Source organism: Cricetulus griseus, chromosome 8 (genome assembly GCF_003668045.3).
Source record: "Cricetulus griseus strain 17A/GY chromosome 8, alternate assembly CriGri-PICRH-1.0, whole genome shotgun sequence".
In the NCBI taxonomy this organism is placed as follows: Eukaryota; Metazoa; Chordata; class Mammalia; order Rodentia; family Cricetidae; genus Cricetulus; species Cricetulus griseus.
The window spans coordinates 22,112,234-22,240,981 of NC_048601.1; the positions used below are offsets into that span (position 1 = coordinate 22,112,234).

Below are 128,748 nucleotides of genomic sequence, written 5' to 3' on the forward strand. Positions count from 1 at the left end.
TTATAGTACCTTTAACTAATGAAGAAATTTCTTCCTTATGGAAAGATAATGAATATTGGCAAATAGCTCTTACTGACTTTTTGGGAACAATTAGCAACAACTATCCCAAAACTGACAGAATTAAATTCATAAAAAAGACAGTCTGGATTCTTCCACGTATTGTAAGACAAACTCCCATTTCTGGAGTTCTTACCTTCTACACTGATGCCAACAAATCAGGTAAGGCAGGTTATAAAGCAGGTGAGGTAAGTAAAGTAGTTCAAAGTCCATATACATCTGTACAGAAGGCAGAATTATATGCAATTCTCATGGTACTTAAGGATTTTACAGAACCTCTTAATATAGTTACTGATTCTCAGTATGCAGAGAGAGTCGTGTTACATATTGAGACTGCAGAATTTGTTCCTGATAATACAGAATTAACTTCTCTGTTTTTACAATTACAGGAAACTATCAGAAACAGAAGTAATCCTATGTATATTACACATATCAGATCCCATACGGGTCTGCCTGGCCCACTAGCACAAGGCAATGATGAGATTGATCGTTTATTAATTGGAAGTGTGCTAGAAGCCTCAGAATTTCATAAGAAACATCATGTAAATAGCAAAGGTTTGAAAAAGGACTTCTCCATCACTTGGCAACAAGCCAAGGAGATAGTGAAAAACTGTCCTACTTGTTCCTTTTATAATCAAACTCCATTGCCAGCAGGTTGTAATCCTAAGGGCATTCGGAGAAATGAGGTTTGGCAGATGGATGTCTTTCACTTTGCAGAGTTTGGAAATTTGAAATATGTGCATCATACCATAGACACATTCTCAGGGTTCCAATGGGCTACTGCTCTTAACTCTGAAAAAGCTGATTCTGTTATTATACACCTGCTAGAGGTGATGGCAGTTATGGGTATACCTGCACAAATAAAAACTGACAATGCTCCAGCATATGTCTCTACAAAATTGGAACAATTTTTCAAATATTATAACATAAAGCATGTTACTGGTATACCACACAATCCTACAGGACAAGCAGTGGTTGAGCGATCTAATAGAACACTTAAGGAGATGCTCAACAAACAAGCTTGGAAGACTAAACCCCCCAAACATAGGTTGCATAATGCTTTATTAACACTAAACTTTCTTAATGCCAATGAAAAAGGACAAACAGCTGCAGAAAGACACTGGACTACGGAAAAAACTGCTGAACTCAATCAGCCAAGTATACTTCAAAGATGTACTAACCTCTGTATGGAAACCAGGACATGTGTTATGTTGGAGTAGGGGTTTTGCATTGGTTTCTACAGGAGAAGAAAAACTTTGGATACCATCAAAGTTGATCAAGATTCGACTGGAAAAGGAAAAACCTCTCGATGAGGACAAATGACAGGTATTCTACTAAGGTATATCTTATAAACTAAATAGAAACCTCCCAAAGGAAAGGGAAGTGTTTTGCTTTTATCTTCACAGGAAAACTCATCTTCAGAAGGCAAAGGACACTGCATGGGTAGATACTTAAGAAGAAAAGGTAGCTATAACCATCAAATAGAAGGAATGTGCCATACGGTAAACTTTACAGCTGTCTCTCAAAAAACTCTATTTCTCTTTATTTCCTAGTCCCTATTCAATTAAACCAATGCTGGATTTAGAGGTGGATTTGGCTTTCCTCCTCTAAAATCCAAGCACATTATTTAACTAAGCTTTAGTGTTTCTGTGTTGTATCAAGAAGCCAATTGATGTAATACAGAATAAAAGAAGAATTTGGGGACTGTCTTTGTCTTTTCTTGGATCTTTCTCTCAAGGTGTACACCCTTTCATAATTGTTATGCTCTCATGGTTGCATTCCCTAGCATGTGTACATACACAAGCAAACATTTCTCTGCTAACTGTTCATGTTTGAGTCCCACACAGCCAATGAAGACCTGCCTGACAGCAATCCCTGGACACCCTGGAAAGAAAATGGGCCACACCTCCTCGACTGCACTGGATCCAACTTGCTCCATTTCAACTGACACTCCGGCCAGAGGTTCGGGTACTGACTTCAATCAAGTTGAGGATTTCAAGCGAGATCTTCAATCAAGTGAATCCCATCTAACATGGACTGGATACTAACATTTTCTTTCTACAGGACCCCACATGACTATCATCGTCCCATTTCAGCAGGAAGTAACTTGGAGAATGCTACGCCCCCTTTCCCCATTGTTGTCACTTAGGATAGTGTATATACCTAGTTAGGAATAGCTTCCTATTGTTAATGGTTTGGTTTGGAAGGAGGTGTTCAGGCTTGGACACCTCTTTCAGATGACTTTAGAGTTTAGTTAAAATAGATACTTAGGAGGTGACATAAGCAGATTGTTGTATCTTCTTATATTTTACCTTTATACTGTTAAGTTTTAATCCTCTTTTAGACTAAAAGGGGAATTGTAGGGGAAGCTGTAGCCACGCCTTCTTAGGGGCTGGCTACAGGAGTACCTGAGCAGGCTTGTGAGGGCGTGGTCAGAGTGAGTAGGGGGTCTGCGTTTCGGTTTCGGTTTCTCTTTGCTTCTTGCTGTACAGACTACCACCGGCTGGCTGGTTCGCTCTGTAAGTAAGGCTTTTCCCTATTAAATACCCTTATATATCTACCTGACTCCGTATTGGTAATTTCCTACTATAAAGCAGGTCTAATCCCCTTCTGTTTTGCAGCACTACCTCTGACAGTGAAGTTAACGACTCTTCTAGTTTAGTGATGGACTGCTCCAACGCTCCCTGGTCTGCATCCATAGCCGCTCTAAGTTCATTATAGTAGGACGGTTGTTGGACAAGAGCAGCTACCCCAGTTCCAACCCCTGCTGCTACTCCTAGTCCTAACAAGACAGCTAAGGTCAGGGTAACAGGTTCCCTCTTGTAAGGAGTACGGTGATCAAATTCATCTATAAATGAACTATCATCATGATAAATGACCCTAGGCACCAGCTGGACCAAAATACAAAAGTCCCTAGTACTGTTAAAAAGTGAAGTATGCAAGCAGGGGGTCAGGACGGTGCCACAGGCCCACCAAGTGTCTGGGGGGGTGTACTAGATATTGATTTTGGCCATCTGTCAGGGTGTCAATAGTTACGTTACAGAGGGGCTGGTGCCTGGTAGGCACTTTGCCTATGCACAGTGCCTGATACCGCTGAAAGGGTCAGCTTCCGTTGGCTCCCCCAGGGGCAATGTGAATGGTCAGAAGTAACATTATAGCTCCGCATTTGAGCTATTCCTTCATAGTAAGGGGGATTAGAAGCAAAGCACAGCCAGCAAGATTGGGTAGCAGTGGGGTTTGTGCGGTTTAAAACAACGAACACACTAGCGAGCAGATTTAACAGGCGATCCTCGGTTCTCATAGGGGGGAGGAGGGACCTGATTGGATTAGGGCTGGAAGGGGCCTTTGGTGATGGGGTGAGACCAGGAAGTCTCTCAGGCCTGGGTGGGGGGTTACCAAGCGCTGGATTAGGTCCACCGGGTCGTGCAGGCGGACTTTCTATCTTTATCCTGATAGTGAAAACGAACCCAGGGTCTCCCGTTCCAGTGTAGACTCTCCACCCCCAGCGGTTGCCTTTTACCCATTGGCGATCTTGTTTTCCCCGTGCTGTGAAACTAATATTCAGAGGGTTACAATAGCTGCCTTTGCATGGCCCCTGAGGGCCACCCGAGGCTCCAGAAGCACACCCAGTGTTATAAGCCGGGTATCTAGATGCGTCTCTCTCTCCTTTTTCTGGCTCTTCCGGCTTACGACCCTTTTTTACTATAATCAGATCCCAGGAGGAGGAGGGATTCCAGTAGGTTTCTCCTGTGGTCTCACATCCCAATTTACCACAGAAATAACCTGATGCCCCCCCACATTGTCTCTTCATTTCTATGTTATGTCCCTGCCTGGAGGTTGGCTCGAAAAAATTGTCCAGAACATCTCAATGTGCTCCCTATACCATGAGGGACACATTGTTCCTCCGGGGGTGGTTTATCTAAATTGTCATAATTAGAAAGATCCCAGGCCAGGGAACCGGCAGCTAACTTACAGATATCAGGTGCAAGATTAGGCCACCAAGTCCAAGGGGGGTGCACTGCGGTTTTTGACCACACGATGTCGCCTTCTTCATTAAGCACTTCCCATGTCAATTTTTGGGGAACATGCGGGTTGTTCCCCAAGGCTACGGCGGTGAAGGCGCAACTTAAGAGGATTATCACTGGTGACCACTGTCCAATTATTTTCGAGGTTGTTTTCCTTTTGACTGGGTGTCCTTTTTATGTGGGAAGCCTGGATCCAGGCAGCAATCCCATCTACCTTTACTGCCGTGGGCGTGGTCAGCAGCACTAGGTAGGGTCCATTCCACCGAGGCTCGAGTGTGCCAGCCCGATGTCGTCTGACCAAGACTGAGTCTCCGACCTGGAATCGGTGGGGCACCTCGGTGGTCCGTGGAGGATAGGCTTCTTTGATCTGATCCCAGATCTGTGTTTTGACAACTTCTAAGGCCTTTAAGTGGGTAAACAGAGCAGAGGAGGAGGGAGAGTGAGTGCAAGGATCCAATATCCCGCCTGACTCAGTCAAGGGGGGCGGTCCCCCATGTAGGATTTCGTAAGGGGTAAGGCCGAAACGTCCAGGTTTGTTTTGGACCCTAAGGAGCGCAAAGGGGAGGAGGGTCACCCAGTCTTTGTTGCCGGTCTCAATAGCCAATTTAGTAAGGGTCTCTTTTAGGGTTCTATTCATTCTTTCTACCTGTCCTGAGCTCTGGGGTCTGTAAGCGCAATGTAATTTCCAATTAGTCCCCAGTTGGGTGGCCAACTCCTGACTTACCTGGGCAACAAAAGCCGGCCCGTTGTCTGAACCAATTAACTTGGGGATCCCAAACCGGGGCAGGATTTCTTCCAGTATCTTCTTGGTTACCATTTGAGCAGTTTCGGACTTCGTGGGAAAGGCTTCCACCCATCCTGAAAAAGTGTCTATAAAAACTAGAAGGTACTTATTACCATATTTTCCTGGCTTAATTTCAGTGAAGTCTACCTCCCAATATATTCCCGGCCGATCTCCCCTCATTCTTTTTCCGGGTTCTTTGAACGGTCGGGCAGCATTGGTCAAGGTGCAGGCTTGACAGGACTCTGTTACCTCTTTTATTATTGTATTTAATCCTAGAACATAATATTTAGAACCTTTGATTAATTGCTTAAGTTTTTCGTTTCCAAGATGAGTCAGCTGGTGTATTCGTCTCACATAGTCTCATCCTTCTTTAGAGGGTAGAATGATTCTTCCATCTTTGGTTTTTGCCAGTCCACCGAAAGTGAACATCCGAGCTTTTCCTGCACGGGTCCTATCTTTGATTAAATCATAATCTTTATAGGGATAGAGGAAGCTGGGATGGATGACGCTGGCTTGTGGGGGTTCTGGCGGGGTTCCAGTTTCTTCCACCAGCACTACCGCTCCCTGGGCAGCTTGCTTTGCTGTTAGATCAGCCATCTGGTTCCCCTTTGAGACAGGGTCGGCCCCCTTCTGGTGTCCCAGGCAGTGGACGATGGCTAATTTTTGTGGAAGATGTATGGCTTCTAGGAGGGCCAGGATTTCTTCTTTGTTTTTAACGTCTCTTCCTGCTGAGGTGAGTAAGCCCCTCTGTCTGTAAATGGCTCCATGAAGGTGAGCCGTGGCGAAGGCATAGCGGCTGTGGGTGTAAATGTTGATAGCCTTACCATCTGCCAGACGCAGAGCTTGAGTCAATGCCAGGAGCTCAGCTTTTTGTGCCGAGGTTCCTTCTGGGAGACTGCTAGCACAAATTACCTGCTTTCCATCCACCACCGCCGCTCCCGCCCTTCTTTTACCTTCTACCACAAAGCTGCTGCCGTCTGTATACCAGTTTGTCACACCCGGCCAAGGTTGGTCGGTCAGTTCCTTCCTGGTCCCGGTCTCTTCAGCCAGGACGTCAGTGCACCAGTGCACTGGGGTAGAGTCCTTCGCTTCGGGGAGCAGGGTGGCTGGGTTAAGAATAGCAGGAGGAGCGAAGGTTATCCGATCATTTAACAACAAGCTCTCGTAATGTGTCATCCGGGCGTTTGTCATCCAGAGGTCAGGCGGCTGCTGCACAATACTTTCTAAAGCATGTGGTGCTATTACAGTCATATGCTGACCCAGGGTAAGCTTATCAGCGTCTTTTACAAGTAAGGCTACTGCAGCAATGGCTTTCAAGCAAGAAGGCCACCCGCTGGCAACGGGGTCTAGCTTTTTAGATAGGTAGGCCACCGGCCGCTTCCAGGGCCCCAGGGCCTGAGTCAGAACTCCACGGGCTATTCCAGCCCGTTCGTCAACATATAGAGTGAAAGGCTTAGTCAGGTCTGGCAGGGTCAACGTGGGAGCTGTGAGCAGGGCAGTCTTTATTTTATCGAAGGCCCTTTGGTGCTCCTCCGTCCAGGTGAATGGGACTTTTTCTTTAGTGAGTGGGTACAGAGGGGCCGCCAGCGTGGCGAACCCCGGTATCCAGAGTCTACAGAAACCCGCAGTTCCCAAAAACTCACGTACTTGTCTCAGGGTGGTGGGGGTCGGGATCTGCCTCACAGTCTTTTTCAGTGCTTCAGTGAGCCACCGCTTCCCTTCTCGGAGAGTGTATCCTAGGTAGGTCACTTCCGAGCGGCATAACTGGGCTTTCTTGGCAGACACCCGGTACCCCAACTCACCCAATTCCTTTAGGAGCTTTCTGGTCCCGTCGAGGCACAGTTCCTGGGTCGAGGCTGCGAGCAGTAAATCGTCTACGTACTGCAAGAGAGAAATCTCAGGGTTCCGTGCCCTGAAGGGTGCAAGGTCACGGTGGAGCGCTTCATCGAAAAGGGTTGGTGAATTTTTGAACCCCTGTGGCAACCTAGTCCAGGTCAGTTGACCCGTATGTCCTCCTTCGGGATCTCGCCATTCGAAAGCGAATAGGGGTTGGCTATTCGGATGTAACCTGAGACAGAAAAAGGCATCTTTCAAATCCAGAACGGTGTACTAGGATCGTTCAGGCGGTAAGGAACTCAGCAAGTTGTAAGGGTTGGGCACGGTTGGGTGAATGTCCTGTACTCGTTTATTGACTTCTCTCAAGTCCTGGACAGGTCGATAATCATTGGTTCCAGGCTTACGTACCGGCAGGAGGGGGGTATTCCAAGGGGACCGGCAGGGAATCAGTATACCTTGTTGTAACAGTCTCTGGATATGTGGTCGAATGCCTTCTTTAGCCCCTTGAGTCATGGGGTACTGTCTGACTGATACGGGGGTGGCAGCCGTTTTAGCTCCACTATAACCGGTGGTATTTGCTTAGCCAGCCCCATTCCAGTCCACTCTGCCCAAATCTCTGTAAAAGTGTCAGCCATTCTGTAGGGGGCAAAACCCCAGTTTTGGGTTCATGGAGGCGATATTCTTCTTCTAGACTTAGAACTAAGCATGTTGTAGGGGCTTCCCCCCAGGTGACTTCTGGTCCCTTCGGGGTGAACTGGACCTGAGCCTTTAATTTGGTCAACAAGTCCCTTCCCAGAAGGGGCGCAAGGCACTCAGGAATCACAAGGAAAGAGTGAGTTACTTGGCTTTTTCCAATTTCTAAACTTCTTTCGGTTGTCCAAGGGTAAAGTTTGCTCCCAGTCGCCCCCATGACCAGGGTTTTTTTCGATCCTAACGGCCCTAACGGTTTAGTCAAAACTGAGTGTTCCGCCCCCGTATCTACTAAGAAATTAACGGGGTTCCCCGCCACAGAGAGAGTTACCCTAGGCTCGGGGAGGGGGACCAAGCCCCGACTCCCCTAATCTTCCTCGAGGGCCAACATCTTGGGGCCCTTTGGTTTCTTTCGGGGGCACTCCCTGGCCCAGGGTCCTTTTTCTTTACAGTATGCACATTGGTCTTTTTCAAGTTGCAGTCTCTGTCCTCCCGGGGGTCTTCTTGCCCTGTTGCCCAGGTAACCTGACTGTCCTCTTTCTGACCGTTCTCTGCCTACTACTGCGGCCAAAATCTTAGTTAAATTCCTCTCCTGGCAGCGATCCCGCCGATTCTCCCTCTCTTCTGCCCCCATTTTTTTTTCTTTCTTGTTTTTCTTCTTCAGTCTCTCTCTTGTGATACACTTTCTCTGCCTCTTTTACTAAATCCTGCAATGTATAATCCTGGAGCCCCTCTAATCTTTGCAACTTTTTCTTGATATCCGAGGCCGACTGTCCTATAAAAGCCATGGCTACAGCCGCCTGCTGTCCCTCCGAGGAGGGATCAAATGGAGTATATCTCCTATATGCCTCCATCAGTCGTTCTAAGAAGACAGAGGGTGGCTCTACTGGACCCTGTAAAATTTCTCTTACCTTTGCCAAATTGGTGGGTCGCCTCGCGGCCCCCTTGAGACCTGCCACTAGAGCCCGGCGGTAGACCGTGAGACGCCCCCTACCTTCTGCAGAGTTGTAATCCCAGTCAGGGCAGACCAAGGGAAAAGCGGCATCTATGAGATTAGGGAGATTGGTGGGGGGTCCCATCTGGTCCTGGAACATTCTTTCTGGCCTTTAGAAGGATCCTCTCTCTTTCTTCAGTCGTAAAGAGGACCTGAAAGAGCTGTTGACAATCGTCCCAAGTGGGCTGATGAGAATACATCAGGGACTGGAGGAGTCCCGTCAAGCCTGAGGGGTTCTCTGAAAAGGAGGGGTGGTTAGTTTTCCAGTTGTACATATCCGCTGACGAACACGGCCAATACTGCAGGGGGACTAAATCCCCTGGAGCTGGGGCGGGTCCATAAGCTCGTAATAGTAGCGCAACGGTGGAATCAGATCCCGCGCCAGATCTCTCTGGGCTGCGGCCCCGGCGGCTTCGAGTCCCGGCCGCAGGCCCTATTTCGGAGGCCGGCTGGGAGTCCGCTGGGACCTGTGGGTCTGCATGAGAAACGGGTTGAGGATATGGGGGAGGAGGGTGGTCAAGAAGGGAGACATCATCAATTTCAGGATAGATCCTCGGAGGAGCTGTTGGAGCGGGCGCCGGCGAATCTGAAGGAGGCACTTTCCGTGCCGCCACGGCAACTGTCGCAGACCCTATTCCCGATGTCCAAGGCTTCATCCAGGGTGGCGGGTTTTGGACTAGGTCCTGCCACACGATAATGTATGGAACCTGATCAGGGTGTCCCCCTGTGGCCTGAAAAAGAATTTGCTTGACAGCGGAAATAACAGATAGATTAAAAGTTCCCCCCGAAGGCCATCCTACACCGAAACTTGGCCATTCGGAAGAACAAAAAGTCTGCCAAGGTCCTTTTCTGACCTCGACAGAAAGATTATGAGCCCGAGTCTTAACGTCCGTCCAATGGTCCAGGGTCAGTGTTAGTGGGGTCGTCACAGTCTGTCCCATGTCTACCTCTATTACATACACGATAAAAACAATCATCATGACAGAAAGACAAGAAAGCAAAGCGAGCTGTCCACCTCGGGTCAACCAGTAATTCTGAAAGGAATCAGGTGGCCGGGAAATGGCCCTATGACACAGATCGTCAAGGAGAAAACTTATCTCCCGACCTTCTCCGTGGAGGTCCACCAGGCGTCCCTGGTCCTCCTCCTGTCCTCCCGGGACATCGCCCGGGGCGAACAAACGGTGGACACCTGGACACGTCTATCCCCGTCCACTCTGCTCCTCCCCCTGGAGAGCGGCCTCTAAAGAGCGTTTGCGAAAACGAAACTGCAATCGCACCAGATTTTTGAACAGGCCACAAACAAAGAGTCACAACAGAACAAAAATTCTTACCTCCAAGTGGGTCTAGGAACCCCTGGGTGGTCTCGCAAATCTCCGACGAGCCCCCAAATGAAAGACCCCCAAGGGAGACCCTAGCAAAAATCTCGGGAATAGCGCGCACCCAGTGAGGCACCGAGACCGGACTTGCTGCAATCACACGAGGAAGTTTATTGAAAAAGGAATTGAATGAGATCTCAAGCCAGCATGCTGGGGTCGAGGCTCAGAGGAGTTCGACCCCGACCCAAATTTGTGACAAGCTTATAAAGACAAGAACCATAAAGGAGGGGAGGGGCACTAGGGAGGAAATAGAGGAAGCCCAAAGTTACACATTCACTCATAAAGGCAAAAACCACAAAGGAGGAGGGGAGGACCAGGAAGGAAATAGGGGAAGCCCAAAGTTACACATTTACTCATCAGCTAAACTATGTGGACACACCTGGGGCATTTGAACTTTTCACAGAGGTCGTTGAGACATCCTGTGGTTATTCCAGGAGCGGTTTTTTTTTTTTTATGAGAGTTCCAGGAGCGGCCACCTGCAGGGGAGGGAGCCCCCAAGGTGACAAGCCCATGTTCTTATAGACAGGTAGTAATTTTTACTCTTCACCACTACCCAGTTTTGTGTTTTTATTTTTGTTTTTCGCTTGAGGGAGGGAGGAAGAGAGAGAGAGAGAGAGAGAGAGAGAGAGAGAGAGAGAGAGAGAGAACATGAGACTGGGTGGGTAGAGTGTAGAGTGGTGGGTAGGATCTGGGAGGTGTTGAGGGGAGGAAAATATTATTAAAATATATTCTATAAAAAAAGTCAGATGTGGAGTTCCATATCTTTAATCTCAGCACTCAGGAGGCAGAGGCAGCTGGATCTCTGAGTTGCAGGACAGCCTGATCTACCTAGTGAGTTCCAGGATAACCAGGACTATATAGTGAGGCCATGTCTTAATTGAAAACAAAACAAAACAAAAAATCACTTTGGATCATGGCTTCAGAGGTTCAAGTCTATGGTCTCTGGTGCCATTGCTTAATAGTCCTGTGACAGGCAGAAATGTCACTTTAGAATACCATAACAGGGGAAAGGACAAAGGGAGCCTTCTAGGGCTGGCTGATACCCTACATACTCCACCTAGGCCTCTAGCTTCTATCACCCCCCCAATAATGCCATCAGATTATGAGTACTTCAACAGATTAACCAGCAATGGAGTCACAGCCTCCGAGATCCAATTGCTTCCTTGGAGTCCTACCTCTGAACATTGCACTGGCGACAAATACATTCATTTTGGGGGTACATTTTTCAAACCACAGAACTAATCTATTAATTATTCATTTGGTCAGCCTGCCATGTTCATTTGTCCTTCAGACACAAGGCAGTTGCCCTGCACCATTTTAAGATAACTTATTAACTGCCAGAAAAGACTTAGAATGAACAATTTATCTTTTATAGTTCTAGAGGAATGAAAATGTCCCCTTAAATTTCCACGATCCTTTGGATGTGTGGTACATGTACACTAATAAGTGATGGCTGTTCTTGGTTGTCAACTTGACTACCTCTGGAACTAAAACCCAAAAAATGGAGGGCACACACCAGGTGGGATTCCACGCAGGATGCAAAGGCAGGTCATTCAAGGCCAGCCTGGTCTACAGGGTAAGTTCCAGGACAGCCAGGGCTACACAGAGAAACCCTGTCTTGAAAGAAATAAAATAAAAAATAAAGGGCACACTTGCGAGGTTTGTTTGGTTGTTGTTGTTTTGTTTTTTGCTTAACTTAAAGTAGGAAGATCCCACGTCTAATCTGAATCTTTGAGTAGGAAGGTATCTTAGGGTTTCTTGCTGTGAAGAGACAGCAACTCTTATAAAGGAAATCATTCTATTGGGGCTGGCTAAAGTTCAGAGGTCTAGATCATTATCGCTATTGTAGGAAGCCTGTCGGCGTGCAGGCAGATAGGGCGTGCAGGCAGATAGGGTGCTGGAGAGGTAGCTGAGAATTCTACATTAGCATCTGCGGGCAGCAACATGGAAGATTGAATCACACTGGGCCCGGATTGAGATGGAAGATTGAATCACTAGGCCCGGCTTGAGCTTCTGGGACCTCAAAGCCCGCCCACAGTGACGCACTTCCTCCAACAAGCCACACCTACTTCATGGGCTTTAAGTACCATTCTCCAGGGGCCTATGAGGGCATTTTCCTTCAGACCTCCGCTAAAGACATATCTCTAATCCTGGATGTTGAGGTGAGAAGACACGCCTTTAATTGGGCCACACCTTCTGCTGAAAGCCTATATAAGGACACCCAAGAAGGAAGCTTTTTCTTTCACCACTTGCCTTTGCCTTGCTTGCAGGTCCATTCTTCACTGGCATTGGAGCCAACTTTGGGATTCGGCGTATATTGAAGACCAGCCGAGACATCCAGCATCATAGACGGAGAAACTTCTGAATTCTTGGGTTATCCATTCGTAGGCAGCGGTTGTTGGATTAGTGGACTGCAGGCTGTAAGTCATTCCAATATATGAGATTTATTAGAATATATATATGAGATTTATTTATATACAAATATAGGTTTTATATACATAGCACGTGTGTGTGTGTGTGTGTGTGTGTGTGTGTGTGTGTGTGTGTAAGCTGTAAGCTGTTACTCTAGAGAAGTGGTTCAGAAATGCATATGGTTGCTGTGCTTGCCTAAGGTTTGGATGCCCTCAAAGCCTTCTCATGCGTAGCTGTAATCTCTCTTGAGGGCAGTGCTTCTCAACCTTCCTAATGTTTTGACTCTTTTATACAATTCCTCATGTTGTGGAGACCCCCCCACACCATAAATTATTTAGTTGCTACTTCATAACCGTAATTTTGCTATGGTTGTACATTGTAATGTAGGCCAGCCTGGTCTACAGAACTAGTTCCAGGACAGCTAGGGCTGTTACACAGGGAAACCCTGTCTCAAAAAACGAAAGCATTGTAATGTAAATATCTGATAAGCAATTCCTGGGAAGGGTCTGGACCCGCAGGTGGAGAACCACTGGTTTGGGCATTGGTGACACACACCAAGTTGTCCCCGCCCCCAAGAGGTTGAAGCTAGAGAGGGTCATTTGAGACCAGTTTAAAGCCAGCTTGGGCAACATAGTAGCGCGGGGTCTCAAGCAACAGACAAATAAAATAGCAGATTTAATACCATTGCAAAGTATTCTGTGGGTGGAGATCTGGGTGTTTGGAGTTGGGACCTTTTGGAGACTGATAGGACAGGGTGTAGCGAGCAGAGAGCTTTGTGACAGTCTTACAGCTTCAGGACTCTCCAGGGACAAGACGGCCATCCTTTGGGGGCCTTCTGACCTTTGACATCCGGAACCGATTTATTTGACAGGGTCTCCCTGTGTGAGCCCCGGTTGGTTTTGAATTTTATACTAAATTGACCTAAAACTAACTGAGGTCCTCTGCCTCTGGGGTGCTGGGATTAAAGTGTGGACAATCACACCCAGCCAGGGAGGTGTTTTTTGTTTTTGCTTTTTTTTAATTGAAAGAAATGTCTTCCTATTTGTGTGTGTCCACATGAGACCACACAGCTGTGGAGGTCAGAGGGCAGCTTTGAGAAGTTTGTTCTCCTCACCCACCTTAGCCTTGGGGACTGAATTCAGGTCACTAGTCTTGTGAGACAATCACTTTTATACATTGGGCCACCTTGCTGGCTCTGTTATTTGTTTTCTTTTTTATTGTTTGAGGTTGTTTTTGAGACAGGACCTCACTGTGTAGCCCTGGCTGTCCTGGAACTCAATACATATCTATATGTATTTGCCTGCCTTTGCCTCCCAAGTGCTGGGATTAAAATCATACCTCACCACAACCTGGCTCTATATTTTAGACCTCAACTCCATGAGTAGGCTGGCAGACTCCTCTGATAACTTCCTTTACTGTGTTCAGATAATCGCACTTGAACCACATGCCTGTGTTTCAGGTTTCAACTTACGTTCTTGGATGCATTTTGAATTGGTTTTTGTATAATGCAATATATTTCATTGTTCTGCAGGTAAATTCCTAGTTGTCAGTACGCTTTGTTGAATAGCCTCTCCACATTGTAGGCCTTTTGGTTTTGAGACAGAGTGTTTAGGTAGGCATACCTGGATATGTAGAAAATGCACTATTCAGACAGGCTAGTCTCAAACTTACAGATCTGCCTGCCTCTGCCTCTCAGAATCTGGGATCCATTGTATGTTTTTGATGCCTTTGTCAAAAATTAGATGACCATAGCTATGTAGTGCCATGCACAACTCTATGTCATGAAGACACTTGTTGTGATGCCCCCAACTGTATTCCTTTTGCTTTTGTGGTCTTTTGTATTCCCATAAGAATTTTTAAATTTTGCTGGGTGTGGTGGTACATGCTTTTAATTCCCAGCATTCCACGGGCTAAAGCAGGTGAATCTCTGTGAGTTGGAGGCCAGCCTGGCCTACAGAGTGTGTCCAGGACCGCCAGGACTACACAAAGGAAACCTGTCTTGAAAAATAAAACAAAAGAATAAAAAAATAATAATTTAAGCGTATTGTGTGCATGTATATGATGGGAGTGGTGCATTGCTACAGTGTTTCTGGAATCCAGCAAGTTTAATAATTTTTTTAATGTTAGAGATGTTCTTTGTTTAAAGGATTTATTTCGTGTGTGTGTGTGTGTGTGTGTGTGTGTGTGTGTGTGTGTGTGTGTGTGTGTTTCTTTTTTTGCTTTTTTGAGACAGGGTTTCTCTGTGTGGCTTTGGAAGCCTGTCCTAGAATTCACTCTTGTAGGCCAGGCTGGCCTCAAACTCACAGAGATCCCTTTGCCTCTGCCTCCTGAGTATTGCAGTGGATTAAAGGCAGCAGCACCACTGCTTGGCCTGGTTTTTGTTTGTTTGTTTGTGTATTTGTGTACCACATAGGAGTGAGACAGATCCCCAGGACTGGAGTTTCAGACAGTTGTGAGCTGCCATGTGGATACTGGGAACTGAACCCAGGTCCTTTGTAAGAGTAGCCAATGCTCTTAACCTCTGAGCCATCTCTTCAGCTCCTGAGAGAGATTCTAAGAAACAGGAAACTCATTTCTCCTAAGAGCTTTAAATATGTTTCATTAGTAACAATACACTTGTTTTTCTCTTTCAGGACTTTTCTCTGTTGAAACTTGGTGGTGCTGAGGATTTAAAGAGAGGGTCTGATCTGAAAGCCAGCTACTCACATCATGAAGCGAAAGATGAACACTGAAGAAGTCGCAAAGTCGAAAGTACTGAAAATACTGAAAAGACAGAGTAAGTGAAAATTTAATTTAAGCAAAATTAAAACAAACAAACAAACAAACAAACAAACGGTTTAGGCGGCACCAGGACTAACTCTGTTTTTACCACCAGCCAAACTGTAAACGAATAGTTTCCTCCTCTTCCTTTTTCTGTAGAAGGGTCTCACTATGTAGACCTGTTTGAAGTCAGGTCTTGTGATACCTCCAGCTGTATCAAACCTCTTGGGAACCAGGATTGGAAGCATGTACTACCACATCTGGTTGCATCTTTTTCTTTTTTTGTTGGCTTAGGTTTCCTGCAGCGTGGCCATTTGCCCCAAGTCTCCACTTCTGCAGTTCACACAGTCCATAAGTGCATCTAATTGTGGAAGCTGGCTGGGAAGTGACTCAGCAATTAGGAACACTTGATGCTATTGTAGAGGACCCAGTTTTGGTTCCCAGAACCCACATGGTGGCTTTGTTACTCCAGTTTGAGCTCATCAAACACCTATACCCTATTGGGGACTCTATGGCACTTGCATGAACATGGTGCATAATTAAACTCTCAAAGTCAACACAATGGGAGAGTCAAAGTTATATTTTAAGTTTTGATTACTATGCCTAAGAGATCCATGAAACATATGCCTCTGATCTGCAAGCCACTTGTCCAGGGACAGATAGTTTGTGAAATTCTGAAGGATTCTGTTTATGGGAGAAGATCAGAATGTGCCCTTCCACTGACTGGATGTAGGCAGGATGTCATGTTGTATGATTGCCCCAGATTGGACCTGATGGGAAAAACCTTGAATTGTGTGTTCTACTTTTGTAAACCCCTGCAAAATGTGACTTGGGGTCATTTCCTGGGAACCTGAATATGGACCTGGCCAGTATTTAGTCAAAGCCTGCTTCAAATTTGGCTTTAAAACTGTGATAAGTACTCTTATTCTTGACCAGTGGGATTTACAATATAAAATAAGAATAAACAAAACTTTAAGAAGAGAAAGCAGCCCGGTGGTGGTACATGCATGCCTTTAATCCCAGCACTCGGGAGACAGAGATGGGGGAGCGGGGATCTCTGAGTTCAAGGCAAGCCTGGTCTACCGAGCTAGTTCCAGGACAGGCTCCTAAGCTACAGAGAAACCAAAATAAAGGTTAATAATTTTAAATTTATTTATTTTATTTCTTTTAGGGTTGGGGATATAGCTCCACAGGCAGAGTTCTTCTCTAACTGGCACAAAGCCCTGGGTTCAACCTCCAGCACTGGGGACACCAAGCTGCTGTCACACCTGTGATCCCAGCACTCAGAGGTGGAGGCAAGAAGGTAGAAAATTCAAGGTCATCCCCAATAATGATAATAATAACCCCCTCCCCCACCCCAAGACAGGGTTTCTATGTAACAAGTTCCTGGCTGTCTAGGAACTTGCTCTGTAGACCAGGCTGGCCTAAAACTCACTGAGATCCACCTGCCTCTGCATCCCTAATGATGGGATTAAAAAGGTATGTGCCACCACCACCCAGCAATAATAATAAAAGTTTTGAAGCAGATTCGCTATATAGCCCAGGCTGTCCTGGAACCTGGAAGCCTTCTGCCTCAGCCTCCAAAATGCTGTAATCACACTCACACTGAAAATCAAATATTCTAACATGGAAGAATACTAAACATGATCTGAAACTGTACTCACAGCTTGCCTATGTCCTACAGAACTTAAAAAAACAAAGCTAAGGATGCATTACCAGAGACACCACCCAGGACAACCCGGCAGGAGCAGCTGGAAGAAAAGACAGCAGAAGAGAGCCGAGAAGGAAAAGGAGAGAAAGAATCAAGCAAAGCAGAAAAATGAGGAGCTGTGTTCCAAGAGGCGAGTCAGCAAACCCCTCATGGAGACTCTGTGGGCAAAATTTAAGTTAAGAAGCCGCCCCACCACGCAAGACTGTCATTCACTGGCATTTCAGTTTAACATGACGGACAAACAGGTACATAGCCTCTCCCTTTCCTGATCATGTCACTCATGTTGCTTTTCCTGAACTGTTAGGTGTTTTATTTTATTTCTGTATTTTAGTATGAGTGCTCTGTCTGCATCAGATCCCATTACAGATGGTTGTGAGATGCCACTTGGGTGCTGGGAATTGAAATCAGGACCTCTGGAAGAGCAGCCAGTGCTCTTCAATGCTGAGCCGTCTCTTCAGCCTCCATGGGTTTAAGAATGGAAGAAATGTCCATCTCACACCCTAATTTGTGTATCATAAGGTTCAACTGGATGGTGACCAGATCCTGGGGGCTCTAACCTAATTAATTGATTAAGCCCTTGGGACTCTTAATGAAAGAGGGTGTGGCTGGTGCCTTTTCTGTTTGCTTTCCTTGACTACTGTCCACTACAAGGTGACAGGCCTTTTGGTCCATGTGGGAACACTTCCATGATGGCAAGCCTCATGTCAGGCCCCAGTTAATGGGAAGAGTGATGATGGGTGGAACACTCTGAAACCTGGAGCCAACAGAACTTCCCTTCCTTGCTCTAGCATGTTTTGTTTGGTTCTAATAACACGGAAGTAGCTCATAGAAACCTATCCTTGCCAGGCAGTGGTGGCTCACAGGTTTAATCCCAGCTCTCCAGAGGCAGAGGCAGGCAGATCTCAGTGAGTTCAAGGCCAGCCTGGTCTACAAGGGGCATTCCAAGACAGCCAGGGCTACACAATCCTGTCTGGAAGAAAAAGAACAACAACAACAACAAAAAACCCAAAAATCAAAACAAACAAAAAAATAAACCAATATCCTTAGTCCTTTGTTAATCTCCTTTTTCTCAGGTCTCCCAATGGTTTTATGAAAAGAGGAAGAAATACATGGATGAAATGTGGAAGCTGAAGCATAACTGAAGAAACAGGACTGAGGTGCTGGTGACCTGAGCTAATAATACCTGGGGAAAGAGGAAATGGAAGTAATGAACTCTTGTTTGAAGTAACAAAGACCAGTAAACTTACTTGGAAGACATTAAGTTACACAGAAGTAAAATTTAGTTGAAGGACCATCAGCCTCATTTGGTGAAGACTAAGCAATCAGGATGCTCCAGTAACCAATCCAGGGGAGCAGATACTGAGCACTACTTCCCAACCCTAGGGAGGACTCTCACCACCTGGAGGACAACAAAGATCTTCACTATTATAAGGATTCAGGCATTATGCTGACCTGGCACCTGGCAGAATGCACTCAGGTAGTACCTTGGTCAGCCCATGGTTGCATAGTTTGCATGCCAGGTGCGAAGGACCCCTTTAAAAGACAGACACGCCCCACCCCCTCTCACTTATGCCCCCCCATCCCTGCCTTTACGCTGTTCACCTGGGGGAAGACAGGACTTTTCCTCCCCCCCGCCCCCATTCTCTTTCTAATAAACCTTCTCACTTAAACTCTGTCTGCCTGGCATGTTTGTCCCTCTGCCGCCTCGGTCGCCCTTGCTTGCCATGGAATCCATCAAGGTCCCCCCTCACACTTTATCATAACTGTTAGCAGGGATGAAAGCCAAACACTTACACCCCTTGTGCCTTAGTACTGGAGTCAAAAACCAAAATACAACCAAGCCCCCAAATGGAGTTATCTGGGCAGAGGTGGTTTGCCCTGTAGTAGCCAGCCCAGGGCAATCACCTATGTGTACTCCTTTCTGGAGCCACAATGCAAGGTTCAGTACTAGGTGGCAAGTGATTCACACCTAAGGAGAGCAACAGGAGCTCGCACTGAACTTGGCACAAGGAAAGATCTTCCAAGCTAAGATGCTAAACTGAGCGCCTACCCTACCTACTCTTTATTTTTCAGTAGGAAGCTGCAAGCCCAAGGAGTATCCTAAGGGCACATGGGACTGCCTTTCCCAGCATTTGTTGCTCTAAATAAGGAAGCTGACCTGCTGGGAAATAATGTGATTTACTCAACCAGGAACAAATCCCCAATGACTGAGTCTGATTTTGTTCTGTCTCAACTTCAAAAGCTTTTCCCTTTCAATCTCAACATGAATAATGACACTGTCAATTTGCATTTTATCCAGGAGTGCTTGTATGCTTCACGTTCCTATTAAAATCCCAGTGGAGGTATAGATTAAGAGTATCTCTATGAGTTCAAAGTCAGCCTGATTACATAAGCAGTTCCAGGCCACGAATGGCTTCAGTGAAACCCTGTCTCAAAAAAATGGGGAGGGGAGAGGGCTGGAGAGATGGCTCAGAGGTTAAGAGCACTGACTGCTCTTCCAAAGGTCCTGAGTTCAATTCCCAGCAACCACATGGTGGCTCACAACCATCCTTTATGAGATCTGGTGCCCTCTTCTGGTGTGCAGATATACATGGAAGCAGAATGTTGTATACATAACAAATAAATAAAATCAAAAAAAATAAGGGGGGGGGAATTCCAATGTGAAAACATAGATAATGTCCTTATTCTTATACCTTTTCTCTGCAAATAACACCCTTATTTTTTTAACTTTTCAGATGCAGGGAGAAATCTAAGGATTGGACACCAGGACTTCATAAGCTTTCCGCCCCTGAGCTACACTTCTGCCCACATCCTTGATTTTTTTCCATCTGCATCATAGCAGTCAGATATGGCAGTCCACTGTTGTCATTTTTGTATTCAAGAAGCAGAGGCAAGAGGATTGCCCAAATTCAAAGCTATCCTATGGGTGCTGGAGAGATGGCTCAGTGGTTAAGAGCACTGGCTGCTCTTCCACAGGTCCTGAGTTCAATTCCCACCAACCACATGGTGGCTCAAAAACATCTGTAATGAGATCTGGTGCCTTCTTCTGGCCTGCTGACACACATGGAGGCAGAAAGCTGTATACATAATAAATACAATCCTTTAAAAAAAAAAAAAAAAGCTAACCTATGAAGATATCTCAAAAGAACTTTATTTTAAGGTGATTCTTTTGTTCTTCAATAGAAGTTCTTCTCCAAATTTTCAATTTTTCAAGACAGGGTTTCCCTGGGCAGCCCCACCTGTCCTGGAACTAAGCAGTGCAAACTCTGAGTGAAGAGCTTCTGCTCTTCTATTCCCTGTGTGGTGACTAGAACCCTGCAGGTCCCTGAAATACCGGGATAGGTGAGAGCCCCCCAACTTGACCGCCCAGGTATGGCTGCCCCACCTATCGAGACCCACAATATGGGCCAGGTAAAAGAACAAACAAGGCTGGTGCCAGATTATTTTCCATGACCCCCACCCCCACCCCACCCCACCCACGTTATCACATTCCTGTCGTTCAGCTCCTAAGAATTTTTTCCTTTACCACCTACAGAGTAAATAAGGAGCTGTCCTCTTCTCCAGACTGTTTCAAAACAGGAAGAGTCTGAAGCTCGCCCCTGTTCCTCCTGGCCTGGAGGCTACAGCTGCTGAGCAAAACATTCATTTTTACAAAAGGTCAAAGATGCCTTGAAGGTAGTAGGGTGGGAAGGAGGGAGTAGCTTCTGAAAAAAGGCTTTACCCAGGCCTGAGGGCTGCTTTGGTTTGGGTTTTTGAGTTGTTGAGGATGTTTTTTGTTGTTGTTGTTGTTGTTGTTGTTGTAAGATTTATTTATTATGTGTAGAGTATTCGGCCTGCATGTATGCCTTAAGGCCAGAAGAGGGCACCAAATCTCATTACAGATGGCCATGGGGTTGCTGAGAATTGAACTCAGGATCTTTGGAAGGGCAGGCAGTGCTTTTAGCCACTGAGGCATCTCTTCAGCCACCCCGCCCTCTTTTCTTTTGAGACAAGTTCTTATGTGGCAGAGGCTGGCTGTAAAATAAATTGATTAAATAAGAACTTTTAAAGAAAATGACACTTGGGGGCTGGAGAGATGGCTCAGAGGTTAAGAGCACCGACTGCTCCTCCAGAGGTCCTGAGTTCAATTCTCAGCAACCACATGGTGGCTCTCCGTTATGAGATCTGGTGCCCTCTTCTGGTGTGCAGATATACATGGAAGCAGAATGTTGTATACATAATAAATTGAAAGACCCTCAGGATCCCGAGGAGCCCCCAGGACTCAGAAACCAGACCAAGAGCTGCAAAAGCAAGAGGGTTTATTCAACGAATGCGCATTCGGGTGTCAGCAATATCGGGAAAGCTGCACACCCCAGCAAGGGTTACAGGCTCCTTATATAGGAAAAAACCGCAGATCAGCATACAGGCAAAGGGCACAAAGTGATTGATTACAAAGTATAATCTCATGTTAGAGTGGTCACCCAGGTGTGACCTGCGTTTTTTACAAAGGAAAAACCATAGAATGTACCCTGGAAGGTCCTTGATTGTCTGTTGGCCAGCCAGGTGTGACCCAAAGAGGGTTGTCTTGGCAATTGCCCCTGTCTAAACCATAGGATGTGCCCGGTGTTGGGGCCACCTTCCTTGTAATGGGCCAAGGCCTGTGGCAAACATTTTCTCTCTGTGAACTAAAATCTTTCAAAACTTTTTCTCTCAGCAAACTAAAATCTTTCAAATAAATAAAATCTTAAAAAGAAGCCAGAGAGCTGAAACAACTGTCTTCAAAGGAAAAACAAGCAGCCAATAAGTTTTTTTTTTTTTTTAATGGTTAACATCCATAGCTCTCAGAAATGCAATTGAAAGAAATTTTACAGTCCATCTCAGGATGCCTATTCTCAGTGAGGTGGCTCAGGGAGCAAGTGCTTTCCAAGAAGCCTGGTGACAAGGAGCTCAGTCCCTGGGAGTCACAAGGTGAAAAGAAGAGAGAATGGGCTCCACAGGTTGTCCCCTGACTTGAGAGACAGAGAGGGAGCTTGCTTGCTTGCTTGAATGCTCGTGAGTGCACATACACACACACACACACACACACACACACACACACACACACTGTAAAAAGTTTTTTTTTTTCAAAGATTTACTTATTTTTATGTGTATGTGTATTTTGTCTGCATGTATGTTTTTATTCCACGTGCATGCCTGATGCCCTCAGAAGAGGGTGAAACTGGAATTACAGACAGTTGTGAGATGCCAAGTGGATTGTCAGACTTGAACTGAACCACAGTTTCCTGAAAGAGCTATGCTCTTTGATAGCTGAGACATCTCTTCAGCCCCTATTTTTTTGTTTTTTAGAGATAACGGTTTCTCTGTAGCTTTGGAATCTGTCCTGGAACTCACTCTGTAGACCAATCTGGCCTCGAACTCATGGAGATCTACTTGCCTCTGTCTCCTGAGTGCTGGGATTAAAGGCATTGCCACCACTGCCTCGTTTAAGATTTATTTATTTATTTGTTTGTTTGTTTGTTTATGTATTATGTATACAATGTTCTGCCTGAATGACAGAAAAGGGCATCAGATCCCAATACAGATGGTTGTGAGCCACCATGTGGTTTCTGGGAATTGAACTCAGAACCTCTAGAAGAGCGGCCAGTGCTCTTAACCTCTGAGCCATCTCTCCAGCCCCCTATTTTTTTATTAAAACAAACAAACAAACAAACAAAAAAAGCCTTTAATCTCAGCACTTGGGAGGGAGAGGCAGGTGGATCTCTGTGAGTCTGAGGCTAGCCTTGTCTACAGAGCAAGTTCCAGGACTACAGAGAGAAACTCTATCTTGAAAGACCAAAATAAAAAATAAAAATATTAGATGGCCAAGCATGGATAACAGGTGTGCTCTTGAATGTTTGAACAAGGTGACAATCATCGGGACTTATTTAACTTTTGTTAGCAAGGCATTCATGGGACCTGTGGCTGGAGATAGCCACTAACACTTCAAAGAGAGGAAGCCCCCTACTATTCCACTGTAGGTCGAGTGGCTATAAACACTGGGACTCACTAAAGATTTTTGTATTTTTTTGTTTATATATGTGTGTGGCTATGTTCCATGTGTGTTGATGCTCATACAGACCAGAAGACGGCATCAGATATCCCACATCTGGAGTCCTAGGCAGCTGTGAAGCCAACTGGGTGCTGGGACCTGAGCTTGGGTCTAAGAGGAGCAGTAAGCACTTTTAACTGTGGAACAATCTCTCCAGCTCTCTTACAGCTTTAATTATGGGTGTGTATGTTTATGGGTTTTTTGCTGGAGGCCAGAGGCATTGGATACCCCTGGAGCCAGAGTTACCAGCTGCTAGCAAGGGCAGTATGTGCTCTCAACTACTTTCTGTCCAGTTTCTTTATTCCCTTCCCTTCCCTTCCCTTCCCTTCCCTTCCCTTCCCTTCCCTTCCCTTCCCTTCCTTCCATTTTTTCCCCCAAGTCAGGGTTTCTCTGTACCCTTGGATGTCCTGGAACTCAATCTGTAGACCAGGCTGGCCTAGAACTCACAGAAATCCATCTGCCTCTACCTCCAGAGTGCTGGGGTTAAAGGCGTACACCACCATCATCCAACCTCCTCATTGTTTTTTTGAAACAAGGTTTTACTCTGTAGTGCAAATTGCTCTGAAACTCACTATATAGACCAGACTGGCTTTGAACTCCTACAATCCTCCTGCCTCAGTCACCCAGGTGCTGAGATTATAGGTGAAGGCCACTATACCCAGTTGTACTATTTCTTCTCTCTGTGTGTATTTCTCTCTGTGTATCTCTTTTTGTCTCTGTCATCTCTCTGTCTCTGTCTCTTGGAGGGGGAATGTTGATTTGCTGGATATTGACCCTGGGACTTGTGGATGCTAAGGCAAGGACTCGGCTTCTTGGCCACAGCCTTCAGTTAAGTGTTCTGTCGAGGAGCTGTCACTCTACCAAATGAACTACATTCCTAACCCCACCTCTTTCTTTTTCTTTCTTTTTTTTTTTTTTTTTTTTTTTGTGAGACAAAGGCTCACTTTGTAGTCCAGGATGGGCTAGAATTCACTAAGTAACCCAGGCTGACTTTGAACTCAGGATAATGCTCCTGCTTCCAAGTTCCAAGTACAGGGTTCACAGGTAAAAGCTACTATGCCCAGCTAAGCGATCATATTTAACAATATGGGTGCCGGAGAGATGGTTCAGCGGTTAAGAGTGCTTGCTGCTCTTGTAGAGGATAGGTGTTCAGCTGCTAGCACCCCCATAGGGTGGCTCACAACTTGCTGTAACTCCAGTCAAGAGAATCTGATGGCCTCTTTTGCATCCATGGGCAGCCACAGCAGCTGGCTATGGGCACAGACACACATTACACATATATAAACACATAAAAAAAATTAAATCTTTCTGTCAGGCAGTGGTGGCACATGCCTTTAATCCCAGCACTCAGGAAGCAGAGGCAGGTGGATTCCTGAGTTCGAGGCCAGCCTGGTCTAAAGAGTAAGTTCCAGTATAGCCAAGGCTACACGGAGAAATCCTGTCTCAAAAAATAGATAGATAAATAAATAAATATCTTTCTAAAACAACAATAATACACCACGTATTAAAGACTGAATTTAAAACTACCTTGGGGGCTGGAGAGATGGCTATGGTTAAGAGCAATGGTTGTTTTCCATGGGACCGAGTTTCAAATCCCAGTACCTACATGCCGACTCACAACTAACTGCCTCTAAGTCCAGTACCAGGGAATGTGATACCTTCTTTTGGCAGCAGGCACGGCACACATGTGACACACAGACATACATGTAGGCACAACACACACACACACACACACACACACACACACACACACACACACATATATATAATAAGTACAATCTTAAAAAAGCCAAAACACCCATTGTGGACTGCATGGTTTGTGGCATCATTAGATGCTGTCCTAGGACTGTGCCATCTCTTGTTGGGGTCACTGTTTATTTGCTGCGGCTGGGCACTGTTGTCCCCTATGCACTGCTTCACCAAGATGTGGAGGGTGGTATCCCTCTTGATTCAAGGCGGGGTTTAACACCATTTTCTATGGGCCTAAACGTACCTGTAGTCAGATTACTATTCTGCCCAATGTAGTAGGCACCTTTGTCCTGCTGTCCCCAGTCATATGGATCAGGGACACAAAAAATTGGCACTTCTGAATAAGGCACACAAATTCCTCCATTTTTTGGCTCTCTGCATCTCATCCAGAATCAAGCGCCTTCATGGTCCTACATAGATACCCATCACTATTGGCTTCGTGGCCAGACACTCCCACCATCCTCCATGCGCGTCCTCATGCCTCTCCCTTTCTCCTCATCCATCCTTGCCCCAGCTGAACCCAATCCACTCTCAGCGAAACTGGTCTCCTCCTCCACAGGCGTTTCAAGCCCCTTAGCTGGTACTTTACACTCTCACTTCATGATCATTTTTTGCTATTATTTCCTTTCCTCCTTTCTTCCCCCTCTTGTCTTCTTCTCCACCACCCACCCCTTGTAATTTTTTATTTGTTCAATTAAAACAAAAAAAAAAAAGAAAGAAAGAACTGCTTTTTCTACTTCGGGAAAACACCAAATGACAGATGACGCCGGTGGAGCGGGAGGTCCGGAAGAAGGCCTCGGCAGCGGCAGCGATCTCAGCTGTGGCCAGCTGAGGAGTGGCCGAGCAGGCCGGGGCCGCTGCCGCTGCCGAGGAGGAAGCAGCGACCGAGGGAGAGCTCCTGGAGGTAAAGCTGTGCAGCCTGGTTAAGGACATGAAAGTCAAGTCCCTGGAGGAGATCTACCTGTTCTCCCTGCCCATTAAGGAATCCGAGATTATTGATTTTCTTCCTGGGCGCATCCCTAAAGGATGAGGTTCTAAAGATCATGCCCCACTGCAGAAGCAGACTTGGGCTGACCAGTGGACTAGGTTCAAGTCTTTTGTCACTTTTGGGGACTACAACGGTCATGTTGATCTTGGTGGTAAGTGCTGCAAGGAAGTAGCCACTGCCATCCAAGGGGCCGTCATCTTGGCCAAGCTTTCCATTGTCCCTGTGAGGAGAGGCTGGGGGTGGGGGGGATAGGGACGGGACGGGACGGGACGGGACGGGACGGGACGGGACGGGACGGGACGGGACGGGACGGGACGGGACGGGACGGGACTGGACGGAGCGGGGACACGACAAGATTGGTAAGCCCCACACTGTTCCATACAAAGTGACTCTGTTGGTGCATTTCATCCCTGCCCCCAGAGGCACTGGCATCGTCTCTGCTCTTGTGCCCAAGAAGCTACTGATGATGGCGGGTATTGATGACTGCTACACATCAGCCAGGGCCTACACTGCCACCCTGGGCAACTGTGCCAAGGCCACCTTTGCTGCCATCTCCAAGACCTACAGTTACCTGACCCCAGGATCTGACACCTTCACACCAATGCACAAAAAAAAAAAAAAAAAAAAAAAAATCAAATAAGTTAAAATAAATTATTAAAAAAAACTTTTATTAAAGATTTATTTTATTTATCAAATATACAGCGCTCTGTCTGCATGTTTGCTTGCACACCAGAACAGGACTCCAGATCTCATTACAGATGGCTGTGAGCCATCATATGGTTGATGGGAATTGAACTCAGGACCTCTGGAAAAGTAGTCAATGATCTTAAACCTTTGAACAATCTCTCTAGCCCCAACTTATTTATTTTTTATTTTATGTGCACTGGTGTTTTGCCTGCCTGCATGTCTTGTGAGGATGTCAGATCTTGGAGTTATAGACAGTTGTGAGCTGCCATGTGGGTGCTTGGAATTGAACCCAGGTCCTCTGGAAGAACAGTCAGTACTCTTGACCACTAAGCCATCTCTCTAGCCCAGTTTTTGTTTTTTTGTTTTGAGATAGGGTCTCACATATAGCCCAGGCTGGCCTCAAGCTCCATGTTTGGCAAAGGTTAACCTTGAACTCCTGATCCTTTTGTCTTTACCACCAAACTGCTCAGATTACAAATCTACATCACTATGCATAGCAGCTAGAAATTCTCCAAAGACAAATTCCTTGGGTCCACTCCCCAGACATTCTGATTTAGTAGGTCAGAGGTCACAACTCACCTAAAAGTCTGCATTCCTGAGGAGTTCTCAGGTGCCACCAATGCCTGTGATTTCACACTCCAAGCCGCATTGCACCAAACTGGACCGACTGTCAAAGGGTCATTATTTTAGCCACCAGGGCAAACACACAGAAATCTAAAAGTAAATGTGAAGTGGCCAGCACTATGGAACTTAGGGGCTTAGAGGAGCGCCCCATTTGCTGGGAGAGGTGATTCTAGAAACCTGGGGTGGATGAGGTGGTGCGTGCCTGTAATCCCAGTATTTAGGAAGTAGAGGCAGGAGGATCATGAGTTCATGGCAACCTTGGATTATAGGAGACCTGCATTACAAACTTGGAAAGGTGTGTGTGTGGGGGGGGGGGCTGGAGAGATGACTCAGAGGTTAAGAGCACTGACTGCTCTTCCAGAGGTCCTGAGTTCAATTCCCAGCAACCACATGGTGGCTCACAACCATCTACAATTCAATCTGGTGCCCTCTTCTGGCATGTAGGTAGAACAGTGTATATGAAATAAATAAATCTTAAAAAAAAAAAAAAAAAAAAAAAAAACAACTGATACAGCAGCATCACTCTGGTGAAGGCCAGAGTCCCTGCTGATCACCAGGGGTTTGTCAGTGTAGGCCTGGCTGTACTGAAACTCTCAGCGATGGAGCCAGATGGAGCTGGTGAAGAAGCTTTATGGAATGATCCCTCGATGCCACTTGTACCCGTCGAGGTTCTTCTCTGCATATGTGCTGGTGATATGGTTGCTGCAGGACCAGAAGAAAGTTTCTGGGAGGAGGAACCTTGGAATGACAGCCTTGAGAATTCTGGTGCCCAGAACAGTCTAGAGATGTCCATGATTAAAGTTCCCAGTCCTGACTTCAGTTTCCATAAGGATGAGTGTCTAGACATCTACATTTCTGCTTATGAACACCCTACCCACTTCTGGATCCAAATCATTGGCTCCCACAGCCACCAGTTGGATCAACTTCTCATTGAGATGAACCAGCACTATGAAAACAGTCTGCCTGAAGACTTGACTGTGCACGTAGGAGACATTGTAGCAGCATCGAGCCCAGAATCTTGGTACCCTGGAAAATGGGAACTGGGACTTCTATTTTGTGGGGAAATAATGGAGGAACTCAGGGCTCTCAGGAGTGACTTCCTGAGCCTTCCCTTTCAAGCAATAGAATGCAGTCTGGCACAAATCGCCCCCTCAGGTGAACAGTGGGAAGAGGAAGCTCTAGATGAGTTTTTGAGACTCACTCATTTTGCTGACTCGAAGCCATTGATGGCCAAGGTCTCTAGCTGTGTCTGGACTGGAAACTCAAGTTGGCCAAAAATCCATTTATATGATACCAGTAATGGGAAGAAACTTGATATCGGGCTGGAATTAGTTCACAAAGGATATATGTGGTAGAAGTTCCTGAAATGTGGAAGAAGATGGGACTGTCCCAGGTGTGTTGAAGGACATGGCCCCTGAAGCAGATGCTTCTCTTGCCAGCATACTCAATGAGACCAAAGAGAGCCCTGAAGAGACAGCACATTCCCTATCCTGCCTCAGCTCATCAGAAGAAACTACATAGTGTTTTCTTATGTAGCCCAGGCTTCAACTGTGAAATTTTCAGGACTAACTTGTCATCAGTTATTATTGTCATTAAATAAAAGGATTTTGAGTAAGGAAAAAAAAAAAAAAAAAAAAAAAAAAAAAAAAAAAAAACTTGGGAAGTTGGGGAGCAAACAGAAGCCCAGACTGTGTCTTGAAAATGTTCAAAAGAAAGGCATTCAGGCTCAACAGTTAAGAGGACTTACTGCACCTTGAAGAAAGAAGGCACCTGTCTGCTGTAGACTACACTTGCAATCCCAGACAGGCTGCCCCACAAATTGCAGTCCAGCCAGAGATAAGTAGGTGCAAAAGAAGGAAAAAAGAAAATGGGCTGGGGTTGGAGAGACGGCTCAGTGGTTACGGTTCCCAGCACCCACAGGGTCACTCCAGTCCCGGGAGCCAATAGCCTCTCTGGCCTCCCAAGGTGCCAGGCACACAAGTGGTGTACAGACATACGTGCAAGTAAAACATCCATACATATAAAATATTTTTTAAAAAAAGATAATGGGCTGGAAATGCAGTTTTTTATTTTATTTTATTTTGGTTTTTCGAGACAGGGTTTCTCTGTGTAGCTTTGGAGCCTATCCTGGCACTCACTCTGGAGACCAGGCAGCCTCAAACTCACAGAGATCTGCCTGCCTCTGCCTCCTGAGTGCTGGGACTAAAGGCGTGTGCCACCAACGCCTGGCTGGAAATGCAGTTTATTTGCTAGCCTCCTTGCCTAGTATGCATAGAGTATGCCGTTCCGTTCCCAGCAACACAATAGGACACTGAGGTAGATGCCTATAGTTCCAGCACTAAAAAGATGCAAGAATCAAAGGGTCAAGGTCATCCTTTCCTATATAGTGAATTCAAGGCCAGGCTGAGATACTTGAGATTGCATTTCAATTAAGGGGTGGGGGGGGGGTAGGTACTAGCATACGCCTTTAATCCCTGATCTCAACTTTTGGGAGGCAGAGGCAGGCGGATCTCTGAGAATTCAAGGACAGCCTGGTCTACAGAGTAATTCTGGGACAGCCAGGACTACACAGAGAAACCCTGTCTCAGCTACTTCACTTCCTGTCTGTATAGACCTCTAGACTTCCATGGTTAGCTAGTCCTAAGCTCCATTCTCTGACCTTCAGACAGGCTTTATTTGTACATGCAATGTATCACCACAGTAGCTCACACTGGTGCACAGCTGTCTAATCTACAGAAAGTCTTTTGAGGGCTTGACAAAAGACGATGATGGTTGGGCATGGTGGACCTACCTTTAAAGCTATCACTCATGAGGCAGAGGCAAGTGGATATCTGTTTTGGTTTGGCTTTTGAGACAGCGTTTATTTGTGTAGCTCTGGCTATCCTGGAACTAGCTCTGTAGATCAGGCTGGTCTTCAACTCCACCTGTCTCCTGAGTGCTGGAATTAAAGGTGTTTGCCACCACTGCCTGACAGCAGGTGGATCTAACCTCATCTACACAGTCAAGGCTACATACTGAGTTTTGTTTCAAAGCCAAAAACAAACAAACATAAAGAGGTAACATCTGACCAGTGGTTCAGGAGGGCAAGACACTTAGGGGTCCACCTCAGAAAGCCAAGAAAATGAAAGTCTGAACTGGGATTTGAAAGCCCAGTGTGGTGTCACTTGTCTCTGTCTGTAATCTGGGCATTTAGGAGAGAGACACAGGAGGGCCAGAAATTCAAGACCCGAATTAAAAGCATAGGGTGTTTTTTGTTTTGTTTTGTTTGGTTGGTTGGTTGGTTTTGGTTTTTCGAGACAGGGTTTCTCGGTGTAGCTTTGGAGCCTATCCTGGCACTCGCTCTGGAGACCAGGCTGGCCTCGAACTCTCAGATATCTGCCTGCCTCTGCCTCCCGAGTGCTGGGACTAAAGGCGTGTACCACCAACGCCCGGCCATAAGGTGTTCAAAGGTTACCATTTCTTAAAAAACAAAACTAGTGCCTGGGGAGATGGCTAAATGGGTAAAACACTAGCTGTGCAAGTGGTGAGGCTTGAGTTCAAATCCCCGGGACCCACATAAAAACTAGATGGAGAAGCTGGAGAGATGGCTAAGCATTCAAGAGAACTAGCTGCTCTTTTCGGATCCAGGTTCACTTCCCAGCACCCACTTGTCAGCTCCCAACCATCTGAAACTCGAGTCTCAGGAAACTGTATGCCTTCTTTTGGCCATGTGGGCATTTCCCACATTGGTACACAGTCACACATGCAGATAAAAAATATGCATTAATAATAACAATGCTAGGTGGTGGTGTACGCCTTTAATCCCAGCACTCAGGAGGCAGAAGCAGACACATAGATCTCCGTGAGTTCGTGGCTCCCTTGGTCTACACACTAGCTTCCATCGCAGGTCTTTACTGCTAACCCTGACCAGTTTTCTAAGTTCCAATTCAAGAAGCCTGCTTTCTGGTTTTGCTTTTTATCTAAAGATTCCCAGTACTTCTGCGGACACCCCGACTTTGCCATCTCCCCCTGATCTCTCTCCTCCCAGCAGCTCCCATGATTTACAGCTTGCTAGCCAGAGCTGTTGTTTTTCGCTTTCAAACCCAATAAAAAGGCCCTCCAGGTTTAAAGCACAAGTCTCTGAAGTGGAAGAGCCTGGCTCCCAACTTCATTTGCATACAAAGCCTTGGTGCTCCCTCTGCTAGCAGCTTGTTAAGTACCAACTTTTAGGCCTTGTTTTTTGTTCCAGAATAACAGTTCTCAAACAATGGCAAGTAAAAATGTGAAGACAGCCTGTATAGCCCTCAGGGCCACTTCGTGCTAGCTGAGAGTCTACAAAAGGAAAGTTGATTTATTGAGACAAAATCTCTCAGTACCTACCCTGGCTACAATTTTCAAGGGTTGAGGTTATAGGTCTGAACCACCACATCTTGCTTCAAGAAAAATTCCAGCCAAGTGGTGGTAGCCAGCAGCACTCAGGAGGCAGAGGCAGGTAAGATCTCTGTGAGTTCAAGGCAGCCTGGTCAAAGAGCAAGTTCCTGGACAGCTAGACAGTGAAACCCTGTCTTGAAGAAAAATAGAAAGGAAGGAAGAAAGAAAAGGAAAAGTTCTGAAACACAGATTCCTGGTCCCTAGCATCAGTTAGTCTTAGTGGTCAGGTGAACACAGTGAGCTTCTCTCTGTGATACAGAAGCTGCTGCTGCTGCTGCTGCTGTTGCTGCTGGTGGTGTAACAGAGCCTCTTCTTGCCAGGCAGAGGTGGCGCACGCCTTTAATCCCAGCAGAGGCAGGTGAATCTCTGTGAGTTTAAGGCCAGCCTGTCTACAGAGTGAGTTCCAAGACAGGGCTCCAAAGCTACACAGAGAAACCCTGTACTGTGTGTGGTGTTAAGCAATGCTGGAGATGGAACCCTGGCCCTTATACATGCAAGGCAAGTACTCTAGCAACTGAATTACGTCCCCAGGTCCCCCATGGACTTTTCTGAGGTTTTTAAAAGCAAAGTGTTGGTATATGTCATTTTCTCTCAAACTGGCTCGATGGAATTCCCTGCCCAGGAGGTTCCCCAGTGTTTCTCTTCTCAAGGCTTCGGATCTCTCTCCTCTGCCCCAAGTGCTTGGACTCAGACCCTGCACATCCTGCTATGCATACAACTTTCAGTACTAACCATACAGCATTCGGTACTAACCATACAGCATTCAGTACTAACCATACAACATTCAGTACTAACCATACAACATTTGGTACTAACCATACAACTTTCAGTACTAACCATACAACTTTATGCTCATGTCCTTTGCATTGATAGTGCTTTACCACACTGTGGACTCACTGACCATACCCCTCCTCCACTCACACCACCCAACCCAACCAAGTCAAGCCTTCAAGACAGTCTCCATCTTATTTAAATTGCATCCCTGGGTAAGGAATGTAGCCTGCCTACCTTTAGACGCCAGCCTCCCTTTTCTTCCACCCCAGATACTCTCACCCTGGACACAAAGGGGCAGGACCAGGATGGAAACTAGGGGGTGATTCATCGAAGGCTCCTATGCAAGGAGCTGTGCTTCCTGCAGGGTTCCAGCATTTCCGCTTTAGAGGACTAACATTTGGACTACTCCCAGTCGCTCTCTTACGTCTTCCCTCAGGGAAAAAGGTCGGAGAAGACAAAGAATTATTTACCTCGGGACACACCTACCCTTACCTGGTGACATCTTTGTTTGCATTATAAACAATTCAGTTTTTGTGGGAGCCCAGTGAGCAGCTGTGGGTGGTAGAGGGTCCCAAAGCCCAGTGATGGGAGGATGCTGGGCTACACAGTCAGCTCCCCATCCCCCCAAAAAGAATAAGTAGTTATTTAAAACAATATGTGTGCTGGGCGTTGGTGGTGCACGCCTTTAATCCCAGCACTTGGGAGGTAGAGGCAGGTGGATCTCTGTGAGTTCGAGGCCAGCCTGGTCTCCAGAGCGAGTGCCAGGACAGGCTCCAAAGCTACCAGAGAAACCCTGTCTCAAAAAACAAAAAAAAAAAAAAAAAAAAAAAGTTTAAAATAATATAAAACTATGTGACTGGGATTTGCTAAGAGTTTGCCTTATGTGGTGAAACTGGGAAAGAAGATGTAATCTTAGTTCCCTTGAATTTTGGGTTTAGAACTGAGGAGTGAAAAAAGAGCTACCACAGACTGTCTTGTCCTTACATATGTTAGTGATGGAACCCAGTATCTTAGGCTGTGTGTTCTTGCTTGGTTTCTGCTTTTTAGATAGCACCTCACCCAGGCTTTGAATTTATACAGGTATCTCCCTGCCTTTCCTGAGCTGTGATGGGCAGACAGCTCAACAGGTAAAAGCACATGCTGGGTAAGCCCAAGGCTTGAACGATTGAACCCACAGTGGGAGAAGAGAATCAACTTCCAAACTCTGTCCTGACTTCCTCAGGAGGACTATGGCTCCTCACTCCTGCAGTCCCTCCATCCCTCTCTCCCTCTCTCCCTCCCTCCCTCCCTCTCTCTCTCTCTCTCTCTCTCTCTCTCTCTCTCTCTCTCTCTCTCTCACACACACACACACACACACACACACACACACACACTAAGAAAAGAGTTCTAAAGCAGAGTGATAGTGCACATCTTCAATCCCAGTACTTGGAAGACAGACGGAGGTAGAGGGATCCCAGTGAATTCCCAGACAGCCAGGGATGCACATTGAGACTGTCAGGTTTTTTGTTGTTGTTGTTGTTGTTGTTGTTTTGTTTTTTCTTTGTGGTTTTTCGAGACAGGCTTTTACTATGTAACATCCTTGGCTGTCCTGGAACTAGCTCTGTAGACCAGGCTGGCCTTGAACTTGCAGAGATCTGCCTGCCTCTGATTCCCAAGTGCTGGGATTAAAGGCATGCGCCATTAATGCCCAAAAGACTCTGTCTTTAAAAAAAATTTAAAGGACAGTTTAAGTGTTGAGACATTCTCATATATCCCAGCCCTCAGAAGGCAGAGGAAGAAACACGAGAAACACATCAGCCAGCCTGGTCTACAAAGTGAGTTCCAGGACAGCCAGGACACACACATATACATATACATATACATATACATATACATATACATATACATATACATATACATATACATACACATACACATACACATACACATACACATACACATACAATACATACATACATTCATATCTTTAATACACACACATATATATATATATATTTTTAGAATGCATATATGCACACACAATTCTAACAGTATTGCTTCTTTTTTAAATTTTCCTCACCCATACAAGTAGGTAGAGGAAAGAGGATGGTTTTAATAGTAAATCTGATGGCCAGGAGGGAAGAAGGTACAATTACAAAGTCATTCCCCATCTTCTTCCAGTTGTGTGTAGACAGAGGGCAACCAGCCACTTTAGTTTACGTCTAGTAGTGTCCAAATAAATGGCTGCTTTTAATTTTATCATGTTGCTCACCAGATTAACGTTTAAAAAAAATCTCAAAACAAAATCATTCAAACTTAGTGTTTTGTAGCACAAAATTCTCAGCTAATACCCATTGTGGTAGATAGTCTTGACATGATAGATGTTATGAAAGTACAGCATTTTCTCATGTATAACTCCTAAAACAGCAGGTCAGTCCCTCACTATTTACATACAGAGAGAAACAGACAACAAGCTAGGCTAGAACTCTACTCATTCACTTGTAACAGTGAGCATGGCCACGCTAGGCAATCCTTGAACTTGAAATGGAATAAGGGAGATGAGGAGCTCAGGGCCAGCATGAGCCAGCCTGGGCTACGTGAGACTCTGTCTCAAAGAAACAGCCAAAGCTGTTGGGCGTTGGTGGCACACGCCTTTAGTCCCAGCACTCGGGAGGCAGAGGCAGGCGGATCCCTGTGAGTTCGAGGCCAGCCCGCTCTCCAGAGCGAGTGCCAGGATAGGCTCCAAAGCTACACAGAGAAAGCCTGTCTCGGAAAAACCAAAACAAACAAAACAAAACAAAAAACCAAATTTAAAATAAAATAAATTTCTTATTTCTGTTGCTTAAGAGGCTGAGGCAGGAGGATTGCAGTAAGTCTCAGTGAGAATTTGCCTCAAAACAAAACCCCCCAAATTAATATAAAAATTCCTCAAGCAGCCCAGGTGGTGGTGGCATAGAGGCAGGCAGATCTCAGTGAGTTTGAGATCATGCTGGTCTAAATATTGAATTCAGGTTACCCAAGGCTAGTAAGACCCTGTCTCAAAATCAAAACGAACTTTGACATGTTAAAGACACAGACTTGCTTACTAAAGGGCCCAAGTGTCTTAGCAGGCCTCAAGTCCTTCCTTCAGACTTTTGCAAAAACAAGGCATTTGGGGGTAGAAAGACTTGCCTGCCTTCCCAAACTGAAAACCAGGAAAGAACTAAGGTAGGACCTGAAAAAGAGCTCTCTGCTTAAACAGAGACTTCCACAGCAAGCTCTGAGTGTTTTATTGTGCCCGTTGGGGGAATGGAAGAGGACACAACCCCACTTGAGACATTCAGAGTTTGGAGGTGCAGCCATGGTTTCACCTGAAACTCGGTAAAGGCACAAATAAGAAGCCAAATTTTTTGTGTTTCCAGATTAGGTGGCTTCCATCCTTTCCCTTCCCGCCTCGGTCTAGGTCACTCTGCAGCTTCTTTAGCATTACAATGCGCTTGGTGGGCCTGGCAGGTGGGATTAACTGAATTCACAAGGATGGTGGGGCGTGGGTGCTGGGGTGGTGGGCAGGAGAATGGGGGGTGGGTGGCGGTAGGGTGGAGGAGTGGAGGGGGAGGAGCAAGCTAGGAAACTAGATTTAGCGCCTTGAACAAGGCCTGGGGCTGAGCTGGTCTCTCTGTTACTGAGAAGACTGAGGCTCCATTCTGTCCTCTTGATTATTTGCATCTGGGCGTATTCATTTTTTATTTCTAAGATCTTTCCCCCAGACACTGAGGTTTTTTTTTTTTTTTTTTTTTTTTTTTTTGAGTCTTAGCCTTTTTGTTGTTCTTGTTGTTAAAACCTTTTTTTTTTTTTTTTTAAATTCCCTGATCCTTTTTTATTTTGCCTCGACTGACTTATGACTGACATGAGTGTGGATCTCCCTGGTCCCCATAGTCTTCCTTGTTATGGTGAAGCAGAAGCACCAAATTTTGGTGACTCATCACCACTGCCTGAAGTTCATGGTCCTGAGGAAAATTATTCTTGCTTACAAGTGTCTGCCACTGAGCTGCTCCGAGAAGAGACAGGTAAGAAATTCAATCCCTGAAGAACCGCATTAATTAGGGTAAGAGAAGGAAGAAACGGGATGAGGGGCTATCGCCTGTTTATGAATTATAGTCCATAAGCAGGTGTTATTACCAGCCTTCCAGATAACCCTCTTTTGAGGTTTTACTGGTGACGCCTCTGTTACCTTCTAGCCTCCCGCTGTAGTAGAGTCCGGGGACACAGAATCGGGCAATTAGAGGCTGTTGTGATGTGAATTTGAGAACCTAATGTTTCAGGCTCTTTGGAGACACATTTGTTACAGTAAACGAGGTGACAGTAAGCTGGGCATCCAGGTGTCCTGGGTGGTGTTCTCAGCCGCTGGGAGACCTAACTCCCCAATTCGGGGTGTCGAGTCCCCAATTTTCAGTGAGGTTCTACTGTTAGTCTGCAGTTTTACCCAAATGGCTTCTTTCTCCCGAAAGAAGCGATTGGCTTTTCTCTCAACCTTTAGGAATGTGGTCGTCACTGATCAGCCTTCCACTGGTGAGCGTGCCTCCTAAACCCCAAGGCAGTGTTCCCTTAGTTTACATAGGATAGTTTCTAGACTAGCTGCAGGGGCCAAGGCCTGAAATTCATTTGACTGCACAGACTCAGCTCACTGCTGCTGCTAACTTGTGTGTGTGTGTGTGTGTGTGTGTGTGTGTGTGTGTGTGTGTGTGTAATGCATGCCACAGCAGCAGCACACTGTGTTTGCTGTTTATCTCAGTGCAGTGTCACCTCTTTTCCAAGCTTTGGTTTTAGATTTTGTGATTTTTGATGTGGCCAAGTGCTGGCTTGGGAATGAGCGGTAAATGTCTCTGACTACTTTTGTACCAGCAGAACAGACCGAAGTATGTATATATATATGTGTGTGTGTGTGTGTGTGTTTGTGTGTGTGTGTGTGTGTGTGTGTGTGTGTGTAGAGGTATATATATATATTTTTTAATGTTGCGGGGCTATGCATTGTTAATGGCAGGTGATTCATTTAATCCTGGAAGGTTCCTTAGATAACACTATAATGGACTTCTTTATGACATTTTCATTCATATATGTTTGCTGTTGCATGACTGGGCCAGGGCTGACTCAGTGGTAGAGCATGAAATATCCCAACAGAGTTTGACTCCCAGTACCAAGCAAAAAACTAGGGGAGATAAAAGGCCCCAAAACCTGATGCCTGGGGTTATAAAACCAGGAGGTAGAAGTAGGGAGTGCAGTGATAGGTGCTAGGCTGTCTGTGCTAAGCGCTTCTGCTATCTATTTAAAGGTTTATTCATTTTATGTGCATTGGTGTTTTGCCTGGGTGTGTGTCTGCATGAGGGTGTCAGATCCTCTGCATCTGGAGTTACAGACAGGTGTGCGCCACCATGTGGGTGCTGGGAATTGAACCCTCTTCCCCTGGAAGAGCAGTCAGTGGTTTTTTTTTTTTTTTTTTTTTTTTGTCTTTCAAGACAGGGTTTCTTTGGCTTTGGAGGCTGTCCTAGAAGTAGCTCTTGTAGACCAGGCTGGTCTCGAACTCACAGAGATCCGCCTGCCTTTGCCACCAATGCCCAGCTTGGTTGACAATGTTTTATTAACAAATTATCTGCTTATTCCCAACAGCCTCTCCTTGCCCTTCCTCTGTGGACCTATCTCTTCAGGACAGCCCTGATTCTTCTACCAGTTCCAAAGTAAAGCTCCCTGGGCCTGAGTCTGCAGAGGGCACTGAGAAGAAGGGAGAGGACAAGGCCCATGTGAAGAGGCAGAAAATCCGAACTGTGTTCTCTGACACCCAGCTGTGTGCACTGAGGGACAGATTTCAGAGGCAAAAGTACCTCAGCCTCCAGCAGATGCAAGAACTCTCTGCCATTCTGAACCTTAGCTATAAGCAGGTAGGGTTTTCTTTGCTGCTGTAATACATAGCAAAATGGGGCTGGTTTGCCAATGAATGGAGTTAACATCTAGACGCCTCTCTGAGGTCTATTCTTTCTCATGTTAAACATCACACAACTATGCTTAGTTCATGTGACTTAGACTTTGTCCACTTTAGTCCTATCACTTTATCTTTTTTATTTTTTTTTCACTTTATTTTCTACTTCATACATACACACACACACACACACACACACACACACACACACACACCCTGACTCCCAAGTCACAGTCTCACTATGTAGCCCCAACTGGTCCGGAACTTAATGTATAGATCAAACTGGCTGTATACTCACAGATATCTGCCTGCCTTTGCCTCAGCCTGCCTGGTGCTCAGACTAAAGCTGTTCTCACCACACCCAACATTTTATTTTATTTTGAACCAGGCATGATGGCATATCTCAGCATTTGGGAAACAGATGGGAGAATAAGGAGTTCAATCCATCTATACAGAGTTCAAGGCCTCCTGGGGCTACATTTAATGTTGATTTAAAGAAACGAGGAGCTCTCTTCAGCATCACACACTACAATTAGGACAATGTAGAGAAGACCAAGCTAGCCTCTGAGTATGGGTGACACAATCTGGAGAGATGCATGTTTGAGAGAGACCCAGTTTCTTGGCCAAGGTGGTGGCGCACACCTTTAATCCCAGGACTTGGGAGGCAGAGGCAGGCTGATCTCTTGAGTTTGAGGCCAGCCTGGTCTACGGAGCTACCTGTCTCTGAAAAAATAAAGAAAACACACACACACACACACACACACACACACACACACACACACACCATGCCCTTAATCCCAGCACTCAAGGATGCAGAGGCAGGCAGATCTAACACAGAAAAAAGTGGGGTTTATGTAGATGCCTTGTATAGCATATGTAAGGCCCTGGGATCTAGTACTATTTCCTCCTCAGTCCCCCCTCAAAAAAGGCAAACAACTTGAAATCTGTCCTCAGATCTCCACGTGTCCCCTTCTATGCTTATAATAATAAACAACATTTTTTAAAAATGTGTGAAGCAGGGCTCATCTGCATGCCTACTTTATGCATATGGATGTTTTGCTTGCATGCATGTCTGGGTATCCTTTGTGTGTGTGTGTGTGTATGTATGCATGTGTGTGTATGCATGCATGCATGCATGCGCACATGCGTGCAGTGCTCCTAGGAAGCCAGAAGAGGGCATCAGGTCCTTGGGACTGGAGTTACAGACAGGTGTGCGCTGCCATGTGGGTGCTGGGAATTGAACCTGCATCCTCTGGAAGAGCAGCCAGGGCTCTTGTCTACGTGTCTTAATTTTTAAAAATTCCTGTCACTCTCTGCAGGTTAAGACCTGGTTCCAAAACCAAAGAATGAAATGTAAGCGATGGCAGAAAAACCAGTGGACAAAGACAAACAGCAATGTGACTCAGGTAAAGGCTCACTTTACAAGCTTTACTTTTTTGCCCCCATCTTACTTTATGTGTGCCTGAGTTCCCTGGATGAGTACAGTGGCTCTGAAGCCACTGTGTCCATCAGTCCCGCTGCCAGCGCTCTTAACCTCTGAGCCATCTCTCCAGCCCCCGATCTTATCTATTTATTTTGAGACAGTGTCTCATGTACTCAGTCAGGATCCTCCTGCCGTGTTAGGAGTGCTGGGATTAGAGAGGCGTGTGCCTCCATGGTGATATTTTTCCCATTTCTTCAGCTTATGGCTTTAGATTTCTGTTTTCACTCATTGAGTTAACCAACTCTTTCAGAAGGACTCTGCGTTTGTGGAGTATTCCAGCTTCCATTCTGGCTATCTACAGGGCTTTCTGAACACATCTGAAAGTCTTCCGATGTGGGGCAGCCAGACTTGGACTAACACTTGGAGCAACCAGACCTGGACCAACACAACATGGAGCAAGCAGGCTTGGAGCAACGAGACCTGGACTAACCCAGCTTGGAGCAACCAGGCCTGGACCAATCCAACTTGGAGCAACCAGGCCTGGACCAACCAATCCTGGTGTTCTCAAGCCTGCAACAGTCAGGCTTGGAACACTCCCTTTTTGGGGGAGGATTCTCTGCAGCCTTACATGCAGTGCCAGCAAAACCTCCTTGCCAGTGATGTGGAGGCCAGTTTGGAAGCCGCTGGGGAAGGCCATACATATTTTAGCACCCCTCAAGGCTTGGAATTATTCCTCAACTACTCTGTTAATACACCAGGGGAATAAAGTCAGGCCAGCGGCTGGATTTCTTCCTTCTTTCAAAGATATTTGGTTTTCCAAGACAGGGTTTCTCTGTGTACCCTTGGCTGTCCTATGTAGATGAGGCTGGCCTCAAACTTTGGGATCTCTCTGCCACCACACTGGCTTCATTCAAAGAGTTTTATATTTTTATTCTTTTGGTGCCAGAGAGGAAATCTAGGACCTTTTCAAGACAGGGTTTCTCTATGTAGCTTTGTAGTCCAGGCTGGCCTGGAACTTACACAAATCCAGCTGGATTTGTGCTGGAGGTTAATCCAAGGACTTTGAAGGCACTGAATTATACCCCCCCAACACACACGCACACACTTATCCTGGCTTGCCTTTTCCTTAAAAACTTGGGTCTCGGATTTGAGGGGTTTAACTGAAGTCTGAGTATTGTGGGAAATTACCAATACGGAGTCAGGTAGAAATATAAGGGTATTTAATAGGGAAAAGCCTTACTTACAGAGCGACCCAGCCAGCTGGCTTGGTAGAGGTCTGTACAGCAAGAAGCAAAGAGAAATCGCAAATACATCACTCTGACCACACCCTCACAAACGTGGTCAGGCACACCTGTAGCCAGCCCCTAAGAAGGCGTGGCTACAGCTTTCCCTAGATCTGAGGAAGGAGATTTTAATAATAACTTGCCCTGTTACACAAATAGGCTGTCAATAGCTATGGATTCAGTATGTTTGGGTATCTTTTTATTTTATTTTATTTTTATTTCTACACTTTTATTTCTCGTTTGGGTATCTTTAGGATGCAGAATCTAAAAGTGTGAAAAGTATAAAGATTTGGTTCATATGTGGTGGTCACTCTAGAGGACGAGGGAAAAGGATCATGAGTTTGAGGCTAGCCCAGAGCACTGTAAGTCAAGACTAGCCTAGACTATAGGCAAATAGTAATAAATAGTAACAAAATAAAACCAAAGCTTTGATTGAAGGAGGACATCCATTTTTGGCAATTAGGAGACTTTACCTGTTAAGTGCCTTTGGTTTCACCATGAGTACTGCTGTGTTAATATCTGTAGAAAGATGTTTCTATTTGACTACTATAATAAGCCAATACCTGTTTGACTAAAATAAAACACCAACTTTACCCTTAGTGGTCTCATCTGTCTTGCTTTCACCTAGTGTCAACATACTTTTGTTGGTATTTGAGGCAGGGTATCATGTAACTCAGGCTGGCCTTAAATCTACTGTGTTGCCAACACTTGAGGCTGATTGGGAGAACCAAAAGTTTAAGGCCAACTAGAGCTGCTAGGGTTTTTCTTTAAAACAAGCAAGAAACCTAGCATGTGACTTGGTGCCCACGAGTGGATACAGTGATGCCAATCAAGGCTATATAGTGAGACAGACCCTGTCACAAAAAGCCACAGCACTGGTGAGATGGCCCAATATGGAAACCCTGTTGCCAAGTCTGACAATCCTCATTCCATCCCCTGAACCCACACTCTATAAGAGGAAGAACCAACTCTTGTGAACTGTTCTCTGCTCTCACCTGTGCACACTATACACCACAAACACTAAATAGATATAAGCTAGCCAAACCAACAGCTAGGGAAGACAGAAGGTTAGCCAGTGGAATTTTGCCCAGTACTGATTATTAAACTTGTGGCTGACTGCTCCTCTTAGAAATCCTACCCTGAGCTGGACGATGGTGGCGCATGCCTTTAGTCCCAGCACTAGGTAGGAAGACGCAGGTGGATCTCTGTGAGTTCGAGACCAGCCTGGTCTACAAGAGCTAATTCCAGGACAGCCTCCAAAGCCACAGAAAAACACTGTCTCGAAAAACCAAAAAAAAAAAAGAAAAACGAAAAAAACAGAAATCTTACCCTGGCAGAAAGTGCCATGCTGGGATAGCCTTTTAATTGTTTGTGTGTGTGTGTGTGTGCTAAAACAATGGATTTTGTCTGTGCACTACCGGTACACTTACCCTCACAGTCCCCCCCTCCCTGCCCTGCTGCTTCCCTTCCCCAAGCATCCCTCTTCGGCTTCCGTTCATGTCTCTTACATTGTGTGCACACAGACTGCTCACACTAAATTATGCTCGAGAGTCTGAGGTAAGTATGGCTTATTCCACTTGGTTCTAATTATGTCTGTTTCTCTAGAAACAACTGTGATGGCATTTTTTGTTTGTTTTGAAACAGGGTCTCAGTATGCAGCCCTGGCTGTCCTGGAACTCACCATGTAAACCAGGCTGGCCTCATATCCAGAAAGATCTCCCTGCGCCTGCGCCTGAGCCTGCCCCTGCTCAAGGCTAGGATTAATAGCTTGTGCCACCATGCCCGGAAGTAATTGCTTTCTTGATACCTTAAAAATGCATTATTTGTAGCTTAACAAAACTCCAGTGGAGGCTGGAGAAATGGTTGGGAGGTTGACAGCACTGGCTTCCCTGACAGGGCCCAGATTCAATCCTCACACTCACATGGCATCACAGCCAGTCGCCAATAACTTCAGTTCCAGAACATCTGGCTTCTGCAGTCTACTGACATATATACAGACATACATGCAGGTTAAATATGCATATGCATAGAAAAATATGCATTTTGTGTATACCACATTTTCTTATCCATTTGTGAATGAACTCGGGCTTTTTCTGTATCTTGGTTTTTGGAAGTAGTATGGCAATAGACATGGATATAAGATTGTCATTGGTACGCTGGCCTAGAGTCCTTCAAGTGTGTGCCTAGAACTACAGGCATGCACCGTTAGGCTTCTCCAAATTTAGGTATCTCCTACAGAACCGTGCTGGTTTTTCTTACATTATTGATGGCTGCTTGTCTGCTTTTAGCTGGGCTCTGATATAACTAAGTGACATTGGGGATAGGAGATTTTTTAAAATATTTATTTACATATTTTATGGATATGAGTGCTCTGTCTTCATGCACACCAGAAAAAGGCATCAGATCCCATTACAGATGGTTGTTGTGAGTCACCATGTAGGTTGCTGGGAATTGAACTCAAGACCTCTGGAAGAACAGCCAAGTGCTCTTAACCACTGAGCCATCTCTGTAGCCCAAAGAACAAGAGATTCTAAGTCTTGAAAACAGCGTTTGTTTTACCTTTATTCTTATGAAGACTGTCAGATACAGGTAGGCCTGTCCCTTTCCTAAAAGGTATCAAGCAAAATGAATTTTTTTTTTTTTATGTGGATGAAAGTTTTGTCTGCAGGTAGTATGTGTATACATCCCTTGCATGCCTGGTGCCTGTGAGATGAGCTGAGGATGTAGGATCCCCTGGATCTAGAGTCTGGAATGGCTGTAGATACTGGGAACAGAACCTGGGTCCTCTACAAGAATACTTTCTTGGCCCCAGGAATTTGTGGGGAAGGTGTTACAGTTGGGGGATTGTACCACAATTTTTGGAATGGCATGGTAACCGGAGCAGGAGGCCAGCAGGTCATGTTCCGTCCACAGTCAGGAACTGGGGAGCAATGAATGAGAAATGGATGTTTTTTCCAGGCAGTGGTGGCACACACCTTTATCCCAGCACTCCGGAGGCAGAGACAGGCAGATCTCTGTGAGTTCAAGGCCAGCCTGGGCCACAGAGTGAGTTCCAGGACAGCCAAGGCTACACAGAGAAATCCTGTCTTGAAAACCAAAACAAAAAAGAAATGAATGTTTCAAAACAAAAAAATGTTCTTTTTTTAACCACAGGTTTGGGTATGGTTATGTGCCCTGAGGTGGCCAGAGGCAGTAGATCCTCTGAAGATGAAGTTACAGGTGGTTGCGAGTCAACTGACCGGGCTGCTGGGAATGGAACTCCAGTTCTCTGAGTCAGGGGAGTGTTTTTTATTCCCTTCAAATAGGAATTGACAAGGGAGCCCCTGACAGCATACCCAGTGCTTCAGGGAGAGCCACAGGAACCACAGAGTCTCCACATCCCTTGTTTTGTGTAAACTGGGGATTAAATCCGGGGCTTCCTGATTCTAGCCAAGGCTCTTCCATGGGCTTCACCCCCTACCTGCTTGTGGGATGTCAAGTGTTATTACAGGTAAAGAGACTGAAGGAATGTGTGCTTTCAGAAGTGAGTTTGTAAGGGTGAGTTTGGGGGAGAATAACCAAGAAAGATTTAAATCTATTGAAAAGGTAAGTTCAGCTGGTGTAGTTTCGTGTAAACATTCAATTTTGCTGTGAGCGAAGAAGGAATTTAGTGGGACTAATTATAGACGGCCTAGTCCTTGGTCAGTCTTAACAGATTTAGCTAAAACATGGCACAGAAAAAATATGGAAGAAGCAAGAGACACCACAAGTAAATAGCCTTGCCTGTCAGTCATAACATCCGCTTCTCATGACCACTCACCAGGGTGCCCAGGCCACCCCAGAGCACTGCAAGTAGGTTCCATAGCTGTTACTCAGCTAAGGAGAGGCCTGTCTGGGCAATCAGAAATATAGGGGCCTGGAGAGTTGGCTCAGTGGTTAAGAACACTGGGTGCTCTTCCTAGAGATCTTGAGTTCAATTCCCAGCAACTACTTGGTGGCTCACAACCATCCATAGTGGGATCTGAGCACTCATATACAGAAATAAATAAATTTTAAAAAGAAGAAGAAATATTGTCCCTCACTGTGCCACAGAGGGCACATTCATAAAGGCTAGGGCATATCCTTCTGCAAAGCCCAGATTAATTACAGCTAAGATTCTCAGCCTTCATCTTCTATCCTTGTTTTTAGTTCTTGTGACCGTTGGCCTCAATGGAGATGACTGGTGTCTCAGAGATGGGCCCTTGCCATCCATCCAACAGGGGCCACCTCACTTCAAGTCTTTACGGTTAGTTGATTTAATGGGATTCTAGCATTTGTGTCTGTGTGGTTGTGGGGATCAAATCCAAGGCTCCACCCCTTATCTACACTCTCAGTCCTTGGTGTGAGAATCTTGATTATCTTTGCTTCTACCTTTTTCAGGGTGAAGAGATCACACCTACCACCCAGGAGTGGGAATGGTTTCAGGGGCCTCCCCAGCTGCAGCTTTCCTGGCCTTTTTGCTTTAGCTTCTCACCAAGGGACCTATTCAAATGCCTCAGTCAACTGATTCCTGAGTTCCAAGCTGTCACGGGACCCCCAGCTGACTTCTTTATTTAACAAATTCTCTTTTTCTCCTGCTTGGGCCCGTCTCCCTCCTCTGTCTGGCAGCTGTCTGCCTTCTCTTTGTAGTTCACCACCAGGACCTGTTTTCTCCCCTTATCCCTGAGTTTTCTGAAGATTCAGGGTTTATTCACAGCAGAATTAATCTTTTTTTCCTTTACCCTAAGAAGCCAGCTCTTGAGAGTCACTGAGCAAGCAAGGCCTGTGCTTCTGAGCTTGCACTCCTACTGTCCGGTTCCAAAGACTCAGGCGAATTCAATCCAGCATGCTTGCTCCCTCGGGTTCAGAGGAGATGACAAAGCTGCAAAATCAGGGTGGATTTAAGTTTTACCCTGACATAAACTGGAGGTTGCACCCTCTTTACTTTCGGAGGAGATATGGAGAAAACAAACATTTCTTTCTTCCCTTCTTTTGCTTCCTTTCTTTTCTTCGCCCCCCCTCCGCCTCCCCCCCCCGCCCCCCAGACAGGGTTTCTGGAGCTTTGCAGGCTGTCCTGCAACTCTATCTGTAGACCAGGCTGGGACTAAAGGCATGCACCTCCGAAGGAGTTTCTAAGGAAAGAAGGCTGGGGGAAGACAGGCTGGACCGAGGATTAGTTTTCACTTTCATAGCATGTTAGTGTGTACTCTCAGTGAGCCTATGGTCAAAAAGAAAAAATAAGGGGTGGGGGTGGAAGGAAAATCCTTAAGTTAAATTCACAGCTTCCTAATTTTGAGGTGACCTCTTCAAGCTTTTTTTTTTTTTTTAAAGATTTATTTATTTATTATGTAGACAACATTCTGCCTCCATATATGGCTTCAGGCCAGAAGAGGGAACCAGATCTCATTACAGACGGTTGTGAGCCACCATGTGATTGCTGGGAATTGAACTCAGGACCTCTGGAAGAGCAGTTGGTGCTCTTAACCTTTGAGCCATCTCTCCAGCCCCCCTTTCAAGCTTTTTTTTTTTTAAGATTTTATTTATTTATTATGTACACAACATTCTGCTTCCATGTATATCTGCACACCAGAAGAGGGCACCAGATCTCATAACGGATGGTTGGGAGCCACCATGTGGTTGCTGGGAATTGAACTCAGACCTCTGGAAGAGCAGTTGGTGCTCTTAACCTCTGAGCCATCTCTCCAGCCCCCTTTTCAAGCTTTCAAGGTGATTTTTTTGTTGTTTTTTTTTTTGGTTTTTTGAGACAGGGTTTCTCTGTGTAGCTTTGGAGCCTATCCTGGCACTTGCTCTGGAGACCAGGCTAGCCTCGAACTCACAGAGACTGCCTCTGCCTCCCAAGTGCTGGGATTAAAGGCATGCTCCACCAATGGCCAGCTTAAGGTGACTTTTTTTTTTTTTTAAGGATTTTATTTATTTATTATGTATACAGTCTTTTGCCTGCACACCAGCAGGGGGCACCAGATCTCATTCAAGGTGGTTGTGAGCTACCATGTGGTTGCTGGGAATTGAACTCAGGACCTCTGGAAGAACAGTCAGTGCTCTTAACCTCTGAGCCATCTCTCCAGCCCCCTTAAGGTGACTTTTTATACACAGTGAATTAAAACTAAAATTAGATTGTTTAGGGGCTGCTCTTGCAGAGGAGTGAGTTCAGTTCCCAGCACCAGGGCAGGTGGCTTCCCAACTGCTAGTACTCCAGCTCCAGGGGATGCCCTGCCTCTGGCTTGCTTAGGTGCTCGGGGACACGAGCACACACACACACACACACACACACACACACACACACACACACACACACACTTGCTAAGTAAAATAAATCTAAAAAGAAAACTGCCCACAAAAAAAGAATGTTCGTAAAGACAGCATCAGGGCTTTGAGTGTCTGCCTTTGCAGCTCACTAGCTGCTTCTGTTTTCCTAATCGTCTCTGTGTCTATCACTAAAAACGCACGCGTGCGTGCGTGCGTGCTTGCGGTGTGGTGGGGAGTAGGGGGTAGCACCAGAGTAAAAGAGCAGTTGTATCTTAGTTTTCTATAATATTTTATGGCTTTTGTTATTGTTTTAAACTGAGAACAACAACAACAAATCTTAATCTTTGTGCAGACACAGTAGCAGCATCTGTAGCCCCTGGGCTAGGGAGGCAGAAGCAGATGGAGGGTGGTCAGTGAGTTCAAGGCCTACTTGCTCTTTACGGTGAGTTTCAGACTAACCGGGGCTGCTCACTGAGACCCTGCTCCAGAAAGAACAACAAACTCCAAAGACTGGGCCTACAGGATGTGTCGGTGGGCTGAGGTGGGCTGAGGAGCTTGATACAACCCAAGTCTGATTCAGGCTCTCAGATCCACACAGTTGCCCTCTGATCTCCAGATAGGCAGTGGCATGCAACCCTTTCCTACTCCCCCATACATATGCCATCATAATAACCCTACAACCACAGCAACCCCCTCTCCCCCCCTTATTTCTGCCCCACTCAGCTGCCAAATTTCCACTTTTCTCCTAGTTATTTTCTTAGCCTTTGACTGTCCTGGCATTCACAGTGTAGATTAAGCTGGCCTCAGACTGCTTCTGCTTCCCTCTGCACACGCTTCTGATCCCAGCACTCAGGAGGCAGAGGCAGGTGGACTCTGTGACTTCGAGGTCAGGCTGGTCTATACAGTGAGTTTCAGGACAGCCAGGGATTTTACAGAGAGAAAACATCAGCAGGGAATGCAAAAGCAGCAAGCACCCTTTAACTGTCGAGCCATCTTCAGTCAGCACCTGACAATTCCTAACGTAACATTTGCCTTGCTCAGAATGTTGCTGTATATATAACAATATTCTAACTGTTTTACTTCTAAGGGATGTGGGTGCATCTCAGAGACTTTCTCTCTCTCTGTTTTTTGTTTTGAGACAGAGTTTCTCTACATAGCCTTGGTTTTCCTGGAACCCACTATGTAGTCTAGGCAGGCCGTGAACTCACAGAGATCCTCCTGCCTCTGCCTCCCGAGTGCCCAGATTCTTTGTAAGCCCACACTCAAGCTCTCAGTGAATTTCTTTCTCTTAACCCACATGCATACGCTTATATTAAAATATCATGCTATTGCTGGGGGGATGCCTTTAATCCCAGCACTTGAGAGGTAGAGGCGGGAGAATCTCTATGAATTTCAGGCCAGCCTGGGCTCCATAGTAAGACCTTGTCTCAAAACAAATAACAATAAAATATCATCACTAAATGCCAATATACTTCAAAAAACTTATGGGGTTCATTATATTGCCTTGACTGGTCCTTTATTTCTGAACTCAAAGAGCTTCTGACTCAACCCTCAACGCAGTAGCCAAGACTACAGGCGTCAGCTGCTGTCCTTGCCTTCCAGGAACACTTTCAAATGTGAAAACATCTTTAAGTCCCTATTGCAGCATTGGGTCTGGTGCCCAGAGCCTCACACATGCTCCCTCCCCTCCTAAATTACCCCTTGGGCAGAGCCGCTTAAGTCATTGGAGCATTACAACTCCCCCTACTGGTTTCGCTGATGCATTGGGCTCAACAATCTCCCCACTGTTCCCCAGCTATAACTTTATGGCTATAACAGGGTGAACACCACCACAGTCCTCAATCACGTGTGTTTCCAGGTGGGAATCTGTGGCAAAGGTGGGTTAGATGTATGTAGATACATATACTTGATGAACTAAGAGACGTTCTCTTAGTCAAATAGAAGCCTCAAAAGAGGAAAAAAGGAATAAAACATTAACAGAGGGGGGAAAAAACTATTTTTAACCAGGAGTTCAGGCCTTTAATCCCAGCACTTGGGAAGCAGCACTCCAGTTGAAGAGGGAGGCAGAGCTCTGTGAGTTCAAGGCCAGCCTGGGTTAAGTTCTAGGGATGCCTCCTGACCCAGTGTTAGTTTTATTTAATTACACAAATGCAAACACGGGGTTCACAGTGAAATCAAATATCCCCCAACAGAGGCCAGCATGAGCTATGTGAAGATGTGTCTGAAAATATTAAAACTAAAATGGGTATGTGTGTGAGCGGGTGGTGTGTGTGTGTGAGGGGTGGGGTGTGTGTGTGTGAGGAGGTGGGGTGTGTGTGAGGGGGTGGGGTGGATGTGTGGTGGGGTGTGTGTGTGGAGTGAGTATGTGTTGGTGTATATGAGGCATGGCTGGCTTCCTGTGCAGCCCAGGACCTCTCACCACTCCCTCCTTGGCCTGCTGAGCACTGTGACAACCAGCTGAGATCCTCCAAATGCCTGTTATCTGTAGTAACTGCCCATGCATTACTGGGAAGAAAGTATTGACTTCAAAATATTATTTTTGTTTCTTTGTTTTTCAAGATAGAGTTTCTCTATATAGCCCTGGCTTTCCTGGAACTCACTATCAGGTTGGTCTCAAACTCACAGAGATCCTTCTGCCTCTGCCTCCTGAGTGCTGGGATTAAAAGTGTGCCACCATATCCAGCTGTCAAAATATTATTTTATCAAATTCTTTTAATTCTATGAATGTCTAGTTTGTGAATTCTGAAGTTATTTTGGAGTGAAGTTAATTAATAGACATTGGGTGTCCCTTGTGGAATAACATTGTCAATTAATTCTTTAAAAACACAAATTATTTTATCGCGATATTGTTCATCTTTCTTTTTTTTCTTTTCTATTTCAATTTGTGGCTCTGAAAATTCGCTATGCAGCCCCAGGCTGTCCTTGAACTCAGGACAGTCCCATTGCTCAGTTTCCTACGTGCTAGTGTTACAGGTATCAGCTGCCAGCCCATCCATTTTTTCCTTTTCTTGCCCCTGCCTCACTTATGTCTTGCCTGCTTAATTTATTTATCTATCTATTTTTTATCTATTATCGCAGGTCATGGTGCTTAATTCCAGCACTTAGAAGACAGAAGCTGGGAAGTCTCTGACATCCATCCAGGGCTACATATCTCCAAAACTTTTTTTTTCTCTCTTTCTTTCTTTCTTTCTTTGTTCCTTCCTTCCTTCCTTTGTTCCTTCCTTCCTTTCTTTCTCTCTCTTTCTTTCTTTTTTTTTTTTTGTGTGTGTGTGTGTGTTTTTTTTTTTTTCAAGACAGGGTTTCTCTGTGGCTTTGGAGGCTGTCCTGGAACTAGCTCTTGTAGACCAGGCTGGTCTCGAACTCACAGAAATCGGCCTACCTCTGCCTCCCTGAGTGCTGGGATTAAAGGTGTGTGCCACCACCGCCCAGCCCTTTTCTTTTCTATTTATTTATTTATTTATTTATTTTTGTTGGGAGATGGACATGTATGTCACAGTGGCAATGCCTGTGGAGGACAGAGGAGAACTCAGAGCAGGAATTGGCTTTGTCCTTCCACCATAGGCATCCCAAAAGAATTTAGGTCATCAACCTCTGTGACAAACACCTTTACCCACTGAGCCATCTCAATAACTGATTTTTTTTTTTTTTTTTTAGATTTATTTTATGTATATAGTGCTCTACCTGCATGTACACCTGCCTGCCAGAAGAGGGCATCAGATCCCCCTATAGATGGCTGTGAGCCACCATGTGGTTGCTGGGAATTGAACTCAGGACCGCTGGGAGAGCTGCCAATGCTCCTACTCACTGAGCTACCTCTCCAGCCACCCCACACCCCTCCCTTTTTCTTTGAGAGAGTCTCATACAGCCTAAACTAACCTCAAAGACATCCTTTCACCCAGTCCTCCTGCCTCCACCTCTGTGATACTGGGATTACAGGTATGCCTCATGTAGGTGTGACCCCGCTTTTGCTAAGTATATGGCATTTGGTGTCCATCCATTCATCCTATTTTGTACCCAAACTATCAACTTTTCAACCATGTCACATCCATTACCAAAGCTGCTCTCTTAAAGTCACTAATGAGCCAGACATGGTGACTGGTCCTGTATGACTCTAAGGCCATCTGGGAGGAGAGGGAGGCAGAAGAATCAAGGGTTCTGAGCATCTTTTGTTATGTGTCTAGTTTGAGGCCATCTTGTGACACACAAAATACACACAGACATACACACATACACACACACACACACACACAGGGAAGGAGAGGGTGAAGAAAACAGAGAATAATCATTAATGAAATAAAATCTCACATTATCTCCCAGTTGTTGAGTCTGAAGACAAATCTTGTCTTTTCACTATGAGGAAATAAGTCAATCCATAATGAAAATAATTCTAGTCACACATTAAGGTAAGACCTCAAAAGCCAGGTGTGGTGGCTCACTCCGTTAATCCCTGCACTCAGAGGCAAAGACAGGCTGATCTCTGTGAGTTCCAGGCCAGCCTGGTCAACAGAGTGAGCTTCAGGGCAGCCAGGGATGTTACACAAAGAAACCCTGTCTCAAAAAAACAAAAAAGAAAAGCTGGGGGGGGGGGGCTGGAGAGATGGCTCAGAGGTTAAGAGCACTGGCTGCTCTTCCAGAGGTCCTGAGTTCAATTCCCAGCACCACATGGTGGCTCACAACCATCTATAATGAGATCTGGTGCCCTCTTCTGGCATGCAGGCATACATGCAGGCAGAACACTATACATGATAAATAAATAAATCTTTAAAAAAAAAAAAAAAAAAAAAAAACAAAGAAAAGAAAAAAGCTCAGTTTAGGTCGTTAAGATGGCTCAGCAGGTAAAAACACTGCCAAGCCTGAAGACTTGAGGTTTCTCTCTGGGACAAACAGGGTGAGAATCAATTCTTGCAAGTTATCCTCCAAACTTCACAAGGGCTTCACCCATACTTCCTCAAAACCTCTCCAAATAAAGTATAGGGGCCTGGGGAGATGATTCAGCAGTTAAGAGCCCTGGCTGCTCTTCCAGAGGACCCAGGTTCAGTTCCCAGCACCCAGATAAAGGTTCAAACTTACCTGGAACTCCAATCCCAGGGGTATTCCAATCTGTCACTCTCTTATGGCCTCCTCAGATGCCAGCCATACAAGTGGTAATAGAATAATATACAATAAAATAACAATTTAAAAAGCCAGACTTAGTGGTGAGTTCTTGCAATCCTAACTCCAAAGGTCTCTGAAGCTTTCTGGCCAGACAGCCTAAGACTAACTTGTGAGCCACAGAGAGTGAGAGACCCTGTCTAAAAAAGAAGGAAGGAGGAGGAGAAGGAGGAGGAGAAGGAGGAGGAGGAGGAGGAGAAGGAGGAGGAGGAAGAAAGAAAAAGAAAAAAAAGAAGGAGAAGGAGAAGAAGAAGAAGAAGAAGAAGAAGAAGAAGAAGAAGAAGAAGAAGAAGAAGAAGAAGAAGAAGAAGAAGAAGAAGAAAGTAAATAAAAAATTTTGATTTTGGTTTTTTGTTTGTGTCTCGGTGTATCACTGGCTGTTCTAGAACTCACTCTGTAGACCAGGCTGGCCTCGAACTCACAGATTCGCCTGCCTCTGCCTCCCGAGTGCTGGGATTAAAGGCGTGCGCCACCCCCTCTCCCCACCCAGTTGACTTTATTTTTAGTGAGACATGTGGTGCCTTGAACTTCCAGCAATCATCCAGTTTTTGCCTTCCAAGTGCTAGGACTACAGTCATGTGCCACCAAAATACAGCCTCCTTTTCTGGAAATGACAACACCTTTCCCAACACAGCTCAAGCCTGGAGCTTTCTTAGCATCTGTGTTAGAGGCAAATAGCTTAGAACAAAGAATTTCTGGGTTGGAGAGATGGTTTAGTGGTTAAGAGCAATGACTGCTCTTCCAGAGGTCCTGAGTTCAATTCCCAGCAACCACATGGTGGCTCACAACCATCTGTAATGAGATCTGGTGCCCTCTTCTGGCATGCAGCTGTATATTCAGGAAGAACAGAACACTGTGTACATAATAAGTATTAACAAAAGAAGAGGAGGAGGAGGGGGAAGAGGAGGAGGAGGAGGAGGAGGAGGAGGATCCATTCATCTTGGCTCAGGGTTTAAGAAGATTCAGTCTACGGTTAGCTAGCCCAGTACTCTGGGTCTGAGTTTTTGGGAGGGAGTGACAGACTTAAGCAGAGAGAGAAGGTGGGGGAGGGCACAAGATAGATCCTTCTAGGACATCCCCTGTGACCTACTTTGTATTTTCTAAGGTTTATCTATGTAGGGCTGGGGAGATGTATTGGCTATTCAGAGCACTTGTCTCTCTTCCACAGGGCCCGAGTCTGGTTCCCAGCATCCACCTGAAGGTTTGCAGCCACCTCAGGCAGTTCAAGGATCCGATACCTCTGCAGGCACCAAACACATATGGTGAACATACATAAATGTAGGTGAAACACACATAACATAAATCTTTTTTAAAATTATGTATTTTTAGCCAGGCATTGGTGGCGCACGCCTTTAATCTCAGCACTCGGGAGGCAGAGGCAGGAGGATCTCTATGAGTTCCAGGCCTGCCTGGTCTACAAGAGCTAATTCCAGGACAGCCTCCAAAGCCACAGAGAAACCCTGTCTCGAGAAACCGGGAGAAAAAAAAAATCAGTCTACTTTCACTTCATTTTGTGTGTTTGTGTGTCTGTGTGTGTGTGTGTGTGTGTGTGTTTCAATGTGTTTCAAGACAGGGTTTCTCTGTGGCTTTGGAGGCTGTCCTGGAACTAGCTCTTGTAGACCAGGCTGGTCTCTGTTTGTTCACTGTTATTTATTTAGAGGCAGGGTCTTTAGCTCAGGCTGAACTCACTCACTTTTCAATCCTTATAGCCTGAATACATGTGGAAAGGAAGGTCTGTGGATGTTCTCCAGTTTCCAAACATGCACAAACACAAAGATTTAAAAATGTGTACATTTAGTAAACTATTTTGTGAGGCCGGGCGTTGGTGGCGCACGCCTTTAATCCCAGCACTCGGGAGGCAGAGGCAGGCGGATCTCTGTGAGTTCGAGACCAGCCTGGTCTACAAGAGCTAGTTCCAGGATAGGCTCCAAAGCCACAGAGAAACCCTGTCTCGAAAAAACAAAAAACAAAAAAACAAAACAACAACAACAAAAAAATTCACTGTTGATGTGGTTGGTGCTGGATCAACCCTCGCACATGCTAGGCAAGCACTCTACCAAGCTGCTCCCCTAGACCTTGATTCATTGTTCACTGTTATGTCCTCTCCTGCCACATGATTCAGAACTCGCAGAATAGGGAGAAACCATATCGGTGGGTTTTGTTCTTGATTTGTGCTGTAACTTGGATTTTTCTTGACCTAAATTTGGTACCCACTATGGTGTTGTTGAGGTGGCAGAATAGTAAGTTAGACCTAGGAGACCGGTCTCATTTGGGTACAATCCTCCTCCCCCCTCCCCTCCCTCCCTCCTCTTTCCTTTTCTGTTTTTGAGGCAGGGTATCACTGTGAAGCCAAAATGGCCAGGCTACTATATAGCCCAGACTAGTCTCAAATTTGCCCCACTCCCCCTGCTTCACCCCTTTCTGGTAGCAACAGTCTATAGTTACAGCTACTCAGGAAGCTGAGGCAGGATCCAAGTTCAAGGCCAGTGTAGTGAGACCTGTATCAAAATAAAAAGGAAGGTGTGGGATGTCAATTCTTTCCTATTACCCTCAAAAAAAGAAAACTAACTATGCGTGGGGTAACAGCGCCCTGAGTAAATGCACCCTCTGGGTCCATGTTTTCAATAATAAAGATCTGATAGGAAACTAGGCTTGGCAGTCATACCTGTAATCCCTACTCACTCATGGAAGGCAGGGGTAGGAGGATAAGGAATTCAACGTCATTTAGTTACTTCTCAAATTCCAGGCCCGCATGAGCTACAGAAACCCTATCTTGAACAGGTTTTGAGAATGAATAAAGGCAGTGTAACAAAGACTATAGGACAATGATTCCTTGGCCCTGGTAGTGGAGTGATGAGTAACTGGAAAGGTTAAGCCTTGGAATATAACTGCAGGAGGGCTCTATTCATGCTCAGGATTTGCAAGGAGGCAAAGCCCTGTGATAGGTAGACAGCAACTAGGTTCCTGATAGGCAGGGAGGGGTGCGCCATCCTCCCATCCAGAGAACCACAATGTAGGGAATGTTCTGGAAGACAAGTGTGGCGGCACACTCCTGTAATTGCAGCTTGTCCTCCAACATAGTGAATCCCAGACCAGTATGTCCCCAAACAAACAAAAACCCACTGTGGCTTACTGCACTCCTTTAACCCGTGCTGAAAGGGTTTCAGCCCTAACAGATGAAGGTGTGCAGCAACAGGTACATTAGGTGTGTTTTATATGAACAGGGACAGTAAACAAATGGCAAACAAAGCAAAAAGGCAGTGACTCTGCCCTGGTGGGGAGTACAATACACTGAAGGCTGACTGGGAACTAGCTGACGGTCAACTGACCTCTGAAAATGCATAGGATGAATTTCATAAAGACTGGGAAGAGGGGGCTGGAGAGATGGTTCAGTGGTTAAGAGCATTGTCTGCTCTTCCAGAGGTCCTGGGTTCAATTCCCAGCAACCACATGGTGGCTCACAACCATCCGTTATGAGATCTGGTGCCCTCTTCTGGTGTGCAGATATACATGGAAACAGAATGTTGTATACATAATAAAATCTTAAAAAAAAAAGACTGGGAAGAGAACCATTGAGCAAAATGGGGGGAGAACCAAGAACAGTATGGAAAGGCCTCTTCAGTTAACCCATGTAGGAAGAACTGCTATCTTTTTTTCATGGCAGGGTTTCTGTTACAGCTTTGGCTGTCCTAGAACTCACTCTAGTCTTGGCTGACCTTGATCTACCTGCTGGGGCCAAAGGCGTGCACCACCACTGCCTGGCTTGGAAGTACTGATAATTTTTCTTGGTTTCTTTTTTTTTCTTTTGTTTTTGGAGACAGGGTTTTCTCTGTGTAGCTTTGGAGCCTATCCTGGCACTCGCTCTGGAGACCAGGCTGGCCTCGAACTCAGAGACCCGCCTGCCTCTGCCTCCCAAGTGCTGGGATCAAAGGCATGCGCCACCAAAGCCTAGCACAGAACTATTCTTCTTAATCAGTGGTTTGTGTTTGGCCTCAAACTGGCTGTGAACTGGAGTGTCACCTTTACTCATGTTCACCCTGGCTCCGCCTCCAGAGCATAGGTATTATAAGTATACCCTGCCATACTTGGCGTGCGCAGTGGTGGATGAATCCAGGCTGTTATGCACAGAAGACAACACTCTACCCATTATCTATATTCCTAGCGGCACAGCCAGGATTTTAAAAGATCGCTAATAAAAGTCCAACGAAAATGAACAAAAGGGGGAAAAAAAAGCTATGACATGCCATACATTCAGAATCTTTATTTCAAAACAGAAACTACAGTAACATTAATAGAAAGTATATATGGAAGTATTCACAACCTGGCCATTGACAATGGGAAGATTCCACCCAGCGTTACTGCCAACTCACTGAAGAAAAGAGGTAAGTTAGAGATACCTTTCCCAGCAAAGGCCCTCTTCATAGCTTTGTGAGTTTTTATCCCAAGTCTCAATGACCACAGGGAGTAATGAACAGGGGTACTGAAACACTGTTAATATATGCAAGGTTTTGCCTAAAAAGTCTGGAATGTGTAAGCACCAAGAGGGACAGAGGGATCCAGTGACCGATGGAAGGGGGGGAGGGCCACCAGAGCCATCTCCCATTTATGAACCAAGTGGAGAAGGAGGGGATGGGTTGTTGAGGGATCCGTGACCTATGGCAGGTGGGAATCCTGGCATTCCCCCCAACATACAACCTCCTAGTCCCTTCAAAGAAATCCTCCCTCTCCCCACAGCTGGGTCTTCAGGAGTTCTGACCTCACAGCTGGAGTGAGGCTGAGCCTTGCATCCCAAACTTCAAGGAAGCACCCCTCTCCAACAAGGACAGGGAGCCAGGTGAGTGAGATCTAGTCCAGGTGCAAACCCCACCCGGCAGAGGCACTGCTGCTCACGTACAGAGATGAGTGTTCATAGATTCTAGCAAAAAGAAAGCTACAGGAACAAAGGAAACAAGTTCTTAACAGCCAGAGCAAAGTGCCAGTGCACATACATTCATATCCTCAAGTGTGGGCCACACTGCACAATTATGCACACTGTCTCTAATGTGTTTAGCAGAGTCAAGGCCCCTCGGGCACTTAGCACAGTATCACAGGAACACGGCCACACGGGTAGCCTGAGAGTGTAACAGACATAGACGAGCATGCCATGACCGCAGAGCAACAAAGTATTCAAACAAGGTAATTAATAATCAGGAAAAAACCCTCTCCTGGAGCTGAGGTAACAAAGTCCAAGTTAGCTATGAATCCCTTTAAATCAAAATAAAACAAAATCAACACACAAAATCTCCTTAAGAAACAAAATTGAAATAAGAAATGCCTATAGAGAGCTACTGCATGGCTCGCTCACCAGTTAGGTAGTGGGGGTGACTGAAGGAAAAGAAAACAGGAAGTTCATCAGGACAGGAACAAGGTGTTTGGCCCAGGGGAAGGAGAAAAGTGTTCTACAAGCCCTTCTGCCTTCTCTGGACTCCATGCAAAATAAAAGGCCACCAACACCACTAACTACAAAGCCCATCTTTGTAACAAGCATAGATTTCAAGTAACCCTACATAAAAACTATAATCTTAAAAGGCCCACAGAAAGCTGTGAGCCTTTCCCTACAGGCACTCGCTCTTCTGGGAAAACCCCTGAAGAGTCTTTGTCTAGAACAGAGGCAGCTCACATGTCCACCAGCAATGTCTGTTCTCCATTCATGTTGCACCATCACCCTCCAGCACCAACCCTTCTTTCCTCTCTTCCCTCCCTCCGACCAAATTTCCTTACTCTTTCATTATTTGGTAAAATTACACTTAAAAAAATAAATATTTATGCAATAAAACCTGAAGATAAAATAAATAAAACTCAAGTTACTTTAGCTGTGCAGAGCTGTAACAAGTGAGGAGGGCTCTCATTTAATCCCCAGTGGCCCCAACACTAGGTGTGAAGGTCTGTTTGTTTCCTGGCAAGCTGAGGTTGGGGGGACAGGGGCTGCACCCCACTCCTACTCCCTAGGCAAAGGGGATCCTAGAACTAAGAGGAACTGCAGCCACTCTCTCCTGACATGAAGGTAGATTCCCTCAAGAAATAGCCCCAAGAAATGAAAACAGCTAACAAGCCATTGGTGATCCGGCTAACCCCAGCATTGGGTGCTGCCGAGTGTTCATGGAGTGTGTGGGGCGACAAAGGATCAATAGCAGCGCCCAGAGCAGTCCTGGTTCATCCTGATGAGGTCTCCCCGCTTTGGGGAGGTTGCTTTCCATGGTGGAGGGAGGTGAAGGAGGTCCGCCTCAGGCATTGCCAGGGGTATCCTTGACAGGCTGCATGCTGTTCAACTCCACACCAGAGGTTTTCGCAGCCTGCCCCTCGAAGGCCCGGGTAATGTCTTCGAAAGTCCTGCCTTTGGTCTCAGGGACTTTGAAGAAGGTGAAGATTAAGAAGATAGTGAGGAAAGCAGCAAAGATGATAAAAACGTAGGCTCCCAAGTAGTCCTAGGAAATGGGAGAAGAAGGTTGGTCATAAGCACGTGACTGTCTCATCTTTTTTTTTCTTGAGACAGGGTTTCTCTGTGGCTTTGGAGGCTGTCCTGGAACTAGCTCTTATAGACCAGGCTGGTCTCAAACTCAGAGATCCGCCTGCCTCTGCCTCCCGAGTGCTGGGACTAAAGGCGTGCGCCACCAACGCCCAGTGACTGTCTCATCTTTGTGGGGCCTTAAGCTACAACACTTCCATATTGAATGCAAGGCTAGGCTAGGTCACTTCACTTAAGATGCTGCCATGTTTCTCTGCAATTCTTGGTGTCATTCTTTTTTTATTGTCACTCAAACTAGCTTCTTCCAGACACCTTGAGAATTCTATTTTGTTTCTGACTTGTGAGACAGGGCCTTACTTTGCAGCTCTGGCTGGCCTAGAAATCACTCTGTAGACCAGGCTGAACTTGATCTGCTTGCTTCTGCCTCCCCCATAAAATAATAAATCATACCGGGCGTTGGTGGCTCACACCTTTAATCCCAGCACTCAGGAGGCAGAAACAGGTGGATCTCTGTGAATTCGAGACCAGCCTGGTCTCCAGAGCGAGTGCCAGGATAGGCTCCAAAGCTACACAGAGAAACCCTGTCTCCAAAAAAAACAAATAAGTAAATAATTAAAAACAAAAGAGAGTGCTACTAGGCCTGGCTGTTCTGAGGGTTTGATCTTAAGACATCAGCCAGGTGGTGGTGGCATACACCTTTAATGCCAGCACTGGGGGGGGGGGGGGGGGGGAGGCAGGTGGATCTCTGTGAGTTCAAGACCAGCTTGGTCTATTGAGCAAGTTCAGGACAGGCTCCTATACTACAGAGAAACCTTGTCTTGAAAAAATAAAAACAAAAGACATCTGACCACAAGGTTTTTAAAATCCAGGCTTCTAGAAAAAGCTGTGAGAATAGGAAATGCATATGCAACCAATCGGAACTGGTCATCCTTCAAACTACAGAGCCTTTATTTAGGAGTATCCAGTTATCAATACTGACTGAAATGATGATTTTAATATGGGGCCAGGAAGTTTATGAGCTTGGTACCGTCCTTCTGTTCCTAAGCAGAACTATTCCAGTTTTGCCCTCACTGTAGCCTAGGCTGGCCTCAAGTGCTGGGATTGCAGACACAAACCACATTGCCTGGTTCCATCCTTCACTTCTCTTGTTGCCTTATGGGAAATCTGGCTTAAAGTTCTTGACACACAATCTCCTACTAAGTGTCTCCTACTAAGGTGCATCTTGGTGTTAGCTTAGTCTGGTTTGTTTGTGATAGACCATGTTTGCTTTTAAATTTACTTACTGCAGCCGAGGGGAAGAGCATCCCAACCAAGAAGTTGGAGGTCCAGTTAGAACAGCCAGCCACTGCCATGGCAGCTGGGCGGGGACCCTGGCTAAAGAGTTCAGCCACAATAAACCAGGGAATGGGGCCCGGTCCAATCTCAAAGAAGGCCACATAGACCAAGATAGCCACAATACAGACAAAGCTCATGGCTTCATACTTATCCTGTAAGAGAAGGAAACAAAGTCCTGTTAAAAAGGCACCATGGCACAGGTTCCATGTTTGGACGTGTTGTACAAAGTGGTCACTCAACTTGGGAGTCAGAAACCCTAGTGCTGCCGAATCCAGGCCACTCCATCCCACCCATCTCATTTTGTAACAAGATCAGTTAGTTCATCACCTATGAAATGGAACTACATGACGACGATTTTGGGGTTTTTTTTTTTGGTTTTTTGAGACAGGTTTTCTCTGTGGCTTTGGAGGCTGTCCACACTAGCCTTGAATTTAGAGATTCACCTGCCTCTGCCTCCTAAATGCTGGGATTAATGGCGTGTGCCACCACACCTTGTGGAGGACCTCCTGCCTTTGCTAAGATTGGGATTCCAGGTGTGAACTACCAATGTCTGGCCTCCAAGGTGACTTTCAGGAGTTATACCAGATTGGGTCTGCACGATGGCTCAGAGGGTAAAGGGGCTTGCCATCAAACCCGAGGACCCAACTCCGGTTCCCCACAACCACACAAGGGAAATGTAATTGGAGGATTAGGAATTCAGGGCCTACCTCGGCAACAACAGACCTTTCCTGAGACAATGCATCTTACAAGCCCTGTTACAGGCACACAAGCTCTGAAGGTACACCTTTGATAATAAAACTTCTGGGCAGCTCAAATTTGACTTCATTGATGACCTGGAAGGCCAACACCTCAGCCCCTGTCACTGAGGGCCAACGACAGCACATCCCTTCCACCGCTCAAAGAGCACTCACCTTCAGTAACAGAGAGACCGTCATGAAGATGGAACAAACAGCCATGCCTCCCAGGCCTATCATGTGCAGGGTTCGCCTTCCTGCCTTCTCCACCAGGAACAGCTAGAAGACAAAGCATTTCCAATTTCACAAACGCTGCCTAAAGGATTCTACCGCCTGACCCCATGTCTACCATCCTCCTTCCCATACTTCCCCTTTCCCGTCCGTTCCAGTTGCTGGGATTCTTTTTCTCAAGGGAATTAAAAAATGGTTTAACTAAATGTAGGATGTTGAAAGGCAGTCTATGGCCAGGCGCATGCCTTTAATCCCAGCACTCGGGAGTCAGACAGATCTCTGTGAGTTCGAGGCCAGCCTGGTCTATAGAGCGAGTGCCAGGACAGGCCCCAAAGCTGCACAGAGAAACCCTGCCTTGAAAAAAAAACAAAAAAACAAACATAAAAACAAAAAAAGGCAGTCTATGCCAATGTTTGAACACTTGCAGGAGGATTGTTTCACCCATTTCCATCATTCACCAAACTACCCAACTTACAGAAACTACAGTGAAGATGGTATTAACCACACCCGCTCCAATCGTAGCATAGATTGGCTCCTGGACACCTGCATCCTTGAAGATCCCTGTTGAGTAATAGAACACCTAGAAGGAGACAAAAACCGCATCACCAATTGCATCCCAGGATGCAGGAACACTGGGGTTCTTGCAATGTACCACCTCTATACATCTACCTCCCAGTTACCCAGGCCAGGGCTGTTTCCTTCTAATGCTTATCCCCACCACTTAGTTACTTTCTTACATCTGGGCAGGGGGGGTGGGGTGTCACAGGAACAATCACCACGCCTACCCAGCTCATTTGCCTATGTTTACTTTGCTAAATTTCAGAGATTTAAGTCCTAGTTTCCCCTTTGTCTCAATTCCTGATCCTCCTGCCTCAGCCTCTCTAGTGATAAGATTAGATGCTTGTCACTGCATTCACCTTCGCTTTACATTTTTGTCATTTCTTAATTATTATGCAGGGCATGTGGCACACACTTTAATCCTAGCCAGCATCCAGGAAGCTGAGGCAGGAGAATCTGAGTTCAAATCAGACTGGTCTATACAGTGAGACTAACTTTCAAAAGGCAGCAAAAAATAAAAAGAGAAAAAAAAACAAAACAAAACAAAACAGGAACCAAACCCAAAGGCTGGCGCCACAGCTCAGGAACAGCACTTTCTTACTTACAGGGCACCCACAGGCCAGAGTTTAAGCCCTAACTCTGTAAGATGAGAAACAAATGAGGGATACATCACTTGCTCAAAAACAGGCTGATAAATTTCTAAGCCCACTGTAGACTGGATTTTCTTTTTTTGTTTTGTTTTGTTTTCCTCTTTGAGACAAGGCCTCTCTATGTAGCCCTGACTGTCCTAGAACTCACTCTGTAGACCAGGCTGGCCTCGAACTAAGAGATCATCTGCCTGTCTCTGCTTCCCCCAAGTGCTGGCATTAAAGGTGTGTGTCACCACTCCCGCCCAGCTGACTTTCCTTTTTAAAAAGTAAGTTCAGGCCACTCTCACAACACTCTTGGCAGGGTACGACTCAGGAAAAGCCCACCCTGTGGTTTGGGTTAGAGTCTACCCAGACAAAACTTGCTCACTCAGTCAACGGGAAGCCATCCTAGTAGAATAGAGTTTCCTCAGCTGGGGCAAGGGCATCTTGCACTGTGTGCCCTCGATCATTTGTGATGCTCTGGGTCCTGTTTTGCAGGACCAGGATTACTGTGAGGTAGCTGACCTCAGACTACTGGGTAGTAATTGAGCATCCTGTTCCGGCTTTTGGAGTAACTACATTCTGCAAACACATATGTCAACCTGCCAACAAGATCAGGTGATTTCAGGAAAATATTCCTGGGTCCCTTTGGCGCCATGGCAGACACTCACAGCATTGATTCCAGAGAGCTGCTGAGATAGCTGCAGCATGATGGAGATGATGAGTGGCTGGTGGTAGTTAGCTGACTTGAAGAGCTCCACCACGGTGATCTGCTTCTCCTGCGTCATCCTGACACTCTCATCTTTCATCTCCTGGATCTCCTGGGCCACATCCTGGGTGCCCCACAACCGCTGGAGGACTGAGATAAATGGGTAAAAAGAATAAGCATACCATTTCCCGGCCATCCCACCATCCCATTGTTTCCTGTCAGTCAGCAGACAAGGAGACACTAAGACGAAGACGCCCACAGCAGCCATCTTTGCTTGTCTTGCCACTTCATTCTTGGGCTGGCAGTCATCAGAAACTTTTCATGCACATGGAGGTGCAAGAAAGGGAGGTGACAAACCAGCGTCCCCACCCTGAACCACTGGCAAAACCAAACTCCCGCGGTGATGCAGGAGGAGGACTCACTCTCCTTCGCGCGTTCTTCCTCCTTTCGGTTAATGAGCAAGAATCTCGGGCTTTCGGGGCAAAACGGAAGGGCTGCACTTTGTAAGATAGCTGGAACGATTGTCAAGCCCAACAGCCCAGGCCACAGATCTTCAGAGCCCAGGATGAAGTCCAAACCAAAGATCTAGAAGCCAGACAAAGAGAACACTGAACCCCAACCATACTTCCCAGGCCACAGATTCACTATAAAGAAAAAAGAAGAAAAAGAAAAACAAGACCACTCATCCTTTTACCACACATAGAAAAGAGAAAACAAAAACTGTTTCTTGTCCTTTCTGGGCCCCGCCTATATCGTATGAACTATAGCAACAGTATCTGAAACATATTCATAGAAACAGATCCCAAGTGCTTAACCTACATCATTCACAGAACACAGAGCTAGCACGCATTAAGTAAGTAAAATTGCAAGGTACCTGAGCCACCAGGATCCCGATGACAATGCCCAGCTGGTTTAGTGTGCCAAAGGCACCCCGCAGGGAAGTGGGCGATACCTCTCCAATGTACATGGGCACAAAGCCTGTGCACAGTCCACAGAAGATGCCAATAATCAAGCGCCCCAGGATCAGCATTTCAACAGATTCACCTATCTTGGCAAAACCCATAAGGCAGCCACCAGTGATGGCAAGTAGGTTGACTAGAAGCATAGAGTTGCGCCTGTAAGGTTAATCCAAGACAAAGTGTAGTTAGTTAACCATGAAAGAGGCTCCAGTCTCTCCTTCCCTCATCTTTTTTTGTTTGTTTGTTTGTTTGTGTTTTTCGAGGCAGGGTTTCTCTGTGGCTTTGGAGGCTGTCCTGGAACTCAGAGATCTTCCTGCCTCTTCCTCCCAAGTGCTGGGATTAAAGGTGTGCACCACCAACGCCCAGCTCAACTCTGCTCTTCTGTAGCCTCTGTAGGTACAAATCTCTTTCCCTTTGTGGCTATGGGCTTGTGTATTTGAAGAAACCATGTCATCACTGAGCTATATACCCCCTCCCCAGCTTCCTTCACTCGGGAGGCAGAGGCAGGCGTGAGTTCCAGGACAGCCTCCAAAGCCACAGAGAAACTCTGTCTCAAAAAACCAAAGAAAAAAGAATAAAAACTTTATTACTGCATTTATGTGTGTGTCCAGGTGCCAGTATGCCACAGCACACATGGGGAGCTCAGAAGACACTTTGAATGGAATTGGCTTTCTCTTTCCACCTTTATGTGGACTCCAAGAACTGAACTCAAGTCAAGCAAGGGTCTTCTTAACAAAGGCTGAGCGAGCCACCATGCTGATCCCTTGTTATTACACTCTTCATAGAATTAATACTGTAACGATGGCAGGATATGTAGAACAATTTTTTTTTTCATTTCACTGAAAAAAATATTGTCAGAAGGTAGCTAGTCTCAGCTCTCTGTCAAGTAGTTAAGGACTAGACTAATTAGTACTAATAACTGAATAAACTAAAGCTTTAAATGCTGATTGGGTGACTAAGCTACCGACTCAGCTAAAGGATGTAAAAGATTAACAATGAAAATCCTCAAGAGCTCAGGGGCACAGAATTCTGGCTTTTGCAAACAGGGTCACACTATGCAGCCCTGGTTAGCCTGGAACTCAGGTGCTTTGGCCACCTGAACACCACCATGCCCAGCGGACCTGACCGGAGACCAGCGAATTATGACGAAGGGAGCTGGGAAAATGTTGATACATGGTTCCCGTCTCCAGAGGCCCACTTAATTAGCTATATAGTGTGACACAGCACTGGGACTCCTAAAAGTCACCTTAGGGGATCCTAAATGTGCAGCCAAGGTGCACAAATACCATTAAGAGAAAAAAATAAAATTAATTAAGAATTTTTGAGTTAAAAAAATTACTCTCCTCCTTTTCTATTTTCTTCCTTGTTGAGGTGCTTTGGCTAATGCAAAAAAAAAAAAAAATGGTGGTTATTAGTCAAGAGACCCCATTAAAAAAACAAAATTAACAGCCAGGCATTGGTGGCGCACGCCTTTAATCCCAGCACTTGGGAGGCAGAGGCCAGTGGATCTCCTCGAGTTCGAAGACAGCCTGGTCTACAAAGCAAGTTCCAGGATAGTCAGGGTTACAGAGAAACCCTGTCTCAAAAACACCAGAAACTAAAGAAACAATCAAATTAACAACTAAATCTTGTGGATCCCGGGCTAGCCTCAACCCCGATCCTCCTAAGCCTCCTGAGCCCTGGGTCTGTGGGCTTGTGCCACCGAGCCCAGCTATTAGAGTATCTACTTTATTAGTGGTTTCTTTTTCAGTTAATTCCTGAACGTATAACCCTCTTAAGGTATTATTCTATCCAATTTTCTCTTTTGGGTGGAAAAAAATCAGTTATTTAGCCATTGTCCACATTTTCCACAAGTCAGGGATTACAAAAAAGCATTCATTTTATAAAATAACAGAGGACTTCCAAGAAACCTCCAAAATATTTAGTAACAAAAATAACTTTTGGCTGGGTGTTGTGACACCAACCTCTGAAAACACCATAGCTGACCCCAGTAGAGCAAAATTAAACTAGTCTGAGAGGAACTTCAGAGACCAAGTGCTCACATAGCAGATCTCTAGAAAGGCCTGCCGGAGCTTCACAGACAGTGGCCTTTCAAGGGCAGCCACATTCCAGGCCAGGTTGGAGAATTCATCCCTTGAGAAATAACCAACATGCTCTCATGTAAGGCCCATCGTCTCCCTGGTCAACGCCCTCTGCTTGTCTTCAGCATCAACAGTACAGGCCTATTCCTTGCCCAGTGTCTGATCAGTACCTGCCAAAGCGGTTGACAAAGATTCCAACAGATAAAGAGCCAATCATTCCACCAACGGAGAAGATGGCTACACACAAGGACCAGAGGGTGGTCAGCATCTCCTTAGTTGGCGGGTCTTCTGACTTCTCTTCCAAAGTGTAGTTGAGAAAGTCTTTTATGATCTACAAGATAAAATGCACAGTGGGGGACAGACCATTACATCTAGATGAGCATAGTAGACAAATGCCAGGGTGGCTTCCTCTCTCAGAGGACGGGAGCAGAGGCACATGCTTGGAAAAAGACAATTCGGGGCATCACCCTAAACATCCAGTAGGTGGCAGCACCAAGGTACAAGCATGTACCCCACCCAGTCACAACTTCCCTAGTTCTTAGCAATCCCCAAGGAATAGAAAAGGAAAGATCACGACTTGGTGAGAGGGCAAGAGGCCAGAGCCTGAGGAGCAACTAGCCCAGCTTAGGCTTCAACAGTATTTGCCCTCCCCCCCATTTTAGCCAGGCATCTTAAATTCACAATCCTACTTAAAGACACTCACTGTCTCAGGGGCATTGATGACTCCAGTGTTGTAGCCAAACTGGAAAGAGCCGATCGTGGCAACAGTAACGGCGAACACCAGAGATGGGGTCACCTGGAGAGAAGACAAGGGGAAAACTGCTTACAAACACTGACGAATCTGAATCTTCCCCTTTCCCAGGGTGTCTGGCTGGCATCCTTCTTGAGGCAATGCTCAAAGGATCTCAGGCACCTTTGGAGGAACGAGTCAGTTCTTTTGGGCTGGTCTTCATAGCCAGTACCAAGTCAGCCAGGGTTACCCAGTGAGACCCTGTCTCAAAAAGAGGGGTGGAGAGCAGGGAGAGAGGAGACCAACTATTGCACAAGCTAGACCATAGTAGTGCACATCCAAGGCCATAGGATCATGAGTTCAAAGCCAGCCTGTGCTACATACATGGTGAAACACTGCTTGTCTCAAAAAGAAAAGACAAAACAAAGAAGTAAAACTGGACCAGATAGAGGCAGGCATGGGACTGCACTCAGGAACTGTGGGGACTGGCATGAAGTGGCTCAAATCCCTAATCCCAGCAGCTCGAGGGGCCTCTGAGGATTGAGGAGAGTCATGGCCAGCTTGGACTACACTGAGACCTTGACTTAAAATATAAAACATAGCAAACCCTGCCAGGTGGTGGTGACACCTACCTTTAATCCTAGTCCTCAGGAGGCAGGCAGAGGCATGTAGAACTGAGTTCAAGGCCAGCCTGATCTACATCGTGAGTTCCAGAACTGGCTCCATAGCTACTGAGAAACTATCTCGAAAAAACAAACATCCAACTTCCCACAGCATAGAAGGCAGAGCAAAAGGCAGCTTTCAGGTCCCTAAGAATTGACCATTCTGCAGCGATGGATTCAGAGTCATCTTCTAGTGTCATCCCCCACACTGCAGAGGCCAGAGCAGCAGGTAGCATCAGCCTGGCCACTGGGATTCGGAAATCAACAACAAACTCCGGAACAAACTCATAGTACAAATTACCGAGTTCTCTCCTCTCCTCCACAAAGTCTACTCTCAACGAATCTTCCCTCACCCCTTCTTGTTATGAGACAAGGTTCTACACTCCGTATTCCAAGCTAATCTCAAATTTAACTCCTCAACCTTCCTGTTTCAGTCTCTCAAGTGTGAGACCCGAGTTGAGAAAAACATGCTTTTCCTTCTGTACCTGGCCTAGTTCACATCCATCCATCCAGCTTTCTATAAATGACATGACTTTCTTTTTCCTTTTTGTGGCAGGTTTCCTCTGTGTAGCCCTGGCTGTCCAGGAACTCACGCTGCAGGCCAGGTTGGCCTGGACCTCAGAGATCCACTGGCCTCTGCTTCCTGAGTGTATATTAACCACCCGGCTGACTTCATTTCTCTTAACACCTGACTGTTATTCCAGTGTGTCACCACTATTATTTTTAATTCATTCATCCGTTGGTGGGCACCTAGGGCTGGGCTGCTCTTATCTGTGTAACCTACCAGCGACATCCTGGGGCCCTCTTGAGAGTCTTCCTGTTCGCTAAATATGGTACTATTTCCCACTCAGCCAGGCAGAGCAGAGCGTCTGCTCTTTTTGAACACAATATTAGGAGCCATTTTTAGCAGAGGGAAATCAGACAGATATTTCGCCTTGCTGGGGACCACTCAAGTAGGCAGGGGCAGCTCAAAACTGGAATTGAGGCCAACCTCTGCCCACCACAACCTCTTCAACTGTCATTAAGTTCCTATTCTCTAAAGTCACACGGAGGAGCCGGCTGGCTGGAAGCTTATACTAGGGAGTTGACCTTCACTGCCGCCCAGCCTTAGGGTAAGTACCTAGGGTAAATTCACAGTAACAGAAACATCTCACAGTCGCAACCACAGTAAGGACAGTTGGACTTCTCTCTCCACAGTACTCGGGGATGGCTGGGTGCTGAGCAAGCCTAACCCGACCCCACGTCCTCCCAAGGTCTGATGCTTGCCCAAGCCTTCCTGCTGGCTCCGAGACCCACTCGTCATCGCCACAGCCAAGCCCCTACCCTCTTCGCTCTCAGCGGTCTCATCACAGCTGCATCTGCCACACCCGGGAAGCACACTATGATAAGAAGGTGCCCGGGAGGCTCCTCATCAGGTATGAGATGCACGGAAGGAGCGTTAATAACGGGAACAGCAGCAGCGAATGCTGAGGCTGATATGAAAAGGCCTCCTCCCTCCGGACCGCTCTCTCGGTGACTTAGGAGAAATGGAGCATGGCAATCGGCACCAAGATCTGCCTTTGTGAGGATCCCAAGCAAACAAACAAAAATAACCCTTTCTTACCTTTGCGGTCCCCATGGTCCTAACCTACTTCCCAAGCCTTAAGGACGATCTAGACAACCTTCCCAGTCAGCGTCCTCGGCAGCAACTTATCTGCTGAACCTCGGCGGCGGCGCTCAGACAGCTTGAGGACCAATTTCACAGCCAGAAGCCCAGCCTACTTATTTATAATCTCTGCAAGGGGCGGAGCCCGAAAGATCCCCCCCCCCCTCCAGCCTTTAACCTACAACCTCAGGAATTCGATGACCTCTGTAATCTGATTTTTACAACTCCTCCCCCAGCCCCCTCGCCTTTGCAAGCAATCAATCCCACCCCCTCCTCCTCTGGCCTTTCTACCACATCCTCCCTGTGGTTCTTTTTTTTTTTTTTTTAAAGCCCATCCAAATTACTTCCCATTTTCAAGAACGGACAACCTTTTTGTTTCACAGGAAAAAAAAAATACTAAAAAGTTTGGAGGGCGGGCAAATTTAAAGGCGCTGGGGATGGAATCAGTTTGAGAGAGGAAAGCGAATGTGTGCGAGGCAGGGCTGAGTGGGTGCTGTTCTCAGCTGACAGCCATCCAAGGAGCGGGAAGCAGGGAACCCTTGCCCCTCTGCGGCTGTCAGCTGCGTTTGCGTTTCAGAAGGGAAGGGAGAGACAGCCTGCCCGACAAAACCGGCAAGAATTTGTCCTGTTGTGAAGGCAGCCTAGATGTCTTGGAGCCTGACCAAAGCTCCCAGGCTGCCGGAAAGAGAAGATCAAGAGAGGTAAATAGCCCCAATTCCTTCCCACAGCACACACTATCCCACCCTTGGTGAGTTCTGAGGTTTACAGCATGGAGAAACACAGCAAATATCAAATTCAACTTCACAGATAGCATCCTGGGTCCTTAGTGAAGATGGGGGCGGGGGTGTAGCTCAGGGGTAGAGCGCTTGCCTAGGCCCTACTTTATCCGCCCCTCCCCCAGCCCCCAACAGTCAAGCAATCAGTAGACCAGAACAACTGAGTCTCACAGAAGAAATGTTTGCTCAAATCCAATTAGCTGGAGATTGTGCATTTCTTGAAAGACAAGAGTGAGAGAGAAAAAAATATGTAATTGCCACACTGCACAAGAAAACTTAAAAATCGGGTAAGAGGAATGAGAGCGAGCTCAGGGAGGACAATGGCGGCCAGCAGGAGGCAGGAGGGATTTCACCTGAGTTTAGCAGGTGAAGCAGCCCAGCTTGTGACGGACACGTGTGTGGCTGAGGCTCTAAGCTCTGATGGTGGGGGAGGGTGGCCTGGTGTACTCTCGAGGAGGGAAAGCATCTTTTCTCAATAGCTTTGGTTTGTGGCCCCAAATCCAGACTGAATGGCTAACGTCAAGCAAACCGGGTCCTTTTCTCCCGTAAACGAGGGTCCCTTCCAAACCCGAGGCGCACCTAAGAAAACTGAGCCTGAGTGGAATGTGACAGCCAAGAAAACCTTCCCTAAGCTCGCATCCCCTCCTCCCTTCATTTTCCTTTCCAAGAAGCACTGAGTCGGAAGCCCCATTAATTACCACAGCATCTGAATTTAGCAACCAAAGGAAAAACAATGCCCAAAGGCCAATGCCAGCCAGTAGAAATAGAAGCCAAGCCACTTGTGAAACACTGCGTTTTCTTGTAGCCACATTAGAAATAATGAGGCCCTTAAAGCCACTTGCCACCAAGCCTGCCGACCTTAGTTCCATCCCCAGGACCCACAGAATACCAGGAGAGAATCACCTCCACAAGGTTGTCCTCTTTTTTATCCTTCTTTTGTGTTTTTTGTTTGTTTGTTTGTTTTTTTGAGACAGGGTTTTTCTGTGTTGCCCTGGCTGTCCTGGAACTCTCTGTCCACCACGGTGGCCTCAAACTCAGAAAGATCTGCCTGCCTCTGCCACCTAGCTACCCAGTGCTGGGGTTCAAGAAGCCCACCCGCCAGGCTTGTTATTTGAATTTTGATTTCATTAAAATGACAGGCACAATAGCACACCTGCTGTCTTACCCCTCAGAAGAGCTCAATCCTGGGCTTCCTGCCTGTTCAGAAATGAACAAACTATAACAATTCCGTTAGTTTCTCAAGGCCAGTGGCCTCCGGTGATGATAAAGAACACGTAAGGTTCATGGTCAGTCTTGCAGCTTGTAGTAAGACCATGTCTGTCTCTTTCTCCCTATTGTTATTTCTATTTATAATGCATCAAAACCTCTCCTTTCCACTCTTGCCAGGGGCACAAAACTCTGGGTCTCCCACAGGCTGGGTTCTACTCTGGAGCCGGACCCCAGCCCTGCACTTTGTCTAAATTCCTTTTTGTCTTGTTCTCTCTTCTGGAAGCACAGGGATGATGCCACAAGGGTGGAAAGCAGCCAGGCTGCTCCCTGCACAGCCCCCTGCATCATCTGCCAGAGTCTGGTCCTTCTGTGCCTGCACTGACTGGAAGAATAAGTGAACGAATGGTGAAAGCCCAGGATTTCGCCTGTTCTCAGTTGATGTAGCTTTACACAGAGATAGTCTCCTGAGGGCTAATTTGTAGATGTTTAAGCCGGTAATGGAATTTTTTTTGTTTTTGTTTTTGGAGACAGGGTTTCTCTGTGGCTTTGGAGGCTGTCCTGGAACTAGTTCTTGTAGATCAGGCTGGCCTTGAACTCACAGAGATCCGCCTGCCTCTGCTTCCCGAGTGCTGGGATTAAAGGCGTGCGCCACCAACGCCCGGGAAGTTTATTCTTTTATCTGTATACTTTTTAATTGACCTGATACTGGTTCACAACCATCTATAATTCTAGTTCCAAGGGATCTGATGCCTTCTGACCTTCCAGAAGCTTCACATAAGTGGAACACAGACATACATGGAGGCAACCCACACATGCATTAAAAAATATTTTTTCTTTTTAAAAGGCATTGCAGAGTGGAACTGAAGATTATCTCTGAAAAGGCAAACTGCTGGGTAGAGAGAGACAGAGAAGGTTCTGCTTGCAGCAATATATGTATTTTAAAGATTACAGCAGGAATTCAGCTGAAACCCAAGAATCTAAAATGTGCTGAACAAACTGGGAGAGATGCTGTTTGAACCAGTAGCTGCAAAGTGGCTCAAGTCTCAAGCCTTGTGCTACCGTGGCCTGGCCAGAGTCCAAGTCAGATAACCCTTGTCTGTGCAGCAGATAAGAGCTGCTGACTGGGGTCCTCAGCTGCAACCTGCTGACGGCTTCTCAGTGCACCGTGTAAGTGGATGCCAAGAGACAGAACTCCAAGGTCCAGCAAGCATGACTGACCCTGACGGACAGCGTGCACAAAACAGTGTCCTAGCTGAGATGCACAAATAACACCTTCCTACCCTTAAGTTGCTTGTGAGATCTCTGTGAGCTCCTCTGTCTTTGCTAGATATCAAAGAGGAGGAAGGATGAAGGAGACTTTTAAAAGTGTACCCAGTTGGGAGCTAAGAGCAGAGTAGGTGTGCTTAGCAGAAAGGGGACAATGGGAACAATAGCCCGGGATATCAGTTCCAAATGCAGACACCTGCAGAACTGAGACCTCAATCTGGCCTCCTGCTAGTTTGTGTTGAGGTTTGCTAATGTGAAAACTAAGCAGAAAGACAAAGGATCCTACAGAAGAGCACCCTGGCTTTAACCACTGCACGGTGCAGGCCTGGGGAAACACAAGCCAGGGCTGTTTTTAAAGACTGCCCAGATTCCACTGTTTGCATTTGTACCATTCCTCACAAACTGCATGGTTTTATTTGTCTGATTTTAATCTTTCTCTGCCAGGTGAGGTGTCCCCATAATTCACCTAGAATCTGAAAACGCTGTTAAAAAAAAAAAAAAAGAAGAAGCAGCAGCAGCAGCAGCAGCAGCAGCCCTGGGGCGAAGAAAGGAAAAATCTGAGAAATGCTGCTTCCCTTGTTTACACTGTGTTTAAACCTTTCATTACTGCCACTGGTCCTGGGGACCACATTCCAGCTCCAAGGTTCTCATCACTGCTGCTGATCTTTCCTGTCCCAAAGTCTTCAGGAACGAATTCCAACGTAGTGCTAACCCTAAGTTAAAATGCAAATCACACCCATCTCCTCAAACATCTTCAGTGATTACTCAGTAAGGCCTAGGTTCAAAGAGCCTGACTATAGATACATGGCCCACAGTGTAAAACACCCCAGCAGCCTTACATGTAAAACTAGAACACACAAGTTACTTTTGTTATAGAATATTTATAACAAATCCCATCTGATTTGTCCCAAATTTTCTCTCTGTTTCACTCCCCTCCCTTTTTCTGCTTGCAGTGCTGGGGATTCAACCAGGGGCCAGTCTCAGCCCTCCAAATTCTCATATTAACATGTAACCAATGTAAAAACTAATAGCAATTTATGTGTCAGGCATTAGGAATCCAGTGTGTATTTTACACTTACAGTACACGTCAGTTGGAACACTCAATTTTCAGATGTCAAGATGAAATGGCCTTTTTCTTTTCTTTTGTTTGTTTTTCAAGACAGGGTCTCACTGTTCTGGAGATTAAACCTATGGTCTCGCCTATGCTGGAAAGTGTTCTACTTCTAAACTGTGATTTCTAGAATGCTGGGATTTTTTTGCCATCAATCTTCTATCTTCATTAATCACATGAACATGGCGCTATAATATTCCAGGGCAAATTGGAGGATTTGGCAGATTACTTGGTCCCTCAGAGACCAACAGGCCCATAACAGCAGCACAGAGTGTCTGGGTTCAGTGAGCTTGGGGCTGTCCATTTTGCCAGCGGCTGGCCCTGTACATCATGCCAGGTCTTGGGGATGGGGCTAGGGATCGTCTCAATGGGAGTTTCACTCTTCTTTTGTTTGATGGCTTCTTTGGCCATAAGGTTCTCTTATAACTCTTCTTGAACCTGGTAGTTTTGTTTTTTTTTTTTTTTTTGGTTTTTGGAGACAGGGTTTCTCTGTGGCTTTGGAGGCTGTCCTGGAACTAGCTCTTGTAGACCAGGCTGGCTTCGAACTCACAGAGATCCACCTGCCTCTGCTTCCTAAGTGCTGGGATCAAAGGTGTGTGCCACCACCACCCGGCTGAACCTAGTAGAAACAACTTTTTTTTTTTTTTTTCCCCTAAAACAACTACCTGGGTGTGTTGGCAAAAGCTTGTAATCTCAGTATTTGGGAGGTAGGGGCAGGAGGATTTCTAGTTTAAGGGCAGCCTGGACTATATAGTAAGACTCTTGTCCCAACAAATTCAACAACAACATCAACAAAAAGGAGTTTACAGGTGCATTCATGATCTGACAAGTCATTACTTTAGCAGAATCCAGGACTAATGATGGGCCACCTTGTACTGGGAGAGATAGAAATGAGACAAGATGAGGACTATCAAATGTCTGGCATTCTACAGAACTGGACAATAGCATCCAAGAATAGGCAGTATTCTTCAGTGCAAGAGAATACAGAACCCGTGATGCATGATCAACCCATCATTCCCAGGCCCAGGGGGCAGTGTTGTCGCCTCAGGTGCAGTGGGTCAGCTGCTGTCCTGTACAGTAGGCAGGGGCCACTGCAGAGAGTCAAGAGGACAATGCTACTGCCTCGTAGGCCTGAAAGGCAAAGCATCCAGCCAAATAGGCTTCGGGCTTTTTGGCTTGTTGCTTCTTTCTTTAAGGATGCCTGGGATCGAACTCAGGGCCTTACATATAGATCAAAATCATCTCCCATTGAGCTACACCCCAGCCTTGACCCTGAAACCTAACAGAACATTAATTGCTTGCCTCTACATCAAAAGCACAGGAAACTTAAGTAAAAAATAAACAGGCCTACATCAAACTCAAAGACACTGGTGTACCAACAGACACAATCAGCAGAGTAAATAGAGTTCACAAAATGGAGGGGCATATTTGTAAGTCACAGATATAATAAATGGTTAAAGATCCACAATATGTAAAGAGCTTATGCAAGTTAATAACCAAAATAAATAAATAAGTAAATACAAAAACAAAAGCCAAAAAAAAAAAAAAAACCCAAAAAAATAGCCTAACTGGGTGTTGGTGGGGCACACCTTTGAGCCCAGCACTCAGGAGGCAGAGGCAGGCGGATCTCTGTGAATTTGAGACCAGCCTGGTCTACAGAGTTAGTTCCAGGACAGCCTCCAAAACAATATAGAGAACTCCCTCCCTGCACCCCCCCAAAACCAGTAGTCTAATTTCAAAGTGAGTCCCCCCCCAGTCCCCCCTCCTCAGCCAAAAAAAAAAAAAAAAAAGACTGGCAGCTTTAAATGCTTTCTATTAATTGCTTTCTGTTAACATACTCACAAAAAACAAATAAAGTGAGCCCAAATTAGTCATGCTAGCGAACACCTATAATTCTAGCACTTGTAAGGTGGATACAGGGTGTCAGAAGACAGCCTAAGCCTTATGCCAAGTTCAAGGCCAGTTTGGGGTATAAAAAACAAAACAAAACAAAAAAACAAACAACAAAACTGTCTCAAAAAAAAGCAAGTTGGGGGCACTGTTGAGAGTGATGGCTCAGCAGTTAAGCTGTTGCAGTGGACCCAGGTTCAGTTTCAACAGTTGCTCACAACTGTCTGTAATTCAGTTCCAGGGGACCCGACACTCTCTCTTGGCTTCCACGGGCACCATGCAGTCACACCGCACATACATACATGCCGACCGAACACTCATAAACTGCTGGACAGGCATGGTGGCGCACGCCTTAATCCCAGCACTCTGGATGCAGAGGCAGGCGGATCCATCTCTGTGAACTAGAGGTCAGCCTGGTCTACAGATCAAGTTCCAGGTACTGACGCTGGCAACACACACTGACGAATGGAATTTTTAGAAGGAGGACATCTGTATAACATGGCTGAGGACTTTTGTAAGTGAAACAACACCTTCATGGAAATCCAGATCTTCCGTGATTCCACCCAGGTACAGTCTCTAAGGAGGTCAAATTCACAGAAACAATACAGACGCTTCTTTAGAGGCTCCGGGAGGAAGTGGTTTGTTGGGCACAGAGCTTCCGATGTATAAGATTTTTGGAGATCTGCTTCCTCAATATAAATAAGCTTAACCCAGTAGAACTTAAAGTCTTCAGTTGTTTTGTTTGTCAGCTTTGCACCAAAGTGGCCTAAAACAATCAGCTGTAAGGGAGAAAATTTCATGTTGACTCAAGCTTTCAGAACTTTTGGCCACAGTAGCTTGGCCCTGATGTCTTTGGATCTGAGGCACAGTAGTATGTTGTAGCTAGCAGCATATGGTAATCACTATCTATCTATCTATCTATCTATCTATCTATCTATCTATCTATATAGTGTGTGTGTGTGTGTGTGTGTGTGTGTGTGTGTGTGTGTGTGTGTGTGTGTATACATTGAGCAGAGTCTTACTCTGTAGCTCACACTGGCCTCCAATGTCACTGAGATGCCCCTTCCTAGACTTCCCAATTCTGGGATTACAGGTATAGACCACTATGCCCAGTGTGGGCCCAGCTTCATAAACTGTAGGTCACGGTCCAACATGGTGTTGCTTAAGTGAGTGTAGGGTGTAGGTGTTGTGAAAATTTTGGCAATCATAAAAGGTTTCTGAATGATAAAAAGTTAATTCAAAATCCAACTCATGGAGTAATGAATCTAAGGTATTCCTGAGTGCTCTGGCCCACTGCATCAAGGTTTCTTTCACTGGGACTTTTTCTTTTTTTCCCCAAGACAGGATCTTACATAGCCCAGGGTTTTTCACAACATGAGCACTTTGCCCTGTTCATGCCACCTGAAACTTCTCAGCTCTGAGACCATTGTTACCAGGAGCAGTGTTTTTTGTTGTACATACAAAGTTTTCTGGTCTTATAATGGTTCAATTACAGATAACAGTGACTTTTAATGTTTTCCTCTCTTCATTCCTTAACACTTATCAAGTCAAACTGGACTGGGGCAGAATATCTGATTTTAAAACATTTATGAGGCCAAAAGTGTGGTTCAGCTGGTATTATTCACAAGGCCCCAGGTTTGAGCCCTAGCTCGCTATGTAGACAAGGATGACCTTCAATAGCCATCCTCCATTTCCAATTCCCAAGAGCAGGCTGGGTTTGTATTAAGTGTCAAACTTGGGGTTCACTAATGCACTCCACTAACTGGACTACTGCACATGAGTGCTTGCCTGCACTATGTGCATGCCTGGTTCCCAGGAGGTCGGAAGACAGTGTCTAATCCCTTGGAACTGGAGTCACAGATGGTTGTGAGTGAGCTGCCATTTGGGAGCTGGGTGTCAGACCCAGTCCTCTGCAAGAACAAGCCAGCTCTTCATCACGTTGGAAACAAGGTCTCACTATGAAGCTCCCCGGCTGGTTTGGAACTCTGTGAAGAACAGGGTAGCCTAGAACTCAGAGATTTGCCTGTCCCAGTCTTGGCAGCCCTGGGATTAAAGGTGGGCACCACCAGGCCTAGCCTCTCAGCTGTGTTTTCTATGCAAACTACTCTATAAATGCCAATAAGGCCCACAGACTACTATTTGCATGAGGTAGACATGAGCCTATGAGTTCTAAAAGGGCATCCCTGAACTACTGTTTCAGGTATAAATGTCTTTGCTTCTCTATACAGCTGCTGGGTGGCATTATCACAGGGCAGCTCCGCCTGCCTTTGTTACAGGAAAGCAGCAACATGACAACTCATGCTGACTCATATCCCCCCTTTCAAAAAATATAACCACATGCCAGTCTGTGGTCACTTTTCAATGAGATGTGTCATAATTCAAGGGCTGTTTTATTTGTGCAAGTCTCTCCCCTAATTTTGGTGGCTCTTGAACCTGGCAGAGCCTAACCTCTCAAAAAGGGGGAAAAACCCACGGGGTGCTCCAATATATTGTTTATTGGTTTGGTGTTATTTGATGGGTTAGGCTAGTACACAAACTGCCAGAAAGTAAATGAAATGCTGTACCTGGGAATATTCTCAGAGGAGGGTCATGGTCTCAAAAACTCAGCACAGCTACAGGGCCTGCTGGAGTTGTAGGAATTGAGGGAAGGCTGTTTACAAGTGCTATGACACCTATGTTGCAGAACATCAGCCTGTTTAGTGAACACATCTTTCTCAAGCTGTTGCCTTCAGTGGAACTAGCGAGTCACAGAAATATTTGGATGAGGCAGGCTCAGAAACCAAAGTATCTCTTCTATCCTTGTCTTCCCAGTAGGCTAAGGCCCGCCTGCTTACATCTCGCTTTATTTATTTATTTTTGGAGGTGGGGTGCATGATGCTGTTATGCTGACATTCGATGAGCACTGGTCAGCTGAATCTCTGAAGTGGCTAGCTCCATCACTCCATCCTGTCTCTCCTTTATTCTGCTCTCCCCTCCTGTGGAATTTGGTTTCTTCTTCTGTTGCCCAGGGATGCAGCCAGCATCCCCCTATGGTCCTGGTTTTCTTCATCCTGTTTCTCTGTCCTTTTTTTTGTTGAAAATCTGCAAAAGCTCCTGGGTCTAAAAAGATCCTGAGTATTGAAAGGTTTATATACAAACTTAGGACCGTGGGATGATTTTGGAAGAGAAATGTGTGGAAGGAATCATCTCTGCCTTTGGTGCCCTGTTCCTACAATCCTCTAAATGTTAAAATGCAGACAAATTCCTTTACCTACAGCTACATTTTAAATCAGCTTTCAGGCTCACTTTTCCTCCCTAGTAAAATGCTTGAATCCAGGATCTTGCACAAAACTGGGGGACCTTCTCTCACTGCACTATATCTCCTAAGATATCTTTGATTTTATATGTGTGTGTGTGTGTGTGTGTGTGTGTGTGTGTGTGTGTGTGTGTGTGTGATTGAGACAGGGTCCCACTATGTAGCCCAGGCTGGCCTCGAGCTCAGAGAGATCCACTGCTTCTGCCTCCACAGTACTGGGATTAAAGGGCGAGACACGCAGGCCCAAAGGACCAGCACCACCCTGCTCAAGCAACCTTTTGTTTTGTTTTTTTAAATCAAAGTCTCATTATGTAGTTCAGGGTAATCTTGAACTATGTAGCCAAAACTAGCCCCAGACACATGACAACATCATAATCCTCCTGCCTCAGCCTCTTGAGTGCTGGGATTACAGGCATCACCATCATGGCAGGCTCACAGCCTTCTTTTTGTCTTTTATGTTTGAGACAGGGTCTGTCTAGGCTGGCTTTGAACTTCTATTCTGCCTCAGTCTCCTTATATCTGGGATTACAAACCAGATCTGGGGTGACTTTTAAATCCGGTGTAATTCCAATTATACCTAAGTGGCTGTATTAATATAATTGAAAAGAACCAAGCAGTATCTGTTTTTCTTTGTTGTCACTGTTTTGTTGAGACAGGGTCTCACTATATAGTTCTGGCTAAGACCCTTGTCTGCAGACCACAAGCCCAGGAGTGGCCCAAGCCAAAAATGAGCTGGGCCTTCCCCCATCAATCACTAATTAAGGAAATGCCTATAGGTGTGTTTACAGCCAAATCTTTTGGTTTTTTTTTTTTTAATATATTTAACTTTATTTTTTTATGTGCATTGGTACAAAGGTGACAGAACCCCTGGAACTGGAGTTATAGATAGTTGTGAGCTGCCATGTGGATGCTGGGAATTGAACCCGGGTCCTCTGGAAGAGCAGCCAGTGCTCTTAACCTCTGAGCCATCTCTCCAGCCCCTACAGCCAAATCTTAAGGAGACATTTTCTCAGTTGGGGCTCCCTCCTCTCTGATGACTGCAGCTTGTGGCAAGTTGACATCAAACTAGCCAGCACAATGCACAAGAATACACCGCCAGGCCTGGTTTAGACGAGGCATACATGGGGAGAGCTGTCAGGGACCTCAAGTTTCTCCCTGCTTGGAGCTTATATATCACAAGGTTAGGTTTTGGTCACTTTTGAACTTTTTGTTTTGTTTTACCCCTTTGCTTTATTATTATTATTGTGGTTGTTACTGTTGTTATTTGCTACCCCTCCCCCGAAACACACTGGGACCTGAACCCCAGCCCCTGTTTGGTTTTTGAGATAGGTTCTCCTAGAGTAGTCTGGAACTTGCCATGTGGCTCACATTGGCCTCGACTTTACAGCAATCTTTTCCCCTGTACTCCCCAAGTACTGGGTTATAGGTGTGCCCACCACTCCCAGCACATTTTAACTTTTTCGAGACAGGGTTTCTCTGTGGCTTTGGAGGCTGTCCTGGAACTAACTCTTGTAGACCAGGCTGCCTCTGAGTGCTGGGACAAAAGGCATGTGCCACCACCGCCTGGCTCTATTTTAACTTTTTCTTTCATCTCTATCTGCCTCCCTCTTCAACTTTTTTGTTTTGTTTTGTTTTGTTTTAGACAGGGTCTCTCTCTATACTCCTGGCTAGCCTCGAACTTGATGTATATATAGTCCTGGCTAGCTTTGAACTTACAGAAATGTGCCTGCCTCTGCCTCCCTTGCTGGGATTTAAAGTGTTTACCACCACACTGGCTATATTTTGTTGTTGTTGGTTGTGGGGCTTTCTTGCTGGTTTTTGTTTTGTTTTGTTTTGTGAGACAGTTTCTCTATGTAACCTGGAACTCACTTTGCAGACTAGGCTGACTTCTAATTCACAGAGATCTGTCTGCCTCTGCCTCCTGAGTGCTGGAATTAAAGGTGTGTGCCACCATGCCCAACTTTTATTTTAAGAGACAGAGAGAACTCAAAGAAGTCTTTCTCTGTCTCTCTTATCTTTGTGTGTGTGTAAATTTGTCATATTCTGCACGTGGAGGGCAGAGGACGACTTTCAAGAGTGAGTTCTCCTTTTACCATGTATAGCATGAGTCCTGGGATCTAACTAATGTCATCCCACCTGGTAGAACAAGCCTTTAGAATGACATTCTAGTGTGTTCATGAACACACACACACACACACACACACACACACACACACACACACACAATAAATATATAAATAATCCTGATGTTGGGTGGGTGAAATGGCTCACTTTCGATGCACGCCCTCAAATGAATAAATGTAGTAGTTGTTTGGGTCTAGATTATTATTATCGTTCTGCAGGGTTCACCATGACATTTCATCTATGTATATAATGTAGTTTGACCACATTCACTCACCATTACCCTCTCTTGTCTCCCTCTCATCCCCACAGGAAGCATGATGGGTGCAGGGAACCTGGGGGCTGGTCATAAGTCCTGGTGCGGAGCTCTAGGAAAGGAGCTGTCCCCCGAGGTAGCGGGGGAGGGTCCCACACCCAGGCTGTGGAGAGCCTCCCAGGAGAGGGAAATGGAGATGGCAGAAAGTGAGGCTGCTGAGGCAACAAGGCTCTTAGGACATTTTGTGGTCCACAAACCCTAAAATACTTACATAATCTGACCCTTTACAGTAAAGGTTGCCAGCTCCCAAGTCTGAGAGTAGAGGAGTCAAATTTGAAATGGCATTTTAAAGCTATGAGGTCACGGGGCCATACCTCAGGGTCAAAGGAAGGAAGGAGGCACTGTCTGTGGTGACAGTGTCTTAGGACAAGGAATGAAGCCTCCCCCTAAAGAGTCAAACAGTTTGACAACTTCCTGTTAAGAAATGCAAAAGGTGCCAGGCGTTGGTGGTGCATGCCTTTAATCCCAGCACTCAGGAGGCAGAGGCAGGTGGATCTCTGTGAGTTCGAGACCAGCCTGGTCTACAAGAGCTAGTTCCAGGACAGCCTCCAAAGCCACAGAGAAACCCTGTCTCAAAAAACAAAAAAAAAAACAAAAAAAAAAAAGAAATGCAAAAGGTGGCCCTACCAAGACTGACAACTGAAAAGATTGATTAGGAAAGCATCTCTCTCTCTCTCTCTCTCTCTCTCTCTCTCTCTCTCTCTCTCTGTCTCATTCCATGTGTTACTGTTTTGTTTAAAAAGAAGAAAAGAGAAATGCTGAGACATGAGACATAAGATTATAAGTTTATTATAAGGCCCGGCAGAATGGGGAGACTAAGAAGAGGAATAGGGGTAAATGGCTGACCGCCAAGGTGGGTCGCCATAGAGAGAGGGGGGGGGGACAGAGAGAGGGGATGGGTAGTCAGCCAACCCAAGAGGAGCCAAAGGAAGAGAGTGAGGGATGGGTGGCAGGACCTTTTAAAGGAAAGGTTGCAAATGCACACTGGGGTTTTGCACCTCACAGGTTGCAATGCATGGCGGGTGAGTGCCCCGTTGTTAGGGGGCGGGTCAGGGTCATCCAGGTGTATTGTTCTTACACCATGTAACAGAGCATGGGAGAAGACTCACCAATAGGAGAATGTCCCTACTTAAGAGCACTAGGTCTACAAGCTGGCTATCCAGGTTCTGCCAGGCCCGGGCACTCCCTTGGTTTTCATTTAGAAACTCCATCACCAAAATCCTGATGGTCACTGTGAATATACCGCTGTCATTCATGTTACTAGGGAGATAGGGAGAGGAAAACCTGGGGCTGGATTAGAGAGGTGACTGAAGAAAGACTGGTTGATGGCTTGTGTTTGGGTTCTCCACCTACCTTCACCCTGTGTTTATTTACTATGACCCCCCCCACACACACAAGGTAGCAAGAAATCTGCATATAACCCCCAGAAAACCAATGTAGGCCAGAGAGCTATTGAAGACGGCCCAAGGCCAAAGTGTACAGGGTCGCATAGACTCAATGGGGAATTTCTCATTTTCTAGTGGGTAAAATAGTCCCTTTTCAGGCTGGGTGTCACCACTCCGGGGTTTTATGTGGCTCTGGGGATTAAACCTGGAGCATCCTGTATTCTACCAGCTGAGCTACATCCCAGTCCCAGATGAGTTTAACGTATATCACGCCCGGGTTTTCTAATGCCTATCTACAACATGCCAGATTATGTCCTGCGACTGGTGTTATGTTAAACGTCTGTCCAAAGTCCTAAAATGGCATGAAGAGCTAAATGCATGCAGACAGCGGTCCTGTGCTTCTTTGGTTTAGGGCCCAGTAAGAGAACAAAGGTACACGCCATAGAGTATTGCATTTACAGCAGGAGGCTAGGACATCGAGGCAGGCACCGGGGAGCACTAGCTTTTACTTCTGATTTTTTTTCGACCTCGAGGCAACGCCTGCATCACTAGCAGCACGAAACGCCAACCTCGATTTGCCAGGAACTGTGTTTTCATTTCCTGGCAGCTGTGCCCACCGAAACCGGGTTCACATCGGGTGGTGCGGGAGAGGGGGATGCTCTGCGCATGCTCACACACCTCTGCCCTTCCCAGGCCCGCCTCCTCCCGCTCTTCCTGGTGGTCTGCAGCCCACCCGATCTTTTACTTCTAAAATCTCCCTTCGCCTTTCCGGGTCCGTTTGTCTTTTTTTATCCCGCTCTCTCGGCCAGTGCAGCCCAAAATGTCTCAAGGTGGAGACCAAGGGCAGAAGCAAAATAAAGCGTGATGCGCGTGAGTCAGAGAGCGGGGGAGGCAGGACCAGGCGACAGAGGACCGCGGGGCTGCAGGGCGCCGTGCCAGCATGCACGTCCCCTCCGCGGGGCGGGGCCGGCCAGCGCCCACCGGATGGGGCTGAGAAAGTGCAGTTGTCAGGAATCCGTGGCATCTCTGGGGAGTCTAAAAAGGTTACTGCCTCGAGGGTGGTTGCCAGTCCCCACACCTGCTCGCTGTCAGCCCCACCGGCCCCATCTACCCCTGCACAGCTCCACTGCCTCAGGCCCTCCTGCGCTGTGTACATCACGACCATCACGTTTCCACACGACCTGATTCTTTCAGCTTTACAGATGCAATGTGTGCAATAGCATTGGCCCATTATGGTGTTCGGGTAGATGACTTATTTTTGATGCCTGTAGTCCCCCGTTCCTGTCCCAGCCCCACCGACCCCCATCAGCGCATAGATTTGCTTCTCAGAACGTTCCTCTGCTGCCTGCTGCTCGCTGCAGTTACCCGGTCATTGTTCGGTGGCATTCGAGCGACTTCAGGCTTTTGTAGCGGCCCCAGCAGGAGAAGATAATCCGGGAGAAACGCGCGCCCCTCCCCTCGGCTATCACCCTACTGAAACAATGGACCAAAGAATTAAAATTTCTTCAGGGTTCCCAAGCCGCTGAGGGTGGAGGTGGGGTGCTGATGCCCTTGGTACGCGGAGGGTAAGGGACGGGGGATGGGCGGGGGACTTGCCTTTCGGGAAAGATCTCACAGGGCTCTGACAACTTTATCACACCCGTATTTCCTGGCTTTTGTTTCATCATTTCTATAAAACTTACACACCGACACAGAAATGTCCCCGTTTTGGACAAACCGTACATAAATCCATTTTGCTTTAAAAATGTGCTTCCTAATTTCTTTTAAGATGTATGTATAAAGTAGCTGGGCATGGTGAAGCAAGCACTCAATCCCAGTACCCCAAGACAGGCAAGAGGATCTCGGTGTGTTCGAGGCCGTAGTGGTCTACATAGTGAGTTACAGGACAGCCAGAGCTTCATATGGAGATCCTAACTTTTTAATTAGAACAAAAAAGTAACAGGTTTAAGAATCTAAATGACTCCTGTGACACTTTTTCTTTGTCACTTTTTTCATATACTGGCAAAATACTTAGTATTTCTTATGACCCAAACACAGCTACTACAAAAATGGGAAACCATTTTAAACAAGGACTAGGGCTATAAGCTTGTTTTCCGTTTGTACACAGTAATTGGATGCTCCCCTCCCCCACACCTTTTTCAGACTCCTGGTTGGTCCACTGACTAATCCTTCCTGAGAGTTAATTGTTTTCTTTTTTTTCTTTCTTCCTGAGGAAAGCTGCAGGGAAAAGAAACTCTTAAAACTCAGTTGCTGAAGAGGAGAAAGCCAGGTGGCAATGAAGAATTTCCCGAAGGCCCGGGAGGGGACAGATGAGGGTGGAAATCAACACTACAGGCTGGGTTTCAAAAACCAGGGACTACAAGTATATGGTGCGGCTGTAAAAACTACTGGAAGGCTCCCTTTGGGCAGGATGTGAATTCCTGCAATAGACTCAAAAGAAAAATGTCATCTCGGGCCATTGAGCTTAATGAAAGGTGGGAAAGTAGGCTACTGAGAAGAGTTGATGTGCCCTCTCCCAAAGGGTGTGTGTGCTGGGGGTGTGTGTAGGAAAAACCAGTCTAAGACAAGGACACCAAGATGACACACAGGAAAGGCATGGCGGTGCATGCCTCCCAGCACCTGGGAAGCAGAGGTGAGCTTATTGCTGCAGGTTCAAGGCCAGTCTGGTCTGCACAAGAGTATCAGGGCAGCCAGAGTTATCCAGTAAGACAGAGAGAAGAAAAACAACCAGCTAGACTTGTTGCAATTTGGATGCAAACATGGCCTCTTCCTGAACCTGTGATGAAGGGCTTTCCGTTTCCTCTTTCTGTCCCATTGCTCAAGAGCCGGACCTAGCTCATCAGCCACAGAATGAGGGACATCTAAAGCCACTCCTTTCAGTGGTTCTCAACCTTCCTAGGGCTGTTATCCCTTACTATGGTTCCTCGTGTTGTGGTGACCCCAACCATAAAATCATTTTGTTGCTACTTCATAACTGTAATTTTGCTGCTGTTATGAATCATAGCCTAAGTATCTGATAGGTAGGATATCGGCTATGTGACCCTGTGGGCATCTAGACTTCACTTCCAGAAGCACTGCTCACAGTAGCAGTGCTGGGGCTGCTGGAATGACAACTTTCCGGTGCAATACTTTGCTCGAGATGCTACACTTTGAGGGTGAGAGCTTCCATTTTTATTGAAATATGCATGCAACAATGCAGGTAAAAAATGTATTCATTTTAAGTATACAGCAGGATGGATGGATGGATCAATGATCTCTTCTCTAGTTTTCACCTCTATAACCACTGTTAAAATCAAGATCTGGATTCTACAACATTTCTACTCCCCAAGCCCCTGGCCCCTGCACCAGTTCCAGACTCTAGTGCTCAGGAGAAAGAGCTCTCCCTCTCTCTCTCTATCTCTCTCTTTCTCTCTCTCTCTCTCTCTCTCTCTCCCCCTCCCCCTCCCTCCCTCCCTCCCTCCCTTCCTCCTAGTTTTTGTTTGTTTGTTTGTTTTTTAGATAGGGTCTTGTTTTGTAGCCCATATAGTCTGTAACTTCCTGTGCTTCCAAACTCAGAATCCTCCTGCCTCAGCATCCCAAGTGCTAGCATGCTTCAATGTGCTGACAACAGGCATGCACCAAGGGGCCCTGGCTCACTGTGTGTATGCATGCACACTGTTGAGTGCTAGAATGTTTTTCACTGAATAGGCTTCTTCAAACATTACATGCTATCTTTAAGTCCTTGTTGTTCCTAGTATCCTCCTCATGGATATACATAAGTTTATCCATTCTTCCACTGATATACACATAACTATCACTATTACTTATTTCTGCAGTACTGGAAAATGAATGCAGAGACGTGTATGCTGCGCGAACACTATTATGGAGCAATACTCCCAGCCTTTGCTGCAGACACTGCTGGTTCTACTTCTGAACAACATATATTTTTTGTAACCTGTCAAATGACTGATTTTTTTTCCCCTAAGACTGGGATGGCTAAGTTGCTATTCTTTGTGGTCTCTCTCTTTTCCCTCTTTTCTCTTTCCTGCAGTGCTGGGTATTAAACCCAAGCGTCCTACATGTTAGGCAAGCAGTTCGTTATTGAACTACATTCCCAGCCCGAATAATAAATTCTAAACAAAAATAAACAAACTACAGATTATATGTGTGCAATGTTTTGTTTTTATTTTTATTTTATTTTATTGTTTTGAGGCAGAGTCTTACTATATAGTCCAGATTGCCCTCTAATTTACAGCAATCTGTCTGCCTCTGCCTCCTGAGTGCTGGATTAAAGACATGCAGCAAGTGTACACCACACGCCCAGATTATGTTGTTGTTTCTTAATTTATGTGTATGTGCTGTATGAGTTATGTGTGCCATGTGCGTGTAGCTGCCTGAGGAAGCCAGAAGAAGGTACCAGCAAGTACAGAGAACTGAGCCCAGAGCCGCTTCCTCCACTAGCTGTGTTGTTTCTTTGTTTCGGTTTTTCTAGACAGGGTGTCTCTGTGTGTAACAGCCCCGGCTGTCCTGGAGCTCTCTTTGTAGACCAGGCTGGCCTCAAACCCACAAAATCTGCCTACCTCTGCCTCCAGAAGAGAGAGAGTGCTGGGACTAAAGGTATGGGCCACTACCACCCAGCAAGGAGCTGAGCTGTGCACATGATTCAAATTAGTCTCTGAACACTGCCTGTATGTGGAGTAGGTGGCATTTTTCTGCATTCTTACAGGCATAAAAACAAAGAGGATTTTATATTTATTTATTTATTTGATTTTTTTGAGACAGGGTTTATCTGTGTAGCTTTGGAGCCTATCCTGGCACTTGCTCTGGAGACCAGGCTGGTCTCGAACTCACAGAGATCCGCCGCCTCTGCCTCCCGAGTGCTGGAATTAAAGGCATGTGCCACCAACACCCAATGGGACTATGCTGTTTTAACACTGAAGGGCAATGGGCAAAACTAGACAGTTGATCACTCTTCACCGGGGCAGAACCCAAAAGGATGCAAGGCTTGCATATAAAAACCCAAAGCAAAGTTGGGTGTGGTAAAGCACTGCAAGTCTGTAATGCCAGCGCTGTCTCTCGAAGCTGAGCACCCCTGGGTTTGAGCCTGGTTACCTGTTAGACCTTTTCTCAGAAACAAAACAAATGAAAACCTAATTGATTTGGCTTATTCCTATTTCATTCCAAAAGGAAACAATAAAGTCAAGAAATTGCATCACCCGCACATTTATGCCCTGCATATAACAAGAGCACTCAACTTTACAGATCCATCATCATCTAGCCTATTGCTCACTCAGATGGTGCTCCAGGGACCAGCCTCTCTCGGGAGCTTATTAAAAATGCAAATTCAAGCTTCACGGTCTCCAGACTTAAAGAAATGAAATGGAATTCAGTGATTTGTGACAAATAGGCTCACCAGGTTGGGGTGGAAACATTGGGAAATAGGAGGTCAAGTCTGAGGACAAGTGACTTAGTCATTTTCACTTACAGATGTGCAGTACTCGGGTGAATTTAAGATCTCTGGGCAAAGGTCAGGCATGGTGGTGCACACCTTCAGTCTCAGCAGAGGCAGGTGGATCTCTGAGTTCAAGGCTAGCCTGGTCTACTGAGAGAGTTCTAGGACAGCCAGGGCTTCACAGAGAAACCCTGTCTCAAAAAACCAAACCAACCAAATAGAAAAAAAGATTCTTAGGCAGAGTGACGGGATCTCAGCCAGTGTTCCTTCTACATTAAGTAAATCTTACTCTTGGTTTAAAAACAAAAACAAAAAAAGCTTTCTACTTATTAAAATTCTCTTTCTGGATTGATTTATTCTGATTATTATTTATTCTGGTTGGTAGGCATTGTGCTTGTGGTCAAATCCAATTTCCATTTTTTTTCTTCCTTCCTAAGGTCATTTCAAATATGCTTCATGTACTGTTTAAATTATGGTGTTTAAACCCAACAGTGGTGGTGGCTGCGCACATCTTTAATCCCAGCACTCTGGAGGTTGAGCCAGGTGGATCTCTGTGAGTTCAAGGGTAGCCTGGTCTACAGAGTTCCAGGACAGCCAGGGCTTCACAGAGAAACCCTGTCTCAAAAAAACCAAATAAGTAATTAATTAATTAAAAAATATGGTGTCTAAAACTATTAGAGGGGAAACATATTACACACACTATAACAATAATAAATGCTAAGAAAAAAATTTGGATGAAGAACTAAAAACCGAGAAAGAGAGAAACAGGATTTGCTGAATGAGTTTTTTGAGCAGGTCTGGATTTGTGTTCCCCTGGGTTCAGTGTTGTCATCAACAGATTTAGTTTTAACTCTATTCCAGGACTCAATCCAAGTGGTCACCTTCCAGTGCCAACCCAGCTTCGCTTCGCCCATGGATTCTAGCCCCCTCTCCTTTCCTTTCTTGTATTTCCCAGGAGAGGAGTTGCCATGGGGATAGTGTCGTCATAGCAAACCGGCTGATGGAGAAAAGCCGTAACAGAAGCCAGTGAGAAAGAGTGCAGAAACCGGCTGTGACATGACCAAGAGGTAAGACTGGCAGAACTCCTGGAAGAGACAACATGTCACAGCAAACTTACACAACTGGATAAAGACACTGCCCACAGTAAGAACAGGGTGATGAGCTGGTTTCTACTGGGCTCTGCAGAAAGCAGCTGGAAAGAGATGCTGGGTCAGAACAGAGTCAGTTCCTAGGGAGTGTTTGCATCCTCATCTCTAGCCTGAGCTCTGCCTATTTCCAAGGAAAGTGCAGTGGGCGGTTAGAGGCCTGTCTTCATTTCTGTATCTGCTTCCACTTCCTTTTCTAGCCTCTGGCCTTTTGACTCACACAGAAGGGAACCTCCCTAAAACAATGAAAGGCTAAGAATACTTCCCTCAGGCACACCCTCATGGTTCTGTCATGTGAAACAGGGCATCTCTACATAGCCCTGGCTGGCATGGAACTCCTGTATAGACCAGGCTGGCTTCAATTTACAGATATTCGCCGGCCTCTGTCTCCTGAGTGGTGGGATGAGGTGTGGCAGGACTGGCACCATTTGGTTTTTCTACTCTTTTTGGCTGTCTTGGAGGGTGAAACCTGGCTTTGTGCCTGCGGGGCAAGCCCTTGTTCTCTTTTGCCCAGGTTCTACATCCTGGCAGCTGTCACAGACTCTTTTCCATGGCTATGTTTCCCTGAGCCACCCCTGTCCCCCAACTCCACCCGGAAGCGTTGCTTATTCCAATTCTATGCTCTCAAGCACGAAGTACAATTTTACTGCATTTCTCCTCCTCTTCACAGCGACCACACACCTTCTTACTCATGATGCCAAAGGTGTCACTTCATCTGATCTGCTTTGCTCAATTAAAATGGGTGCACAACTTTAATCCCAGTACTCGGAAGTTAGATACAGGAAGATCTCTGTGAATTGGAGGACAGCCTGATCTACAGGACTGATATTCTGTGTGTGTGTGTGTGTGTGTGTGTGTGTGTGTGTGTGTGTGTGTGTGTGTATGTGTGTGCTTGCACACGCTCACGTGCATGAATGTGCATGCTGGGATGGAGCCCAGGGCCTTGTGCATGCTCAGTGAGTCCTACCACAGAGCTATATACCCCACACTCCATACTTTCTCTAAGTTGGCCCTTCCCTTGTCCCCAACCCTGAACCCCAACACATCACTTCATTCTGTACATTATTTCTCTAAGATTCTCTAAATAGAAAGCAGCTTGTCTACTTCAAACAAGTGTCTCTTATGTCTTCTTTTAGAGCCCCCCCCCCCCAAAAAAAAAAAGGTTGAGAGTCAGCAAACCAGACATCACTGTGGCATCAATGCTGACTTGCTAAGGACAAAACAAATGGAATAACTTGTCATGGCTCTCTACAAGGTGAGTTTACAGAATAAGAAAAAGGGCTCCAACGATTCTCTGCAATCTGAAGGTCTTGTAAAGGCACTGTTTATACAACTAGTAATCTATGCATGTAAACTGAGCCCTGGGAAGCAGGGTTTATAGTGTACATTTCAAGCCAGAAGTGGTGGCCCACACCTTCAATCCCAGCACTCGGGAGGCAGAGGCAGGTGGATCTCTGAGTTCGAGGCCAACGTGGTATCCAGAGTGAGTGCCAGGACAGCCAGGGTTACACAGAGAAGCCCTGTCTTGAAAAATAAAATGACAACAAAATTGTACATTTCAACTACTAACTAGGTATTCACCTAGTTTTTCAAACACATACTTGGAATTTCCAAACTGCTGGAAGCTTTCTCTGGCTCAGGTATATTTCCAGTACTTATAAATGTACTCAATAAATATTTGAGAGAGTGAAAGACTATGAGGTTAAAGATACTGAGGAAAGCCAGGTGTTGGTGGCGCACACCTTTAATCCCAGCACTTGGGAGGCAGAAACAGGTGAATCTCTCTGAGTTCGAGGCCAGCCTGGTCTACAGAGCAAGTGCCAGGATAGGCTCCAAAATTATGCAGAGAAACCCTGTCTTGGAAAACCAAAAAAAAAAAAAAAAAAAAAAAAGACACTGAGGAGAGACATTTCTCTCCATTAGATTTTGGGTAGGAACATAGCTGGAATTTGGAAAATTGAAAACATCTGAAAAGACCTACCTAGTTTTCTGAGTAACACTACAAAGAATTTTCGTCTCCCCTTCACCCTTTAATCTCCAGCAGGACCTGGCTGTTCCAGGTACCCTGAGACCACAGCTATTTTCTTTTTCTTGTCTCTGGGTGATTCTTTGATCCTGACAGCTGCAGACAATACAAAGAAACACAACAGCCCCAGGAAAAGACAGACACATTCCCACCATGGAGGACGTGCATTCCTCTGACTCTCTCACACTCTACCTCTGTGCTAGCAAAAACAGATGGTGACTTCTGCCCCACCTATCTCACCAATGACTAACCAACCGGTCAACACTGTCGATAGAGCTGTATTCTAAAACAGCCACACGCCTTGCCTCTCCGGGGCTCCTCAGAGATAATGACAGAGCTCCCAGCTTCGATTGTGTTTACCTAATATTAAGAGAGACAAAAGTAGCACTATTTACCTTCTTAAGAAAGATGACCTTTCCACTGGAAAGAATGGGGAAAGCAGTAAAGGCCAGGAAGGGCAATGAGATAGATAAGTGATGGATTAGTTTGCCTAAATGCTGCTGTGTGAAGATAGTGACCTAATGACAGGGCACTGTTAATATTCTAAGAGCCAGAGAGATAACAGGAAGATGAAAAAGAGCATTTTGTTGAGGCAGAGTCTTACATCTCCCAGGCTGCCTTGCAACCTGAGATGCTCTTGACCCAGCTTACCAAATGTTGTGTTACTATGTGCAACTTTGCAAACTTGAAGTAGAAAAAGTAATGCCTCAGCGTTTCCCCCACTACGATCTAGAAATAGATGGTTGGATACACCGAAAGGGAAGAGGCGTGATTAGTAGGAAGTAGGATTATTTATTAGTATTAAGCAGAATTATTTGTTAAGCTTAAAGCATGACAAATTGCTTCCTACAGAGTTAAGGAGAGCAGGAGGACACTGTTGTCCAGTGTTGCACATGACACACTGTTGATGCTCGGAACTGGATAACTGTCATGTCTAATCTTTTGAATATGGCCTCCACTTATTCTGAAAACCAGAATTCTTCTGGTTTTTTCTTTGTGCTATTTATTGAATCCAGGTGTGCTAGGCAAGTGGTCTACCACTCGGCTACACTCCTGGGCCTACTTAGTCCATCAGATATTAACACTCTCTTCGGTGTAGTAAGGACAACAAAACTATCTTGAGAAACTGCCAGATGCCCAGGGAGAAAAGCCAGCACTGCTTTGGTGCGGTTTGACTGCATCTTGATCTCTTACAGGCTCCTGAGGAAAATCTCTAGTGAAATTTGTGTGGAAGCCCTGACACGGCAGGCAGCTGCAACCTGCCTCTTTCCTTTTTTGTTTCTTTTTGAGACAGATTTTCTTAGCCTGGGCTCCCTATGTGAGTGAAGGATGACTCAACTCCTGATCCTTCCATCTCTACCTCCAAAATGCTAAGATCACATCCATGTGCCAACCAATTGGGGAGAAAAACTTCTGAGTCAGTGCAATGGTCCTCTGCTTGGCTGAAAACCAGCGCTTTACATCAGAAGCCACGATATAGTTCCTCCAAGCAGTCCCCTGACCTCCACATGTCTATCATGGCACACACGTACCCACACACATGTACACAGGCATGCCCAACGGTAACTAAATAAAATATAACCTAAATGTAATCTTATTTCTTTAAGAAATAAGACCCAGCTGGGGTGGCATACAAAATTCATCCCAGCACTCTGGAATGGATCTCCGTGAGTTCGAGGGCAGTCTGGTTTAGAAAGTGAGTTCCAGGACAGCTAGGGCAGCTACACAGAGAAATCCTGTCTCAAAAACAAACAAACAAAAAAAACAAATCAAGAAACCAGAAACAAAATTAAGACACACATATATATATTTATTCCAGCTCAATCTACAGAGCAAGTTCCAGGACAGCCAGGACTACATACAGAGACCCTGTCTCAAAAAACCAAATGTGTGTGTGTGTGTGTGTGTGTGTGAGAGAGAGAGAGAGAGAGAGAGAGAGAGAGAGAGAGAGACAGAGAGACAGACAGAGAGAGAGAATCCGTTTGTGTTTGTGTGAATTTATATGCACCATGCACAAGTTGGTGCCTAAGGACGTCATTCGGCACCAGGTCCCCCGGAATTGGAGTTACAGGTGGTTGTAAGCTCTCCAGTCTGAGCACTGGAACTAAACCCCGGTCCTGCGAAAGGGCAGCAAGTGCTTTTAACCACTGAGTCAACTCTCCAGCCCCAAGAAAACTAATTGTTAACATTTTAGAAAAACAAAGAAAGGGAGCCAGGCATAAAGGTGACCACACTTAATCTTTCAGTAACTCTTGGTGGGGGTGGGCAGCATATACACATCATATTTACAACTACCCCAATGTAACATAAACCCTCTGGTTTTAGGTCTACTATACATAAGAGGCTGCCTTGTACTTTATCATGACTTACCATCCATTCCCACAGTTACATTTCAATACCCTAGTTATATCTCCACTTGAATGGCCAGATGCATCTCAACCAGAGCACAGCAAACACAGGAGCCTGACTTCTCTTCTAAACTTCTCCACCCCAGGAAAGGCTGGCAGGGTCATCCTATTGCAAAACCTGGAAGCTAGGGGTCACTGAGGGCAGCTCTCTTTCCCACACTTCTCCTATGTATGTACTGGGAAAGCTGTAAATCCAGGTCCTTTCCTTATACCTAGTTGTGCTCATCATTTGTCATCTATTGCAATTGTCTTTCTTTCCCTCTTTCTTTCTTCCCTTCTTTCTTTCATCTATCTATCTATCTATCTATCTATCTATCTATCTATCTATCTATCTGTCTGTCTATCATCTATTTTGAGACAGTCTCTATCTATGTAGCTCTGGCTGTCCCGGAACTCACTCTGTAGATCAGGCAGGCCTTGTACTCACAGAGATCAGCCTGCCTCTGCCTCCCAAGTGCTGGGACTGTCTGACCACTCTCCTTTTTTGTTTTTCAAATCTTGCTATGTAGTCTTGGCTGGCAGTGAGCTTCCCTTGGTCCTTCTGCCTCTGCCTCCTGAGTTCTATGGGATTACAAAGAGGCACCACCATGTATGCCAAGGTTTGTTTGTTTGTTGAGACAGAGTTTTGCTCTGTAGCTCTGACTGACCTTCAGCTCCCTCCATCCTTCTGCCTCAGTTTCCCCGGTGCTGGGATTACACTCCTGTGCTGCATTCCCAGATGTAATAGGGTTAGCCCATCCTGCTGATTCTACACTCTTGCTCTCCTGTAGCTCAGAGCTCTCAGAACAGTATCTGCTCTTACTTCCATACCTAGGCTGATGAATACTCATTCCTGACTCTTTAATATCAAACACACAGGGCATTTTCTTGTCCCTTATCAAGTCATTTCTGCCTTTTGAACGACCTGGAGATGTCCTTATAAGAATAGGGCTGGTGAGATAGCTCAGCAGGTAAAGGCGCTTGCTAGCAAGCCTGGTGATCTGAGTTCAATCCCCAGGTATGTGGTGACTTTAGCACACAGACACAGACACATGCATAAATGTCTTGTTCCTTCTTGTCACTTAAGTCTGATCTCAAAAACTTACTTCCTGGGAGAAGTCTCCTTGACCAGCGATGATTTAGCAAATGATCTTGTTTTAATTTTTCACATTGAACAACTTTATGAAATGAGAAAACTGTGTTACATCATCACATTGGTAGCCAGAGAAAAGCTGCAGTGGTGGGAAAATATCTGAAATGTGGGGGAAAGGTCAGTGTTGAATCAACTGAAGTCCTACAGAGAAATAACCGTCAGCACAGACCATCATGAGAGCCATGCTTTTCTTTTCTTTTTTTTTTTTTAAAGATTTTATTTATTATGTATATAACATTCTGCTTCCATGTATATCTGCACATCAGAAGAGGGCACCAGATCTCCTAATGGATGGTTGTGAGCCACCATGTGTTTGCTGGGAATTGAACTCAGGACCTCTGGAAGAGCAGTCAGTACTCTTAACCACTGAGCCATCTCTCCAGCCCCCCATGCTTGTCTTTATTAGTTTTTTATTTATTTTTCTTGTGTGTACGAGTGTTTTACCTGCCTGTCTGTGCATCATGTGCATACAGTACCAAGGGGGGCGGGAGTGAGTACTGGGTTCCCTGGATCTGGACTTACAGGTGCCATGGAGTGCTGGGAGCAGAGCCCACATCCCCTGGAGAGCCGCCAGTGCTCTCACTGAGCTATCTCTCCAGCCCCTTGGTTTGCTTCATAGGAAATTCCTCTCATCAAATCATCTTCTCACTGGGTAATTCCCGCAACAGCATCCTTCATTGTTCTATGCTTATTACTCCACGTATGCGTCAGGATACAATTCTGTTCTTTTTGGTTTTTTGTTTTGTTTTGTTTTGTTTTTGTTTGTTTGTTTGTTTGTTTGTTTGTTTTTTCAAGACAGGGTTTCTCTGTGGCTTTGGAGGCTCTTCTGGAACTAGCTCTTGTAGACCAGGCTGGACTCGAACTCACAGAGATCCACTTGCCTCCCGAGTGCTGGGATTAAAGGCATGCGCCACCAACGCCCGGCAGTGATTCTGTTCTTGATTCCCATTTCTGCATTACATTTCTCAGGTTTGGCTCATCTTTCCTGTCCTGTCAATGCTGTCTTTATTTTTTTCCTCTCAGACTCTACCTACTTGTATTTTCTTTTCCTTCCTTCTCAGAAGCCACCTAGGAAAGGGTCCCAAGTCACTAAAGGAGCAAAAGGGTAGCCATGGAAAGAGGTGCCTTTCCTCCCTACTGGGATCTCCCATCCAACTCATAGCTCCCACAGGACAGCTTAGACTACAGCCCAGTCACCCAAGGGACTCAGGGGTGAAGCCCCACTGCCAGTAGATTCTGATAGACTCCTGTCCTAAAGTATAGTCCTCTCATACTTTCCATAAGGTCTCTGTCCTTCAGAGTGCGCTACACTCTGGCTTTCTATTCTTCTCCTACTGAGCCCATGTCTTTCAGAACAGCTAGGGGTCTGCACAGATCAGGCTTCTACATGCAAATTCCATGCCTTCTAATATTAATAAGATACTAATCTTTGCTGTGTAGCTGGGATGCTTTGGTTGCAATGATCACTATCCTCCTATGATAACATCCTGGTGTGATGCTTTCCCTGGAAAAAGTGGCCATTCCTGCACCTGGGAGGAAATAAGTGAACACAAAAGGTATGGGGAGCACGCTGGTCCCCGCTCCTTCTATTTCAAGCTTGATATGTTGAGGACTTTCCCAGAGGTATAAGGCAAAGCTGGCAAAGCTGGCTTCTGACACAGGGAACCGGACTAGCAGCTTCTCAGGAGGGCTCTGTAAGCAAACCACTCACTCTAAAGTCCTAACTCTATTTTCTTCTTATCTCCTAGTGAAGATATAACAAGACTCTAGATAGTCCAGCTACAGCATTCCAAGCTTATCTTAGCTGCAGTCACTAGCACAGTTGTGAGCCACAATTAAAGGATGAGAGTGGCCTTAGGCTACCAAGGTGGTAGTTACAGTCTTTAATAATAATTTCCAAAGGGAACAGGTTTTTGCCTACAGGTGCAAGCATTCTTCCTCCCTACATTCCATTCCATAGCAACCCTTTTGCTTATTTTTGCTGTTTTTTTTCCCAAGACAGTGTCCTTCTACGTAGTCCTGGCTGTCCTGGAACTCACTATGTAGACCAGGCTGGCCTTGAACTCACAGAGATTCGCCTGTGTCTGCCTCCCAAGTGCTGGGATTAAAGGAGTGTTCCACTACTACTCAGTTGATTATTTTCTTTAGAAAGACTAAAAACCTCTCGGATTCTGCTAGGCCCCAACTGCAGAGACACAGCAATATCTGTCAGTCCAGGAATATCCTTCTCCACCCCACCCCCTTTTCTACAGTAACCAAGTTGAAAACACTAAGATTGGCATCCACAATACATCTTGGAGCAGACCTGCACCCTCTCTCTCCAGTTCTCCTTGGTCTAGACCAAGAACGCTTGCTCCTTACTCAACTAACTGCAGGCACGCTCTGCCCTGAGTCACGCCCTCCACCAGTTCAGTCCACAAGGCCCCTTCACTCCTGGCCCGGAGCATCAAAGGCTGCTTCTGTGGCCACGAGCGAGCATACCATGGATGTGCAGACTTGTGTTCATCGTCCACTCCAGTGAATTCTGACAGCTGTGGCTGGGAAGGGGCTCTTCAATCTCTTGTGTTTGCTTTTTATTTTTTGAGACAGGGTCTGGCTACCTGGCCACATGTGGCCTTCACTGACATTAAATTCTTTATGTAACTAATGCTGTCAGACTCCTTCCTGCCTCTCCATTAGGTTACAGATATATGTCACCAGGACTGTCTTGATAGGGAGGGAGGCTTTGCTTTTAGTGACATAGAACATATGGGCTCTAGGGACACAACCTACAGTTTTGAGTGTTCTAGGCAACAGATCTATATTGAGTTACATTCCTAGCCCTGTATGTATATGCATATGTACTTTAAAAAAAATCCTTAAAGTCTGTCCTTTATCCCTATGGCCTCAATTAACAGTGATTAATTTGCAGACCTTACTTTCTTTATTTTGCCAGTCTAGTCCATATAATTATCACTTCTAGGTTCCTTTCTAAAATACAAATTTGTTCTAAGCCATTAGGTACTATGTGCTGCTGAAAGGTGAAATCTGAAATCTGTGTAATTTTAGGGTACATCAAACTAAATAAAGCTTTCTACATGATTAAAATTTTCCATTACTATCAAATTATATATGCATATATAATATATATATATATATATATATTATATATATATATATATATATATACAACCCAGGGGCTAAGCTCCAGGACACAGAGAAACCCTGTCTCAAAAAAAAAAAAAAAATCCAGGGGCTGGAGAGATGGCTCAGCAGTTAAGAGCACTGGTTGCTCTTCCAGAGGACTTGGGTTCAATTCCCAGAATCCACATAGCAACTCACAACTGTCTCACAACTCCAGTTCCAGGGATTAAACACCCTCACACAGACACACATGCAAGACTAAACACTAATGAGAATAAAAATAAAATTTAAAAAAAATCTCACAAAATGTGTGCAACCAATATGACAAATATTCAATGTTACAATACACATATGCATATATTACATATGTATAGTATATGTATACATACATATATACAAACAGAAGAGGGGGAGGAGATTTAGATGTTTGGGAGACTCGGAAAGCAGCTCAGTGAATAGTGTTCATTGCACAAACATGAGGATCAGAGTTCAGGTCCTCAGCATCCATATTGCCTGGTGCCGCCCAATATGGGAGGCAGAGACAGGAGATGCCTAGAGCACACTGGTTAGCTGAACTGGCTGAATCAGTGGGATCTCAGGCCCTGCCTCAATATGTAAGGTAAAAAATAATGAGGGGCTGGAGAGATGGCTCCAGAGGTTAAGAGCACTGACTGTTCTTCCAGAGGTCCTGAGTTCAATTCCCGGCAACCACATGGTGGCTCACAACCATCTGTAATGAGATCTGATGCCCTCTTCTGGAGTGCAGATATACATGGAAGCAGAATGTTGTATACATAATAAATAAATAAAATCTTTAAAAAAAATAATCAACAAACCCTCTTTGTCCACCTCTGGCCTTCACACACATCCACATACATGTACACACACACACAGATGAACCCACATACAGGCACACATACATATACACGCACCTGTACACATACATATACTCCTACATATGTGAACCCCTATACATGTGCACCACACACACATTCATGCAAAAAAATGATTTAGATTTTCATATTTTAACCACAAAACATTACCACGACACTGACAGACAAAAGCACTAAGATGGCCACCATACCATCAGGTCACCGAGGAAATCTGGAAACAACCGAAATGCCAAGGGGGGTTGTTGACAAGCGTGATTTCACCTTGTACTTCTCACCTCTTTAACTTCCCTATACTTACATAGTTGTAGTTCTCAATTCTTCCGGCTCACCAAGCTCTTGGGCACTAGGGCCCCATTTATGCTTCCTCTGTCCAGAAAGCCCCCTCTTTTCTCTCTCATGGCTAACATATTCTTTATAGACGCGGCTGCAACATCAGTGCGGAGAAAGGCCTCCCTAACTACTTGTTCGGAGGTCTCTGTTAATTTGATATAAAGTGATTACTGTCTCCTTCAATACTGTGTATTGTGCCTGATAGAAAGCAGCCTCTTGGGAGGAGCAGCCATGTACAGAACATTATGGGCCCATTAAAACAATGAATGTAACTACACATTGATTTGAAAGTATGTCCAGCTCATATTTTTTCACTGTGTGTTTTCTTAAACTGACAACATTTACGAGATATCAGCCTAAAGGCTGAAGGTCTACCTTCTGTATATTTTAAAATAACAAGGACATTGTGGAATGTGTGGTATAGTAGATTAATACTCCATGGTGAACCAGTGAGTTCCGGGTTTATCCAGGCTCCCTGCCTCAATATAGAAAGTAAAGAACAATTGAGAAACGCCACATTTGTCTACCTCTGACCTTGACACACATGTACACGCATGTGCTCAGGGACCTGTGTCCACATACTTAGGAAGGTGATGTGTTCTTTCTAACTCTAGGTGCCCTGGCCAACATAGGAGGAAAGCAAAGAAACAAAGGAATCAACACATGCCCCACACAAGAGGACTATGGTTCGTCCTACAATAGAACTGTTAGAAAAAAAGGGGGGGGCGGGGAAACCACACAAACTAGTCAGGGTTCCTGAGAGTTGAAAAGAAGAGAAAAGGGGGACATTTGAGCTTTGAGTTGTGCCTTGCAGGGTCAAACATCAGGCAAAAAGATAAAGAATAGTCAGCTGCTGTGGTACTGGGAGGTAGAGGCAGGAGGGTCGAGTGTTCAAGACACGTTTGAGACTAGTCCCGGCTACACGAGACTCTGTATGGAAAAGAAAAAGAGATGGACCACTGAGTGGAGGTGCTGCCACCAAGCCTGACAACCTGAGTTCAATCCCTGGAACCCATATGGTGGAAGGAGAGAATCAGAGAAAAATGTATTTCAAGCTGGGAAAACCAGTCCAGTCACACGAGTAAATAGAGTATAGGGGTAGTTTGTGTTACCAGGTTAGACAGACAGTAAGGAGGGAGATTAAGACAAACTATATTATTTCCTTTCTTTGTTTGCTTATTGGAGGGGACACACATGCCATGGCCTCTGCGTAGAGCTCAGAGGACAGCTTGTGGGAGCTGGTTCTCTTCTACCGTGTGGTTCCTAGAGTTCCAACTCAGGTTGTCCTGTTTAGCAGCCACTGAGCCACCTTGCCAGCTCTCTAGTATTTTTATTGTAAAGCCAAGCACACTTGGTTTTTGTTGTTTCCATAGGAGATTTATAAGACATGTAAACTAGTTTGAAGACACCAAATAGGGCTGCAGCCTGTCTGAGTATGAACACAATGGAGTTCATGAATGGTACCCCCTGGAGCTGAACAAGACTGAGTCCTCGTAGTTCAGCATGGCAGATGTGGAGGAAAGGTGTAGTCAATCCATCAATCAAGAGGATGGCCATGAGTGGTCCAGTGTTTCAAGACTAGTTTTTCAAGTAGGCATGTTGCAAAAACCCTGCAGGCTCAGCAGTAGTTACTCTGCCAGAGGCGTGTGGGTAGGAGAAAACGGCTTTCTGGGTTACAGGGGCATCGAGGGCACGAGCTTGCTGGACTGAACTGAGTGCTGCGCTTTCTGATCCAGCATAAGAGGCTGAGAGGTGAGAAGGGGACATATGTTACAAATGGCTGGCCAGGCCAGGTACGGCAGGTGAGGAACATTTGGGCTTTGTCTCATCACTAAGATATCCAGCAGGTTAACACGGCAAGAGTGTGTCCAGATTTGAATTTTAGAAGGATCACTAGCAAGGCATGGTGGCATAGACCTTTAATCCAAGTACTCAGGAGGCTGCCTTCGTGAGAAGGTCACATGATTTCATTTGCCTCATTATAGATGGAAAACAAAAGACACAGGAGCAGCCATGGCAGAGCGGAGGAAACAGAGAACCTGCCATTGGGGTATTTATTCAATAGACAGTTATCCATCAGCTGCTTTCCACAAGGCTGTCCTGGCACTATTCACCGTGGAATTAAAGAACAAAGCACAGAGACAGCAACAGAGACAGAGATAACACGTTCTTAAGGCATAAAGCTATTGCTAGGTTTCTAAACTGCCCTCTGCTCCTGGAAACCCTGTGGCCAAGGGCTGCTGGCCCTCCTGTAGGAACAAACCTGAGGAAAACATCTCAGCAGATCTGCTTGCTGGACTGTTCCTTATCGCTTTTCTACTCTTGCTGACCTTTGTCTCAGCCAGGTTGGAGCCACAGATAACACCGTAAGAGAGATTTGGAATATCTGTGTGCTCAAAGGAGGGTGTCCGGGAGAGGGTGTAGACAAGAAGAGGAGGGGAAGCAATAGGACCAGAGGAGACATAACCAGGAAAGGAAATGTCCTGTAATATTCAAAGAGTAGTAGTGAGTTATTGTGATTTAGCTGCACAGTAGTTCCCTATCGTGCACAGGAGTAACTGGCTTCCCATGGAGCAGCTTCAAATGCCAGAAAGAATTCACTGTATAAAGTGTAAGGTCTATCCCCAACTGCATGACCATGGTCAAGCTGTCCTTTGTCCTTGACGATCTTATCTATAAAATATGGAAGGCATTGCCTTAATGGGGGAATTAAGCACTGCAGGCTAAAGTGTTTTGCAGAGTGTAAAGTGTGGAGTTGTTATTGCTCTGAATCTCACACAGAACAGAGGAAGTCTCAAGTCATGAAATAACATATCCTGTGGGCAGAGTTCCCACAAAACATTTCTCTTCAAAACCAGCTCGGGAAATCAATGGAGCAACATTTGACTAGTAAGACGATGACATCTCTTTGAAGGGGAACCCCTTTGACACTCTGCCCAGACCCTGGGTGATCCATCTCTACATTCTTTTGCAGATACCCATGTCAACTTCAGTTTTTATTTGCTTTCTTGATGACTGCTCCCTTTGCTCCCTCAGTGGCTGGATCAACAACATTAGGAATTTAAAAAGAAAGCTAAACTAAGACATCAATGCTGGGTGTGGTGATACCTGCCCCCAAGTCAATCCTAGCCTCTTTGAAGGTTCCAGAGAATCTTCTTGGAGGCTAACCTAGGCTACATAATGAGTTCAAGGCTAGTCGGGGTAACCTAGGGATCTCCTGCCTCAAGACATGGGCAACGGGAGCTAGCCTAAGCTTCTGTGGTAGCAGGCTTGGCTGTCTGGTGTGCACAAAAAAGCTTAATTCTCAGTACAAAGCAGGGGGCAAAAAGAGCCACAGCAGCCATGCAATATACTGGCTGCTCCCTGGTCAGGCTGTGACGACCCCCTAATGCTCAACAGTCTTCACTGCTCTCCCTTCTAGTCCACAAGTGCTACTTTTTGTTGTTGGTGGTTTTTGAGACAGGGGTTCTCTGTGTTGCCCTGGCTGTCCCAGAGCTCACTCTGTAGACCAGGTTGGCCTTGAACTCAGAGAGCCTACCAGCCTCCAGAGTGCTGGGATTAAAGGTGTGAGATTTTTATTACTATTTAGACTTATTTCATTTTATGGGCATGAATGTTCTGCCTATTGTGTGTCTGAGCACTACACGTATTCCTGGTGCCTGGAAGTCAGAACAGGGTGTCAGATACCCTGGAACTGGAGTTAAGGAACCTGGGTCCTCTGAAGGAGCAACAAGCGCTCCTAACCACTGAGCCAGCTCTCTAGACCCCCTTTAAAAAAAAAAAAAAAAAAAAAAAAAAAAGATTCATGCCTTATGTATAGCCGGGCGTTGGTGGCACACACCTTTAATCCCAGCACTAGGGAGGCAGAGGCAGGCGGATCTCTGTGAGTTCAAGGCCAGCCTGGTCTACAGAGTGATTGCCAGGATAGGCTCCAAAGCTACACAGAGAAAACCTATCTCAAAAAACCAAAAGAAAAAAGATTCATGCTGTATGTGTGTGTGTCTGTCTTCTGTTTCCTTCCTACTTTCTCTTACTGTGGAAAAGAAGTTTCATAGGCAGGGCACTAGGACACTCAATACAGCACTGATGGACATCAGCAAAGCGGCAGCACCTTCTTTCCTTTGCTGCTGCTCACTGTGTCATCTTCCCTATGACATCACCATCTCCAGCGATCCTGTGAGACGTGCAAATTCACACTTTTTTACCCCAGGTGTGGTGAACCAGACTCTCGTCATGGGAGGGCTGAGAAACCTCCAATAAGCCTTCCACTTGTCTCTTAGTTGTGCTAAATAAAGCTTGAAGAGCACCGCCTGGTAAAGAAGCTTTAAATGGATGTTTCACAGCATATCTGTCTTTTTCAGACTCAAGAAGCAAGATGGTTGGGGACGGGAGAGATGGGTCAGCACCCACAACAAGTTAGGAGGAGGGAGAGAACAGACTGCATAATGCTGGCTGTCCTCTGACCACCACATGTGCCCTGGGACCTCACACACAAACACATACATACATGCAACATCAGCAGACAAATAAATGAACAAATAAAAGTGAGATGGGTGGCATAGAAGCATCCATTAACATAATATTTAAAATAAAATAGGAAGCCAGGCTTTTCCCACACAGGAGTCTATTTGGCTCATGGGCTTGCCCAGGAACAATGGCTTTGTGTTTGTAGCTCTGCAAACTGGAATGAGCCATCTCTACTCCCAAGGTTTTTGTCTCCCCAGCATCGTAAAAGTCTACAATGGCCTTTACATATGACACTTTAGTTTGGGGAATGAGTGGAGGCTGGAGCCTTGTGTAGGTCTTTGCACAGAGGTTGCCCTAGAAACCCTGTTCCTCAGGAAAGCACCTTTTCCTACTTTGCACGAAGACAGTGCACCCTCTTCTGGCCACATGGGCAACGAGCGTGCACTTGGTACACAAACACACATTCGGACAAAACACCCATACACATAATATAAATAAAAAGAAAACAGATGCTAACTTAAAACTGTGTGACAAAGGCAAGCAGGGGTTTCATCATTTTTGGTTTCAGTGCTCCTATTTTTTCATTGCTCCTATTCATTGCTCCTATTTTTCTTTCAGTGACCCCCTCGTCTGCTTAACACCCTGTGCAGCAGCCTGCAAGTCTCCTGCTCTCCCTTTGGGCCCTCCCTTTAGCCACCGAGGCTACATTACCTTAATGAAATAAAATACTTTATTTTAGCGACTGTTGCGGTTTGGATATGATCTCAACCCCAAAGGCTCGTATGTTAAAAGGTTTGGTTGAGAACTAATAGGCCTCTGGGAAGAATCACTGGGGATCTGACCTTCTCAGTGGAATAATCCACAGATGGGTTCATAGCTTGATAGTGATGTGGATGGTGGCGGGTAGAGAGCAGAAGGCAGGGCCCAGTTGCAGGCATCCCTTTGAAGGATATATAATTCCCTGGACCTGAGGCACTTTCCTCCATCCCATGCACCCAGCTTAACAGTGGCCCTGGAACCACGTGATAGTGGACCACAATCCTGGAGCCATGAGAGAATAAATCTTTCCTCACTTCAGTGTTTTCTCAGATATTCTGTCAGCATGTGTAATGTAACTCCAGCTTCAGCCCTGGCTCAGTTCTGATGGACATCATCTCTTGTACAATCTCGGAAGGATCGAACCGCAAATTTGAGTATTTGTTGGCCCTCATCTGCAAACCATCCAAACCGAAGGACCGTTACAGTATGTTTTCCCTTGGTGGTTCTGTCACCAACACCTGACCTGGGGGGTGGGGTGGGGGGCTCCTGTGCTCTCATCTGAGAGCCTTCCCAATCACGCCTCTGAGGAGGTCTGTGTTGAAGCCTGTCAGGTCAACCCTAATTTTCAGTGCCCGACCACCTCTGGTTTCACAGGTGTTTTTCCTTGTCTTTAAACCCCCAACTCAACTAACAAGTGTCAGAAGCCTGATAGATCTTGGCTTTCTAAATTCTAAAGGCCCCTGCTCCCATCTCTCCATCCCCAGGCAGCTGCCTTTCCTCTCACTCCCTCCCTCAACCGTACCCTAAATACGTTCTATTTAGGTTCTCTTCTCCTTAAGGCTTTGTCTTCTGGTCTAATTAAAAACAGTTCACAAGGCACGGTCTCAGCTCACGTAGGTGAATTCTGAATCATAAAAGCAGTCAGTACCGGAGCTGCAGAGATCTACACCGCCACCTGGTGGCATGCTGTCAAACAGGTCTTGTGATTCCTAGGATGCTACTGGTTGGCATCCTAGCAACAGGACCCGGAGGCGGACGGCCGTGGGCGAACAGGACAGCTCCTTCAAAACCAGCATTTTCCCTGCCTGCCTGTGATTATCTCATCCTTACACGGTTTCTGACCCTCACCCCCGCCTTCAGAATTCTCCAATTCCTTCCTTTCCCGGGCACTGAAGGAAGACATTATCCATGCAAGCAAGGACACACTCATCATCATCAAGCAGGCCCAGCCTTTCCACTCTTTCTCTGCTAAATCCCCAACATCTCTTCTTCCCTTTCGACTCTCAGCCGGGTGCCCCAACTTACTAGTTCACTGAGAAAATAGAAGCAAAATAAGAGAAACCATCGGTCTTCACTAAGGCATCTTCTGCTTCTAACTCCACACACACACTCCCAGCTTCCTGCCAAACAGATAAACTGTCACCTGCGCCAGCACATGCCACTCCTTCCCTGGATAGCTGGACCCTCTTCCTCTTCTCTACCCAACAATCCTGTCTGGAAACTGACTCTTCTGGAATGAAAAGGTTCTTTTTCTTTTTAAGACTCGTCTTAAGGCCACGGAACTCAGAAGAGCGGATATTTGTGTGGCGGTGAGAAGCTGGAGGGGCTCTATCAGCCTGTAAGAGCAAGTGGGGTGTTGAGTGTTAAAGAATTAAAGAATCCCCAGGAGGCACAGTTCCTTCCTGAGGATCAAAGCAGCAAGTCTCCTCTTGACCCCACCCGCTAGACAGCACCCCATATTCCTTCCTCTTTATTTTGCAGTGCCAAGGATGGACCCTGAGCCTCACAAATGCTGAACAAGTGCTCCACCACGGAGGCTCTGAAGTAACATTTCCTGAGACATCCTCTGTTGTTACACCCGTACCAAGGTCACCGCAAACTCCACCTTAACACATTCAGTAATGGTCACCTCTCTGTTCTTTCTCCCTGCTCCCTGTTTTAAGATGGGATCTGAAGTAGCCCAGGCCAGCCTCAAACTTGTTATGTGGTAGTGGATGTCCTTGAACTTGTGATCTTTCTGCCTCCACCTCCCAAGTGCTGGGATTGCTGGTGTGTGCCACCACCCTCTGTTTCCATGGTGCTGGGGACCAAACACAGGACTTGGTAAATGCTGTGCAAGTCCTACCACCTCCCACCCTGGCTCCTCTGCTTAGCTCTTAAACTGCATTCTTAATCTCCATAGCTCCACACACATTGAACCTACCCGGAAGGCCCTTTAGTTTCTCTGCTTGCCTGTGTGTGTGTGGTGTGTGTGTGTGTGTGTGTGTGTGTGTGTGTGTGTGTGTACTTCTGTAGCCCAAGATAACCTGGAACTTACTCTGCAGCCCAGGCTGGCTCACTCTCACAGTGACCCTCCCCCTCAGCCTCCTGAGCATTGGCGTCATAGGGGTGATCTCCAGGTTCTGGCTTTGAAGCCGCCACTGTCTTGGTTTCTGCATCATCCCGCTGTCTTTTTCTCAGCATTCCTAAACACTGCCATGTCCTTAAAGATCAGGCTTCACACCTTTCTTCTTCTCTCCAACTCCCAACAGTTTCAATTTGGCTTTCAATATCCGACCAAATTGGGTCTCTGATTTGGGCCTCACCTCTGGACTGCGGTTCTGCTATTTCTTCACCTGGACATCTGATTGGAATCAGGAGAGCTCAGGGGTCTAGCCCTAGTCTACTCTCTCTGGTCCTTAATCTAGTTCCCCCACTGGGAATGGCCGCCCCCAAAGAGGGGTCAGTCCGACATCTGGATAACCTTTGCCCCCTTGTCAAGTCCATTAGCTCATCCTTCCTATGGAATCTTACCACTTCCCTTAGCCTAGCCACACTGGCTCAAGTCATCTTCTCTCTACCCTGTGGGTCCTGGGGTAACGTATCTCTGTTTCCTTGTTCACCTTCACATGGTCTGTTCTCCAAACAACAGCCAATGTGATCTCTTAGAAGATAACTTTGAACTCATTTCTCCCATTTCAAAACTCCTCCGTGGGCAGTCTGTCATATTCAGATCAAAAACTTAGACAACACCTTGGTGGGCTGCTTCCCCCAGCTCTTCTTCTTGGTAAACCGGAGTAACCTCCTTGCCAGTGTTTTGTTTAGTCTGAGGCAGTGGCTCTCAACCTCTGGGTTCTGACCCCTTGGGGTCAAATAATCCTCCTGCAGGGCTTGCATATCAGATATTTACAACTCATAACAAATCATTTCACACAGCAAAACTGCAGCTATAAAGTAGCAGCGGGGTCACCACAGCATGTGATTGGCATTAAAGGGTTGTAGCATTAGGAAGGGCGAGAACCTCTGCTCTGGGGCCTTGCATGTGCCAGGCAAGCATTCTACCACTGGGCCACGTCCCTAGGCCTCCTTATACTTTTTGTTTTGACACAGGGCCTCAAATGTACCTCCAGCTCCAGGGGATGCGGTGACCTCTTCTGGACTCTGACTGCACATGACATACACACGTACACACATGTACACATCCACCGTCACGGCTCCGTTGAGATGCACTCACACACAGAGTACACAGTGCAGTGGTTTTCAGTGTAGTCAGGGGGTGCAGCCACCTTTCTGTTTTTAAACACGTATGTATGCTCTGTGCTCAAGAGCCTCAGCACACATGTGGAGGTCAGAGGAAAACTTTCTGGAACTGGGTCTCCCCTTCCACCATGTGGGTTCCAGGGATCGGTGGCAAGTGTCCTTGGAGCACAAACTGTATTGTACTTTTTTTGGAGACAAAGTCTCACTACATAGCCCTGTCTGGCCTGGCTGACTTCTGCTTTTACTGTCCAGTCTCACCTGTTTTGATAAATAAGGCTTCAGTGTGCGGCAGCCATGACCATTCATCACACAATATGTTTGACTGCTTTGGAGGCTGCAGCATCCAGAGCTGCAAAACAGTGGTAACCAAAACTACATGGCCCACAGAGCATGATCCATCCACTCCTAGAATCTATACAGTAGAATATATTCACTCCAGCTGTAGTCTGAGAAGCCTTTATACCCCAGGATCTTTTTTTTTTTTCCTTTTAAATTTATTTATTTATCACACAGTGTTCTGTCTGCATGTATGCCTGCATGCCAGATGAGGGCACCAGATCTCATTAAAGATGGCTGTGAGCCACCATGTGGTTGCTGGGAATTGAACTCAGGACCTCCGGAAGAGCAGCCAGTGCTCTTAACCTCTGAACCATCTCTCCAGCCCCTATCCCAGGATCTTTACACAGTTTCTTTTGTATGAGTAACTCCAGATTGCCTCATGGCTGGCTCCTGGACGTTCTGTTTCTGCTCCAATTCTTCCTGAAGAGGCTTTCCACAACCAGGTCACAGTATCAAAAATGAGCAAACTCACCTCCCTTCTTCCCTCCCATTTCTGTTTTTTTGTTTTGTTTTGTTTTGTTTTTGTTTTTGTTTTTTTCAAGACAGGGTTTCTCTGTGTAGCTTTGGAGCCTATCCTGGCACTTGCTCTGGAGACCAGGTTGGCCTCGAACTCAGAGATCTGCCTGCCTCTGCCTCCCGAGTGCTGGGATTAAAGGTGTGCGCCACCAACGCCCGGCTCTCTCCCATTTCTATATTGTTATCCTGACTGATTTTCCGTCTTGGACTTGCTCATGTCCTGAACTGGAATGTAAATTCCGTGAAGACAGTTCCAGGAATCAGTAGTCTGATGAGGGGAAAAATGAGGGGGGAAAAAAAAAGGAAGAGGAAAGAAGAAAAAGAAAATAAAAACATAAAACAAAAAGCCACTTGAAAACAACTAGATGAATAAATGAACCCTTCAAAGAAATGAGTCGGGAGAGGGGGTTATTTAATATTCCCTCAGTGGTTTTATTAGAGAAAAGAAGCCTGAATAAAAGACCAGTATGGAGCTGGAGATGTGGCTCAGAAGGTAGAATGCTGCCCGTGGTTCAATCCCCCCCCCCCCCTGCATTAACGGATGTGGTGTCTCTCACCTGGAGTCCCGGCACTGGGTTGAGAGGTAGAGGCAGAAGGATCAGAAGTTCAAAGTTGTTCCCAGCTATAGAGAGTTTGAGGCCAGCCTGAGATACATGAGACCTCATCTCAAAACAAAATAAAGCAGGAAAGGAAGAACAGGGCCCACAAGATGGCTCGTTAGGTTAAAGCCCTTGCTGCCACCAAGTGTGACAGCCCAGGCTCCATCCCAGGGACTCAGGGATAGAAGGAGAGGAAAGAGTTCCTTCACAAGTTGCCCTCAGACCTCCACTAGTGTGCCATGCACACGCTGCTCCACAGACACTTAAATAAACAAAACGTAATAAAAAATGTAAAAGGAGGGGCTGGAGAGATGGCTCAGGGGTTAAGAGCACTGACTGCTCTCCCAGAGGCCCTGAGTTCAATTCCCAGCAACCACATGGTGGCTCACAGCCATCTGTAGTGTGATCTGGTGCCCTCTTCTGACAGGCACTGTATACATGATAAATAAATAAACAAGCCTTAAAAAAAATGTAAAAGGAACAGACAGCGGGTCTGATTCATTTATGGAAATGATGCTTTGGAGTGACTATTTCCATGCTCTTCACCAGCATATCATTATAAGGAATTATAGAGGGTCTGAGGAGCAAGGATGTTAGAACATTTTTGTTTTTAACTTTTCTAAATTGATATTTCCTTCTCAACTAAAAATTCCAACAGGTGGATTACAGCTTCTTTTCCTCACTATGCATTGAACCCATTACTCTTGGTTCATCTTGAGTTCTCAGTTTTTGACCTTGATGCTAGTGTGATATTGGACACACTTTCAGCTCGTATCGCGCGTTGTCAAAAGTAAACCAGCGCAAGTGTGATGCTCATTTGGTAAAAGTGCCTGCTACTAAGCCTGATGACCTGAGTTCAATCCCTGAGACCCACACACTAAAAAAGAATCAACTTCTGAAAATGACCTTTTGACCTCCATGTATTCACAGGGCACATGTGCAACCCTGTCCACAAATAGCTATAAATATAGTAAAATCACTATTTTTAATTGCTAGTAATAGCACCAACAAACACTTTAACCTTTACTTAACCTTAATTCCCACAAAATGTCAAAAGGACTCTTTCCCTTAACTTTTATATTACTGTAAGTTTAACACACACACACACACACACACTATATATATATATATATATATATATATATATATATATATTTCTTTGAAACATAAAACAAGAATGGAGAGGGCATGGTGGCACACACAATATCTCAATATTGTGGAGTGAGGCAGTGAGAGGATAGTGACTTTGAGGCCATCCTGAGTTACATAATGAGATCCTGACTCGAACAATGATGTGTGTTACCTTAATATAAGGTTGGCATAATCGGGAAGCCTCAAAATAAGAGAAATAGGGTGGCTTATACAGTTTCTTTTTCTTTCTGAGACTGGGTAGCATAGGTTAGCCTTGGACTTGCTTTGTTCCCATGGTAGCATACAACTTTTGAAATGGAAAACCAGAGTAACACATTGTCTTAAATATATAAGCTTAATTATTCAATAAACAGTGTGAGGGGGAGCCACAGCCTCCGGACCTGCTGGAAGGAGAGCTTGGTGGGGAATGGGGCAGGGGGGTGCGGAGAATACAGAGCAGCCATGCTTTTGGTTAGTGATGAAAACAAACACATTAAAAAAGGGATCTCCCACTGAAAGCCAACATCCTGACACTGCCCCCGCCTCACCTGCCCTGGTAGACAAGGCTTATGATCACTGCCCCCCAATCTGCCCTGGTAGAAGAGGCTAATGGTCACTGAGCACCCACTCATGTCCGTGGCACTGCCCGACGGACAGTTCACAAAGCATTCCTCCCTCTGGCACACCCCCTACTTGCTGTGGAACCCAGACTTAGTCATCACCACGAGTCCTGCCAGCTCTTCTGAACCTCACTGGCACAAACAAAGCTAGTTTCTCTTGCCAGGGAAATTGATGTACTGTTTGTGCCATAAATTCCAGGCACTGATTCTTCCTCCAGCCTTTGGCTTCTCTCAGTCTCTGTGAATAGATTTATACTGTCTTCACCTCTCAGATCCTGTGAGCGGCGTTGTCTGCTCATGGAGGAACACTTAGTTGTAGAGTCAATCCACCTGGGTATGTGTCTTCCAGTTTGAGGCACGCCTTTCAGGGAGGAGAGAGGGGGGTCGAAAGCTTGCCAGTAGGAGGCTAAGGAAGTTCACAAGGGCCCCCCTGAGGTCACTCAAGCAATTGCTGGCGGGGGTGGGGGATGGGGTAAAGGGTGGGTAAGCTGCCTGCAAGCTGTACAGGGAATTCCAATGACGCATCTTCAATGAGTGCTCACCCATGCTGGTGTACTTTTGGTGATGCAGCTGCCACATTTGAGTCATCCATGGGTGGATAAGTCATTCCCTAGCCATACTCCTGTTAAGTGACATCAATAAACTCTGTGTTCACCAAGCTAGATCTGAGTGGAGTCAATTCTTTGGTCTGTCATGGGTTCACATCTTCCTGAGAAAAGTCACATATACTATATGTGGGATATTTGCACACTGTGTGACCATGTATTGCTGTGATTGATAAAAAAAAGATGAATGACCAATAGCTAGACAGGAGGTACAGGAGGGACTTTCCAGCAAGAGAGAGGAAGTAGGAGGAGGAATCTAGGCATGAGCCAGGAAGAGAAAGAGAGAGAGACACACAGGAGACACAGAGAAAGCAGGAATGGGCAGTAGTGACAACGTAGATTGATAGAAATTGGTTAATTTAAGTTATAAGAGCTATTTAAAAACAAACCTAAGCTAATGCCAAGCTCCCCCACCCCACCCCCCTTTTTTTTGAGACAGAGTTTCTCGATGTCCTGGAACTCAAATTGTAGACCAGGCTGGCCTCGAACTGAACTCACAGAGATCCATCTGCTTCTGTCTGGGATTAAAGTTTGCGCCACCACCACCTAGCAAGCTTTCACAATTAACAAATCCAATTATAATATTCAATAAAGATGAGGCAGGGGAAAAAAAAGAGACCACTATGGTCACTTCTGTAGTTTATATACTAATTTGACTGAGATTGTCCCTTACGCAAGGACAGCATACAAATCTTCCAAGTATCCCATATTAAAAAAAAAAAAGTATGAAAATGAAAGGGAGACTATTGGAGCGAGAGAGGGAGCAAAGTAAAAAAAAGGGGGGTAGTGAATATTATGGCATCATCTAAAACAGTATATATACACATGAAATCATAACGAATCCTGTTTTTCTTTTTACAAATAATGTATGTTAACAACGACACAAAATAAATCACTGGCTAATTTCCATGCCTTAACGTGGAAAGCATGCTTAAGGAGACAACTGCTTTCCTCAGGATGACCATTAAAATGTTCAAGGGAAAAAAACCTAAGGCCCTGGTAGTGACAGGGCTAACGCAGTAATGGGCTCCTGTGAGCACTTATATACCTTACATTATTATCAAGACAAGAAAAGATCAGAAAGAGGTCAGCACTGAGATTACCAACAGGAGCACACCAGTTTGATGCCAACGGGACATTAATCCCTATTACTCACGCTCTGTTTATTGGTCTCCATCTCTCTATCGTAGTGAGACTGGACCCTTCTTCAAATTTCTCTTCAAGGCACAGCTTCCTGTAAATCATAATTGGTTCGTTAGTTATTTATTCTGTTTAATTGGGGTCCCTGAGAGGACAGCCTGTGACTTAGCTTCTGGACTACTGAGCACTAGGATAGTGGGAGATGAATTTCCATACATTCTAATGGGATCCTTGATCAATGGCCAGGGGTGGGGGAGGGCTAACAGTGAAGGCCTCTGGGTAGAGGAAAGAAAAAGACAGCTGAGTGTGTTAAAAAACCTCTGGATTTTGGCCAGACGTTGGTGGCCAAACACGCCTTTAATCCCAGCACTTGGGAGGCAGAGGCAGGCAGATCTCTATGAGTTCGAGGCCAGCCTGGTCTCCAGAGCGAGTGCCAGGATAGGCTCCAAAGCCCTGTCTCGAAAAGCCAAAAACAAAACAAAACAAAACAAAACCTCTAGATTTTGAGCCATTATTCTGGCACCAACTAACAGTTTCCCTGTCTGCAGAATGAGCAGGAAGTCCTGCATGTACGTTATGTGTTGGAAAAGCAAAATTTTTTTTAAAAAAACCTCACATTGTCCTTGTAATCCAAATAAATATACTTTTCCTTAAAAGTGAGGTGCCAGGACCAGCAAGATGGTTCAGTGGGTGAGGGTGTTTGCTGCCAAGACTGACTGACAACCTGAATTTCATCCCTGGAGCCCAATAGTGGAAGGAAGGAACCAAATCCTACAAGCTGTCCTTTGACTGACACATCCACGAGGTCACACACACACACACACACACTGAATAAATCCCACCATGTGAAAAAACATTTAAAGATAAGGAAACAAGACCATAGTGGTCAAGAGCAGCCTGAGCAATGCAGTAAGATCCTGTCTCAAAAGGTGGGGGGTGAGAGCTATAGCTGAGCAAGGGAACACTGGCCTAGCCTGTGTTCGATCCCCCATACTGCATTAAAAGAAAAAAATGTTAAATTGATTAACTAATTGAGAAACTAACACCATTTTGCCCAGGGCAGTTGGCTTTTCATCCCTTCTCAAACAGGGTTAAGCCACTTGATGACGGAATAACCCTTCCTTTGCTAAGAAAAAGCCGGTTTTCAGACCCTGGCAGGCGTCTTTCACGACTAACACAATGTCAGTTCCCTCTCCGCAGTCCAGTTCTGCTTGGATTCACCAGAGGCTCGCTCTCGGCTCTCTGCGAAGATACTCTCAGCAAGGTCCCTGCGGACAAACCACTCTCTCTACCCCGCACTCGCTCCAGCCCGATTCCTTCAGCCGTTTACATTTCCCTTGAGAAGATTCACAGGCCTGATGGCAGGGGCCTGTAATTCTAGGCACCCTGGGGCCTGATTCAGGAGGACCTCAAGTTCCAATCCAGCCTGGGCTACAAGGATGTTCAAGGTCACAGCCTCGGTCCCCCAAAAGTAACAAGGCTGGGGACGTAGCTCGGTGGCCTATCTCCTTCCTGACGTGACCAAGGCTGTAGTTTCCATCCCCCCGCTCTTACAAACATTTCCCCGCTATGGTCTACGCTGTCTACCCATCAGTCTGGGCTAGGATGCCGAGGTCCATCCAGGAGGGCCGGCGTTTGGCCCGTGCGCTAGGTTGGAGGGCCCTGGGATGCAGCGGGAGCTCATGGACCACCGATGGGGGCGACGCCAGGGCAGCCTCCACCCTCCACCCACCGCGACCTCCCGCCTCTCACCCACCATCCCCGCAGCAGCTCGGCGCCGAGCTCCACCCAACCGCCTGCGTCCCGCTCTGCCCCGGGCACCGCGCCGGATTGACAGCGCCGCCGCCGCCGCCGCCGCCGCCACGGCCGTTAGCCCCGCGCCGTCGCCAGCCGGCTTTCCGTTCCGAAGGGTCCGTTGACGGAAGAAAACGTGCCCGCCCGCCCGCCCGCCGCCGCCCGCGGGCACCCGCTCGCCCGCCGGGCACCGCTCGCCCGCCGGCGCCGCTCGCCGCCCGGCGCCCGCTGCTCGCTTCGTCCGCCCCTCACGCTCCACTTACCGGGGAGGAAAGGGTCCCCTCCGGGGCGGCGGGCCGCCCGTGCCCTGCTGCTCACCTGGCCACCAACCGACCAGCCGCAGTCTGGGGCCCTCGGGAGCGTCCGGAACGTGCCAGCGCCCGAGCCTTCACGGGGTAACCGTCCTGGGCCCCGCCATCCTCCGCGCCGCCGTTAAGAGTCTGGTGGCATCGCTGCTTTAAGAGCCCCTCGCGCCTCCGCGTCCCCGGGACCGCGCACAGAGGTGCAAAACCAACGTGTTCGCCCTCGTCCCTGAAATGACTGTGGGCGTTTGGTGGTGCTTTGGGGTCCTAAAGGTCTGCTGCCCGCCTTGGTGTGTTGGGCAGGTACTCAGCAGAGCACACGACTAGGTTAGGGAGGCGGAAAAACAGGACTGCGAGGGACCCCGAGCAGGGACCCGTGAACCCGACACTGGTAGTACACTCCATGAATCCCAGCATTCGGTTGGCAGAAGCAGGCTGATCTCTGAGTTCAAGGCCAGCCTGGTCTACAGAGTGAGTTCCAGGAAAGCCAAGGCTACACAGAGCAACTGTCTATAGATAGATAGATAAATAAATAAATAATAAAATCATAATTCCGGAAGATCACCAAGCACTCTTACCAGCCGAGCCATCCCTCCAGCCCTGGTTTTGGCTTTTTCAGGGTTAGTCCTCCTGCCTCAGTGCTGAATTACAGGCATGAACCATCACATCTATTTCATACATTGTTCATGGGTATATAATCAGATAAATGGGAAACAAACAAAAGCCCACTTTGGAAAACTGGCAGTATATATCTAAACAGAACATAGGTCTACACCGTATCACCCAGCGATTCTGTTGTATGTATTCAACAGAAATTCTATGCAAGCCAAAAAATAGGTTTTAGAATACTTGTTACAAGGTCTTTGGCTCTTATTTAAAATTTTTCGTTGCAGTTTTCTTTTTCTTTTGCGAGGTGGGCAGCACGTGGAGGTCAGAGGACAAATTGTGGGAATTGGTTTTCTCCTCTCACCAGATGGGTTCTGGGTATTGAACTCAGATCATCAGCCAGGGCAGTAAGTGCCTTTTTCTACTGAGCCATCATACTAACTTGGTTCTTGTGTTCTTGAAAGAAAGAATTCAGTCAAGAGACATATACTTTTTTTTTTTTTTCGAGACAGGGTTTCTCTGTGTAACAGTCTTGGCTGTCCCAGAACTCACTCTGTAGACCAGGCTGGCCTTGAACTTGCAGAGATCCTCTGTGATCTGCCTCCCAAGTGATAGGATCAAAGGTGTGTGCCACCACCCCCTGGCTACATTTTTTTTTTTTTTTCCGAGACAGGGTTCCTCTGTATTGCTTTGGAGGCTGTCCTGGCACTCGTTCTGTAGATTAGGCTGGCTTCCAACTCACAGAGATCCACCTGCCTCTGCCTCCCAGAGTGCAGATGAAAGGCAGGCGCCACCACTGCCCAGCTTGTATATCTTACTTTCACTGCTTGCCTATGTCTGGCTGGCAGCTGCCTGGCTTCTTGCTCCAGGCATGTCCCTCATTCACTCTTCCTTGTCTCATTCTTCCTCTCTCTGGAACCTAGGTTTCTCCTATTTATTCCCTGCTAGTCCTGTCTATGCTTTCTTTGCCTAGTTATTGACTGTTCAGCTTTTTACTAGACTAATTAGGTGCCTTAGGTAGGCAAGGTGAAACAGATGAATCACATCTTTACATAATTTAACACATATCCTTATGTCATTAAACAAATGCAGTGTAAACAAATATAACATATCTTTGCCTAGTTAAAAAAGTTCAACAACAGCTGGGTTTTTATATTTTGTGCTTTAAAACCATTTTTGATTATGTGAGTGTGTGTGTCTGAGTGGGTGTGTGTATGTGAGTGAGTGTGTCTGAGTGGGTGTATGTATGTGAGTGAGTGTGTCCTGAGTGGGTGTGTGCATGTGAGTGTGTGTGTGTCTGAGTGGGTGTGTGTATGTGAGTGTCTGAATGGGTGTGTGCATGTGAGTGTGTGTGTGTCTGAGCAGGTGTGTGGATGTGTGTGCACGTGAGTGTAGGTGCCTTCAGAGGACAGAGGTGTCATCAGAACCTCATGGAGCTGGAGCCAAAGGCAGTTGTGAGTCAATACATGTGGGTGCTGGGAGCTGCACTCTGGTCCTCTGCAAGAGCAGGAAGCGCTCTTAACTGCCAAACTCTCTCTCCAGCTCCCCCCACCATTTTTTTTTTTTCCTAGATGGGGTTTTTCTGTGTAGCTCTGGCTGTCCTGGAATTTGCTTTGTAAACCAGGCTGGCCTCTGGCCTCTGCTTCTGGAATACGGGGATTAAAAGCACGCACCACCACCACCTGGCACTATTGTTTTTATATGCATGTTTACTTGCTTGTGTGTATGCACACCACATACATGGTTGATGTCCAAGAGAGGCCAGAAGAGGGTGTCAGATCTTCTGGCATAGGAGTCACAGCTGGTTGTGAGTTGCCACGTGGGGTCTGGGAACCTGTGGGTCTTCTCTCCAGTCCCCCAATTATTTTATTTTTAAGACAGGCTCTCTGTATGTGGCCCTTGATGGCCAGGAACTCTCTATGTAGACTAGGCTAGCCTCCAACTCACAGAGATCTGTCTGTCTCTGACTTCTGAGTGCTGGATTTAAAGGCACACACTACTATACCTGGCTCCCGCAATTTTTCTTTTTTTTTTTTTCATTACATTTATTTGTGTGTCAGCATGTGTGTGATAGGTAAGCATAATATGGATATGGAGGTTAGAGGTCATTTCTCTCCTATCACATGGCTCGTGGGGATTAAACTTGGGCTGTCAGGTTTAGTGGCAAGCACCTTCATATAAAGAGCCCTGTTATTGTTTGTTTATTTTTAATTAGCATATAAAACTATGGGTTTCCTTAGGATATTTTCAACCATACTTATCTTTGTGCTTTGCTTATTATATTCATGCTCCCTGTTTGCCTTCCTTGGGCCACCTCCCCCTTTCCTTGGTCTCCTCTCTGTTGGTTCCTTGTGCTTTAATAGGTTTTTAGGTAATTCCAGGACTTGCAAGGCTACACAGAGAAACTCAATCTCAAACACACACACACACACACAATCAGGCTGTGGTGGCACACTTCTTTAATCCCAGCGCTTGGAAGGCAGAGGCAGGCATATCTCCCTGAGTTCAGGGCCAGCCTGATCTATAGAGCAAATTCCATGACAGCCAGGGCTACACAGAGAAACCTTGTTTCAGAAAAAAAAAAAAAAAAGATTCTTTGTTTGTTTGTTTTTTTGGAAATTGGAGAGATGGTTCAGTGATTAACAGTGTGTTTGCTCTTGTGAGGACCCGAATTCGATTCCCAACACCCCAGTTGTGTGGCTCAAACCTTTGCATAATTTCAGCTCCAGAAGGCTCTGATGGCTTCAGTGCTTCTGGCCTCCACAGGTACCCACACTCATGTACACTTGGGAGGAGGGGTGGCAGATCTCTGTGAGTTCGAGGTCAGTCTGGTCTATAGAGCAAGCTCTAAGCCAGGCAGGGCTGCACAGTGAAACCCTGTTTCAAAATAAACAAGAAATAAAAACTTTGCTTGTTTTTTCATTTCCAGATATAAAATAAATTGGAGATTATTATTTCAGCAAAAGAGGGAGCCAGGCTTCAGGGGACCAAGGACTTTCCTAGAGTCTAAGGTTCTGAGTCATGATCTCTTCTTACTATTTTTAGATTTAATTTGTTGTATGTGTATAGGTGTTTTGCCTGCCTGTATTGTATGTCTGTGTACCATATGCATACAGAGCCCACACAGGCCAGAAGGAGCATAGAATTCTCTGGAACTGGAGTTACAGACAGTTCTAAATTACCATGTGGGTCTGGGAATTGAACCCAGGTCCTCTGGAAGAGCAGTCAGTGCTCTTAATCACTGAGCCACCTTCCCAGCCCAAGATCTTATGTTCTATGGGCTAAGGGTGGGGCTGAGTAGTAGAATGCTTGATTAGCATGCTCAAGACCCTGGGGCTGGCTTCTCAGTACCAAAGGAGGATGAAAACAATACTGCCCCTGTTGGTGGATTAGGATTTGTGATTAGGAACAATCCTCTTAGAATTGGTTCTTGGCTCTGGATTGCTAATGTTACTGCCCCCTGACATTTCCAAAAATTCCTACTTTGGCTTACTGCATATAGTCAAAGAGAAAGTGATTGTGCTAAGTTTATTATTAAACAAAAAGAAGTTTTTCTGTTTTCATGATGTATTCAACCATCACTAGGAATGAGGTATGTATTCCTTTTTATATTTATTTATTTATTGGTTTTTGGAGATAGGGTTTCTCGGTGTAGCTTTGGAGCCTATCCTGGCACTCGCTCTGGAGACCAGGTTGGCCTCGAACTCACAAAGATCTGCCTGCCTCTGCCTCCTGAGTGCTGGGATTAAAGGCATGCACCACCAACGCCTGGCCCTTTTTTTTTTTTTTTAATTTAACTTTATTTTATGTGCATTGACATCAAATCCCCTGCAGCTGGAGTTACAGACAGTTGTGAGCTGTCATGTGGGTGCTGGGAATTGAACCTTGGTCCTCTAGAAGAGCAGCCAGAGCACTTAACCGGTGAGCCATCTCTCCAACCCAACATGTCTAGAAGGAGAGATTCACGTGCCCTCATGACTCTAGTCCTTTATTATGTATCGTTTGCAATACAAGTAATACAAGAGCCTCAGGTGTGCCTGAGGCATCTTGTGACCAAAGTCATGGGATGGCTGCAATTCCCTTTCGGCAAAACAATCACCATTTTCCATAAGGATTCTTCAAAAAAAATGTGTACATTCTTAAGAACTTGTCTTTTTATTTATTTATTTATTTATTTATTTTAAGATTTACTTATTTATTATGTATACAGTGTTCTGCCTGCATATATCCCTGCATGCCAGAAGAGGGCCCCAGATCTCATTAAAGATGGTCGTGAGCCACCATGTGGTTGCTGGGAATTGAACTCAGGACCTCTGGAAGAGTAGTCAGTGCTCTTAACCTCTGAGCCATCTCTCCAGCCCTTAAGAACTTTTCTTAAGATTGTTGAAAAATCTGACAGTTCTCTTCCCTTTTGCTATAATCATTTCCCCATGATAGTTTTGCTATCACAAATAAGAAACCATGTTCTAAACTACTTTGATAACGATGCTGAAGAGAAATGTGGTATACACTCTTATTTTGTAATGCATACACGTTTATGTACCAGTTTGTGAGGATGTATGTTGTGAGAATTTAGCAGAGTCACTTTATCAGGGTAGATATTAGGTGTTTTTTTTTTTTTTTTTTTGAAGAATCCTTATGGAAAATGGTGATTGTTTTGCCGAAAGGGAATTGCAGCCATCCCATGACTTTGGTCACAAGATGCCTCAGGCACACCTGAGGCTCTTGTATTACTTGTATTGCAAACGATACATAATAAAAGACTAGAGTCATGAGGGCACGTGAATCTCTCCTTCTAGACATGTAAATTAGATCAGGGACCATGGTATGAGGAAACATTTTGTGTAATGTTCAATAAGCAAGCCTTTGTACAGCTGTTTGGAGTTTAGTCCATCAGAAGCTGGACCTTCCTGCTGCCACCTAGGCCTTAAAATTTCATCTTGGAGTACCTTCTTTCTTTAACCTACCCTCGCTACACGGTGTACCCTGACAGGTGCACTTGTGTGTTGTGTATAGATGTACAAGTGAGTGTTTGTGTGGGTGTCCACGTGGAGGCTGGAAAACACCCTGGGTGTCAGCCTCAGAAATGCCATCTGCCTCTCCTCCTTTGAAATGTGGTCTCTGTTGGTCTGAAGCTCACTCATTCGGCTAGACTGCGTGGCCAGTGAGTGGCAGGGATTTCCCTTCCTTTGCCTCACAGCACTGGGGTTGCAAGTGTTAGACCCCAGGAAAACTCAGGTATCTGTGGTCCCAGGCCACGACCGCAGTCACCCCAATCACCAGGCAGATTCGAGAGCTTACCGCAAACTGCATGAGGCTTTATTGTAATTTAACGAGCTAACCCCATGTTAGCTCGGGTCTTTTGTCCACCCACCACAGCGGTTGGCTACAAAAGATAGCTCCTAGGGGCTCCCGAGAGATCTTGTAGGGCAGTGTAAAGGGAGTGTCTAGGGGTACCCACAGGCTCAGGATTGGTGTGCCTCCAGGCTTGGAGGGCTGGCCTTGTGTTGATTGGCCAACTGGTTGTTATGGCCCATAGGCCCTCCCAGGGTGGTTTCTATGCTCTGTGAGTCATTGCTGTGTGCTTGTCCATAAAGTACACCCAGGGTTGTAAAGCATAGCACCACCAGCTAACTTCTGATTGGTTCCTTGTCACGAGGCAGGCATCTGACCTCTAAGTGACCAAGGCAAGGTCATGGCGAGCACGTGTTACTGTCATGGCTGCCAAAATGGGGAGCTGGTCCCTTCAGTCCTCTGGAAGAGCAGTCAGTGCTCTCAACTGCTGAGCCATCTTTCCAGCCCCCTTGCCTGGTTTTTAATGTGGATTCTGGATATCAAACTCAGCCTGCGTACTTTCAAGGCAAGCACTTTACTGACTGAGCTGTCTTCCCCCAGTCCCAGTGTATAGTCCGGAAACCACGGATTTGGAAGATCCTAGAAGAACCATGCAAATATGGAATCTCTTTGGATAAGGAGAAAATGTCAGTTGTAGACTCTTGGCCAATAGCCCTTGCAGTGTTCTGTAGTAGGAGAAATGACGAGGCATGATTCTTTAACATGCAGGCATTTAGTCATTATTACTATTAGTTTGTGGTGTTGGGGACTGTCCAGGCCCTTTCCCAGGTTAGTCAGGCACTGTATCATTGAGCTACACCCCTAGTTCTGTTTTGAACAGTGCAGTTTTTAGACAATGTTAAAGCATGCTTGAATTACAACTCTAAGAAAACTGTGGACCAGAAAAAAAAGTGGACATTTGTGCTGGGAGGCGAATGATTCCATATTACAGAGTGAATACTTGCCCCAAATAGTTCTTCTTAGCTTCTATCTGTACTCAGGTTGTAGGTTAAACGTTTTTATTTTTCACTTACTGTCTGTAGAGGACAACTTTTCCATAAGATTGTGACTTCCATTTTTCAGTAAAGTAGCCTGAGTGGCAATCTTGCTTCAAAATTTAAAGGACTCTGGGTATTAAGGTAAAACCCAACCCCAGTAGAGACTGGACTGGTAACGAGCTTGCTTGGCATGAGAAGCCTTGAGTCTCGTCCCCAGCACTTCATAAACCAGGCATAGTGAGTGGTTCAGGCCTGTAATCCCAGGACTCAGGAGGTACCGACTTGAGGATGAAGGTAACCCTTCACTACAGTCTCCCATACACAGTGAGATCAGACCAGTTGGCTACAGGATACTGTTTCCATGAAAACTAAGCAAGTCAGGAGCATTTCCCTAGGTTGGCAGCTTCCCAGGAAGGCTTGGGAAGGAGACCCACTTCTGAAGTTATGGATGAATTAAAAACAAACAAAAACAAAAAAACTGGGGCTGGAGAGAGAGCTCAGAGCACTGGCTGCTCTTCCAGAGATTCTGAGTTCAATTCCCAGCAACCACACGGTGGGTCACAACCATGAGATCTGGTGCTATCTTCTGGTGTGCAGAGAGAACACTGTATATATAATAAATAAATAATCTTAAAAAAGGGGGGGGTAACTAGCCCGTCGGTGGTGGTGTACACCTTTAATCTCAGCACTTGGAGGCAGTGGTAGGGGGAATCTCTTTGTGAGTTTGAGGACTGTTACACAGAGAAATCCTGTCTCCAAAAACCAAAACCAACCCAAAATACAAACAAACAAAAAAATCACAAGGTAGGCAAAGACACATTTAAAAACAGTATTTTTTTCTTCTTCATCCTTTTGCCTTTTCACTGCAGTATCTGTCCTGACCACAGGAGAGTAAAATGCAGTGCCCATGCAGAAAAGCTTCAGAGTAATTCCTTTTTCAGATCCCCCCCCCCCCATCTAACTTTGTAGCTCTGGCTGTTCTGGAAATCACTATGTAGACCAGGCTGGCCTCAAATTCATAGACTGCCCTGCCTGTTTCCCAAGCGCCAGGATTAAAGAGAGTCACCACGCTAGGTTATTTCCACTTTTATCCACCAATCACTCGGCGTCAAATTTAGTCCAGAGTTGCTTCTCACTCTCTACGTAGTCGAGGATGACTTTGAACTTCTGAATATCCTGCTTCCATCTCTCCAAGTACTGGGATCAAAGGTGTGCTGGCCACCACGCCTAGTTTTGTTGGGGATCCATCTCGGGCCTTCTTGCCCCCCAGCCCGACTCCATTTCCGTTATCTTTCGCAACAAACGGAGATAAAGGCCACGCTTTCCCCTTTCTCCACCTCATTCACTCTGGTCGGTAGGTGAGGATATCGGGTATGTTCCAGGAAGCCAGCGTACACGCTCTCTCCGGAGTGAGTAAACAGGAAACTATCGATCCTATGCAGGAAATGACCTTGTGTGAGGGCGCAGTAGGTGCGCGGGTTTCCCTCGCTTTCCCCAAGTTCCCTTCCTAACTCATTTCCGGGTGTCAAACCATTTGGTCCTTCCCTACAAAAACAGCGTCGGCTGGCTCTTCGCAGTCCACCCTAGAACTCCTCACCCAGAGCCCGGCCAATAGGCCGGTGCCCTCAGTAGACATCTTTACGCCCTCTCTTACATCACTGCAAACCTCCAATCAGTAGCTGGGGGAGGAGGTACCCAAATAACCTCCACTTCCTCCCCAAATGGCCACCCTTCTCCTGCGTCATCCCCTGATGGACAACCCACACGGCCAATCCTCGAGCACCCCGGGGCCCAGCCCCTCCTCAAGCCCACCATTCAGGACGAAGGCGAGCCACGGACCTCTCGCCCCTCTTTTGGAAATGCCTCGACGCGGTGGCTCCGGGACGAGCAAAGTTAACAACTTTTCTACAGTCGGTGCTGCCCGCCTCCGGGTCCATCCCGGATCCACTTGGGTCGCCCGGGGCGCACGCCCACCCGGGATGGCCCGCCCCGCGCGGTCCCCGTCCCAGCCCGCCTTGCAGTGGCTGGATGCCCATCCCCGAGCCCGCTGCGCTCCCAGCCCGGGACGCGCGGCCCGCAGCCGGGGGCGCGGATCTTTCCATTCGCTGCTCTCCTCCCTCCTCTCCTCCGCGTTCCGGGCCGGGCTGACACCGGGGTGGGCGGAGCCGAGAGCGGGCTGGCGGGGAGAGGCTGGCGCCTCTTAAGGTGGAACAGACGCGTGGCTGGGCCTCCCCGGCTGCTGCTCCCGCCTCCAGCCTCCAGCCTCCAGCCTCGCTCCACCCGCTTGCTCACGTCCCGGCTACCAGCCCCGGCTCTCCACCTAGTTTAGGGACTTAACCGGGATAGAAAATGAATGTATAAACTGGGAAAGACAAAAGCCATGTCAAGGAGATGCAAACTACGCAGAGAACTGTTTTCATGTAATCACTTGCGTTCTTTTCCCAGGGACTACAGTCTTTTAAGTGGCAGGGTGTCTTTGTTTTGTTTTTCTTGCTTTTTTTGATGTGCAAATAGGAACTCAGATTTTGTCTGATGAACACACAGATGAATCATTTGAATGTTGGCTTATCTCCCCTCCCCCTCTCTCCGCCCCGGATGACAGTCACTAAAGGAAGCAGGAGTCTAGTGGCAGCAGTCTACCCCTTGTGGTTGACCAAGGGTTCCTAGAGGGAGCTTAAGAGCGGTGGTAATATCTCAAGACCTTTGTAAAATGGATGAAAACCTGCTGCTTCCTGGATTTGGTTATTAAAAGATGATGTGTACTGCAGATACTGGGCAACAGTATATACTCAAAACGTGATGGTAAACACCTTGAGTTTAGCATTTTTTGGGAGGGGGGTTTCGAGATAGCGTTTCTCTATGGCTTTGGAGGCTGTCCTGGAATTAGCTCTTGTAGACCAGGCTGGTCTCGAACTCACAGAGATCTGCCTGCCTCTGCCTCCCGAGTGCTGGAATTAAAGGTGTGTGCTACCACTTCTCGGCTGTGTTTAGCTTTTTTTTTTTTTTTTTTTTGGTAGTTTTTAAAGCTCTGTTGTTGTAAAACTTCAAACACAAAAGTAGAAAGACTCAATCCTTAAAATTTTATTTTTATTTATTTATTGTGTATGCCCATATATTCACATTACATGCATACAGGAGCCAGCAGAAGTCAGAAGAAGGAGTTAGGTCCCCTGGAACCAGGAGTTACAAGCAGTTGTGAGCCCCTGGATATAAGTGCTGGAACCCAACTGGGGTCCTCAGGAAGAGCAGCAAATGCTCTTAACCGCTGAGCCACCTCTACATCCCTAACTCTATTTTTAATCTTGTTAATGTGTGTGCACACGATGGGGCTAGGTACATGCGTGACTGTATGTACCCTCAACATCCAGAAGAGGAAGTCCAGATCTGGAGCTACAGTTACAGGTGGTTATGGGAAGTTAGTCTTGGGTGTTGGGAACCCAATTTGGGTCCTTTGTAAGAGCAATACTCACTCTTAAACATCTCTCCAGCCTGAGACTATTAATATGTATATTGTTTGTTTCGTTTTGTGTTTTGTTTTTTGAGACAGCGTTTCTGTGTAGCCCTGGCTGTCCTGGAACTCACTCTGTAGACCAGGCTGGCCTCAAAATCAGAGATCTTTCTGCCTCTGCTTCCCAAGTGTTGACATTAAAGGTGTGCCCCTTTATCTCAGCATCCCGCTAAAATTTTTTACTACCCTGCTAATTTTTTTTCAAGATTATATAATTACATCATTCCCCCTCCCTTTCCTCCCTTCTAAGACTCCCATGTGCAATCCTAATCCCCCATTCCTTTCAACTTTATAGCCTCTTTTTCTTTGTGGTTATATCTATTATGTATATAATACATATTCCTAAATACAGCAGGGTCTGTATAATGTTACTCACGTGTATATATTTTCAGGGCTGATCATTTGGTGTTGGATAACCAATCACTGTGCACTTTCTTTTTCTTTTTTTGAGACAGGTTTCTCTGTAGCTTTGGAGACTGTGCTCTTTCTCGGGGAAGAGTACTTCTACTCTCAGCATTCCTTTGTATCTTATAGTTCTTTTCTTCTTCTAGGATGGAGGCCTCATGAGCTTTTTGGTTTTGTTTTTTGAGATAGGGTTTCTCTGTGTAGCTTTGTAGACCAGGCTGGCCTGAAACTCTCAGAGATCTGCCTGCTTCTGCCTCCCAAGTGCTGGGATTAAAGGCGTGTGCCACCAACGCCCAGTGAGGGCTCAGGAGCTTTGCCTCTTCTACATTCGCGTTTCTATTGGTGTCATCTTTATTCAGACACACATATGTATTTACTTATTTATTTATTTTATGTATTTGAGTGCTCTATCTGCATTATGATCCCATTATAGATGGTTGAGTCACCAAGTGTTTGCTGGGAATTGAACTCGGGACCTCTGGAAGAGCAACCAGTGCTCTTCACCTCTGAGCCATCTCTCTCTTCCCCAGACACACATTTTTAAAACACACCTATTTGATCATATTAGACAAACTATTATAATAATGTAATTTTATTAAAAGTCATGTTTTTTAATGTGCCCCTGAGTATATGTATGTGCACCACAAGCACATAGGGGACAGGGGAGAGAAGGTGTTGAGTCTCCCAGAACTGGGGTTACAGAGTGTTGTGAGCTGCCATGTGGGTGCTGGGAACTGAACCCAGGTCTTCTGTAAGAGAAATGTGTAGTATTATTTATGATTTATTAAAGCTTGCCTGAGGATTCGGAAAGCAAAGGCAGCCACAAGCCATAGAAGCCAGGCACACACCTTTAATCCCAGCAGCCAGAAGCTAGGAGGTGGTGGTACACACCTTTAATCCTAGGACTCAGGATTAAGAGGTAGATGGATCTCTCTGAGTTCAAGGCCACCCAGATCTACACAAGTCTAAAACAGATCACAAGCCTTTAATCCCAGCACTAGAAGGGCATAAAAGATAGAAGTAGGGTCTTCAGTAGTCAGTGTGAGGCATTCAGTCGGCAGCCACGCTGAGAGTTCGTGGGTCCCTCTTTTCAGCCTGAGCTAGAGGTAAGAGCTAGTGGTAATTTGCTTTTCTACTCTTCAGCTTGAACCCCAGTATCAGTCTCTGGGTCTTTTATTTTTTGTGTTAGAGAAATGTTCTTAACTGCTGAGCCATCTCTCCAGCTCCTGAAATGTGATTTTCTTTTTCAAATACAGACATAGAAAAACTGAATCATTTTATTTCTAGGATTCAGTATAATTACTCTTTATTTTTGGGGAGGATTTATTTGGGCTCACATAGTTAAATTACTGTTTTAAATGCCAAACAATATTCTATTATGCAGACTTACTATAAGTTCTTTATTTCCTAATTTTGGATACTTAGTTTGCTTCTATAAAAATGCTACAGCCAGCTGGGCATTGGTGGCGTGCGCCTTTAATCTTGAACTTGGGAGGTAGAGGCAGGCGGACATCTGTGAGTTCGAGACCAGCCTGGTCTACAAGAGCTAGTTCCAGGACAACCTCCAAAGCCACAGGGAAACCCTGTCTTGAAAAAACAAAACAAAACAAAAAAGAGTTATCTTGAAACAAAATTACCACCATGTGTGCCTTGCAATTATGGAGGTCAGAAGAGGGTATGGAGGTGTTACAGATGGTTGTGAGCTCCTATGCATGTACTGGGAATCCAACCTGGGTCCTCTGTTAGAGCAGCAGGTGCTCTTAACTGCTGAGCCATTTCTCCAGTCCAGGATCAGAAGCTTAAAGATTTTTGTTTTGTTTTTAAGACAGGGTTTTTTTTTGTGTAGCTCTGGCTGTCCTGGAACTCACTCCATAGACCAGGCTGGCCTTGAACTCACAGAGATCCACCTGCCTCTGCCTCCCAAGTGTTGGGATTAAAGGCGTGTGCCACCACCGACTGCCAGGATCAGAAGTTTAAAGTCATACCTTGCTACATAGTGAGTTTGAGGCCAGCCCTGGCTACATGAGACCTGTCTTCTAACAACCTTCCCCTCCCCCAACTGATTAGTAGTGTAGGCTGGCCTTGAACTCGTGGTCTTCCTGGTTTTTCCTCCCCAGTGTTGGGACTGTAGGTACTTGTTATATAGGGTTTGTGCTTTTGTGGTGCTAGGAATGGAGCCCAGGGCCTCATGCTTGCAAGGCAAGCACTCTACCAACTGAGCTATAACTGTAGCCTCCTCTTTCCTTTTTAAAGACAGGGTCTCATAAGGTAGTCTAGTTGGCCTTGAATTCCAGAGCCTCCCCTGTGATCACAGGGAGTGGCCCATGCTTGAGGAACTGCATCTTTAAACTGGACATTGGAAGCGTGGGGAGGGAAACAGCTTCGTTGGACTTCACTCCTGGCAATTTGAGATTGGCTTATGCTTTCACAGTTCAAGCCAATGATATACTAGGGATTCTGAGGCCATTTGGATTTGACACCTGTCTTAAAATAGTACTACTAATTATGTCATGGTGTGAATTATGTGAACTGGGACACAGACAACATCTTCAAGCCATACTTATATTCTAGAAGGTGCAATAACAGTGCTGTATGGAATTGCTAGAAGAATCAAGCGTGACAACACATGGAGAGTGCAAAGGTTAATGCCTACACATTGCATGTGTAATGTAATTGTATGTACATAGAACTTAACTACGGTAGCATGTATTTAGCCATTTAGCCATGACATTACTATCTAAAGGTAGTTATCAAACTGTAATCTTTTTGAGCAATTCGAGTATCAAATGAATAATTTTTTGCCTTTATCATTTTATGTGAGAACACAGTTGGAGAAGAGTAACTCAGAGGGTTTGTACTTGAAAGGCGTTGACTGGGGGTAGAAGTGGAGATGGGCTGCCCTGGTGGTATTTCCTGCCAGGGGATGGAGATTAATCTGTACCGGAGTAGAGGGATGTGCTGAGAGCATTCCATCCCTCTAGTGGCACTCACAATAAGGTGTTCTATAGAGATGTCACTTGATTTTAGCACAAAGGTCAAAAACGATATTTTAAAAGGCATGTCAAGGGAAAGGGAAATTAATAATCATACTTCCGCACCCCTTGCATACTGTACGGCGTTAAAGAGCGTCTCCACACAAGTCGTTTCCTTTGGTGACTGCGACATCCATATTAGTAGGCAGGCCAGAGTATCCAATTCCCCTCTTGGATGACTGTGACTCCAGAAACAAGGGCCTTGCACAAATTTATGGAGCCAGAACTACCACAAGACACCATCTCCGACGTTTATTTCTCTATGACAAGCTCATCTCTCCTTTTATGCATCTTCTGATCCAAGAAGCAGTCACTGACCTCCAAGATAAGAGTAAACTTTAACTTCACGGCAGTCTCCATAACCCTTTATAAGCTGTCTGGAGGAGAAAGAGAGAAGCCATCAAATACGTTTCTGAGAAAACTGGCAATGCTCGTCTAGGAGGAG

At 46.0% G+C, this 128,748-nt stretch overlaps 3 protein-coding genes and 1 pseudogene across 6 annotated transcripts; 2 read left to right on the forward strand and 2 right to left on the reverse strand.

Annotated features, from left to right (window-relative positions):
* Positions 1-4,110: 4,110 nt before the first annotated feature.
* On the reverse strand, positions 4,111-9,327 carry LOC113837013. The gene is given in 5 exon segments (XM_027428802.2): positions 4,111-7,250; positions 7,253-7,330; positions 7,333-8,023; positions 8,025-8,462; positions 8,464-9,327. Coding segments are annotated over 5 exon segments (5,211 nt in total).
* A 15,887-nt stretch (positions 9,328-25,214) lies between these two features.
* Positions 25,215-26,044, forward strand: LOC113837012 (annotated as a pseudogene).
* Positions 26,045-35,809: 9,765 nt separating this feature from the next.
* On the forward strand, positions 35,810-40,062 carry Nanog (Nanog homeobox). 2 transcript variants are annotated; one of them, XM_027428781.1, is made up of 4 exons: positions 35,810-35,969; positions 37,567-37,835; positions 39,193-39,279; positions 39,607-40,062. In XM_027428781.1, exons 1-4 carry the CDS (start codon positions 35,810-35,812, stop codon positions 40,060-40,062), a joined length of 972 nt encoding a protein of 323 aa, XP_027284582.1. The 2 variants fall into 2 exon arrangements, with proteins under 2 accessions (XP_027284582.1, XP_027284583.1); XM_027428782.1 differs by having other exon boundaries at positions 39,610-40,062.
* A 16,178-nt stretch (positions 40,063-56,240) lies between these two features.
* On the reverse strand, positions 56,241-114,904 carry LOC100770570 (solute carrier family 2, facilitated glucose transporter member 3). Of its 3 annotated transcripts, none has more exons than XM_035448848.1 (11): positions 114,437-114,904; positions 112,341-112,418; positions 66,439-66,531; positions 65,906-66,066; positions 63,570-63,810; positions 63,118-63,280; positions 62,658-62,845; positions 61,275-61,379; positions 60,746-60,847; positions 59,783-59,986; positions 56,241-58,458 (listed from the first exon to the last, which is right to left on the reverse strand). In XM_035448848.1, the coding sequence occupies exons 2-11, from the start codon at positions 112,359-112,361 to the stop codon at positions 58,258-58,260; spliced, it is 1,479 nt and encodes a 492-aa protein (XP_035304739.1). In that variant the 5' UTR covers positions 112,362-112,418; positions 114,437-114,904; the 3' UTR covers positions 56,241-58,257. The 3 variants fall into 3 exon arrangements, with proteins under 3 accessions (XP_035304739.1, XP_027284600.1, XP_035304740.1); XM_027428799.2 differs by having other exon boundaries at positions 114,382-114,904; XM_035448849.1 differs by lacking the exon at positions 114,437-114,904 and adding an exon at positions 114,081-114,152.
* Positions 114,905-128,748: the final 13,844 nt, after the last annotated feature.

What these genes read in the sequence shown, in the direction of transcription:
- LOC100770570 (XM_035448848.1), bottom strand. Translation starts at nt 112,361, where the DNA reads ATGGAGACCAATAAACAGAGC. An exon ending in GGAAGAACGCGCGAAGGAGA is followed by an intron (nt 62,846 to 63,117) that starts GTGAGTCCTCCT and finishes CATTTATCTCAG; the next exon opens with TCCTCCAGCGGTTGTGGGGC. An exon ending in TGCTCTTCCCCTCGGCTGCA is followed by an intron (nt 58,459 to 59,782) that starts GTAAGTAAATTT and finishes CCCATTTCCTAG; the next exon opens with GACTACTTGGGAGCCTACGT.
- Nanog (XM_027428781.1), top strand. Translation starts at nt 35,810, where the DNA reads ATGAGTGTGGATCTCCCTGGTCCCCATAGTCTTCCTTGTTATGGTGAA. An exon ending in GCTGCTCCGAGAAGAGACAG is followed by an intron (nt 35,970 to 37,566) that starts GTAAGAAATTCA and finishes TATTCCCAACAG; the next exon opens with CCTCTCCTTGCCCTTCCTCT. An exon ending in TGAACCTTAGCTATAAGCAG is followed by an intron (nt 37,836 to 39,192) that starts GTAGGGTTTTCT and finishes CACTCTCTGCAG; the next exon opens with GTTAAGACCTGGTTCCAAAA.